This window comes from Eumetopias jubatus, unplaced genomic scaffold (assembly GCF_037043125.1).
Source record: "Eumetopias jubatus isolate StellerSeaLion01/CBP00866 unplaced genomic scaffold, mEumJub1_p1.0 scaffold_1, whole genome shotgun sequence".
Classification (NCBI taxonomy): Eukaryota; Metazoa; Chordata; class Mammalia; order Carnivora; family Otariidae; genus Eumetopias; species Eumetopias jubatus.
The window spans coordinates 64761949-64906127 of NW_028274807.1; the positions used below are offsets into that span (position 1 = coordinate 64761949).

Consider the following 144179-nt stretch of genomic DNA (forward strand, 5'->3'; position numbering starts at 1 on the left):
CTCTGTCCTTTTTCTTTTCTTTTTTAAAAAATTTATTTATTTATTTCAAAGAGAGAGAAAGAGTGAGTGAGTTGGGAGGAGAGGGAGCGAGAGAGAGAGTCTTGAGGAGACCCTGCACTGAGTGTGGAGCCCAACATGGGGCTTGATGCAGAGCTCAATCTCATGACCCTGAGCTCTCGACCTCAACTGAAACCAGGAACCAGATGCTTAACCAACTGTGCCACCCAGGTGCCCCTCCTCTGTCCTTTTTAAAAAATTCGATTATTGGGGGGTTTTTTCGGTTATTGTTATCGAGTTGTATGAGTTCGTTATATATTTTGGATACAAAAACCTTATCAGATGTATGATTTGAAAATATCTTCTCCTGTTAAGTGGGTTGTCTTTTTGTTTTGTTGATGGTTTCCTTCACTGTGGAGCTTCGGAGTCTGACGTAGTCCCATTTGTTTATTTTTGCTTTCGTTTCCCTTGTCTGTGGAACCAGATCCAAAAAACATTGCTATGACTGATGACAAGGAGCTTACTGCCTATGTTTCTTCTACGTGTTTATAGTTTCCGTACAGTCGCTTCAGGTATGGAACTATCATGGCCTCTACAAGCCATTTAGGATAACCTCTTCCACCTCTTCCAGCTCCCGGGGCCTCGGTTTGCTTCCTGGAGAACATTTGCTCAACGATAAAAATGTTAAATGGGCAGTAGCACACGAAAAATTAATTCACACAGGAGTGTAAAGAATTACTCAGAAAATGCCCATGACTGCTGCTGGATCCTTGTAGCATCCCGTGTCTAATTTGGTCGAGGAGAGGAACTGAGGGAGGCACGGCAGGGAGCAGGAAGGGCAGGGCTGGGGGTCGGGGAGTGGGCTGTCCCTGAGAGACAAGAAACAAATACAGGAAGAAGTGGCTGGGCAGCAGCTGCCTTTGAGTTTACTTGTTTACCTTCTCCTGGGAAGGAGCAAATAGAAACTGCTCAAGATATTATTTTTAGAGCTATTTTCAGTGTGGCTAGAAAGGGCTGAGGTACTAGCTGGCTATAAGGAACGTTTAGCATGCTTAGCTTTCTTATTGAAGGGCTTTGTTTCTAGGTGCACCTACATGTTAAATTAAACATTCTTAAGAAAGAAATCCTGGGGCGCCTGGGTGGCTCAGATGGTTGAGCATCTGCCTTCGGCTTGGGTCATGATCCCGGGGTCCTGGGATCGAGTCCCGCATCGGGCTCCCTGCTCTTTGGGGGCCTGCTTGTCCTTCTGCCCCTCTCTCTGTCTCTCATGAATAAATAAATAAAATCTTTTTAAAAAAAAAAAAAGAAAGAAATCCTGTATCCAGTGTCCCTTGGATGACGTGGGGGGTTCTCAGGCGCCGTGAGGGGTCCGGCATGGCTTTCTTGTAGTGTCGGCTTTTTCCGCTGGACTCCACTTCTTCGGGGTTCCTGGTTATTGGCCAAATTCTTACATTATTCAGAGAGAGCCCAAGGGCTCCTTCAGGGCTGTGAAGGGGTATTTTCAGATGAGGAGGCTGATGTGTAGCGAGGCAGAACCATTACAGAGAAGGTGAGAGGGAGGATTTAGAACAAGTCCACGGTGGACAGGGAGGAAGAAGGGGCAGGAACCAGGATCTTGTAATCCGACAGACCTTGTTCTCATCCCGGGTGCTTCTGAGCTGTGCAGCAATTTAGGCAAAGTTAGCTCTGGCCTCGGTTTCCTTTTCTATAAAATGGAGATACAAACAGTTAATGTTATTGGGAAGATTTTTAAAGGTGATAAACAATGTAAAGCACAGAGTCTGGCACCTCATTCCCTTGGAATGCCTACCCTGGAATCTCCCTTCTACTTACCCCATTTCCTTCACTGTGCCTCCTCCCCTCCCTTGGAAAGGTACTTCAGTCTCCAGTGTTGCTCAGAGATCCCCCTCTTCTAGAAGGAGGAGTTCCCATTTGGTGTGGGACAAAACCAGAATGAGGATACGGCAAGGATGAAGATTTTGAGTGCCTGCGGGTGGATGGCCTTTCAGAATGTCTGGGCTTCTCTTTGGAATCACTTCCTCCCTCCCATGCTCAGGGGCTGTAAGGGGCCTGTTACCAAAAGTCCAGGGGTGAGTGGTTCAGAATGGTGCTGCTTGGAGTCTGAGCTAGAGAGCAAGAGATGCTCTTCCCTTGGTGCCCTTTACAAAAGGGCTCTATTCACCTTTGAGTGTAAAACCTCAAAGGTCTAGGTTAAGCATCTAGGCCTGAGGGGAAATGTCCTGGGGAGACTCTCAGCTGTTTTTTGGCCTGGGCTGGGATTTGGGTAAGGTACTGGACTCTCTTTTTAAATTTGATAAAGTATAAATAACATAAAATCTACCTTTTTTAAGTATAAAATTCAGTGGCAGTAAGTGCATTCATATTGTTGTACAACCATCACCACCATCCATTTCCAGAATTTTCTCATCATCTCATACTGAAATTCCATACCCATTAAATAATAACTCCCTGTTTCCTTTTATCCCCAACCCCTGGTAAGTTTATTCTATTTTCAGGGCGCCTGGGTGGCTCTGTCGTTAAGCGTCTGCCTTCAGTTCAGGTCATGATCCCAGGGTCCTGGGATTGAGCCCCACATTGGGCTCGCTGCTCCATGGGAAGCCTGCTTCTCCCTCTGCCACTCCCCCTGCTTGTGTTTCCTCTCTCGCTGTGTCTCTCTCTGTCAAATAAATACATAAATAAATAAAATCTTAAAAAAAAAGACTATTCTACTTTCTGTCTCTATGAATTTGACTATTCTAGGTACCTTATGTCAGTGGAATCATATAATATTTGTCCTTTTGTGTCTCTACAGGCCTCCTTTAAAGGGAAAAATTATATATTACAGATTTACTCTATCATCTATTCTGATGTTGCTTGTGTGCACACATACAGACATGTAAATGCAGGTATGAATCCTATGCTTACAGCTCTATTTGCAGCTTACACAATTAGAAAACCAAATTATCAAACTAACCCTAAAAATCCATAAAATCCTATATGATTAAATTTAATGTGAGAGATGATATTTTGCTAGAACAAAACCCCCAAATTGGTTAATAATCGAAAGACTTTCGGTTCTGGCTGTATATTTAATTTTTTTCTGCATTTTGACTTCAGTTGTTTTAATGCGGAGAATAAACTGTTTGCGTAAGTGTGTTATAGAAAATGTGACTAGTAACACCAAAGCTTGGTTTGATAGTGCAAGATAATCAGACCACACACTTACCCATAAGATGACAGCAAGCAATTATTGAAGACCAATTTTAATGAAGTGTTACTAGATAATAATATAAAATTATCTTTTCTTGGAGATAAGATTAGCATTGTGATGTTATTAAAAAATGAATTACAGGGGGCATCTAATCTAATTCTTATTAGAATTGGGAATGGAGAAATCCTTTATTGCAATTATCTACTTCTTGCTGCTAATGAACTGCTGCAAGTTGGTAAACAAAAAGATAAGCTCTACGCAGTGGAATCTGAATGTGGAATAACCCACTTTGGCCAGGTCCTCTTGAATACAGCATGCTTATAAAATTGTTCCAGTTATCTATTGCTATGAAACAAGCAATCCCAAAATTTGTGGCTTGAAACAACACTTGTATTGCTCACAAATCTATGATTTAGGCAGAGCTTGGTAGGGATGGCTCATCTCTGCTCCACTAGGACTTACCTGAGGTGGCTTGAAGAATGGGAGCTAGAATCATCTAAAGCAGAGGCCGGTAAAGTTTTTCTGTAAAAAACCAGATAGTACATTATTTTCACCCTTGTAGACCATATAGTTTGTTGTAACTACTAAACTCTGTCATCATAGCAAAAAAGAAGCCATAGACAAATAAACGGGCATGGTAGTGTTCCAGTAAAACTATTTATAAAAATGGGCAATAGGTCAGGTTTGGCCAGTTCAGAAACTGCCAACCCCTGGTCTGAAAGCTTGCTTGCTGACATGTCTGGCAATTGACACCAGCTGCTCACCGGGACCTTGTCTGGATCGTCTAGCCAGAATACCTAGATGTGGTCTCTTCACGGGTCCTGAGCTTCTTTGCAACATAGAGCTATGTTCCAAGGGCAAGTGTTCAGATAGAAAGAACCAAGAGAAAGCTCTATCTTTTTTAATAACTCAGCCCAGGAAGTCATGCAGCATCACTTCTACCACATTCTATTTGTTGAAGCGGTCACAAAAGCCCACTGAGTTCAAAGGGGAGGAAATACAGACTCTACCTCTTGATGAGATAGTGACCAGGTTCTGAAGGAGCATGTAGAACTAGGAATATTGCTGAGCCCGTTTTTGGACAACACAATCTTCCACGTTTGCCATTTGCCATGTGATGACTTGTTCTCCCACTACTTCTTTACATTCAAACCATCTAAAAATCCTCCCTAATATAGCAGGCCTTGATGCCATTTAAGCTTTGCTTTGCTTGTGTAAACCTTCACAAAGCACAACCTTAGGTACTGAAATTTCACAGAGCATTCTAAAACAGTCATCCAGATGATTGAGAACAAGCTAAGAATTATTCTTTTATTATCTTTCAAATAAAAAGCCAAATTAAAAAAAATCTCAGAGAGACCTTGTGATTCTCCGAAAACATTTTCTTCATTTGAGAAACACTAACGTAAGCCTTTGGCTAGAGTGGAAAACCAATTCCTCCCAGCGTTCACAGGGTCTAGTCCAACTTCCTGGAGTGAAGGTTGAAAGTCCTGTAATCACAAGCTGTGGGCATTTGGTGCAAGAGTCCTCTCCCCAGAGCTCCCTTGGGAAGCTGTAGTTCAAGGATTTGGTCTTGGCCATCTCTGTGTCTTTCCCTCAAAGGCACTGCTGACAGCCCCGATTTAATGGTTTTTAACTGTTTTCAGCTGCACTGTGGCTCTTCGGCCTCTTTGCAGCAGTATGAGGAAAAGATTCTCTTCTTTCTTTAGAATTTGGAATTCCGGTTGACCTGTCTTAGCTGTGTGGATCATCTTCCAAAAGGCTTTCATAGGGTTTTGTTTGGTGTCCAAACTGGAGGACTGGACACATGATGCAGGCTGCCAGTTGGTAGAAGAGATAGCATGGGAACCCTTTCCTACTTAACCACCTGGTTTCTCTTTCTAGGTTTTCTGAGTAGATCTTAAGAATGCTGTCCACTCTGATAAAGCTTTGCTGAGTGAGATCTTCACTCAACGCTTTTAGTGATAGAAGAAGACATGGCAAACATGTCCATTTAGTGATGAAAAAGACATGGGAAGAAGACATGAAACATTCCTTCAGGTAAGGAACACCCTCATTCAGAGAATCTGTGGTGGCTAGATTGAATTACCCTATCTGATCTGTAGGGAACAGTGCAAGCACACAAGAGGCCTCAAGGAGTCAATGACTGTGAGGCAGGATGGTGCTAAGAGCTCACACCTCTCACACTCACCATATGTTCTTTCTGGGTGTTGGATGTTGAGCTTTTCACAGTTGGTCCAGGGACGGAGGGCAAGGGCCCAGTTGGTATGGGGCTTTGGAGACCTTTTTACTGAGCTGTTGAAAGGGAAGTAGCAGCATATATCTTTGAGGTGGGGAGACGCTTGGTTAAAGCTATTTTGCTGTTTCTGTTGCATTTGTTACTGAGAGGCTGAGCTGTGGGCCCTCCTTTTCTCCTGTACATCCATAAGGAGTCTCTATCATAAGATGCTTTCCCTCTCTCCTGCTGTTCATTCCCCCACTGAGAATCAGACCTTCTCTCTGTGACTCATGCAGTTGCTGTAGAGATAATTCTGATGGCAGAGGCAGAGGCCATTGATTTGAGAGGAGGAAAGCAAGTCTCCTCTCATCATGCAAATACCCCTAATTAAGAAATCTAGAGAGATTCTGTGTCATGGAAACATAATTTCCTTTGACTCAGAGTTTCAGGAATTGCTGCGGGCTATCAACCTATTTTGATTTCCTGGGTTAAATGGCTTCACCCTTTGCCCTGAGCTTTCTAGAATGAAAGTGAATTCAATCTAACATTTGTGAATTATCTTCTCTGTGCCAGACGTGGTCTTAGTAACTTGAGAAATAAGTATGAACAACAGAGTTCCTGCCTTCAAGGAGGTTACAATTGGCTAAAATAATCTTTAAGTGGTAAACCCCAGTGGTATGCCGATCTTGACAGAAAGGTGAAAACTTTGTTTGGACACTGTTATGAGCTGAACTGTGTTCCTCAAAAATTCGTATGTTCAAGTCCTAACCCCCAGTACCTCCAGTGTGACTTTATTCGGAGGTAGAGTTTTTTGACAATGGGAATTAAGTTATAAAGTAAGGTCATTAGGATGCACACTAGGGAGAGAGGCCTGAACAGATCCCTCACAGCCTGTAGAAGGAATAAATCCTGATGACATCTTGAGTTTGGACCTATAGCCTCCAGACAAAAAAGTTCTGTTGTTTAAGCCACCCAGTCCATAGTACTTTGTTATGACGGCCCTAGCAAAATAGTATAAACACTCAGTGGCCCCCTTCTACTTTGTACAACCTGGTGGAAAACCCTGGGTGGACAGAAATTAAATGTTGGTGGAGTTTGAATTTACTAGACATTTGATAAATTCATTCATTCATTCATTCCCCATGTCTTTACTGTGGTTTATTTTTTATTACACTTTATCTGGGAAATTATTTTATCTTTTGTTTATTTGTTTACTGTTTTTCCACCTGCTTTATGATAGATGTGTAATACATATTTGTTGAATAAGAATTTAATCCCTCCTCATTCTCTTTACTCTCTCCCTCTCCATTCAATATTCAAGCACCTTTTATGTCCATTTCACGTTCTTCCCTGTCAGAACAAAAAGAAGTTCAATGGGTGGCTGTGACTCTGAGGAGCTTGTGATTTCAGGAGAGAGATAAAGAAAGCCCATGTGAGGGGCTGCATTCCAGTGCCACGTGATGAGGAAGTATGTGCTGGACAGGTGTTGGATCATAACTATCACAGAGGGAAGGTGCAGTGGGCCAAAGTGTACAGGAAAATGCTCATGGAGGAGGAAGAATCTATGCTTGAGATGAAAGAAGAGCCCAGGGGAGAGTATAGGGGAATCCAGAATGTGCACAGTCCATCTGCCTTCACGAACACCTGGGAGCTGTGTTTAGGGAAGAGTGGGATTGCTCCAGACCAGGGGCTGTGCAAGGCATGGGGATGGAGATGATGGATAGAAGCTGGAGCTTTCTTCTGGCATCCTGGGAGGCCAGAGCCAAAGCCCAGTGGCTCTCAACTCTGGCTGCACATGAAAATCACCTTGTGAACTTTAAAAAAAAATGTTAATATAAAGACCCTACCTTGATCTGGGATGTCCTGGAAACTGTAGGCAGGGCTTTAGAGAGAAGAAATCCCTTTAGGATGTGGATTGACAGCAATGACTTATAGGGCAAGACCCAAACCACTCTGCCCAGTCATGAGACTCTTGCAGTCCTGGAGTAATTTTGGGATCACTGCTGGAAATAAGACATCTGGCTGCATTCCACTGGTATGGCCTCCTTTTCCTGAGTGTAAAAGTGCCCGCTTGTGACATCAGAATATGTTGACAGGTCTGTATCCTGTTTCCGATTTTCTGCTATGTTTTATGGTGGGAGCAGTAGCAATAGCAGCCGAAATAACCTGGCCTCCCTCTTTTTAGGAGCCTTATGCTTCCTGAGGGTGTTCATAGGAACCATCTAGAGAAGTGGTTTTTGTTGTTGCTGGTTTTTATTTATTAGTTTGTTTTGAAGATGTTGGGGGAAATTAGGCCCACAATTTTAGGGATCTCACAACTGGGGTCTTGTTAGCTTAATTTCATCCAGCATTATCTGTAAGGCCCTATCCTAAAGCTTGGCATATATAGTGGACTTTCACTCATGACACAGCAGAGATCCTCTGAAATGCTAAACCCCAGGTTCAGTATGAAAGAAAAATACTGCCAAATTTCTTTTCATTTGCATACTCTTGACCAAACAGAAAGGGAGGAGCAGAGAGAGTTAGTCAGTCTTTAAAAACCTAGATATGTTTTTGGGATCTACAAGGCAGCAGGCACCATGCAAGATATTGTGGACATGAGATGATAAATTGGGCGTTGCTCTTGTCTTCCAGTCTCTGATAATTTAGTTGGAGGGGCAAGAAATGAACATGTGAAAAGGTAACAATAAAGGATTTATAAAACAATGCTCCAAACAATACAGTTGTTGTCAGGGGCATCACAGGAGTATATAATTTATCACCAAATGAATTCTGAGGCCAGTTGGAACTGGCCAGAAGAAAGTGAGGTCACTTCAGGCCGGGGTAGTCAGGATGAGGGAGAGAAGGATTGGTGTGAACAAAAGTTAGAGCCTGAGGTAGTGCGGGCATGCTCTGGTAGCAGACAGAAACCCATTTGGCAGAAGCAAGAAGGAGAGTTGTAGGCAATTGGAGAATGAGGGAGGGCAGAACTCCATAAAGGAGGGCCTTGAACCCCAAACCAAGGTGAGATTTCATCTTGAGGAAGTGGGGGCAATGAAAGGTTTTCAGCAAAATGGACTTGAGCTAAAGAGATTCTACGGCGCTCCCTGCGTCTCAGCAGAAGATCAGTGGTTCTGGAACCCTTGTCCAGCTTCATCGTTTTGTGCCACTTAAAGGGCACAGTGCTTGAGAAAAGACTTCCAGCTTGGAGGACTGGCCATAACTTTTTTAAACAAAGGAATTCCTTCTTTTCGGTATCAGGTGTCTGTGGCACTGAACTTCCTTCAGGGGGCTGGAGTGGCCAGGTAGCTTTAGAAAGCTCCCTTCCAGTCTCCAGGACACTGCTCAATGACTCAGCAATGGAGGTTTTGCAATAGGCTTATAGAACTAGACCAGCTTGCTTTTCCTAAGGAAACTGTGGTGTCCTAAGAAAACCTCAGTCTGGGCCCCTACCCTGCCGGGGTGAAATTCCTTCTGTCTTCTGCTAGCATGCCTGTAGCACATGCTCTGGAACGAGTGTCAGGGAATCCAAAAATGGCTTTGGAATCAAGTCAGATTTCCGTTCCTGCTCTGGCTCTGCCTCTACCCAGTTGCACGACGTTGGCCTTGTTGCCTGGTCTCTCCCGGTTACAGTTTCCTCATCTGTAGAACTGAAACAGTGACTACTTCGTGGGGTGGTTATAGGTCTGAAGTGAGACAGGTATTAAGTGACAGACAGTAGGTATTTTTTCTATGACAAAGTCCATAATATTTCTATCAAGGAAATTAGTTGTGTCTTTTGGCTCCCCCCGAAACAAAATCAGATTTCCTGACTTTCCAACTATACCTTTTCTTCTAGGTCTGCCCTAATGTTTGAGTCCTACGGGTGGCTCTGCTCCCCAAAGTGTGCCTGACCTACAGGGGGTTCAAGGAGAAATTTCTGGAGCCCAAGAAGTGGGCTGAACCAAGGGGTAACCCTCGCTTTGCCAGGTCTATTTTAGAAGACCCTTCCCTCAGGAACAAATTGAACGCAAAGAAGGGGGATTTGGGCATAAAGCAAGAAAACAGGATTTCTAGTTGTAAATCTGTGTTTCCCAAACAACTTCCCAAGACACAAGCTTATAAAATGTTTACTCTGTGCCAGGCACAGTTCAACCACTTTACAAGCATTAATTCATCGAATCCTCATAACAACTGTATGAGGTAGGTGTTACTATCCCAGTTTACAGTTGGGGGAACTGAGCCACAAAGAGGTTATGCAACTTGCTGAAAGTCACACAGACACCCGGGCGACTTTAAGTCCTGGCATTGCCGTAGGGAAAACTATTGTACAGAAATTAGTGGAGAAGAGAGCTCATCTAAAATGCCTTCTTTTGACACAGCTTTCGGGTGTTATAACAAGGGATTTAAACTCAGGTGAATCAACAACACTGTCATCCGTGATGAGGTACCTGAGCCTTGCTTCCCAGGTGACCTCAGCTCTTGTGAGTGGCTTCCCTGGGCTCCCCCTTAAGACCGCTCTGGCTAGGCTGCTCTCTTCTTGATTTATTCCTTTTGACAAACATCTGTTGAGCATCAGCCATACACTGGGCACAGTGCTAGGTGCTGGGGACACCAAGATAATTACAAACAAGTTGTAGGCTCAAGAAGCTCACAGTCTCGTGGGGAAAGTCGTGAAATGAACCGACGGTCGCATGCATACAGAAGAAAGGGCTCTCCAAGGGTATCCGTGCCTTTCTTCACAGAAGTGAGCCTCATTTTCTCTAACTCAGAACTGGAGCCAGCACATGCATTTACAAGAGAGGCAATTGCCACAGTCTGTCCACTGACAAAGCTAAGCAGGATGCCTTTTGTTCTTTGTCTTCCTCCCTCCTTCACTACATCTCCCTGTCTCTCTCTGTTCTTTGAATTTCTTGTCTTCCTTCCCTTCCTTTTTCCTATCCTTTGGCTTTTCTCTTAGTTACCTGCAAAACTTGCCAGGGCCTCTCCCAAGCATTTATTCTCTGAGCCTGTCTTTTTAGTATATTTAGACATCCAAAGGTAAGTCAAAGAATGAAAAGGGCTGGGAAACACTGACCCAGATCTTGTCAAGCTCATAACTGATTATTCTGTCTATTTCCTGCCTCTTTGTGACCTCAATAGTGCATCGAACATCCCAAGATGCTCCCTTATCCAAATGCAGTGTGGCTGGGATTGCTAAGATGATGAACATTTCAGGGAGAAAGAGATCACAGTAGGTACCAGAAGTGAGGAAGAGCCAAGTCTGAGTACAAAGAGTAACCTCTCTCCTTGCTTTCAGCCCCCAAATGCCGTCTCTGCACTAGACCTCCCTTGACAAAGCCCAGATGGTGTTCCTGGGTTAAGTGTAGCAGCCAGAGGGTACAGAGTAAGTTCTCTGTTTGGGGCTCTGAGAATGGAGACTAAGGAAGCTGATGGTGAGAAAGATGAACAGACCATCCTCCTACTAATGCTGCTTGTTACTCAGTGACAAGCCTGTGAAGAAAGCATCTTTAAGAGAAGAACTTAATCACAGTAACTTTCTTGCTTCTCTTCCATTAACTCTATCATTCTATCCCCCTTTTCCCTAAGAGTCTTAAAGTACTGTCATTTTCAGAATTCAGTTATTTCTGGGTCTTTGGGTGATATTGTTTCTTGCTTTTAATTCACTGGAAAGCAGTGAAACCAGATGGTTCTGCCTCCCTTTCTGCTGCTCTGCTAGCCCCAGAACTGGTTCTCTGTCTTCCTTTGTTTCATCCACTTATCTGTCCAGAAATCCATCCATCAAACATTTATTGTGCTTGTACTTTGTGCAAAGCTCTCTGATGGCTACTCTGGAAGACACAAAGATGCAGAAGACAAACTCAGTGCTTTTAGGAACTTGCAATCTGTGCAAGAGACACATCTAAATATAATAAAAATAAATACAGATATAGAAGAGATTTTGTGGAACTTGCATTGACTTTTCTCCTTACCATTTTAGAAGTGATATGGTTCTTTAAAAACAAGCCTCCTACATTCTGATGCTTTTTTCTCTGCTATGAGCTCCAGGAAGGCCAAGTTGATCCTTTAAGGAAAGAGTTCGTCACAGGCCAGGAGAAAGAAATGGACTTTGGGATCAGGATGGGCAACTTCAACCCCAAGATTTTAATCAGCAGGACAAGATATGCTTGGGTCAGAATCAGGCCTGGCTCCATGCCAGACCTTAAAACTAAGAGAGACATACATAACCCAGAGCACAGTAGTAGATGCAATGTTTCCTTCGGCAGGATTCCTTTGTACAAGTTACTGCCCTTTCTCCAAGAGCCTAACAGTCAAGAGCAACCAAAAGTCATGACACATTCATCCCTTTAAGAATTTCATCACTGGATTAGCTGGTTTGGGATAAAAGATCTAGGAAAGGAAATGGTGAAGAGTGGGAGTGAGTAGACCAAGTAAACAATAGATTTGGAGACAGTATTTGAGGCAGGCGGTCATGATATCTGGCACATAGTGGTTTTTTTTTTAAGATTTATTTATTTGAGAGAAAGAGAGAGAGAGAGAACTTGAGTGAGCACGATGGGGTGGGGAGGAGCAGAGGGAGAGGGAGAGAATCTTCAAGCAGATTCCCTGCTGAGCTCGCACCCCCCCCGCAACTTGGGGCTTGATCCCACAACCCACGAAACCATGACCTGAGCCAAAACCAAGAGTCAGATGCTTAACCAACTGAGCCACCCAGATGCCCCATGGCACATAGTTTTTGAATCAAATGATAACCAAGGAAAATTCAGGGTAGATTCTCCATCTCTTCAATCAAGTCTATCAAAGATTACAAAGTCATTCTAGGTAAAATGGATAATAGAAGCCTCTATATAACTGAGTTCAAAACATGGACCCCAAGATATCCTTCTGTATTTAACTAGAGGATCAGTCCATTTTATTTGGGGGTGTTCAGACTCTGAGTCTTGAAGGATGAGTAATTCACAAGGTGCACAAAGTGGAGAAAGAAGTTCTAGGTAGAGGAGGGATGGAGATGTGCCGAGATGGTGGGACTGAAGATATAGTTGCAGAGAGAGAGGAAGAAGCTAGAAGGAGTGCCAGATTTAAAGCCTGCATAGTCCACATTAATGAATGGGAGGCTGCTAGAGGTGACATACTAGTAGGAAAGAAACTGAAGGAGGTAAAGCCCAACTACAGGACCCCCTGCCATGGGTGGGAAGAGTGGAGGGTCTCCAGAGTCCAGAGTTTCCTCTATCCACTGGGGCAAGTGTTTCTGGGATAGGAAGCTGCACAGGGAGACCACGGAACAATCTGTTACAAATGCAAGTTTGGTAAAAGATATACTTGGAAGCCAGGGCAACCCAAAGGCAACTCTGACGGCTGCCTTGTGTCCGCTCCCTGGGTGATTCAGTCTTCTTTGTTTTTCTCCTCTGCCGTACAAGACTGCAATTTCTAAAGAGACTTGCTTTGGGAGCCATTTCTGGTTTATTAAGGTGTTAGTTGGACAGCATACAAACAGCACAAGTGGAAACTACAAACCCACACACAGAATAAATTATGACATTTGCATTTAAAAGTAAACAGTAGAGGAACCCTTGCTACCAGGAGGGTTTCCCAGTCCAGTGTCTGGAGATTCACCTAGTGTCGGCAGCCCTGAGGGTTCAGGATCAATCTTCTGTGAGATGTTTGGAGCCAATCGCCCCCCTGCAAGCATATCTAATGAGGCCCAAACTCCTGCACACAAACATGTATATGCAAAGACGAACACACAGGGAGTGGGGGCGGGGCCGGCCTGTAAACAATTGCGCAAAGCGAAGTGGACCCAGTTGTGCTTTCCCCGTGGCACTGGCGGTGGTTACGTTCCCGGACCTCGCTCTTCACCAATTCCCTGGCTCCCTTGGGAGGTGTGGACGGGTGCTTGGGGCAGTGAGGCAGTGGGGGGCTGCTGCCTGAGGCCAGGAACCCAGGTCTTTTACCTGCAACTGCAGGGTGAGCACCTCGCGGCCTTCCTACACTACCTTGCTCTACTCTGGTCACACCCAAGGGAATGAGTGAAGAGACGTGCCCCCAGGGAAATCTACCAACTTGGGAGTCCCATGAACTGTGGGCAAGTCCTACGTGGGCCACTCCCTATCAGTGTGATGTCTGGGGAAGTTACCTCAGTTCTCTAAGCCTCAAATTCCCCATCCATGAAATGGGAACAAGAGTGCCTACCTTCACAGGGTTATCATAAGGAATTACTGAAATTTTATATTGCCACGTACCATGCTAGACTCGGGTTCAATATTCAAAACCTATTCTCTTTTCCTGCCTTCTCCCCCATTTCTTCCTTTATATTTCCCCATTTTCTATTTCCAGGTTTATGTAGCCGTCGGAGATCACATAATCCCAACGGCACCAAAACCACCTCTTGACAAACCACTTCAGGGCCTCTCCTACCCCATCAGAAATTGTCACTGTGTGCTTCTCCTATGCCCACCCCCCCCTGCCCAGTATAAAACTGTACCACTGGAAGAGTCAAAGGGTTGGGCCACAGGGACCAGGAGACAGTCTGGGCCTCTGGTGTCATCTGAGCTCAAGAGACCTGGGGAGCCTATGGGCACATGGAGAACTGACAGTCTCAGGGATGCTGGTGAGATGCCATAATGGCAGAAAGACATGTGCACCAAACAGTGGTGTACAGGTGACCCTGAGCTGAGACTGGCTGGAAGCTGGAAATGAGGGGTGGTGTTCACAAACTTCAGCAGAAATACAACCACCCCCTGCCAAGAGTGGGGCACCCAAGAATGTAAGAGACTTATCTTCTTAGCAGGTCTGTCCACCAGAATGCCAGTCTGATGGGTCATAGTCTACAACTCTGGTTCTGCAGAAACTTTCATCTCTCCATCTGTATGTCTGCATAGTTATCCATGTGGTATATATTAACAGTTTTGTAGAATACAGACTGACCAGGACAGAAAACCCTCTGTGCTCATTTAGCACCTTTTATCTAAAAGTTATTTTTTATGGTCACTCAACCAGAGTCTTTTATAGGAATGCTGTGAGGTAGTAACAAGACAGGCAATACCCCTCTTCTGATAGATGGAGGAGAGCTCAAGGTAGCACAGTGCTCGAGTACACACAGAGCTCGAGTAAGCACAGCTGAAACATGGGAAGAGCTTGATCAATTCAGGGCACCATCCTGTTTCCTGAAGGCCAAAACTGGCCTTCCATCTAGAGGCCTTGGTATGGCTTGTCCTGAACCGACCTCTATATCCAGACCCACTCTGCTGCTTTTCACACCAGTGTGGGTTTCAGGTCATCTTTGAAGTTCACGATAGGCTTTGAACGGGCCCACAGCTTCTCCCAGGAAGCCAGCCCCCTAGCAGGGTCAGGGTCGCTGTCTGATGAGCCACTGTCACTGGAATCAGAGGAGCTCTGGAAGCAGATTTCACAGTAGGGCCGGTGGCAGTGACAGAAGAACTCGTCTGAACTGCTGGACTCAGTGTCAAGGTAGTTGCATGGAGGGGACATGGAGGGAGAGCGTGGGAATCCCAGGGGCAGCAGCTGCCGCTGCTCTGGAATGTCTGGTGAGGCTCTGGATAGGTGTGGGGCAGCGGGACACGGTGCCCAATCCGAGCCAGAAGGCTGGTGGGGAAAGGCTGCATGGCTCCCTCTGGCACCCTGGGGCTCTGTCTGGCTTTGTTTGCTGCCCTCCACAGTGCCCAGCTTGCCTTGAGGATCGCGGAGTAGTGAAGTCTTCCTGGAAGAGGGATTTGGGACTCTGGAATCAGCAGTTTGGGGATCCGGGCAGTCACTGTCCCTATTGTGCACACTTAGCCGCCCACTGTGTGCCCCAGAAACAGCCCTATTTGCACGATGCCCCACATTTGAAGGTATAGAGCCTGGAAAATGTGAGCGAGCCCGCATTGCTGCCCGCCTTCTCCTCACCATGTATGGGCTAAAGCCCAGCTCGTTGGCGAGGGGAATCTTCTGGAAGCTGTGGGCAGCACTGCTCTTCCAGGGCTGCTGGGGATAGGACAGGGAAGAGGGGAAGGGAGTCTCAGGGCCCAGGCCCAGATCTTGTAGGACTTCCTGAAGCTTCTCCCTGATCACTGAATTGACCCTTGACAGCCGCTTTTGGGGCTCCTCTGAGTTCTCCAGCTGCCCCTGTCTCTGGGGAATGGGGCCTTCTCTCCCCGGTATGAGAATCTGGTGGGGGTTCATGGGTACTTGGTCTCGCCTTTCTGCACCTTGGCTTTGCTCAGGCCGTGGCTTCTGGCTGCAGCCCAAATTTAAATGATCTGAAACGTCTTTCAAGTTAGACATTTTCTCCTTCTGCCCTGGGGAGGAGCTGGTGTCCTTCACAGCCTGCTCCAGGCTTTGTACACTTGAGGAGGGCACTGAGGTGCTCTGGGAGTCCTGGGCAACCACACTGGTATCGTTCTGAGAGCCAGAGACGCATTCTGAAGGCCCCTGAGCTACCAGGCTGTGGGCAGAGGCTGCAACCAGGGTGTTCTTGCTGTGGGAAGAGGCCGGAGAGACAGCCCACTCTGGGGGGTCGAAGGTGCACTCAGCTGACATCAGCCTGACTAGCTTCTCTTTGGCGTTGTTTACTTGTTCCTGCAGGCTTTCAATCATAGCATTTTTCTGTAAAATAAAAGGGAAACCATCAATAAAGGATGCCTCTGAGGGTTTTTACATTGTTTCCCATGGTGGAGAAAGCGTGGCATCAGAACCTTGCTCTAAATCCCAGTTCCTCTGCATGTCAGCTGGTGATCTCAGGCTCTGGGGATGTGAATGAAGTGCTTAGCACAATAACTGACACATGGTGCTCAGTAAAGGTTAGCCATGATTTATTGTGGGGTGATCTTAATCCCTGCCTTACATCCACTGAGTGTGTGGCTTTGTTGGTGAGAAGGGAGGTCAGAGGAGGCAGAGTATTAGCTGTTTGCTGGCTGCGGCAGCCCCTCTCCCCTTTCCTCAGAACTTAGAGGGTCAGGCCGCTCCGTGGGACACCACTCTGACAATGTCTGAGATGGCCCAACTCGGGGTTTGTCACACTTGCGCAAAATACAGATGAATTTCAGGCATATCTCAAGGGGATGAATGAATGAGGAAATACATATTTTGCCTCTTGCTAAACAGACTAGAACATTTGGGAAGAACAGAGAGAAGAGTGGAGATTCCTGCACCAAAGAGACAAGACCCGAGCTGGGGGTTGGGACGGGTGCAACAGGGATTCTCAAGTTGGTGTCGTCACCTCCCTTGGCGGGACCTCGGGGGCGGGCGCCAAAGCTACCATGTGGCGCCATTAGCTGTCGGTAGCTCTTAAAGAGGGCAGGTACCAGAATTACTGGAGAAACCTTTTTTTCTTTTTATTAGAATAGTTGGGACTAAATCTCTGATTGCTTGATCTAGTAGATCTAGCATGGAACCCAGGAGATGACTGAGCCCGGGGAGCAGCCTACCTGCTGCACGGCTGTGAGCCAACAAACAGGTTGTACTCAGGAGGGCTGGCAGGTGAGGGCTGCAGGGGTGTGCCCGCCCTAACTGTAAGACTGGGGGGCATGAAGCAGGAGGAAGGATGGTGTTGGGTGTGCCCTGAACATCCTCTGCTGGTACAGCCGGTGATTGTCTAGCTCAGAACTTATGTCCATCTTCTGAGATTTTTGATGTTCAAAAGTAGTGGAGTCCAAAGGAGAAGTGATGGTCTTGGGGCAGATGATACAGGGTCCAGGGTTTGGGAGTAATAACATAAACATTGCATTCTAGGAAGTGCTTGTCCAAATACCAAAATGCGGCCTCTTTGTGGTCATCCTCTCTAGAAGCTGAGGATGAGCATCTGGAAATCCATTTATTGTGCCCTAGAAATAAAAGCGTGTTTCCCTCCTTTGGCTACCTGAAACAAGTCGCCTGTGGACTGAACCTGTGGTTTTTTTCTCAAGTTGATATGGGAGTGTTGCCCAGAAGTGACCCTTTAAGGGAGCAGTAACTTAAGTGAACTAGTCCAGCAATAGTCCTCTGGCAGCGACTCCAAGGGGACCTCCTGTTCCCTCTTTATAAGCACGAGGGTGATTTTCCGAATATTGGTACTCCAGGTCCATCCCGGCTGAGTCTTCTTCTTTTATCATCAGGAGAGAGTCCAGGACCAGTGAGTAACTGGTGAATAAACGGAAGGGGCTCGCAAGCTGAGCTCCTGCCTCCCCATCCTCCCTTTGCTCACCTGCAGAGTGGTGAGGCCGGGGCGTTGCCGGGGAAGCGTAGATGACTCAAGGACTCACCAGGAGCAGAGTGGATGAGTAACACGATGACATTCATTTGGGCTCTTCATGATATCTGGGTGGTACCAGATATCTTTCTGAGGATCTCATAGGCATGACTGCACAGGAGGGACCCTAACCCTCCTCCTCCTCACCAGTCCCTCCTCCTGAAACCCTTTAGGGGTCTCCACTGCCCCACGGAGTTAGGGGGGAGCCACCAGCTGATGACAAGTACCCCAGCAAGTAAACTCCAAGTGCTGACTTTTTGTGCTCCCCATTCCTTTGAGTGTAGAAAAATAGGGTAAACATTGAGTTGGAAAGAATACTTTTCTCCCAGCAAACCAAACATCTGAAGCTGACTGGTGATGGATTTAGAAACATCAGCCTAAACAGTAAATTTCCCTTGTTCCAGAAAAGGAAGTGGGACTCTGTCTTCACTGGGGCTGCATACTAATTAAAGGCGTGGTGTGAGGCGTTGCCATTGTGAGACCGAAATCTGACCTACGGCGCCAGCTACGTTTAAATGAGCTTATTAATTATTACTTTTGGCACATCTGGGGAAGCAAAACATCCATTGGTGTGTTTTACAAAGTGCAGGCTATGAGGAGAAATGGAGTCACCCCCTTGTAGGTGAATTTCCTCTGCTGCAGAGTGTACAAGGGAGGTTCTTCCACCTCTGGGAAGGTTCTGTCTGCTGTCCTTCCCACAGCCTGGCAAGTCAGTGATACATGCTGCCCAAACAGCCTCTGGAGGAACTCTGGCCCTAGGGCCAAGGAGGGCAAGAGTGGGGAGACGGACTGTCCACCTCATGGGAAAGCAAGAAGACGACAGAGGAGGCAGAGGGGGCTGAGGAGGGGGCTGCACAGAGGGGACCTGCAACCGGGGAGCTGGAGTCAGGGTCTGTGCGCATAGGGAAGCAGGAGGGATACTTGTGTTTATCTACCAGTTCCCGTGCTGGAACTGGAGACCCAGATACTGGAAGCTCTCTAGGCCTGTGGAGGGGCCCTAGGACAGGCTGCTTGTCCTCAGGCCTGTTCTGGGAAAGATGTTCCAGGTGTAGGGCCGCAGGAGGAGGAGGCCAGGATTTTACTGCCTATGCATCTGCTCCCTATTAGGGCCCTTCCTCCGCAGACTCAAAGCATCTTTTTGGATAGAGCAGATTCAGTTACTGCGTGGGAAACAGGGTAGCATGGCAGAAATACAAAAAGCACGTCACAAATTACCATAAGGCTAAAGAGTCAGGCCACTTGGCTGTTCCAACGTTAGCTGATTGTGAATAAAAACCATCCTGGCTGTTCTCGCCAAGTTTCCAGCCTTCTGTTTAGCTGGAAAAAAAAAAAATCCTTCTTTGAAGACTTCACAGAGTATCAAAGGCAATGCTACTTATTCCCTGGCCAGGTAGGAAGGAATCTGGTTTTGAAATAAGGTCCTGAATGCTTCATGAATAGTAAAGAAATGGAGAAGTATTACTCTGGTGGATTCAAGAGCTCCAGACTGAGGGCATGGTGAGGGAGTAGAGGAACACAGGCAGGGGGTGCCTGGGGAGGTTAATGCCTTCCCTGGTTGTGTTCCCTAGGTCCCCATCGCACCGTTGTCTCACACAGGGACAACTGATACCCAGGTGTCAGGCCAGTTACAAATAAGTGTAGTTTCCCACATAGCACCGACTCAGGTGTGTCCTGTGCTGAAAAAGTATGAAATATAAGTTAGTGAGTGTGAAAAACTGATTCCTTTGAGTCCTATGCCTCCTTTCTGAGGCAGTGCAGCCTCAAGCTTTTCCAGGTGCTTTCTTCAAGCCCATATCACACCGCCCAATTTTGGGAGAGGTGCCAACTCTGGCTCAAGAACAGAGGAAAAAGGGGCTCGGGGTTGGCCCAGTCTTCTCCTGATGCTACTATGATATTCAGAGGCCCTATTAAGCCCTCCACCCCATTTTGGACACTTTCTGGGTTGGTAGGATGATTGAAATCTCTCATTCAAACCTGGAAAGGACAATAATGGGCCCCATGAGATCTTGGAAATGAGGGTACTACTCTAAGAAAAGAGAATGTGCATCATACAGAAGAAGCTAGGATCCACTACTGCTCAAGGCCTTTACAACACTGTTCCCCCTGCTCGGAATGCTTTTCCCTGCACCTGGCCAATTTGTACTTAACCTTCAGCTCTTGGCTCAGAGAGTCTTTTCTGACCATTCTAACTTAGGTTCCCTTGCCCTCACTACCCATTATTCTGTCTTACCACTATGATTTCTTCCTTCATAATTCTTTTTTTTAAGATTTTATTTATTTTTGTGAGAGAGAACGTGCACGAGTGGGAGGGGGCAGAGGGACAGGGAGAAGCGGACTCCCCACCGAGCAGGCAGTCCAACACAGTCAATCCCAGGACCCTGGGATCATGACCTGAGCCAAAGGCAGACGCTTAACTGACTGAGCCACCCAGGCACCCCTTCCTTCATAATTCTTACATTTAGTTTATAATTATACATTTGTTTACTTGATCAACATCTATTTCCTCCAATAGACTGTGAACTCCATGAGGGTAAGGACTGTATTTGTTTTGTTCATCAGTACTTTGCACAATGCCTGGGACACATATGGCTCGTGGATGAATGCAGTGGGTGAGGTCAGCGATGGGAGGGGTCCCTGGGGAAATGCTGAGCTTTCTGCCTGGGGCTGAGAGAAGTGGGGGAATTGAAGAATAAGAAAGAATGTTAGCCATGAGACACCTGGGGTCCACCACGCATGACTGGAGTTTTGCTGACAGAGAATCCACCAGGCAGGGGTCTAGCTTACTTCTGTGAGGAGTCTGTCCATGGAGTTTCTCTCTCCTCCCGCGTGGCAGTTCTGCTCCTCACCATACTGGGTCTGGAAGCTTTTGCTGGGAGTGCTGAAATATTTGGCCATGCGTCTGATTGTTTGGTTTTCCTCTTCAAATGCCTTCCACTGCTTCAGCTGTTAGATAAAAGAACACATGTTATTTATTTAATTACACTCCCAGAAACACATTCTCTCCCTCTTTTTCAAAACCATCAAGGCATGAGAGTGTCACAGATACACACATACGTATAAGCTAGTCTCTCCTCAAAATGTACTTTGGACCTTTTGGCTCCCTGAGCAGCGCCATGGCGGTCGGCAAGAACAAGCGCCTTACGAAAGGCGGCAAAAAGGGAGCCAAGAAGAAAGTGGTTGATCCATTTTCTAAGAAAGATTGGTATGATGTGAAAGCACCAGCTATGTTCAATATAAGAAATATTGGAAAAACATTAGTCACAAGAACTCAAGGAACCAAAATCGCATCTGATGGCCTCAAAGGTCGGGTTTTTGAAGTGAGCCTTGCTGATTTGCAGAATGATGAAGTTGCATTTAGAAAATTCAAGCTAATTACTGAGGATGTTCAGGGCAAAAACTGCCTGACTAATTTCCATGGCATGGATCTTACCCGTGACAAAATGCGCTCCATGGTCAAAAAATGGCAGACCATGATCGAAGCTCATGTTGATGTCAAGACTACCGATGGTTATTTGCTTCGTCTATTTTGTGTTGGTTTTACTAAAAAACGCAATAATCAGATTCGGAAGACCTCTTATGCTCAGCACCAACAGGTCCGTCAAATTCGGAAAAAGATGATGGAAATCATGACCCGAGAGGTGCAAACAAATGACTTGAAAGAAGTGGTCAATAAATTGATTCCAGACAGCATCGGAAAAGATATAGAAAAGGCTTGTCAGTCTATTTATCCACTTCATGATGTCTTCATTAGAAAAGTAAAAATGCTGAAGAAGCCCAAGTTTGAATTGGGAAAGCTCATGGAGCTTCATGGTGAAGGTAGTAGTTCTGGAAAAGCTACTGGGGATGAGACCGGTGCTAAAGTTGAACGAGCTGATGGATATGAGCCACCAGTCCAAGAATCTGTTTAAAAGTCAGACATTTAATGGTGACAAATAAAAAAATCATTATTTGTGATGTTTAAAAAAGAAAGTACTTTGGAAAGTTCGCAGACAGCAATGACAGAAGGTATAGAGAAGGTTAAGGTCATTCTTAGTTTAAACAATGCCAAACGAAGAAGATGACAGGTCAATAAGATAGAATCATCTTAGCTTGACCCACCTACCTACCTATGGCCAGACTCCGTCGGGGTGAACCAGAGTTGAAGTACGCTTCTAGAGCCATATTCTCAAGCCAGAGGTTAGGAGCTTTCACAGGGTGAGGCAATCTAAACATTGTATGTTTCAAATGAAACTGCTTTTAGTTGTGAGTAGCTGTTCTTAATTATTCTCATTTGTGAAGTAATTGTGTGCTTACTGCTACTGAAAGCTCAGTCCCCGCCGGAGGACTTCTTGCCCAAATCAATAATCAAGTCTCAGACAGATAGAAAACCACAAATGTCAATAAAATTCAATAGAAATGACAGAACATTAGGTCTGAGAGTTGACTGTCCTTTTTACGTGACAAATGAGGAAAGACTCAGAAGGAGTATGACCTTTCCAGGCCCCACAGCTACTTAGCAGCACGGCCCCAGCTGTCACCAGGCCCTGTGCCACACCACATCTCCTCAGCACGGCTGCTGAAGACAGAGACTGGGAACTGTGGGGGGTCCTACAGAGGGTTTTTCAGGAGAAATTGGTTTTGAGAAACAATCTGTGGAAGCTCGGGCTGGTTTAATTTCTTAAGAATGGAAGTGAATACAGAACATTCACAAATGGGGGCATGTTCCTGGGCCTTTGGGATATTGTCTCCATGTGGTGAATGCCAGTAATGTGAAGCCTGGGGGTGGGGGGGGTGAGGGGAGTAGCAGTTCTGGATGCTTCTCTTTCTCCCTTAAGGAATTCTCATCATTAAGGGTCCTAGTGATGTACGCTGGCTCTAGATAGGATGCTGAGTGGTCTGTGGGGAGCCTCACAGGGATCCTGGAATTTATTTGCTTACTCAGCAAACATTTATTAAGCTCTGACTATGGAGTGTAACCCAAATTTGGTAAAGTGGATAGGATTATAAATTCCCACCATCAACCGCAAAAAATTCTCACCCAAGTCCTCCTGGGTCCTCTGTTGACTTAGCACGAGTCCTTTATGGTATCAGGAGTCTGGGTGATCTGTGCTGGGTCAGGCTAGGACCCTCCCCTCTGGATGCCCTTCTCGAAGTCCCCCTCCCCAGGGGCTGTCAGCTCAGCTGGGGACTCAGGAGTTAGGAACCTGGCACCGCGCGGGGTCACTCTGTGGTCTTCAGTGGGTGGAGCAGACCTCCAGGGTTCTCCTAGCACTCACCCTAGCAGTGTTGCAGTGTCTCTGTTCCCTCCCAGGGCCCCCTCATTTCCTTAGCAGCATAGCTTTACCTTTCTCTCCCCCCAGCACCCCCAGTCTGAGCCCTCTGTGCAGGGCTGCTGGAAGAACTACTCAACATTGGTGTAAGGGTACCACCAGGGCTTCTGGGCTGTCTCACCCCAAGCTGGAGGGCACAGCCAGGGTGCCCCTTGATTAAATCCTCCTCCTCCCCTTTGTGGGGATGCTGGTCCCTAAGACTTGACCCTTCTGGCTTTCTGGACCATGGCTATAAATGACCCCCAGGTCACAATTTCAGGACCTCTCCATGGCACTTCCTCCAGAAGGCAAGCATTTTCTTGTTTTCTCAGCCTCTGGGCCATGTGGGTGTGGTGGGATGAATAATGTTTCCCCAAAGATGTTCTTCCCCTCCCAATCTCAGCAACTTGTGAATCTGTTACCGCACACGGTGAAAGGGAGTTTGTAAATGTGACTGAGTTAAGGATTTTGAGAAGGGGAGACTGTTCTCAATTATCTGGGCAAGGCCAATGTCATCGCAAGAGTCCTTATAAGAGGAAGGCAGGAGAGTCAGAAGAAGAGACGTTGACAGTGGAAGCAGAGGTCAGAAAGAGAGAGAGAGATGAAGGTACCACACTGCTGGCTCTGAAGATGGAGGAAGAAGCCATGAGTCAAGTAATGAAAGCAGCCTCTCGAAGCTGGAAAAGGCCTGGAAACACATTCTCCCCTAGACCTTCCAGAAGGAACACACACCTACTGACATCTTGATTTTAGTCAAATAAGGACCATTTTGGAAGTCTGAGCTCCAGGGCTATAAAATAATAAATGTGTATTGTTTTAAGCTACTTGATTTTTGGTAATTGGTTACAGCAGCAGTAGGACACTAACACAGTGGGATTGACTCTCAATCTGTACCAGGTAAGCCAGGGCCTTCGGAAGCTCAGCCCGTGTGCCTCTCTCACCTCCTGCCACTCTCCCCTTGATTCAGTTTGTACTTCAATAAATGCAAAGTGCACAAACATACCCTGTTCTGTCTCCTATATGTCTGCCTCTGGTCATGGTGTTCCCCCATCAAAAATGCCACCCACTGTGCTTCCCCAATCTGCTCAGTGAACTGTTATACCTCCCTCGAGACTGGGCCCAAACACCCCTTTCCTGAGGTGTCACGGAGTTCCCAGACAGCCTGAGGCACCCCTTCCTCAGCATTAGGTAACATGCCTTCCTCAGACACTTAACGCATGTATTATAATTCCTTTCACGTCTGCTCCCTACTAGACTTAGAGGTGGGGCCATGTGTTGAACTACATGTTTCCTGCAGTTAGTAAGGGATGGGCAGATACGTGAACAAATGAAGGAAGCTTTCCTCTAGAAAGCTAGGGGGCACTGGGATGGATGTATACAGAGGACTATAAGACAGAGTAGAAATTCCTAAAGACCTTCATGGAGGAGCAGATGAAACATTTGGGGGATGCAGAGGAAAAAAAAAAAACATGTCCTATCTCAGAACCCACCTGCCTCTCAGAGTGAGAGGGATGGAGGGGGGATGTATATAGAGTTGGGTCACGTTCAGGTCACAAAAGCCGAGGCTGGCTCATTGCTGGGGATGACCTCAGTGTTTGGCATAAACACTTAGGCATTTCCTGAGGGCCTGTGTAGAGTGCTACTTGGCCCACTTGCCTCTTCAGCAATGTCATCCATTTCACTCAGCTTTCTAGCGCCACCTAGCTGCCCTGGGCGTATCTGTGCCTCGGCTTTCGTAAGCCCCTCCCATTAGTCCAGTCTGAAGGCTTGGCCACAAGAAGGCAGTCCACCTCCTGCTGCCTCCCCTCCCCATATAGCTCTCCTCACACACCTTTCCAAATTTGTTCAGCTGTCCTATTTTCCTGGAAGACACAGTGCAGGTATCACAAGGAGAACCTTTCTTCTACCAAAGGCCACTGAGCCAGAGAAGAAAATCAATTCAGAGGCATACAAAAAACTGACAAGCCTCAGTTACTTTTATATTTTGAAATAGCATTTACTCCCCTACACCTAAACTACAATAAATTATAACATATCTTTTTTGGTTTTAGATCATGGTCGGTTCAAGAGGAGAAAAAGCATGAGACAGAAAATAGAAGAGGAAAGAGAGTAAGAGAATGGAAGCTCAAGACGGCTAGGAGGGAAAAGGGGGGGTGAGTCAGAGAGACGGAAAGAGAAAGACCCACACTGTCTGTCCACCCAGTTCCTATACCCCCTAATATTTCTATTTTCACTCCCACTTCAACAAACCAAGTGCTTGTTGCTTAGGTCAAAGCTGGAAGTGAGATTCCAAGCTGAACTTTGTCCTACATGTTTATGTCTGTGTGTAGATGGGAGTGGACCTAAATATTACCACTGAGGATTCAAACACCAGGGACAGTGGAAGTCTTGCGTCTGAGGCTCAGGATGAGAAAGGGACAGAGGTGGGTGTGAAGGGAAAGTTACAAGTACGGCCACATCATGGAGGTTGCAGATTCACTCCATTTTCAGATAGAGGTCTTGTTTAGGTCAGGAAGGCTTTCCTCTAACAGTTCCTAGGTGATTACTTCTGCCCCAAATTATCTTGTTGTCTTTCAGAGATTCTTACTAGTTCTACGTTGTATCCTATATCTGTTCTCCATATTTTCTTAACTAGTCTCTCATTTTTTATCTGTCTCCTTGTTTTCTGTTTCCTTAAATTAATTCACTAATTCAGTATTTTGCCATGTCCAATTGTCTATTCAAGGCTTTTATTGGAATTTTAAGTTTAACACAATATTTTTTCATCCTTATTCAGTATTTCATGATCTAAGATTATGTCCTTTTCATGATGGTTCACTTGAGTTGAAGAGAGGCAATGTCCTTTGAATCCCATTGACAAGACAAATCAGATCTCTTCTAAAAACTATTTTACTTCAGGGGAAGGCAGCTTCTCCAAATCTTCAGAAGTTTGTGGTCCTGTTCTCATGAACTGCAGAATCTCTTCATAGGTCCTTTCCTCCTGAATTTATAGTCTTACATGAGAAGAGCTATAGTTTCCTAGTACAGTAAATATATTTGCTTTGCTTTTCACTCATGGTCACAAGATGGCTGCCATAGCTCCAGGCATCACAAACACATTCAAGGTAGGAAGAAGGTAGAATAGGTGATGCCAGCCATGCCTCTAGATGTTTTTTTGTTTTGTTTTGCTTTTTCAGGAAAGCAAAAGTTTTCTCATAAGTCTTCCAGGAACACTTTGGTATTCAAAACGGTATCACATGGGCACCACTAGCTATAACGGAGGTTGGTAAAGCAAGTGTTGAGCTCTTTCAGCCTATGTAGTGGAGATGAGCAAGGAAGAAAGGGGTTAGCAATGGATGGATGGGTTACCAATCAACAACATTGGCCACAGAGCCTAAGGAGTGGGCCACCAAAAGACCGCTGCCTACTCCCTTTTTCCCATCTCCCAGAGAGGAACCACCCTTTTTGCTACACCCCAGACAAATAAGCCTCAGCTCTCATGGCTTCCTTCCAACTAGTTCTTATAACATAGAGATTGCAGCAAAAATTCCTTTAGTTTTTAGCAGAGATGCAATACCCATCCTTGGTTTTTAGTGCTGCTGCCACAGGTTTTTCTATATTTGTTTATTCTGTAGAATATTCTACTGAGAATTTATGAAAGGGAAGAAGAGTAAAGGCCTTTGCCTGTGTCACACCATCAGGCCCCAAAGGGCAGTTGTAACCCTCCCCTGCCAACAGTTTAATTATCAGTTAGCTCCCTCATGAAGTCATTCGTAGTCAACTTCAAACAGCAAAGGGAATCAAGATGGAGTCTAGAGGGAGTAGTGGGATGAGGGGGGCCTTGGGGGAAGAGAAAGAGATCTAGAGGGGAAACAGGACAGGTGCCTAACGCCAAGTTCATTAACTCAGATATATGTGGCTCAGTGGTACCCTAGGGCATAACATGAATAATTTAACATCAGTTTCAGAGCCCATGGATTCCTTCTCCTTTCCCTCTGACTCCCTTTCTTTCTCTTCACTGTCTGGATATTTCTGCTTCTATCTTCCTCCCTTGTGTGATTTTTTTTTTCTTAATCCCCATAGTGTGAAACACATTTTTATTCAGTTTTTATTTCTCCTTATTGTAAAAAGAAATGTTCTATATTTTCTTCTAATAAAAAGAAAGAAAAAAAGCATTTTAAATTGCATAAATTTCCAAATGAGTTTTTCTCGGTGAATCTGCAATCTCAAAAAAGGAAAGAAAGAAAAGCTCCTCCCTCCCAGGCTAGTGAAAGAAATGACATTATCAAGAAGGGGGTACTGGGGATGAGTGAAATCGACGGGAGGGTAGGTGGACAAGCTGATCTGTGAGGCAGCCTGCCAGGGCTGGAAACATGCTGCTGTGCCCACTCAGCCACTCTGGCCTGCCCTCCTTGCTGACGTGGAGCAGAGTTGTCCTCTTCAGGAGAAGCAAGGAGGGAAGAACAGAGAGAGCCCGCTCGCGAGGAACTTGCCTTCCTTCTGACTCTCCAATAAATGATACCCAAAAGTCTCAGTAGAAAACAAAGTGAGCAGTTTATCATGTCCAGGGAAGCCTCTGGAATGACCAAGAGGACTAACCTGTGAAATTCTCCCTAGAGCATACCTGGGGAACGAAGATGAAGCAGTTGATCGTGGTTGTGCAAACAAAGATACCTCCAGATGTGAGTCCAAAGATCAGGTTGGGCCAGGAGTACAAGTATCTGGTGACCACGAACAGAAGCCCAGCAGCCACTACTACGAGGTTGACCCCAACCATGATGGTTAAAGACTGATTCACGGGAGGAGAGCTGACGTGGTCAGTCAGGCCAGCCAGGTAGGCACCATAGAGCAGTAGCAGGCCCTGGAGATGGAGGAGAGAACCAGGCGCTGAGAGAAGCGTAACTATGGGCTCAGTGTCAAAGAGCAGGAGGGTTGGGACCAATTTCCTCCCCTTTAAAATAGGGATAATTGGACCTACCTTAAAGGGTCGTTATGAAGATGTACTAAGATAGCACATGGGGAGACCCTAAGGGCAGCCCCTTACACCTAATAGGTGCTAAAAATAAATGTGATTTTCCTCTCCTTCCCTGGGAATTCGTTTATTGGAGGTCAGCAAGTCAGCCATCAGACAGGACTCTGCTGGGACAGCGCACAGGACAGGATGGTGTAGGTGGGTAAGGAGCTCTACAGGACGGGCTGCTGGGCACTCGGAGGGCAGCGGGCACACCGTGCTGTCAGTGGTAAGGACTACCACACCTGCTGTGTGGTTTTGCACCATGTGGAGCTGAGGGGCACGTATAAGCAGAAACAGCCCTGTAGTCTGCTTGTCAAGCCGTGTGCCTTGGCAGGGGCAGCGCCCTGAGGAATGGGCTTCCCCCCCCCGCCCCGCTAATTTTCCCAAAGGCACCATCTGCTTGCCAAGCTCTGCACCTGCAAGATTGCATCTGTCTAGAAGGGATGCCTTTTTCTAATTCACACAAAGGATCTCTATAGGCTAGCAGCGGCTCTGTGCCAGTGGGTGTTTATGGGAGATTGGAAAAAGAGAACAAAGGCAGGCTGGGACCTAAGCGAGGCTGTGGAGCAGGCACAGGCAAAAAAGGCTTCATCTATACCCTTCATCCTCTGTGTGACATTCCCTGCCCCCACCACCAGGAACCCAGTGCCCTATTCTTTCCTCTTTCCCATGAAAATAAAACTGCTCTCAGATTTCTCACTTGTACTACAGAGAAAATTACTCACGGCACTTTAAAGTGCTGCCTCTCCTAGAGGGAGCTGCATTGAAACAGAAATCAAAGCTGTAATCAATAATACATAATGTATAGATTCAACATACGTTCATCTGACTATGTACAAAGTATGTTAGGTGCAGGGTAGGCAAAGGTGTTACAAAGAAGAATAAGTCGTGGTCCTAGCTTTCGAGAAGCTCAGTCTGGTAGGGAGATTTAAGGGAAGCACACAGATGTCCATGTTTTGTCACACAGAATGTGAAGATGCCATGAGGATTGAGGTGGGGGTGGGAAGTATAGATATTCAGAGGGAGAACTAATAATGAAAGCAAGGCCAGGCATCAGCAGGGTATCTGCCAGTGACCCTGAAATCATACGATCTGACCAACTCTATCTGTAAGGACAGCCCTAAAGATAATTTTTTGGAAGCCTGGCTGTGCCGACAGTGAAGAAGTCAGCATGGCAGGGATGCCTTCTGGGCGCCCCTAATGCCTAGTGTCCCAGGAGGGGTTGGAGAGCCAAAGGTGGCCACCCTGAGATCTGCAATGACTAGAAGACACAAAGTCAGGCCAATGGGCTTGAGTTTTGGGTAACTGACACCATCAGGTGGCATCTGGCAAACTGGATCCTTAGTAATTTAATCAAAAGTAAATGAAATTAATTCTATGATTTTGAAATGTTCATATCTCATTCTTTTAAAATGTTTTAACTCCATCAAAACTCTTGCCAAAAGGGAACTAGGTATGAATAAAGCCTGTCCACATCCATAACTTGTGTTTGAGTAAATCATATCTAATATTTGTGTCATCGGTATTCACTGCTGAGAAGTGTGGGGTGAGGGCAGTTGCCAGGCTTGGGTGGGGGTCCTGGAACGTAATGTGAAGATTTAAGTCGTCCTCAGGAACTGCTCATTGACCAGGGAGCCCATGAGGGGCTGGCTCAGTCAGTTTTCTGATGCTTACCACTCTTTTCCTGTTTTCTTCCTTTGTCCTTCAGAAAGATTTTACAGTGAAATAAAATAGAAATGGGATTATATAAAAGGCAATGGAGAAAATAAATCAAGTTGAGGCACAAAGTGAGCTGCTATAGGGAAAGTGCCGAGTTTCTGTCCTGGGGAGAACATGTTTTTCTATAGGGCTCAAGAAATCGAACTGTCCAGGGGGCAGTGGAAGATTAATAATAATAATAACATCTAACATTTATTGAGCCCTTCCTATGGGCCAGGAGCGGTTGAGAAAACTCTGATCATGCACTAACTCTTTTGAAATTCAGAACAGTTCTTAGAGGATGTGGTCATCACCCCCATTTTACGTATGAGGGAACCCAGGCTCAGAGAGGTTAAATGAGGTTCAGGGTCAGCTACGAAGGGGCTGAGTCAGAACTCAAACCCTGTTCTGTCATATTCTGAAGTTCATTTTCTTAACTGTTAGCAAGAAGCTAGAGGTCAAGAGCGGTTTACTGCCCAGTGTTCGCTCTTAAAAACATTTCTATCAAAGTAATATATTCACATAGTAAAAAAGCAATATTTCCCTATTCCAGCCCTACTTCTCAGTAGCATCCACTTGAACAATTTCCTGGTGGTGAAGTGAGTAAAATTTACCTTTAAAGACCACATAGTTCTACAAAAATTCCTTCTCTTCTGCCAGCTATCAGTCAACCAGGCCTCTTTGTCCTGAGGATCAACAGGTAGTCTCTTACCACCCAGGGCTTGCCTAAGTGACATAAGCCTGCCCTATACCCCTCAGAGCCAGATTTTCTGTTTCTTTATGCTGACAACCAGCTAATAGGAAATTGGTTCTAAGAACCTCCTTTAGTGCCCTGTATAGGTATCCTGTACTTGCTAGAAATAATATCCCACTTTTGCCATCTAACAGAGACAAATGAGGTTAATTGTGGGAGATTCAGGGCAGTATGGGGACCCTTTGAGGCAGCTGGAACCACTCAAAAGACACCATGGATGTTGCCATCTGTCTGAGGGCCAGCCCTACTTCTGATCAGAGTAAGAAAGGTTGATGAAAGGCAGCAGGATACCTTGACCCAAATCTTGAAGAAAAACAGAAGGAGGTTAATCAGGGCACTCAAGAGAACAAATAAAGCTGGGTAAAATGTCTCTGCATAATCTCCCTTGCAGGGAGTTGGGGAAAAAAGAGGTATTGCCAAATCAATTAAAAAAATCAGACCAAGAAATGGGAGAAACAGTAGGTGAATTTCACATGATTTAGGGGAAAATTGAATGAGGGGGTCCAAAGAGTTGGAAAAGTGACCCCCAAGACAAATAAAGAGTAGAGAAATAATAAGGGTCGTAACTTTGAGATTTATGCATCAACAGAGGTTTCCTCTGATTTCAAGATTCTTTGCAGAAATCACCTCACTAATTCCTCTAATTCCCTTTTCATGGCTATTTTGTTGGTGACAGATAGATTATATCCCAAGGATATGTGGTTACCAACCTTGCATACCAAAACAAGAGCAATCCAGACATCAGAGTACCGGGAAGCACAGAAGTGTGAGCTGGTCAGAGAGCAGGACACGTCTCTCCCTGTCACCTAGGAGGGACACAGAGTCAGGACGGAAGGAACCTACAATTACCAGGAACACCCAGGAGATCTTTGGGGACATCTGGAGCGTGAACTCTTCTACAGCATGTAATTTCCTCCTTAATGTGTAAAAACTATAACATTTAGGTGACTCCATTATAATCTAAATGAAAGTGACTATGAGTTAAAGGAAAAGATGATAAAGTCTGGCTGACATGTGGATGCTTAGTGGTGGTGGGGCTTACTCCTCAGTTATGTGCTTTGCTACCACAGTGACTCAAATTAGTGTATCAGCAAAATTATGAATTATTTCACATCTTGTTTCTGCTATTTGTTAACAGTTGAAACTGTAAATACTAAATCTGCAAAGTCAAGATTCCACTGTATTCTTCAGCCCCTTGTGAGGCTGGAGACTTAATAATACTTCCTGTTAATCGAACTCTATGTAGTAGGCACAGTTGAGCCCTTTCCCTGCATTTCCCTTCATCTTCGCCACAGCCCTAGGAAATAAGAAACATTATCATCGCCACTTTACCTATGGGGAAACAGAGACTGCGAGAGGTTTAAATGACTCTCCCAAGGTCATATGGCTGGTAAGTGGGATTTGAAGGAGGGCTGACTGCCTCCCATGACCACCTCAAAATACCACTTTTACTTCTCAATAACTAGGGGAAGTCAACTTCCTGTGCCTGAAAGTTCTCATTACTGATCATGAAATAATCACAAAAGCAGAGATAATTGCCGGGCAGTTCTCATGTGCTGACATCTCAGTGGACGCTGCTGGAAGACACGTGGAGCAGGAGCAGGGGCAGTGGCCATGGTAGCACACCCTGCAGACAAGGGACAAGGCATTCACCACAGCCACAGCTTCCGACTCTCCCTCCTTTTTGGGTCATTTATCTTCTTGTTGGGAGGATGACTGCAGAGTGAGTACTGCTTGGAGAATGACCCTAGTGTACCCACAGAAGCCAGTCCTCCCAGTTCGGGAAGTAGGTTGTCCAGGGATTGGGCCCCTCACCGTCATACTGACACCGAGAATCTGGAGGCACTGGATGGGATCAGTCAGCACCCACGTCACAAGCAGGATCACATCAGCTATCACCAGGGCTGCTACCAGCCCCAGTAGCTGCAGGTCTTTGATTATCTGCAAAAGAGTCAAGGTCATAACATTCCTTGGCTTGCTGGCTAAAGGACACAGGGGCTGGAGTATACTATGTGCTCCGAGCTAAATGTTCCAGGGTCAGCCCTCCCAGGACGCTTCACATCCAGCCATCAAAGATGAGACACACACTATAGATGTACAATGGTGTCTATGTCCATGTCATCACCATCACCATTAAATGTTTTCATTTGTTTATCTGTTCCATATCCTGCCTTTTCTCACAAAGGATTAAGGAGTTTTATAAAATGAACACACTACTATTTCTAGATGTGTGCATATGAGCATATAGAGAGATATGAAAGATTTCACATAAAACTGTTAACAACCATTAACTGGGAGGGTGGGATTGAAAGATGAGGGTGGTGGAAGAGAGATTACTGGCATTTTCTTTATACATATATGAATCATTTGACTTAATACAAAGAGGATGTATTACTTTTGTAACCACAGAAAGAATCAAAAATTGAAAAATATCAAGGAAAAGAGAAAACCAGGAGAATTAGGATGAATGGTCAGATGAGGAGAGTACATAGCCCTCATGAATTGGGGGAGAAATGTGCATCTGAGTTTTTGACAACCAATGAAATGAAGAGAGCACAACTAGTTACACGATTCATGGTGTCTGTAACATAAAAACACATCAGTCATCAGTTGCTTCATCAAACTGCTTACAATCAGTGATAATAAGAAAATATTCAAATCAACCAGAAAAAAAGCACACTATGTGTAGAGGAACAAAGACAAGGATGACATCAGATTTCTTATCAGATGAGGCCAGGAGAGAAGACAGTAGAGTGAAAACTTCAAGGTACTGAAAGAAGAAAAGAAAGCCTCAACCTGTAATTCTATATCCAGCAAAAGTAGCATTCAGAAACAAAGGGGAAATAAAGACTTTTTCAGGTAAACAAAAGCTGAAAGAATTCAGCATTAGCACACCTGCATGAGAATGTTAATATCCTTAAAGCAAAAGGAAAATGATATCAGATGAAAATATGAACCTATACAAGGAAATATTATCTTCATGGAAAAATATACATTGATTTTAATTGTTTAAATATCTTTAAAAGATAACCATTCAAACAAAAATGAGTAACAATTGTGTGGGGCTTATAACATATGTAGAAGTGAAAACAACACAAAGATCGGGAGAGGGGGAAATGGAAGCACACTGTTGTGAGATATTTATATGTATGTGAATACCCACTATAGCATTGTGCACAAACACTTACAGAAATTGAAGAGGAAGGAATACTTCCTAATTCATTCTATAAGGCTGGTATTATGCTATACCAAAACCAGGAAAAGATTTTCTTTTCTTTTTTTTTTTTTAAAGATTTTTTTTTATTTATTTATTTGACAGAGAGAGACACAGCAAGAGAGGGGACTTGAGCAGGGGGAGTGGGAGAGGGAGAAGCAGGCTTCCTGCGGAGCAGGAAGCCCGATGCGGGGCTCGATCCCAGGACGCTGGGATCATGACCTGAACCGAAGGCAGACGCTTAACGACTGAGCCAACCAGGCGCCCAGGAAAAGATTTTCTAAGTAAAGAAAGCTATAGAACAACATCCCTTAAGAACACGAATATATATAATATAATATATATATATTATATATATATAATATATATATAATAAAATAAAATTTAAGCAAAATCTTATGAAAAGGAGTTCAACAATAAAAGAAGAGGTTAATACATCATGACCAAGTGGAGTTTGGAAAATAGGGCTGGTTTGAGATCCTAAAATCATTTAATGTAATTCCACCATATGAACAAACGAAAAAAGAAAAAAAAACATATAATCAATAGACACAGAAAAAGCATTTGACAGAACCCAACATCAATTCTTTAATAAAACCCTAGTTTAGTTAACAAAACCCGAGTTTATATTTAGTTTTTGAAATACTGAATGCTCTTCCCATAAAGTCAAGAATAATTCAAGGATGTCTGTGTTCAGCATTTGTATTGAATATTGTACTAGTGTTTCTAGACAGTGCCATCATACAGAAAATTGGAAAGAAACTATTCACAGATAATATGATCATCTATGTAGAAAATCTGATGGATCTACAAAAAGATCTGATGGATCTACAATCTGATGGATCTACAATAAGTAGTTCAGCAAGTAGTTTAGCAAGGTTAGAACATACAAGAGCAGTATATGAAAATCAATTGTATTTCTATATATTAGCAACAAAAAAATCAGAAAGTGAAATAAAAAACAACATACAATAGCATAAAAATTAAATACTTAGGAATAAATCTGATAGAAGATGTGAAAGACCTCCACTGAAAACTATAAAAAATTGCTGATAAATATTAGAAAAGACCTAAGTAAATGAAGAAATATATTGTATTCAAAGGCCTATCTCCCAAGAGCACTGGCACATAGCCTTCATTGCATGTCAATTATGCCTCAATAAAGCCATTTTTTACAAAGGAATCTGTGTTCTAGAAGGATAGATCAACTTCTTGTCCTTTAGTCAATTTTTTTTTCATATTATGGTTACTCACAGCTGAGGTTTTTATCAATATTCACTGAATAATGACTGATTAATGTTTGCAAAAAAAAAAAAAAAAATCACTCCAGAGAAGTAAACTCCAATTGAGTGATATATTGGGTCTGGGGAGGACCTATAGGCAAAGAATTTGATGATCAGATTTTGAGGTTTGGGCAGGGAACCTGATAAAATGGGGAAATGTGGTCAGGATTACATCTGATGTCAGGGATATAGGTGATCTGGCTGTCACACAGCTTTTAGGATTGTTTCTATCTGCTGAATGGATGTCCTCTTCTTTGCTCACTGCTCCAGGCCCATCCTTCTTAGTGCAGAGAATGGCCTTCTACATGGAAAAGAACTGGGCTCCAGTAAAGGAAATAACTGCTTACTTGCTATAGCTTCTCTGTGATCACTGTCCCTCACTCCACTTTCAGCTCACACTTGTGCCAAGCAACAGTCTCTCTGGGCATCTTGTTCTCCCTCACACTGTTTCCAGATGTTGGCCAGTTCACACAATACCACCCGTACCAAGGCCTGGGGTACATATGAAGCAGAACTATGTTCAAAGGCCTATCTCCCAAGAGCACTGGCACATAGCCTTCTAGGCTTGGGGACTTAAGAGGCCACACAACTCCAAGATTTGAAATGAGGAGCAGAAACTTCAGATTGCCATAAAAGGGCCTGCCCAGTAATCTGACACAAACTTCCCTAGCTTATCATCAGTAATAAATCTGTTGTTTGCAATCAAGCACTGGTAAGAAACTGCTGCCTACTCACCACTCTCTTGTCCGGGACCCTCTGCGTAAACACCTTGTAGAGTCTCCAGCTCTTCCCTAGAATGGGGCCAAACACAAGGGAGGTCCCAATGCACAGCATGGATAGTCTTATCTACAGGGGGAAAAGGACAGAAGCAAGAGGCATGAGAGGGACCTTTGTTCTCCACATTCTGATCTGCAAAGCCTCAGTCCACACAGGGCATGAGGCAGGATGTGGGCCGCACTAAACATTCCAGGGATCACCCCTGAGAGTGCCCATTCCAAGGATAAAGGTAGCCACCACTACAGGAGGTGCTCATTTAAAAAAATATCAAAAGTTGGACATTTTGTTCAAAACAAAAACTTAAGATTTAACCTACCTGAATGAGAGTTTCCATTGAGCCTCCCACTAAAGCATCTCGATCTTGAATCCCAAAGAGGTAAACACTACTGTAAGTCAGACAACTGCCAAGTAGGGTCACAATGTTCAGATTGGGACTGGACATCTTCACAATCCTAAAGTGAATCAGGAAGAAAGACACTTAGAGTCATGATCCTTTGCCGTGAGAGTGAACAGAGCTTCCTTACCAGTATAATCTCCAATGTAACCTCGTAGGGAAGGGCCACTGCGAAGAAACCACTTTATAGCCCTGTAAAAAACTGTTAGGATTTATTTAAATTTATTTTCAAAAAGAACTAAATTCTGGCATTTCTCCAAGTCTTTAAAAAAAGGCCAACTTCTAAAAAACAGGTGGTATCAGAGAAGAGTTAGGACTTTTCCATGAAATTTATGGTTGCTAAGAGACTGCTATATGCAACCTAGTGAATAAATAACTAGCAAGTAGTTACCTAAAGAGATACAGCTTGGTGGCTTTAGAAATGAGCTGTAAGGTAAACTACTATTTGGAAAAGCTTTGTGATTTTTTTCATAATTTACTCTGTTTGATATGTAAAATTGTTTTTCCTTTCTCTGCCTGACCAAAAGAGAAAAAGGAAGCAGGGATTGAAAGTGGGAAATTTGGGAAGGGTTTCTGTCAAACAGTTTTAAAAGAGTTTACAGAACAATTCAAAGATTAGAGGGAGGTGTGGACAATCTGGGTGTCAGACAGACCCTGGGCACCAATGGAGGCTCAGGACAAGGTAAGAACGTGTGGATTGGTTAATTTAAGGGGAAAACCAGGCTTATTCTGGACAGTGACTGATAACAATTAAGAAAGAATGTCATTGTATTTAAGAGTTTTAGTCTAATTAGTGTATTCTACATAAATTCAATATTTACATTAATAGTCACTTGATAATTACACTTATTTATACTTTCATTTTAAAATAATAACTGAGGAGGAAAGCATTCTTATCTATGTACCTGGATTACCCGGCTGACCACTTTAAAGTCAAGAGCCAAGGCAAAACCAGCTACTTAGTGCAGCCTAGTTTAATGACAGGCAAAGTACTCAGAGGCATTAAACAGTTTGGCAGTGCTAGACTTGCAAACATCATAACCAACAATGGCCCACCTTGATTACTTTGTGGCTGGCAGCATAATTACATCCACACACATGAAAATACCAAGCCACTGCCCTGGGACTCAGACCCCAAGTACAGATAATGTAGGCTAGTAAGTCCAGCTGAGCTTTACCTTGTCTTGGAGCAAAAACCTTCATTTTTTTTTTTCTTCCTCTAAAAATGAGAACAAGTTTCATGGATTCCCCTTATAAAAAGGGGTTAACAATAATACATCCCTCTCCCCCTGCCAGAGTTGTAAGGACTCAGGGAGGTAATATAGCAAATTGTGTGGCACAATGCAGAGTAAGCATGTAGCCAACATTAGCTAGTGATATTATTAATCTCACCATCTTCAGACTTTAGAAACCTATGAATCACCTTTTCCTTTCCTGTTTCTTTTCTTTTCTTTTTAAAAGATTTATTTTAGAGAGAGAACGTGCTTGTACGAGCGAGTAGGGGGGGAGGGGCATAGGAAGAAAATCCTCAAGCAGACTCCCTGATGAGTGGGGAGCCTGACCTGGGGCTTGATCTCATGACTCATGAGATCATGACCAGAGACAAAACCAAGAGTCAGTGTTCAACCAACTGCACCACCCAGGCACCCCACCTCTCCTGTTTATCACCTATACCCAATCAATCTATATCTGTAGAACCTGTATAAACCTGGATTATCATTTCAAAAGTCATTAATGAATTCTGATGCTTATATGACATCCATCAGCTCACAGGTATGATGTTTTAAAAGTCTTCATGAAATATCGGTTTCTGAACTTAGCTGAAACTCAGCTGCCCATGTTTCACAGCCACACATCTGTGTTGTCCAGATCACTGATGGGTAGGTTTCTTTCTTAATTCTTCTCTGGGGCCATTTTATTTGAACACCACTCTATAATCAGATCTTCTTTGTGTTATTCAGTACTGCATGCAAACTTGATTTAGAATTTCTCACCCTCCTGACTTAGGAGGAACTGAGTTTATTTATTTTCTTTATTTTTATTTTTAATTATTTTTTATTAACACATAATGTATTATTTTTTTCAGGGTCAGTTTAGTTATTTTTGACAAAATATACATTACATAGCCTTCACATCTCAGAAGTTGATGCAAATTCATTTTCTAAATGGACATGTTGTGGACTTATATATATATTTTTCATAAAAAATTTTACTTAAAACTTCCAACAGAAAAAAAAAATGAATAGAAGATGATTTACATCTTTTGTTTGGTGAAGTTAACACCTGTGAAGTCACTGAAAGGTGAATCATCTCCTATTCAGCAGCTGAATTATGTATGTCTGGGGAATGTCTTTGCTACTTTAACAGGAATTCAACTACCAATGTCACTTATATTTTTCTGTTGAACTAAAAGATGAAACCTACACATGCTAAATATTTCAATTAACCACAAACACATAATTTCCACAAAGCAAGAAGATTTCAATATTATATACTTAATTATAAATATTTAGTCCCATTGAGATTACCTATGTTGCGTTTATAAAGAGATAAAAGCTTGGACTGGGTTACTACCACTCAGAAACAAGGTGTTTTCTTTTTTAAGGACTGTACAGCTATCTCATCTTTCTCTCTTCATTTATTAATTGGCAATGTAAGACAAGAGCTTTCTTGATTTTTCTATTCTCAAGTCTCAATATAAATAGATAAATATCCATCTATATCTGTAGAGACTGTATAAACCTGGATTATCATTTCAAAATTCTTTAATGAATTCTGATACTTATATGACATCCATCAGCTCACAGGTATGATGTTTTAAAAGTCTTCATCAAACATCGGTTTCTGAATTAGAGGTTTATTATACTTGCTCTGGAGGACTGACTGGTCATCCTATTTTTTCCTCTTAATTCTGGTTATGAACTGAATTCGGAAACATGGCTTGCAAATAGGGTTGAGGGTACTTCTTGTGGCTATTAGAAAAATTTCCTAAAATGTCACAGGGCCGTGGTTTCTAAAAAGCTATATGGGTGTCACTAAGATTTAAACATATCTAAAACCAAGTATGTGTCTTTCTAAAAAGATTTTTAATAAAACACTTAAGATTAAATTGTGAGTTACCTGAATTTCTTTTTCAATCCACTGTTTTTGATCCATGCTACAGTGGGATTATAAATCTACCTCAGCTGGATATGTTCCAAACTGCTTTATTATAATGTTGTCTCGTGTGTTTCAACAAATAGTGATCATTTTGCTACTTTGCTTATTTCTAATGTTTTAGGTTCAAAATCTAAACCCAATTCAAATTCTGTATACCTCAAAGCAATATTTATGTGACTTCTAATCATATGTGTTCTAATTCTGTATCATAATGGTGAGAGTAGCTTGGCCCTGTTCCTCCCTCTCCTGTGTGGGCCACCATTCTAGGAGACCATCCGAGGAGATTTCATTAACCTTCCAACCTCCAGAGTTCTAAATTCTTTTATCATAATGACTTCACTTTATTCTGCTTTTAGATACCCATCCCCAGGGTTGTACCTTGGATGTTACAATCATTCAGAATGATTCCACTTCCGAAATTTTGAAAACCAATATTCCCCTCTTTGATCCAAAATTGAACTCTTAGTCTTCTCCCTGGACCTGTTCTTCTCACATTCTTCCCTAGTTCAGATAATAGCAATTCCATCTTTCTGTTTGGCTGGACCAAAAATCTTGAAGTCATCCTTGACTCTTGCTCACCACCCACATCCAATCTGTCATGAAGTCCCACTGGTTCTATCCTTGAAATACATCCAGAATCCATCTACTTACCACCTCTGTTGCCACCACCCTGATCAAAGTCTGACTTTGCATTTCTCATTTGGATTATTACAATAGCCTCCTAACTGGTCTCCCTGCTTCTACTCTGGGCCCTTCCTAAGTCTATTTTCAACATAGCAGTCATAGCAATCCATTAAAGGTAAATCAGATCATGTCACTTCTCTGTTCAGAAGGCTGCCGTGCAGTGCCTTTCTAATTCACTCAGAGGAAAACTCAGTCTTTACCAGAGTGTACAAGGCTTATATATTTGGTCCCCATTATCTACCCCATTTCCTACTTCTTCCTCTTGCCCACTCCACTCCACACAGGCCTCCTTGCTGTTCCTTGAAAACACCAGGCACTCACACACTTCAAGGCTTTGAAGTGGCTGTTCTCCCTGTCTAGAATATTCTAATTCATATATTTGCATGGCTCATTCCCTCTATCCTTTTATGTCCTTGTTCAAAAGTTACCCTCTCAATCAGGGCTACCACCCCATTTAAAATCACACTCTTTCTCAGAATTCCAAATCCTTTTTATCCTGTTCGATTCTATCTCCACCCCACCACAGTACTTATTACTTTCTAAACTATTACATAATTTACATATTTATTATTGTTTATTGTCTTCTCCTCCCAATTAGAATTGTTCATGATGTACTCCCATCACTAGAACACTACAAAGCATTTTGAAAGCACTCTGTAAAGGGGCGCCTGGGTGGCTCAGTTGGTTAAGTGTCTGACTTTAGCTCAGGTGATGATCTCAGGATCCTGGGATCAAGCCCCACATTGGACGCTGTGCTCAGCAGAGAGTCTGCTTCTCCCTCTCCCTCTGCCGCCTCTGCCACGCATGCTCTCTCTCTCTCAAATAAATAAATAAAATCTTAAAAAAAATAGAAAGCACTCAGTAAATACCTGACGAAAGAATGAATAAGCCCCCTGTTCTCCAGCCCTCTCATATGCCCACTTCTAACACACTTGCTCATTGACAGACCTCCCGTTCCCTGGCTCTTCAGCTTCCTTGCAGTCTGTCAGTCTCTCTTCCTTTCTGTACCCAATGTGAAGCCTCTAGTTGGTCATCTGAACTGTTCTCTCGGCAACATCCACTTCCTTTTCCAAACAAGCTCTTTCACTGCATCTATCTGACAAAACTCCCATCAAAATTTCAATCCATTGTCTGCCTTTATATCCAAGCAGCTGAATGTTGGAGAAAATTTTATAACTTTGCAGACTGTTGCCACCAAAGTCAATGGCCTCTAACATTAATTAGCAGGGCTTACTGTACTACCAATTAATCTTTTTATTTGTTCTATGAGGTATGCTTCATATTTTCTTTGTGAGTGACCCACCTCATTGGATTCAAAGAAATAAGAGCACATATCTGTCTGGATGATGCCCTCAGTCTAGGTTTGGTGCCCTCCTCTATGGCTTTATAACACCCCAGGGTATATGTGCATCACTACAATTGTCATGTTATATTACCAGCTTTTTATGTTTGTCTCACTAGACAGTTTCTATCCCTCAAAAGCCAGGCTGTTTCTTATTTATCTGTATCTCAGCTCCTAGTACAGTCTTTGCAGAATGGCAAGTGTTCCATAACCATTTGTTGAATGAATGAATGAATAAATTCATTAATAGATATGAAAGACCCATCACTTCTTCCTTTCTTTGGCCTGTTGCCTAATCACATTTTTCCTTGGCAACGTTCTCCTCTGTTAGGCAGAAGGATGAGGCTCTCATCCTTCCAAAAGGGTGCCAAATGGCTCAAAAGCAGCAGAGATCTCTGACAATCAGAGGGAAAGTCAAGAGTTGGTTCATGTCTGTGTGTTAAGACAAAAGGGGTACATTCTTAGTTATGGTAGGAGTTTTAGGAAGCCCCTCCTGGAATGGCTGAGATCTTCCTGGCATTATTGAACACAAAAGGCCCAAGATATTTTGGGTGCCTCACACTTCCGTAGACAATGGGTTTTGAGAAATCTCCACACCCCAAACTGTCACTCAAAAGCCTTGTCGTTCGGGTGATCCACCCCTTTGCTTCCCCACTCAGCATGGTGCTGGGAGAGTCTAAAAATAAATGAGAGAAAGAATCCTAACAGGAGGCTGGTGAAGCTTCTCTTTGTTCCTAGGAAAGTGCAGCGTCTTGGGGATGTGTATATTCATATATGCATGCACACATATGTGTTTACTTGTCTCCAGTGAAATCAGGCCACTTGAAAGATTCCTTTCCATTGGTTGAATTCTTCCTGGAGAATTCCCCCAGGAAATGCTTTTGTCCAATATGTCTCTTACATCATGTGTCGAGGGCTATGGAGGCCCAGTGATATGATGACAGGCCTTGTCAAGCAGTTGATGGATGAGCCCTCATCTTCACGACCACACAGATTACAGTCTCAGCTGACATCTGCTCAGAGGTTAATAGCATGCATCCCATTCTCTGACTTCGGAAAATCTGCTGATCTTGGACTGAGCTAGGCCAGGACGCATGCCTTCTCTTTACATCCTTGTAGCTACTAAATTATGTTCTGTAGCAAGCTAAAACACTCAGTACTGCCTCTTGTCCAGGGTGGGCCAGGCCTCTCTAAATTTGCCTGCTTTCCTGTAGTTGTAAGTGCTTGTGTAGCTTTGTTTTACATGGAGAGCAGGCTCCTACTGCTATTCTGTCAGTTCAGGCCTGCTGCTGCTGAAGCTGGAGATGAACTGGAAGAACAAAGACATTCTGCCAGCAAGATAGCTAGATGATTAGCAGTGGTTGGACTCGATGACATCTACTTTCCTTTCCAGCTCTCCCCTTCTAAACTTATTGCAGAGGCAAGTTCTTTTTCTGCTACTGCTGGCTTATTAATAAGCCAGTCATACTTTGTATTTCTGCCTCTACCTTAAGCAGGAACAAGAGGCTGACGTGGTTATCAGAGATGCTTTAGAATTTACATCTCAGTCAATCAATCAATTAATCACCAAAACATTTAGCTATTAAGTGCAAAAGAAAACTCGCTAACGATCCTGCCCCCAAGTTTCCCTTTAGCAGATGACCTCAGTGTTTCCATATTTTATTAGTTATTATCTTTTTAATGATCTTCCTATGTCAAACATTAATTTAACAATTCCTAAATGTCTATTTGTTAAAGTATTAAGAACTGGAGATAGGAAGGCAAATGAGGTTTAATTTCTATCCTCAGCTCATTTGGACACTACCTCCTGGTTTCTAACTTTTTCACTGCAAAGACAATTTTCTTATTCTGCCTTTTTTCTTTTAGAATAGAAAAAATTTTAATTTAATGTTAGCAGTTGTTTTCTCAGTATCACTGGGCCATTGAATAAAATCTATGTATATGAATGTATGCTCATTATAAATATTTGTATGTGAATATGCATATAAATTTCCAGAGAACAAATTTCAGAATATATAGCTCTCCTAGACTATGTAAATAGGCCAAAGGATCATTTTTAAAATGTGTTCTTGCAAATATTTTTAAAGCTGAAATGTGGAAATTTAGATATAAGGCCAAATGCCCATTACTTCATGTTACCAGCTCACATTTAGGACAGTAGTGAAAAAGCATACTGATGGATTCAAGATAAGCTGGTGATGAGAGGGAGGAAAAAAGCCCCAAAGTGTACCCTTACTAGAAAGGAGATTGTACGGCTTTAATTAGGAGTATTATGGACACATTCCACATCAATTTAAAAAAATTAGTTTCTAAATATATTTTTGCCCATGTCTCACGCAATTGTAATATATCTTAAATGTGTTTTAAAATGCCAGGGGGAAAAACGCTAGAAACACAAAAATCGTCTCCTGTCATATAACCTCGGACCCTAGAGTGTAGGCATGTGTTTTAATTTATGAAGCAGTGATTTCAACTTCCTTTCTCTCCTTAGCCGCAGGGGAAGGCCTTGAGCAGACCCTTGCAGGAGACTGTAGCACTTCCGAAAGGGCACAGCAGATGCCCTGATTTTAAGTAGAGCATAAAGCACAAGCACATTTGGCCCCATGAAGCAGCCAATCATAGGGAGTCTGCTGTAAACCAGAATATTATCTATTGTCTAGCAGGTGACACGTCCATCGATGTCTCTGAGGCACGGAGCATTCGCCAGCCATGTTGGAAAGGTTTCCTTCCTCTCCTTCCCCTTCTTTCTGGTCTTCAGGGTTGTAGCAGGAGAACTTGGGGCTTTGGTGAGTCTGAGAGGAATCCTGAGTAGCTACAGCTGCTGGAGTCACTCTCTGCTGGGCCAGAATCTGGGAATCCTTGACGCAGGGACTGGGTTTTACCTAGCTTTGCCCTGTAGTGCCTGACACAGGGCCCTGAACCTCGTGGAAACTTACTGTTTGCTATCCTGGATAAATCATTAGAGTTAGAAGGCTCCTAGAGGTCCAATACTTAACAGAGATAAAAGGGAGACTGCCAGCAAGGCACAAAAGCTTGTTCCCCACCACTCTGCCCCCCAGGAATTGCCAAAGACAGGATTGGAGTCTGAGTGTCATGAGGAGCACTGTTTAAATCAGGGATTGGGCCTAACCTTCCCATTTTATGACGAAGGGACCCTGCATGGCAGTTTTGTACCCAGACAGGGACCACAATAGGACAGCTAATGCAGATGCCCTGACTCCTGGTTCCCTCCCGTGTTCTTTCACTTCTGCCCTAGGTTACCCTGGCCACCTGGGACCCAGTGTCCACCCTTCTGATAATGAACTTCTGCTAGGGGCCTTCTTGACCCTGGTTTCTTTTTTCTTTTCTTTTTTTTCTTTAAAGATTTTATTTATTTATTTGACAGAGAGAGACACAGCAAGAGAGGGAACACAAGCAGGGGGAGTGGTAGAGGGAGAAGCAGGCTTCCCGCAGGGAGCCTGATGTGGGGCTTGATCCCAGGACTCTGGGATCATGACCTGAGCCGAAGGCAGATGCTTAACGCCTGAGCCACCCAGGCGCCCCTTGACCCTGGTTTCTAATGTCCAGCAGTAGCACTGGTGGTTGGCCAAGGCTTTTTACCTGCCTCCTCAACCGAGGCTCCTCAAAGGCTCCATTAGCTGGCATTTATCGTCAAGCTGACAGAGAGGAAATCCTGAGTCCTCTGGAGTGCCTTCTGCTGGGCTTTGCCTGCCCTTCCCAATTCTGAGTACTGGCCTGGACCTTGGACATTGTCATGGCTCTTGGCTTTACCTACTGGCTGGAACCCCACACTGCATTTTTGCCACAAAGGGCTTTGGGCTCTTGGTTTCCATCATTGCCTAGGGTCTCTGAGTCTTGGCCCCAGCATGGCCTAGAAGTGTCTGTCCTAGGCTGTGACAGGAGTTGTGTGTTCTGTCCTGTAATCTGATGTGAAAGGAACAACTGTTAGATAATCTGTGTGTGTTTAAGCAGCTTTTGTGGATTAACGCTGAAGTTAACATGATGTAGTGGGAAAAGCATGGGCTTTGAAATCAGACTGACTAGACTGCCTAGCTGTGTATGGTGGATGATTTGCCTAACCATGCTGAGGTGGTTTCTTTATCTAAAAATGGGAAAAATAATATTTATCCTCTTGAGTGCTATAAAGGTCAGAAATAATGCATCTAAAATAAAAAGCACGTAAGAGGCCTGTAATAGAAAGTAACAACTGTTCATTTTAAGTTAAATGGTCTGAATTACACATATAGGGACTAAATGCTGATTTTATGATGAGTTTGAAGTACTGAAGAATCTTGAAGTACCTCTAAATCATCAAAAATTACATTGCAGTCAGAATCATTTGAATGTATGTTTTTTCTATTTCTTAGAATATTGACAATGATATGGAATAATATTAAAAAGAGTAGCCAACATTGATTATATATTTAATATTTGCTAGGCAGTTGCTAAGGGCTCCACATACTCTATCTAATGCAATCTTCACAGCATTCTGAGATACACAGCATCATTACCCTTACTTTTAAATAGGGAGATGGGATTCAGCGCGAAGTTCGAGAAGGCGATCGAGTCACATGCCTAGTAAGAAATGGGGCTAGGACTGACGTGGAGTTTGATTCCAGAGCTTGGGTTCTTTCACTGCTGACACACTTAAACTTTTGTAAACATTGTTAAGGAGTAACCCTTATCCCCGTCTCTCTGATTTCCCACTGAGGCCTATTGAGGAAAGGTTTTCCTTCCTCTCTTCCCACGTGGGAAACTGCTGAGGAGGAAGCTTTCACCTCCCTCTTCACCTCAGGACCCACACTCCCCCAGGTGGGCAGGGGTAAGCCCTCAGACTGGAGAGAGGTGAACAGGCCTAGGCCAAGTTCTACCAGAAGGTCTCCAAGGCAGGAGTCTGTCCTCTTCTCTTCTCCTTCCCCATCTCTACCAGGCAACGAGCTCTCCTCCTCTCCCTGGCCCCCATTTTAGCATCATGTCAAGGAGCGCTTTCTAATTTGGCTTTCACCCGCAATCCCTGTGCTTTCTTTTCCTCAAAAAACTTTTTATTTTGAAATTATCTGAGACTCATAAGAAGTCGCAAAACAGTTTGACCTTTAACCCAGCTTCCTTCAAAGACGACATCTTACATAACTAGATTACATTATCAAAACCAGGAAACTGACAGTGGTGCAATACTATTAACTAAAGTATAGAGTCTGAATTTCACCAGTTTTTATATGTGCTCTTAGTGTGTGTGTGTGTAGTTCTATGAAATTTATCATATATACAAATTAGTGTAACTACCACCATAATCAGTATACTTAACTGTTTCATCGTGCAAACAAAACTACCCTCAGACTATCCTTTATAGTCACATCCTCCCTCCACCTATAACCTCTGGCAACCTCTCATCTATTATCACTATAAATTCATCCCCTGATAAAACAATATAAGTAGAATCATACAGGGTGTAACCTTTTGAGATTGGCTTCTTTTATTCAGCATAATGCCCTTGAGATTCATCCAAGTTATTCAATGTATTAATAGCTTGTTCCTTTTTTTGTTGGGTAGTGTTCCATTATATGGATGCACCACAGTTTGTTTATCCATTCACATGCTAAAGGATGTTTGGGTTGTTTCTATTTTTTGATTATTAAAAATAAAGCTGCTGTAAACATTTGTTTTTGTGTTTTCACTTTTCTAGGAGTAAATACTCAGGAGTACTATTCCTGAATTACACAGTGAACATATGTTTGATTTTATACAAATTTGCCAAATTGTTTTCCAAAGTAACAGTACCATTTTTTTTTCCTTTTAAGATTTTATTTAAATTGTAGTTAGTTAACATACTTAACTATGTTAACATTAGTTTCAGGGGTAGAATTTAGTGATTCATCAGTTGCATATAACACCCCGTGCTCATCACAAGTGCCCTCCTTAATGCCCATCACCCAGTTACCTCATCCCCCACTCATCTCCCTCCACCAACCCTCAGTTCTCTACAGTTAGAGACTCTTATAGTTTGCCTCCCTCTCTGTTTTTATCTTTTTTTTCCTTCCCTTCCCCTATGCTCATCTGTTTTGTTTCTTAAATTCCACATATAAGTAAAATCATATGGTATTTGTCTCTCTCTGACTGACTTATTTCACTTAGCATAATACCCTCTAGTTCCATCCATGTCATTGCAAATGGAAAGATTTCATTCTTTTTTGATGGCTGAGGTAACATTACCATTTTACACAACCACCAGCAATGTATGAGACATCCAGTTTCTCTGCATCCTTGTTGACACTTGGTACTGTCAGTATGTGTGCTTTTGGCTTGTGCGACACATGTAAACCTTTAAGAGTAAATATATCATTTGATTATCCAGTTCTGTGTATTTGTATGCACTCTAACTGGACCAAACCCTGGAAGGGATGGGTATGTTTTAGGCTCTGAATTCTTATCAAGCATCTCCTATGTGCCAGACCCTGTGGCAGGTGATGGGAAATACACAAAATATTGTATTTGACTTTGCAGACTCAATTTGTAGCAGAGGAGATGGATAAGTGTATAGGTAAATATGATTATGAAACAATGTAGTAAGTATTATAGGTGTATATAAAGCACTATGGGCATTGATATAGGAATGCCCTTAGAACAGTGGTTTTTAGATTTTAGAATTGGTAAGAATCACCTGAAGAGCCTGTTAAAATACAGTTCTGGTCATCATCCCCTAAAGTTTTAGATTCAGTAGGGTCTAGGGTAGGGCCCCAAGAATTTGTATTTTTAACAAGTTCCCAGATGATACTGATGCTGCTGGCCCAGGGCCCCCATTTTCATGGATAAGAGTTTGTCTTAAAGGATAAAGAGGAGTTTGTGAGGTAAAAAATGTGAAGAGTCATGAGACAAGGAAGAGCATAAACAAAGGTGTGGTGAAAAAAGTAGTGGTGTGCTCGAGAAACAGCTACTACCCTATATCATGAAAGCATAACTTACTTTAAAGGGAATAAGCAGAAATTGTAGATTAGGGCTAGACTACAAAAGATCCTAAATGCTTATCTAAGGAGTTGTAGAAGCAGTAGAAGTCTATGTTTTGAAAATCAAGTCTGTGTTTGTGGAAAAAATGCTGGCAAGAGAGCAGTAGCTAACCTGGAAATGGGATAGAGCAGTGAGGGGGCTACAGCAATAACCCAGATGGAAAGTAGATCAGGGCTACACTTGGGCCGTGGAGATGGGCAGCAGAAGACAGGCGGAGAGACATTTGAGAAGCTAACATCTAAGACTTGGTGACTAACTGGATGTGTAGGGAGACAAAGGAATCCAGAATGAGGAGTGGGTGGATGGTAATGCTATGTTAACTGAGATTGGAACTACACAGAGGTAGAGCAAGATTCATCGTAAGGGTTGAGTCTGGTTTTTGGTCACTGAATTTGAATTGACTAAGGAACATCCCCATTTCAAAATGTCAACTGTAAAGTTAGAAAATGGGACTTGAAAGAGGCAGGGCTTGGGGATATGTTGCAAGAGGGATTAAGACCAGGGGAGGGGTATAGCATAAAATGTGAATGTAGACTGGAACTCAGGCGGATACCAACATTAAATGGGGAGGCAGAGCACGGGAGCCAATGGAAGCAGCCGGCAGGGAGCAGAGTGGTAAGTCAGGACATTCAGGCATGATAAAGTTAAGGAAAGAGAAGATTTCAGAAAGGAGAAACAGAGGCGATGGTTAAGTGTTATATGGCTTGAGGCTAAATAGGATGAAGTCTAAAAAGAGATCGGTTAATTTAATGACCTGCGCAAGGGGTCATTTCAGTGAAATCAGGGCATGGGTTGAAGAATGAATGGGAGATGAGGAAGTGGAGGCGGCTAGTGAAGACCACTCTTTTCAGAGGCTTGGTGGCAAGAGGAGAGAGAGGCATGACCAAGGGAATAATTTCTTCTAGAGGACTTCAAAAATCTCAAGAGCAACACCAACAGTTTCCAGCAACTGGTCAGTATGCATTTGTCTACCTGACTTGAAATATGCAAAACACAGAGAAAGACTGGATCAGCTTCTTCTGATCCACTCATAGGGGACAATTTCAGTGTGGTAATCACTCTGGTATCTTTCTCAATAAATTCAGAGGCACATAATTAGTTTAGTCTTATTGTCTTTTGGTCTCTGACCATTCCCTGTGCCCTACTATTAGCAGCAGAAGAGTCCACTGTTATTCTAGCTTCTCCCTTTTAATCCGTTTAAATAATCCCTTTATGTATTTTGGACTTGCTTCAAAGGTGCTTCTCAAAGTCTTTTTTCCTATTTCCTACCTAACCTGACAAACTCTGTGGGCTCCCTGCTTTCCTCTGGGGAGGTTTTTACATTCTTTGAGAGATGCCATTTTCCCTCCACTGTGACTGTCACATTTTTAAGTGCTTGGATTTTTTTCTTTTTTATTCTCAGTTACTCTTTCCCTATACTTCCAATGAAGTCTCTTAAAATAGGCTCCAATCTCCTTCTGACTTTCAAAAGCCTAGATTACAATTTTCTCCTACTTAATACTCACATTTTGTCATAGTTTCCTTTTGAACACTGAATAGTTGAGATAAATTTTCTGGGCCTACAGACTTGTGTCATGATTAGTCACATTTATTGGCTCACCCATGGTTATCTCCTAAGATCTAGTCCTAGTCAGTAGGCAAGAACCACAGCCAGAACATTTTCTCTGTCATTGGTTTAAAACTTCCTGTTATAGGAAAAATCCTATTTTAAAAATCCTTATTAAAAAGCAAGCTCACCTCTACCTCTTGACCTGATTAGGCTTTTTACAATTCACATTAATTCAATTTATAATACCTGGCATAATTTCTAAGCCTTTAACATTTCTTTTTTTTTTTTTAAAGATTTTATTTATTTATTTGAGAGAGAGAGAATGAGAGATAGAGAGCACGAGAGGGAAGAGGGCCAGAGGGAGAAACAGACTCCCTGCCGAGGAGGGAGCCCGATGTGGGACTCGATCCCGGGACTCCAGGATCATGACCTGAGCCGAAGGCAGTCGCTTAACCAACTGAGCCACCCAGGCGCCCTCTTTTTTTTTTTTTAAAGATTTTTTTAAATTTATTCATTTGAGACAGAGAGATATGGGGCCAGGGGTGGGGAGGCGGAGAGATAGAATGAGCAGGGGGAGAGGCAAAAAGAGAAGGAAAAGCAGACTCCCTGCTGAGCCAGGAGTTCAATCCCAGGATCCAATCCCAGGACCCAGAGATCATGACCTGAGCCGAAGGCAGATGCTTAAGCACCTGAGCCACCCAGGCGCCCAGTCTTTAACATTTCTCTATTGGTATCATCAGCTTGGTCATCCAGTCTATAACACTGATTCCCAAACATTACAATCACCTGGAGAATTTAATAAAAAAAATGTTGCTTTTTTTTAAAAAAAAATCTATCTACCCATAGATATTTTGATTTAACTGGCCTAGGGTGAAGCATGGATATTAGGATTTTTAAAAGCTCCTGAGCAGATTCTATTGTGAACCAACTTTGAGAAATCATTGGTTTAAGTATATTCCTAAGATAAATAATCTAAGTTTAAAAATTGTCAAAGGATCTGAATAACTATTTTTCCAAAGAAGATTTACAAATGGCCAATAAGTACATGAAAAGATGCTCAACATTATTAGCCATAAGGGAAATACAAACCAAAACCACAATGATTTGAGTAAAATCAAAACCACAAAACCACTTTATATCCATTAGGATGGTGACAATAAAAAAGACAGATAATAGTAAGTGTCGACAATGATGTGGGGAAATTTAAACCCTCATACACTGTTGGCGAGATTGTAAAAAGATACAGCCACTTTGAAAAACAGCTCAGCACTTATATAAATACGTTATAACCCAACAATTCCACCTCTAGGTATGTATACTCAAGATAAAGGATAACACATGTACACACAAAAAATTGTACATGAATGTTCATAGAGCATATTATCCATAATCGTCAAAAAAGGGGAAACAACCAAATATCTATCAACTGATGAATGAAAAAAACAAATATGGAATACCCATTTAACATAACATTAACAGCCATAAAAATGAGTGAAGTACTGTCTCCATGGATGAACCTTGTAATCATTATGCTAAAATAATGCTAAGTGAAAGAAACCAGACACCAAGGACCACATGTTGTATAATTCCAATTATATGTATTGTCCAGGTTAGGCAAATCTATAGAGGCAGAAGGTAGACCAGTATTTGTCAGAGGCTTGCAGGGAGGAAGGAATGGCGAGAGAATGCTAATGGGTATGAGGTTTCTTTTCTGGAGTAGTGAATGGTCTGGAATTAGACAGTGCTGATGACTGCCCATCCTTGTGAATATACTAAAAACTACTGAATTATATACTTTAAAAACATGAACTTCATGGTATGTGAATTGTATCTCAAAAGAAAAAGAGAATGTGTTTACTCCTATTATTACCTTATATGTCTAAGAGAATCTTACCCATAGAGATTTGAGTAAGACTCCCTTTGCCAATAACATTTCTATTGTACTATTGTTTGTTGTAAGTCTCACACAAAACTAGGCCACCTCCTCCCTCTTCTGAGAATCTCAAGTCCAGGGTAAAGTCTCATACTGTACCAGAATAAAACATCTGGCTTTGGTAATATGAAGAATATAAATAAATTCTAGAGAAGGAAAACTGGAATGGCAGGGTCTTTACTAAATGAGGACAGACCATTCTGCAGCCTGGACAGGGGAAGGCCAAAGGAGATGTGAACAAAACCTACTAAATCACTAAGAGATCTTGAGTATGGTAGAATGAAATCTTGGAATACTTGAAAGAGAGGATATCAAAGATTCAGATATGCAAATCTGGGGCATGAAAAATAAAGTAACAAGCTACAAAACAGGCAATGATATAAGAATGATCATTATCTCTTAAGAGATGGTGTAAGAAATAAAAAATAGTTTTAAGGAAATGGATCTGTAATAGATTATTTGACCCAAATGAGTTATTTCTAATAGGAGTTTTGGTTTCTTTAAAATTAAACAAAATGTTAATTGTGGTAAAATACAGTAAAATTACATATAATAAAATAACATAAAAATTACCATCTTAACCATTTTTAAGTGTACAGTTCATTAGCATTAAGTATATTCACATTTTTGTGCAACCAATCTCCAGAACCTTTTCATTTTGCAAAACAGAAACTCTATACCCATTAAACCACAATTAACTGAACATTAACTGAACTGTACCCATTAAACAATAATTCCCCATTTCTCCCCCTCCCCAGTCCCTGGCAACCACCATTCTCTTTTCTATTTCTTTGAGTTTGATATGCTAGATACCTTATAGAAGTGGATTCATATAGTATTTGTCTTTTGTAATTGGCTTATTTCATGCAGTATAAAGTCCTCAAGTTTCATCCATGCTGTATCATGTGTTGAAATTTCCTTCCTTTTTAAGGCTGAATAATATTCCATTTTATGTATATAGCACGTTTTGTTTATCCATTCAACTATTGACGGACACTTGGTCTACTTGTTTCTTTTTCTGAGAGATAGGCCCAATCACTTAAGATTGACATCTAGAGGATTAACCTGTCTTCTCTTAATAAGGCACTTAGTATCACTACCAGAAAAAGAAAGATGGTTAGAATTGGGGCTCAAATGGTGGCTGAAAATATTATGCCAGATGAATTTGAATTCAGGAGTCTAGGCAGACACTTAAGATTAAGACACGTAAACCAGATGCTAAGAGCATGAAAGAAAGTACTAGTAATTTAGGGGTTGAACATGCAAGGATGTCTAAAACCTGGAGATCATTCTGAGGAAGAGTCAACAAAGAGTAAACTATGAGAGAGAATCTAGCTGGGTCAAAGAGTGCAGAAAATAAGCAGAAGTCCCAATGAGTGAAGGGTTGGTATCAGAGAGGTGCAGGCTAAGGTACATATCTAAGGCTGAGGTCTTGGATTCTGGCAGGCAGTGGGCCACCAGAAAGGAACAGATTCCCAATAGGCACTGGCTGCTAGCCCTAAATCTCTGCCCCAGAGCATGCTGACTTGATAGAGAGAAGGGGGTAAAATGAAAATAGATAGACCAGGCCCTGGAAATTTATACTGGATTTTAGAGGTAATTCCCAATATCCAAAAGAGTGTGGCTACTTTGATTTCCATCCCGGCTGGAGTCAGTATCGTCAGGGGTTAGATTTGGTGAGGTTGCAGGGATATCTAAGTAGTGGGGATGCTCGGGGTGCAGAGAGTGTTAATTAAGTTCTGAAGGTTATAGTGGGGGTCTGCTATAGAATGAATTTAGTACAAATTTCAAGCACTTATTTTCATGAGCCTAGAGTCAAAGTATGCCCAGATTCTGGGAGTGGGACTAAACTAAAAGTTGGGAGTTAAGAGGGGGCTGGTTGCAAAAAGAAGAGTATAGAGGTTAGAAGACAGTTCTTTGTAATCGTAGGACATGGGTCTAACATGAAATTTCTCAGGATGGGAAATAATTGGGTATTACATAAACAGTATTACCAGCTTGTTTTTCTTTTCTCTTTTTCTTCTTCTTTTAAAGAATTCAGAGTATATAGGTATAGATGTGAAAAGACATGTTTCTAGAAAATTATATTCACAGATAAGCTTCTCTAATTTGCCAGTTCTTCTGTGCTGAGACATGTTTTCTAGCAAACAAAATACACTAATAAATCTATCAGGGGCAGAAAGGCAGTGGGGGACAGCTGTAGCCACAGCCTCCAGGAGTGACAGTGATTAATTCCTACATCTGCTCAGTCAGATAGAAACAAAGGTCAGTCTGCATAGATTAGCATCCTGAGCACCACCTCCTCCTAACACACAAACATGAAAGAATAGCATCTTTCACCACTGAAATGGCAAAATTCAAAATGCCTGAAAAATGTTTATCATCTGACACTCCCCCCGCCCCAAAAGCAAGCTTTTAGTGGGATGGAGATGGAATAAGGCATAGAATAGGATCAAAGAGTGATTAATGTCATATTAGTGTCTAATCTTGTTAGCATCCAAATTATGTGAAATTTCGATGCTCAGCTACATTTATGAAAGCAAAAGAAAACAAAACTTAAGAACAAATCTTAATGAGGTAATTTGGTCAAAGTAAGAAAGGCTATTATGGTGAAGCAGCTGAACACATGTGGACACTTGATATTATGTAAATAAGGTATCTGGAAGTTGACTCTGTCCTCATGTTCAAAGTCCCCTGAAGACATTGCCACTTCCTATCCATGACTCCTGCAATTATAGATCCCTGAGGGTTGAGGGTTTTTGTTTTTATTTTTTTAATAATCTTGGACTAGGAAGATACTTTTTAAGTGCAAAAATTATAAATATTTAGTTCAGTTAATTATCACAAAGGATATATCTATGCAACTATCAACAGAGTTAAGAAAGAAAACATTATAACGTTTCAAAATCTCTACTTATAATTATTACTCCTTCCTTTCCCCCTAAAAGCAAACCACTATCTTGACTTTCAACACTATAGTTATGTCTGGTTTTGAACTTTATATTAGGTGAATCATATAGTACATGCTCTTTTGTGGCTAGCCTTTAAATTTGATGTTTGTGAGATTCTTCTGGAACTTGCCATTTTTGGTGCTGTATAATATTCCATTGCAAGAATATATCACAACTTATTTATTTCTTCTACTACTGAAGGACATTTGGGGTGATTACAAATAATGTTACTGTGAATATTCTTTATACAACTTTTGGTACGAAAGTGCTTCTTTTGGGTACACTTCTCCTGGGTATAATTTAGAAGTGGATTTGCTGGTTCACAAGATGTATGTGTTGTTAATTTTAAAAGACATATTAAATTATTTTCCAAAATGGTTATGCCAATTTGCACTCTCACCATGAGTAGATGTGAATTTTGTAACTTCACATCTTTATTTTAACATTACCTTTATGTTTTAACCCATTTGGTGTATGTTTCATAGTTTTGATTTGCTTTTTCCCAGCCATAAGCAACCACTCATCTACCTTCTGTCTCTGTAGATTTATCTGTTTTGGACATTTCATATAATTGGAACCACACAATTTATAGTCTTTTGTGATTGCCTTCTTTCACTTAACATAATAGTTTGAAGATTCATCCATGTTGTAGCATGAATCAGGGTTTCCTTTTTTTTTTTATTGCTAAATAACATTCCATTGTATGGATATACCATTTCATTTATCCATTTATCAGTTGATGGGTATTTGGATTGTTTCTGCTTTTGGGCTATTATGAGTGCTGCTGTGAATATCTATATGCAAGTTCTTGTGTGGACATATATTTTCATTTTCTTTAGTATCTACTAAAACATCTAATTACTGGGTAATATGGTAACTCTGCATTTAACATTTAGAGGAACTGCCAAATTATTTTCCACAGCAGCTGCACAATTTTACATTCCCACCAGCAGTATATGAGGTTCCAATTTCTACACATCCTCGCAAACACTTGTTTTTCTCTGTCTTTTTAAATTCTAGACGTGTTAGGGGGGCATAAAGTAGTATCTCAATGTGGTTTTGATTTGCATTTCTCTCATGGCTAATGATGTCATACATCTTTTCATTTGCCTACTGGCCCTTTACAGATCTTCTTTGGAGAAACAGCTATTCAAATTCTTTGTTCATTTTAAAATTGGGTTATTTGTCTTTTTTTTAATTATTGAGTTGTAAGCATTCTTTATGTATTCTAGATACAAGTCCCTTATCAAATATATGATTTGAAAATATTTTCTCCCATTTTGTGAGTCCCTTTAGTTTTCTTGTTGGTGTTTTGAAGTACAAAATTTTTAATTCTGATGACATTGAATTTATTTTTCTTTTGTTGCTTGTGCTTTTGGCATCATTTACTGATGTCCTCCTGATAAACAGAAATTTTTATTTTTTTACTATTAGCAATGGTACCATAAAAAAGTCTTATGCAATTCACCTTTGCATTTACAGTAAACCTATCCATTCTAACCATCAATGTTCAGGATATAAAATTGAGAATTTTTTTCAGAAACTATTAAAAATAGTGCTGTCTCTACTGATAAAACGGCACACACCTTCCTTTTAGATATTTCCTTTTTGTTTTTTTTCTTTTAGGAAACTCAAAGATAATTTTTAACATTTTATTGAAGAAAAATATGCATAAAGCAAAGTGTATATAAATGTATAACTCAGTGAATTTTTTAATACCGACACACTTGTGTAACCAGTATACAGGTCAAGAAACAAACATTACCAGTGTTCCAGAAACCTTCCTCTTGCTCCCTTCTGTCACTGTACTCCCCCAACTTGCCCCTCAACCTTCAGGGTAACTACGATCTGGACTTCTAACATCATAGATTAAATTTGCATAGTTTTGTATTTCATATAAGTAGAACCATATAGGGTCTCATCTTTATGCCTGGTTTCTTTTGCTTAACATTATTTTTGTGAGTCATCCATACTGTTGAATGTAGTTGTAGACTGTTTATTCTCATGGTTGTATAGCAGGCAATCATTAAATATACCATGATGTGTTTAGACATTAAACTATTGATGGCTAGCTGAGTAGTTTCTAGTTTGGGCCTATTAGAAATAGTTTTATTCAGAACTATCTAGTACATGTATTTCAGTGAATATATGCATGCAATTTTTGCTAGAATTGCTGTGACATAGGGTATGAATATGTTCAGGTTTAGTAGATTCTGCTGAACAGTTTTCTGAAATGATTGTAACATTGTAAACTCCCACAACAATGCATGAGAATTCCAGACACTCCTCATTCTTCCCAATACTTGGTTTTGTCAGTCTTTTTTTATTGTAGACATTCAAGTGAGTACATAGTGTTATCTCACTGTGGCTTTACTTTGCATTTCCCTGATGACTAATGAAGTTGAACATTTTTTCATTTGTTTATTGGCTACCTGGATATATTCTTTTATAAAGCGTCTGTTCATATCTTTTGCTCATTTAAAAACAATTGTGTTCTCTGTGCCTTTCTTATCTGTTCATAGTCCTTTATTCTGGATAAAAATCTTTTGATGATACATGCATTGTAAATATATTCTCCCATTTATGGCTTGCTTTTTTCCTCTTAGTGGTGTTTTTAGTGAACATAAGATGTTGTTAACATTTATGTAGAGCAATTTAACAACCTTTTCTCTTATGAAAAGTGCTTTTTGTGTCCTATTTAAGATGTTTTTCTGTCTCAAGATTATGAAGATATTCTCCTATTTATCTTCCTGAAGCTTTATTGTTTGACTTTTGCATTTTGATGTACAGTCCACCCCAACAGATGATTTTGTTGAGGTAAGACTGAAGTTGCATTTTTTCCCCCATGGGGATAGCAAACCAATCCAGCACCATTTATTAAAACGTGTCCATACATGCTCTGTTTCTGGATTCTCTCTATTCTGCTCCATTGGTCTATTTGTCTATCCTTGCCCCAAAGGCATACTTAGCATGTATGAATCACTAGCTTTTTAATAAATCTTAATATCCCAAAGTAGAAATCCTCCCACCTTCCATTTTTTCCAGGCTATTTTTGGCCCTTTGAAGCTCCATACAAATTTGAGAATCAGCTTGTGGAGTTTCACCAGAAAAGAAAAAAAGTTGGATTTTTATTGCAATTACACTGAATCTCTATATCAATCTGGGGAGAAATTATATATATCTTTACAATATTGAGTCTTCTAATCTATAAACATAATATATCCTTTATTTATTTAGAACCTCTTTAACTTCTCTCAAAAATGTTTTATGACTTTCTATGTAGAGATACTGCGTATCTTTTCCTAGTGTATTAGTAGGGTTCAATCAGAGAACAGAACCAGTTGGAGATACAGGGATTTGTGGCAGGCAATTGGCTTATGCCATTTTGAAGGCTGGTTAAGCTATCTTAAATTCTAATTTAGGCATTTGTATTCTTGAATTAAGGCACCCAAGGAACATGACTTTATTTAAAGGAGAGCTACAGGTACCTCTTTAAAATGTTAAAGGTCTAGGGGCACCTGGGTGGCTCAGTTGTTAAGCGTCTGCCTTCGGCACAGGTCATGATCCCAGGGTCCTGGGATCGAGCCCCGCATCGGGCTCCCTGCTCCGCGGGAACGCTGCTTCTCCCTCTCCCACTCCCCCTGCTTGTGTTCCCTCTCTCGCTGTGTCTCTCTCTGTCAAATAAATAAAATCTTAAAAAAAAAATGTTAAAGGTCTATTCTCAAAAAGCAGCCAGGCTTCCTATTAAATGTAAGTCAGGTCATGTCATTCCTCAGTTCCAAACCCTATAATGGCTCCCCGTAACTTGGAGTAATGTCAAAGTCATTACAATGACCTGCAAGACCTTACATGATCTGCCCCCCATCCCCCGTTACCTCTCTGACCTCATCTTTTCCTACTCTCTGCCTCATTTACTCAGTTCCAGCTACACTGGTCCTCATTCCTTCCTCATAGCCTTTGTATATTCTGTTCCCTCTGCCTGGAATTGTTTTCACCTCATGACTTGTTTCTTATGCCTTTCAAGTCCATACTCAAATATTACCTTCTCAGTGAGTTCTTTCCTGACCAAACTCTAAAATAGCACTACCACCCTGATATTCCCCATCCATTTTCCCTGTTTTACTTTTCTTTCCTGTACTTATCACTAATATTCCATATATTTAACACTTGATTTGTTTATTGCCTGCTCACCTCTGTAGGAAAGCAAGGTCCATAAGGGAAGGGATTTTTTGGCTACTTTGTTCTTTGATGCAATCCCAACACCAAGAACAGTACCTGATAGACTGTTGACTAATTCAATAAGTATTTGTTAAAGAAATAGGCACATTTGTAAGAACCTAATAATGAGAAGGCCTTCTAAAAATACAGTACTCTGTGGCCAACAGGGAATCAAAAGCAAACAGATTTTAATGGTATGACAAGACTGAAAGGATAGTTTAGAATGAAAGGCCACAACCAGGAGCAATGGGAAACTGAGGCTCTGGATGTCATTCCTTAGGCCCCTGCAGGGACAACCACCATGAGGGAGAGAAAGAACAATGGAAAGCAATTGCTTACCTATGGCATAATTTTATATAGAATTGCTACCATATTACAGTTAAAGATGAAAACATCCATCTTCTAAGAACTTATATTGTCATAGTCTATATTCTAGTCCATTTAGTTCATTCATTCAGGAAACATGGAGTATAGTCCAGGCACAATGGAGATACAGAGATGAATAAGATGTGATACTAAACTCAAGGAGCTCATTATCTGCCAGGGGAGACAGTGCTCTCCTCCTTCCTATCCAATAAGCTGTGATGGGTCAATGGCATGCTTAACTGTAACAGTGAGTATGCAAAGGGGGGTGTGTCAACTTCATCTAGAGGTCATAGTGATTTAGGCCTGACTACAGGATAGACAAAGAGCATCAGAGGGCTGTGTAGAAAACACTCCTATCCATTAACCCTGATCCTGCCTCATTAACTTCTTGCTGAATCATCCCTATTCCATCTCCCAGCCAGTACCAAGAAAACCTCATCTCTGTTCATGATCCTAGATCTTGTCACCTTATTTCTGCTTCTCACCTCTTTTCCAGCACCATTCCTGAATGCCAATGTCTTTTGACCTCATGATACACCACTGACTTTTGGCTCTATGCTCAAACCTTTGGAAGTGATGATGGATACAATTTTTTTTTCAACTATGAACCTTAGTTTTCTTTTTGGATAAGTTCTTGCAAGATATGCTCCTGTCTCTGCCTCAATTCAATCCTAGGCTCTGCAAACCTATCCCCAAATCAGCTATATGGGTGGCATTTATTCTAGGCCTGACTGGCTCTTTCTTCTTGGCCAATAACCATCAAACTAAGGATTATAGAGAAGATACCAGAAAGATTTGTAGGGCACAATCTTAGTGCAAACTTTCTCATAGCCAACAAGATGCCAACTGCTTTCCTTTCTTCCCCATCACCTTCCCTTCAGCTCCAATTACTCAAACCACAAAGAGGGCAGACCTGAAACAATCAATATGAAAAGAACATAGCTTTCCCTGCAGCAAGACATTATTTTTTTAAAAGCTATTTTTAAAAAACCAGAATGTATTTTTTGGATTTGCTCAAGTTTTTCCACCTAGGTGATGCATTTGAAGCTCCCAGGAACACTTTAATTACATTTTACACAGAATCCTGAGCACAGTAGGTGTTCAGCTCAGCAAATATTTACTGAGGTAACATCTCTCCCCAGAAAAAGACCAGGCTTGTTATGACTCACTATAAAAATGGGGAATTCCTCAGGTTCAGATTCCTCTCCTTTAATGACAGCTCCCCGTATATTCAAGCCTCCATCGTGGTCCCTGCATCATCCTCATGGGATTTGGGGACATGGTAACCAGCACAAATGCAACATGAAGCTCTGACTACTGCTTTTGCCATGAATAATGAAGTACTTTGTCTCTGAGCCCGAGTCTCATGTCTTTTGCTAGTATCTATAAGATAGTAGCAGGTTAACTTGTTAACCTGCAAGCAGGGCAAAAACATATTCCTACACAATTCTTACTATTCAAATTTCTTGATTTCCCAGGCAGTAAAATACAAGATACTGGGGATTATTGTGCAAATGCCACTTTTATTCTGAGAAATAACAACATGTAAATAACAATTAGTATCTATACTCATTATCACAAGTGACAGTGAGATAAGCTCTTGGAATAAAACTTCTTTAATTGAACAAGTTTAGCTTCATACAGAACTTAGGACATTGCCCTTATTTTATGCATTACGTAAGAGGCACCAGGAGAGCCTTTGGGCCTGAAGTACCTGCTTTGCTCCAAGTTAAGTGATTATTAAACTTTAAGAGGAATCTAGAAAAAAATAATGCATTCTCCCATAATAGTCATTAATATCTAACACAGTTATCAGATGCGTTTCAGGTCACCTAGCAGGGCCCTTCGAAGGACACCAGATATGGTATACTTTTTTCCTTTATGGGAAATTTCTCAGAAAAATAAGAATGTAGACATTTTGAAATATAGCTTTAATGAATATAACTGCCATGCAATAAACTGCACATAATTAAGATATATGATTTGGTAAGATTTGATATATGTAAATATCTATGAAATACCACAATCAAGGTAATGAACACATCCATCACCTTCAAAAGTTTCCACATATCCCTTTGTAATCCCTCCTTCTTGCTTCTCTGTGCCACCCCCCCACCCACCTGCAGGCAACCACTCATCTGATTTCTGTTACTACAGATTAGTTAACAACAGATTAGTTTAATTTTCTAGAATTTTGTATAATTGGAATTATATAGTATGGGACTTTTTTTGCCTGGCTTCTTTTACTCAGCATAATTACTTTGAGATTCATCCATGTTGTCCCAAGTATCAATAATTCATTCTTTTTAATGCTGAATAGTATTTTATTTTATGGATACACCACAACTTGTTTATTCATTCACCTGTTGATGGATATTTGTTCTATGTCCAATCTTTGACTATTAAAGCTGATATGAACATTGGTATACAAGTCTTTGTACAGACATATCATTTTATTTTTTCTTGAGTAAAAACCAAAAGGAGGAATGGGTGGATCATAGGGTAGGTATGTGTTGAACTTTAAAAGAAACTGCCAGACTGTTTTCCAAAGTGGTTGTGCCACATTGCAATTCAACCAGCAATGTATATCAACACTTGACTTAGTTTTTTAAAAATTGTAGCCACTGTAATTAAGTGTGTAGTGGCATTTAATTGTGGCTTGAATTTGCATTTTCCCAGAGGCGCCTGAATGGCTCAGTCGGTTAAGTGTCTGCCTTTGGCTCAGGTCATGATCTCAGGGTCCTGGGATAGAGCTCCACATTGGGCTCCCTGCTCAGTGGGGAGCCTGTTTCTCCTTCTCCCTCTGCTGCTCGCCCTGCTTGTGCTTTCTCTCTCTCAAATAAATAGAATCTTTAAAAAAAATGCCAGCTAGGAATGTGATGGTAATTGGGCTTAGTCTCTAGATCAATTAAGAGAGAATTAACAATATTGAGTCTTCCAACCCATGAACACAGTATTTCTCCATTTATTTAGGATTTAAGTTCTCTCAGCAATTTTATAGTTTTCAGCATGTATTTCACAGTATTTGTTAGATTAGCAATGTTTTGTAGTTTTTAGTGTACAAGTATTTTGCATTGTTATATTTATCCCTAAATATTTCATATTTTTAATGCTATTGTAAATGGCAATGCATTTAAGTTCAATTTTCAGTTGTCTGTTTTTAGTATTTAGAAATACAGTTGAGTTTTGTACCTTGATCTCATATACTTCAACCTTTCTAAACTCATTTATTAGTTCTAGTAGTTCTTTAAAAAATAGATTCTATTGAATTTTCTACATACACAATCAGGTCACCAGAGGGTAAAGCCATTTTAATTCTTCCTTTCTAAACCAGGTGCCTTCTATTGTCTTTTTCTTATCTTATTGCACTGGCTAAGATCTCCATCATTGAATAAAAGTGGTAAGAGCGGACATCTTGTCTTGTTTCTGATCTTAATGGGAAAGCAATCGGTCTTTTACCATTAAAAATCGGTGTTGGCTATAGTTTTTTTTTCACAGATGTACTTTGTTAGGTTGAAGTAGTTCTCTTCTATTGCTAGTTTGTTGAGACTTTATCAGGAATGGATGTTGAATCTTGTCAAAATCCTTTTTCTCTGTCTAGAAAGATTATCATTATTTTAAGTTGGTAAATATGGTGAATTATATGATTAATCTTTGGATGTTAATTGAACCTTTCATTCCTGGGATAAATCTCACTTCATTATGATGTATTATCCTTTTGATATTTGGTTGGACTCAATTTGTTAAAATCTTGTTTAGAATTTTGGATCTATGGTCATGAAGGGTATTAACTTACAGGGTTTTTTTTCCTTCTAATGTCTTTACTAGGTTTTGATACCAGGGTAATACTGTTCTCATAGAATGAATTAGGGAATGCGCCATGATTTTCAGTGTTTCAGAAGATGTTCTGTAAAACTGGTAACATTTCTTCAACAATACAGGCACAGATTAGCTGGGAGCCTCTAGCTCAGGATCTTGCACAAGGATGCAGTCAAGGGGCCAGCCATTGCTGCAGTCCTCCAAGGCTCAACTGGGGTAAAATCTGCTTCCAACCTCATTGCTATTAGCATGTCTCAAAGGATCTGTTTTCAAGTTCATTGACATGGCTGTTAGTAAGCCTCAGTCCTTGCTGGATGCAGACTAGAAATCAGTTGCTTGCCATGTGAGCCTCTCCATAGGGCAGCTCACAACAAGAAGGTGGCCTCCCTCAGAGTGACAAAGTGAAAGAGCGAGAGAGATCCAAGAAGGAAGCCACAGTCTTTTTGTAAACTTATCCTAAAAGTGATATCACATTAATAAGCAAGTCAGTAATTCCAGCCCATCTTCAAAGAGAGGGGATTTCCCAAGATTGTGACTATCAGGAGATTGGAATTAATGCAGAACATGTTAGAGACTACCTGCTACAGTTGTTCTTAACATTACCTTATTATCCTTCTAATATCTGTAGAATCTTGGGTGATGTCACCTCTCTTTCCTTATTCAGGTCATTATATATTCTACTCCCCCCCATCATTTGAAGTAGAGGTTGGTCAATTTTATTGACCTTAATAAAGAGCTTTGGTTTCACGGTTTATTTCTGATTTTGTTGTTGTTGTTCTATTTCATCAATTTCCACTTTCATCTTTATTATTTCCTTTCTTCTGCTTATTTTGGGACTCAATTTGCTCTTTTTTTTGTTTCATAAAGTAGATCTTTCTCCTATTCTAATATGGATTTTAGTGTTATCATTTCCCCATAAGGACTGCTTTAATGGCATCTAATGAATTTTGATATGTTATATTTTCATTTTCAGTTGAAAATACTTTCTAGTTTCTCTTTTGATTTCTTCTTTGACCATGAGTTATTTTAAAGTGTTCTATTTAGTTTCTGAATATTTCAAAATTTTCCAGAGTTCTTTCTGTTATGGATTTCTAATTTAATTCAACTGTAGTCAGGGAACATACTCTGTATGAATTGAATCCTTTTAAATTTAATGAGACTTTTTCTATGGCCCAGAATATGATCTATCTTGGTAAATGTTCTATGTGTACTTGAAGAGAATGTGTATTCTGCTGGTGTTGGGTATAGGATTATATAAATGTCAATTAGGTCAAGTTGGTTGATAGTGCTGTTCAAGTCTTCTTTATCTTTACTGATTTTCTCTTATAGACTACATTTTCAAATTTTATCAAAAATGTAGTATCTGCATCTGAACTTGAACATTACTATAATATTTATATTTTATTAAAATATTTTTCTTCCTCTGGTGCTACACACACACACACACACACACACACACACACACACACACACACACACAGAGTTACAAATTTAGAGACCAAAGAACTGAAATGAAGCACCTGTGATGCTGCACCTTTGAACAAATTTTATTATTTAAGAAAGCACTTTGAAACTGGGTTATTTTATCTTTCCTTGTCTGAACTTGTTAGCTACTTAATTGCAAAAGGTGTTTTTATTCACAGTGCCTCTTATTATTTTATTCTTTATGCCAAGTCATGCTCCCACTGCAAGCAAGACACGCAGTAAAATCTTTAATGGAATGAAAGAAATATAGGTGTTTCTACTATAACACTGTTTACAAGTGTTCCTATTTTAACAGGATATATAAATGCTTTAAAAACCCTGCATCCTACAAAATTGTGTATAAAAATAATGGGTTATGGGGAAAATAATATGGGGCCATATTAAATATGAAACATATTTAAGTTTGTAACCAAAATACCAATAAAAATAATGATTATCCAATTAAAAAACTAGCACTCAGCACATGTCAATTACCACTATTTGTACCCAGGTCACAGTTGATTTTTGCAACCTTAAATCTGCTAGATGTAGGTACTTGAGGGCATGGACTTCCAATAGATAACATTGTCATCCAAATTAAAAATCTGCTCTGGATCTGTGCTTTCTTCAACAATCAATTGTTTTTAAACACTTGGGAAATATCTTCTCTACTTCCCAATCTACTCCTAGATAGCTTCCTAACATAAGAGGTACGCCAGTTCTTGAAGCCATTAAATGAGCTACTACTTGCATTGCCACAGTAGTGCAATATTCTTAGCTTAAGGCTTCCTTCTTTAACTGTAGGAAGGCTTGCCTCTGAAATCCTTAAACCATTGATGTGATGGGGGAAAATTACATATGAACCAATGGTATTATTTTCTTATTTTCCAAATGGGTATTAATTTGCACTATAGAAATGTGTTGCAGCTGAAAAGACTGTACTCCATAGTTCTCTAACTTTGAAATGCATGATTTCCCCAGTCATTTTCTTGGTAGCAGCTACCATTGGGATGTAAGTATCTTTCTTCCCAGGGTCGCTGAAAATATATTTACTGAGAACCTATTATGTTCCAGAATCTCTTATAAATGCTGGAGACAGTGGTGAGCATGATAGACAAAGTCCCTGTGTCCAAAGACTGTACATTGTGATGGGGGATACAGACAATAAACAGGCAAATCAATAAATATGGTAATATCAGAGAGTTATAATTGCTATGAAGAAAATAAAACAGGGTGATAATATATGGATTGAGATACTGGAACTGGATGGCCATTCTGTAGACAGGCTACTCTGGATAGAATGATCAGGGAAGAGGTGACATTTGAGCCAACACCTATAAGATGAGAAGGAACCAGTCACGGGAAGATCTGGAGAAGACTGGCAGGCAGTGGGAACATAAGGGGACAGTAAGTCAAAGGCCTTGAGATGGGAGTAGGCTTAGTGAATTTGAGGAACAGAATGAAAAGTGGCTGGGGCAGCATCAGAGGTACACTAAGGTTTGATTGCCCTGCGTCACAGCCATGCCAAGGTTGACACAGCCATTCAAGTCACTGTTCTTTAACAATTCCATGTCCTCCATGCCTCAAGTGGCCAACTGTGCCCCAAAATGCCTGCTAGACAAATCCAACAGACTGACCCTCATCTGAGCGCCAAACCCAGAGAATGGAGCACAGGTGACCCCCACAAAGTATAAGGTTGGAGTGGGGCTGGGCGAGTCTGACGTCTCTGAACCAGTTGTTGAAATCTGATGTGGGCTCCTTCCAGAATTTAGCTGTGGGCCCCAAAGCGATAGCTGGAGCAGGGCTTCTCAGGTGGCAGGCTGGGACAGTAGGGGCGGGGTGATGGTAAAGAGTATTGGTGTGGGGTAGATGGGGTGGGCTCCGAGGGAAGGATCCCATAGCAGTGAAGGCAGAATTTTGCAAGTCCCTTCAGAAAACAGTCTTCATTTAGTTTCTTTTGCCAGCCCTGGAAGCCATGGATACTTACCCTGATGAGCCAGTGACTTTCTTTCTTTCTTTTTTTTTTTTTTAAAGATTTTATTTATTTATTTGAGAGAGAGAGTGCATGCACAAGAGAGCATGAGCTGGGGGAGAGGCAGAGGGAGAGGGAGAAGCAGACTCCCCGCTGAGCAAGGAGCCCGATGCGGGACTCGATTCCAGGACCCCGGGATCACGACCTGAGCCGAAGACAGACACTTAACCGACTGAGCCACCCAGGCGCCCTGAGCCAGTGACTTTCTAACCAGCCAGAACTTGTCTAACAGATCAACAGGATAGTAGGGCTCCACTATTTTTTCAGAAATCTTGGCCCAGCTAGGCTGATTCCAAATTATATTGGCCATAGATTCTAATGTCGCTTTGGAATATTTCTCTACATGCTCTGTTTTTAATACAAACACCTCATTTTCTATGATGAAAACAGAGAGAGAGGGGGAGGCAAACCCTAAGAGACTCTTAACTCTAGGAAACAAACTGAGGGTTGCTGGAGGGGAGGTAGGTGGGGTGATGGGGTCACTGGGTGATGGGCTTTAAGGAGGGCACTTGTTGTGATGAGCACTGGGTGTTATATGCAACTGATGAATCACTAAATTCTACCCTTAAAACTAATTAAAAAAAAAACAAACAAAAACCCCCAAATACCTCATTTTGTCAGAAGGACCATACCTTTCCTTTATGAGGAGAGACACTTCATTCTCCTCTTTGGATACTCTTGTAGTAGTTACCATAATACTGGGCTAGATTGTTTTTCCTCAAGAGGCAACTGTACTGCAAGGCCCGTATGATCTCAGGGGAACTTCTCATATAGCTTAAGGCCACAGCAGGAGATAAGTTTTACTGATACCATCTAACAGTTCATGATGTCAAAATGATACTTACACTCTGGGTTTCCTGATTCAGGCTCTAGGGGATGAGAAACTAGGTATGGGGCTACTTACCTGTTATTCCTGCAGCGAATTGTGAAGCCAAGAAAGAAGACTATCAGAAGAAGTCCACAGCTGAGAAAAGTCCAAACAACACCCAAGAGGACAGGAGATAACGAAGAAACGGTCTTACCACTGTAATGGGAAGAGGTCTGTGAACAGAATAAAGAGAAGCTGTTGGAGTGAAAGCTCTTTCATAGATCAAACACGAACTGCCCCACCATCCCCAAAGCTGGGAAATATGTGTCCGGCATGAACATTTCCTCCTCCTCCCCCCATTTCTTCTTTTTCGTCCTCCGCCTCCTCACCATCACCCCTGCACCACCACCACTAACAACAACAACCACAACAATGACAATGACAACGACAACAACAAGTATATCCGAGCAGCCCTGACACCCCCTGGCTGTTCACTCACAATTGTCCTGCAGAGACCATGAAGAGGACTCCGATCCAGCTCCTGGCCAGGAATACTGTCACACAGTTCGGAACAGTTTATTTCAGGCTCCATGTCATCACGTGGCCCTTTCGGTGTGCACTTATTCAGTCTTGGTTACCTGCTGGTCGTTAACTAGCACATCTTAGACCAAGACACAAGAACAATTCAAATCTTTTCTTCAGAGGCACCATTTTGGAGCTGGCTCTTGGCTCAGAATCCGGGATGAACAACTAGTGCAGGTGGAAGTGAAGGGTTGTTTCACTGGGCTCCTTCATCAGACACCCTCCAGGCTTTCCTTGTGCCCTGGCAGTGCACACCATGGGAGTCAAGAGTGGGCATCTTTGTAACCATTAGAATCACACAAAGTGATGATTCTGGCTTGCCACCAGATGGCAGTCACTGCTCCAAGTACTCTCACACAGGTCCAGAAGGAAAGGAAGGCAATTAAACCTGTGAACAAACAAATTATGTGTGTGTGTGCATATATATGTATATATATATATATATATACATATGTGTGTGCATATATATATGCACACATTACATATATAAAAACAGATATAAGACAAATTATATATATTACTTTAATATATACTATATAACATATATAAATGGTTTATTACAGAGGTTTAAGAATATTATTTTATATATTTTAATTATACATAGTTATATTTTCATTTTATGTATGTACTTTATTACATATAACAATGGCTTAACATATATTTAAATAAATATATGTTAAGCCTCTATAATAAAAACATTTTAAAAACAAAGACAAAGCTCATTTAACAATTTATAGATACAAAGTTCAACAGTCTCTTTCCAGACCCTTGCTTTGGCCCAGCCTATAAGACCTTTAGTTTAAACATGTGAGGCCCATCTCCCTTTTTTCCCTACTGGGAAATCCCCTGTCCTTCCAAGATCTTTCCATGCAACTCATGGCTTAAGCTCTGTCTGATCCTGAGTGGCAGTGGCCTTCGGTGACCCATGCTGTCTGCATGAAATGTCTTTCAGTCATTGGAGTTCTTGTTCACTCAGTGAGTGGAGGAACATTGCATGTCCAGGCAGTGGGGGTCTCAGAATGATACAGAAACCCTTTGCCAAGAGGTTTTTGTTTGTTTTCAAACTTGTAGACTCCTAAAAGTGGGATAGTCTACTCAGGTAATAGGGAGAGACATTGAAGAGCTCTAGGAATTCCCACAGTGTGAATGAGGGGCCAGAGGACAGTGTTATTTCTCTTAGAAGATGCTTGCGATATGAATATTGTGATCTAAAAGGAAGCTCAATTTACAGAACAAAAGTAGAAATGCAGAAAGGCTCAGAGTAGCCTCAACAGAAAAGGTAGACATGTTCCTAATTCTTTAAAGCAATCTATCCCTTGAAAGAGAAAACAGATTAGAAATTTTACCAATGGGAACTTGAAAGAGGGTGCCACTTCTGTTTTGTGTTTCTGAAACAGCTTAGCCTGTTTTCTTTATTGTGGAGGGAACTGGAACAGGAAAAATATCAATTATTATTATTTCAATAGCCACTGAACATAGAACTTGTGTTTAAGCCAGAACAATAGTGACAGGTGTAGAATGCCATCTTTGGATTCTGCATGCTTAGGCATGAACAATATAGCACCAGGTGTTGCCCATTCATTGGCCTCTCATATGTTCCTGAATTATTTACCAGGTTCATTACAATGAAATCCCAAGAGAACTAAAAGCCACTATCTCCCATCAAGACATTTAAATTCTTGTACAGACTGTCCAATTACTGAATGCAAAATTAAGAACTAAATATACAAATGTGGCTATTTGCATCTTACTTTGGTTGAAATTTTATTGCTGCAAAGACTGTTTTTTTTTCTTTTCCTCTTTTTAAGCTTAGACACCCCCTATTGTGTCTTCTAATATTGTAAGCCCAAGGAAGCTATTCTACATGATGGACTGAAAGATTTATTTTTCCTATATTGCCCTTTAATCATGCTAACAAATAAATACTTATATTTTAACCATTATTAAGTCCATGCTAGTTTATCTTTGCATCATATAGAGGTATACATCAGTGTGTGTGTGTGTGTGTGTGTGTGTGTGTGTGTGTGTATAAAACCCCATTCATTTTTACTACAATGTCATGTGAGGTAAACAACACCATTCCTCATTTTTAAATAAGGAAATTGAAGAGCAGAGTAGAGAACCTGGTTCCACATCTGCAGAGGCAGCACTTGAACACAGGAGTTTACATTCCAAGGTCAATATCCACCGATTGTCCACTCTACATGGGGCAAACTCTCTAAACTGATCTCTCCAAAGACACCAAATGGTCTGCTGGTGTTCTTCAGTTCCCTGAGCTTAACTTCTAGGAGTTCCCTGGAGTATGGCACATAACAGGGTCTCTATACCAGTAGATAAGTTTGTACGTCCAGAGGATATTTGGCAATGTCTGGAGATATTACGGTTGTCAGAACTGAGATAGGGTGCTACTGACATCTAGTTGGTAGAGGACAAGGATGCTGCTAAACATCCCATAATTCATAGGATATTCCAAACAACAAAGAATTATCCAGCTCCAAATGTGAATAATGCTAAAGTTGAGAAACCTTGGTCAACACTGTGGATCCTAGAAGTACTAACAATCTTAAGCTTACATTATCTTAGGGAGATTCTGTGAACATGATGGGGTAGTCCATATGAACATAAATTTCCTGGGGGATAAATTTCAATGGTTCCCTTGGACAGACTGAAATCATTGGCATGGACCTTTGAATGTTAAGCCCCCATTTGGTCCATGGATAGCTAGCGTAGGAACTTACATACCATGATACTGGGTTCTGCCACGGAGCAGGCATTCAACTCCAACGTTAGTACACATTCAGAGATTCACACATGAGGAGCTGGTGAAACAGTGCATGACTTAGTCACTGAGAGGAGAGTTGAATGATTTCAAAAAGTGTTGAGAGACTGGGAAATTGAGTGGGGAGTAGTGTGTCAGATAGGGTAATGGTGAGGGATTTGACAAGCTAGATACAGAATCTAAGGCACAAAGAGAAAGATCTGCTGGGATCCTCCAAGAGCAACCCTTGCCCGGCCTCTAAATCTCTAGAAGTAAACTGTCTAGGCCACAGACAGTAGGAGACCCAACATTATACACGGTGGAGCTTAGAATTTATTTGATAGAGTCCTGCCCAGTGATTAGGATCAGGAAAATAGGCAATGCATTAGCTACACTGTTGCCAAGTGTAAGATAGTCTATTACAGGTTCACAACTTTGAATGGCCCCATGTCCTTCCATAAAATCTCTCCTTATTCTTCTATACATTATTTCTGGCTATTGAAAAACTAGTCCTACAACTACTGTCTTTTAAAAAGTTGTACAGTTGGTAGGACTTCTGCTTCATGAAGAATTAACTGCTATAGGAATTGCCTTCCTACTGTAAACTATTTGAAAACTAGACAAAATACATGAAACTGCTCTTTTCAGAAAATGGATAGCAGATATAGAACTGTGGAAAACAAGTGAGGTGAACCCTACAAGTGACTGACATATATAAAATGAAATATAAAAAATATTCTTTCAATGATTATAATTGACCCAAAGTTACTGCCTGGAGGCAGTTTCCAGGCCACAACCCAAAAAGGAAACTTACTCCTAAGTAAGGAGAATAGATTGGAGTTTGGGGAGGTCAAAGCAGAGGATTTGTAAGGCACAGGAATGAAGAAGAGGGAGAAAAAAGAGAGAGAGGGCTTTGGAAATCTGCAGGGTAGCTCCTCAGTATTTTTCTGAGTACTGAACTAGACATGAATGAGAAGAAACTACTTGAAATGGAAGACAACCACTGGTAGGCAGTAGCTGAACAATTCCTGGAGCTCACACATAATGGAGAAGCCTCATATTATATATGACATTGGACAGAAGCCTCATATTATATATGACATTGGATGGAATCCTCAGAAAGGTCATATCTTAGTAGTGGAACTAAACCCTAGAAGCTACTCTAGTCTGGGTACTATTGGACTCTAGTCTAGTCTTTTGGGAAGAGCTATCCTAATAATACTTAAAAGAAAGCCTCAAAAGGGTCAAATTCATCCACAAAAAACTGAACTGCTTTCCAGAACACAACCCAATGCCCTTTAAAGGAATACAAGATGTACCACTCAAAAACATAAAATTCAAAATGTCCATCAGCCAATAAAAAATTATCAGGCATGCAAAGAAGCAAAAAACATGACCTATAAAATGAGGTGAGAAGTGAACAATATAAAAAAGACCCAAATAGAATTCTAGAGATAAAAATATTATCCTGAAATTAAAAATACAATAGATTAGACACCACAAAGATAAAATAATGGTTACAGACAAAGCATTAGAAATTATCCAAAATGAAGCACAGAGAGAAAAACAATTGATAAAATGGACACAGCCTCAGTGACTTACGGAACAATAACAAGTGCTCTAATATACATGTAATTGGATCCCCGGGGATAAAGGTGGGGGAGGGAGGAAACAGAAAAAAAAATTTGAAAGAAATCACCAAAAATTTTTCACATTTGATAAAAAGTATATACCTACAGATCCAAGAAGCTCAACCAAACCCAAGCAGAATAAATGTTAAAACACACATACATACAGTAATGCACATTATAAGGAAATTACTGAAAACTTGCAATAAAGATAAAATCTTAGATGCAGGTAGATTATGTACAGAAGAATAACAGTAAGACTCACAATAGATTTCTCATTTGGAAATTATGTAAGCTGTAAGAGAACTGAAAGACATCTTAAAGTAATGAAAGAAAAATAAAGTCAACCCGGAATATAATACCCAGTGAAAATGTGTTTCAGTGAAAAGGTTAAAAGAAAAAAAAAAAGACATTTTGAGATAAAGAAAATCTTAGAGACATGCACTGTAAGAAATGTTAGAGTACATTCTTCAGGCAGAAGAAAAATGATATCAGATGCAAATCTGGATCTATATAAAGGAATGAAGGGTGCTGGAAATGGTAAATGTGTTGGTAAATGTAAAAAAAGTGTTTTTGTTATTTTTTAAAGCAATGTCTATAAGCATGTACCTACTGCAAAAATACACATATACTGAATTCTCCTTTACACCCATATCCTCTATGCCCTATCATTTTTCAAACACAACTGCCTTGGTTCATATTCACATTGCTAGTTGAGTTGGTGCCTGCATTACCAACAATAAAGCTGAAACATAAAAGGCTTCTAGGGCCAGGAAAACTGTGAGAGGAATGTGAAAGGGAAGGTTGCCTATACATTTATGCAGAACTCCATGGTTACACATTCCTTTTCCCCCCAAATTCTTTTGCTAATATTCATTAACTTAATTTTTTTTTGAACACTAACAATGTCACAGACATGGTTCTAGGCATCTGGAATACACTGGTGAACAAAAGAAAGATCCCTGTCTTTATAGAATTCATATTACAATAGGGGAGATATCAAACAATAACCAGTGTGCATAATAGCTAAATAAATTAAATAATATTTTGAAGGTGTTAAAGACAATGGAGTGAAAGGTAGATCAGGATGAGAGCATTTGGAATTGTCAAGGTGGAATGAAGCAATTTTAAATGAGGTTGCCAGGTTTGGCCATATAAAGAAAAATGTCAAAGGTTAATTCCATAGTGAAAATTACAAGAGCTCCCTACATTAATCTATTGCTTTTGTATAATAATTAGTTTTTAAAAATGAAGACTATCTCAGTTTTTAGAAAAGAATGAGAAATTATCTATACATTGCTATGATTTCCAGGACAGATTGTTTTTAAAAAAGGCAAGATGCAACACAACATATATAGTGTTCTGCCTTTTGTGTAATAAAAGACATGAAAGCCACATAGGTCATTGGATTATTTTCAAAAAGAAACAATGAGAGAATAAAAGCATTACCTATAAGAGGAGGAAAAGAACAAGGGGGAGGGGACAGGGAGGTAAAATAGACCTCTCAATGTTGATAGTTTTGACTCTGCAACTATGTAAATATTTCACTTAATTTAAAAGCAAAATTAAATCAGAAAGAAGAATATCAATCTCTAAAAATTAAAAACAAATTGAAATATATTAATCTGAGTTGATGGTATAACTTAATCTAACTATATCAAGTTGATGGTATAATAAAGGATTTAAGTAACTGTAATTTGATTATACTTGCAAAGGACAAAAAATACCCACAAAGAAATCTTAAACTGCATTAAATAAATATATATATTTATTTATATATAAATAAATATATATATAAATATACATATAAATAAATATATATTTTTATTTTATATATATATGGTTACACACACATATATACATATACCAAAATATAAGTATCTATTAGGTAAAGCAAATAAGTAATTATGGTTATGTTATTAGGAACTAAGATTTTCAAAGTGAGAGGAAAGAGATTCACATATGAAGATAAGTAAATATCTTTCTATCTTTAATTTAAATTAGAAATACCAAGCAATGACGTGGATGGAACTAGAGTGCATTATGCTAAGTGAGATCTCAGTCAGAGAAAAACAACTATCATATGATTTCAATCATTTGTGGAATTTAAGAAACAAAACTGATGAACATAGGGGAAGGGAAGGAAAAATAAAATAAGATAAAAACAGAGGGAGGCAAACCATAAGAAGTTCTTAACTATAGGGAACAAACTGAGGGTTGCTGGAGGGGAGGTGGGTGGGGGGGTGGGGTAATTAATTGGGTGATGGACATTAAGAAGGGCACTGAATTTAATGAGTACTGGGTGTTATATAAAACTGATGAATCACTAAATTCTACTCCTAAACTAATAATACACTGTATGTTAACTAAATATAAATAAAATCTAAAAATAGTTTAAAAAAGATTAAGTACTGTTAAAAAGCTAAAAAAATAAATTAGAAATACCAGTATGATCTTAGAATTTATTGTCCTCTTTTTAAAACAGTCATTATTTTCTAGTCTGTTAACTGAGGCTTGGGAGTAATTACAATCCAATAACAATAAACCCTCTGAGTGCCCAGATTGTGGTCTCTAAAACCACTCACTAAAAGGAATCAGGTTTTTTTAGTGAAATAGTCAATTTAAGTTATGGAGATGTAAATATACAAGATCAATCTGGGACATCCTGTCATACTAGAAAATAAAAAGGTATCAGAGACTACAGAATCATGTTGAAAGGACACAGGAGTCAACTGGCTCCCCCTGGCCCATGACAGGATAATTTGAGCCCCAAAAAGAACTGCAGCTGTAATGCACTGAAACATAGAGCACTCACAGTAGGCACTCAATAAATGCTTATTTAATGAATAAATTAATTTAGCACTGTAAGTATTAATAAGATATTGTTGATGGTATAATTTACAACATTGACTTAGTGGCTCCTCCATAAAGACACATGGTATAAATTTCTCCTCATCTTGAATACTAGGAAAAGTTAACTTTTTTCTGGAACATTTTTACATCATGCATAGTTTGTTCCTCTCTCTCTTGGCCTCTGTGAAGCGCAGAACCAAATGTGTGGCTCACTTACAGCCACTGTGCAATGTTAGGTATCTCTGGCTTATTTTACTACCCCCTATCTTCTCTTTGTCCTGATTTCCTTACCTCTTATTTTTCATCCCACTACATGTTTTATATTAAAATAAGGGAAAGAGACAGTGGAGTAATAGGGATGTTTCTACCCAATGTGAGCAAATAGATATATTATTCAAAGTACCTCAGCCTCAGGTTAACCACTAAAAAAGAAAAACAGAACCACATACAAATGCATAAAAAATGTATTAATCAAACCACCACCAACAACAGCATTGTACTAGATGTTCAGTAAGATCCCTTCTTGTCCCAAGATTGTCTGAGGTATTAGCTCTCCATTAACTATGTTAATACAGGCAGCAGATACACAGATAATTATAAACAGCAGGGAATGTAAAATACATTTTTAATTCTTTGAATGCATTGTGTTATGTTCTGGTAGCAGATTTATAAACATCCTGAATATGGGCCACTTACACTAAGAGTAAAACTCACTTCTATTCCTGAACACGCACTACTCTTCAAGAGGGCAGCAGGCAGGGGAGAGGGTATTCAACCTCCCCCAAGGAGAACCTGCCACAGATCCTCACACAGGAGATGGCTCCCAGTTGTAAATACTTTCTAAGAGAGCATGAACATAAGACTAGGGTGGGAAAGTATTGCATATATAGGAACAGATGTTTGGTCAGGGTTAAGTCACAGAATGGTCGAACAAGAAGCAACCGCAGATATCATAAAGTCCAATCTCTTCATTTTCTGGGTGAGGAAATATCTCTCAGAGGTTGAGAGGCTCAAGATCACCTACCCAGTGGTAGGAAGACAATCTAGGTTTCTCAAATTCAGCACTCTTTCTATACTACTTTAAAGACCTTCAAAGGAAATTGTGGTTGACCTGCCACACATTTGGGACAGCTGGGCGAGGCGTGGACTTGTGGAAGCAGGCAGGGTCACAGGGGTAAGAACTCTAGGGCTGTTGTTAGAAGGATGTGGAGGAGGTCCAAGAGAGAAAAGGAACACAGTGGAAAGAGAAAGAATATTCTTTTGGGAGAATATAAATTTTGGAAGAACGTGTACGTTTTCTCCCCAACAATGTAAAGAAGATTGAATTAATGTGCTTCTCAGAACCTCAGCTTTGCCTTGTAAAAGGGGGAGAGATGATAAGTTTCTTTTTGAAGTGTTTGAGTTCCTCCAATTAAGTTTTCCACATGGTTTCTGAGTGATCATCCCAAAAGGACCCTGGGGCAGGGCTTGTATAGGAAATCCCAATTCACTGGAGGAAAGGTCAGGGAGAGATGGCTGCTACAAACACATCTCTCTTAGGGGATTTTAAAAGCAGAATGGAATCACAGGGTGTCCCTTGGCAAGGGTGGGAGGTGGTCAGGGAGTGAGGAAGGGGAGTGGACTTGATTCACTCCCTTAGTCTGGTGTGGATCTCAGAGAAAGCAGAGCTTTGGAATCGTTGGGATTTGTATACATTCTTGAACTATACCATCATTCTTTCCTAATTCCTGTGTCCCAAAGCCTCTCTCCTCCTGTGCTTCTCAGCCCACACTTAGTAATCTTTCCAAAATCTGGAGAACATTTTTGCTCAACATTATAGAAGATAACACTGAACCTTTAGTTTCATACTACTTATAATTTTTCTTCCAAATATGATTTCTCCCTTTACTATATAGTGTTTAAACTTAACTGGCTACTTGATAGAATTATACTGAATCAGACTGGCTACTGGATTGGGTCCCCCACAGGATGTAGGAAACAGTGTTGTAAGTAGTAAGTTTACTAAAAACATAGGTCAACTGAATACTGGGCACAACCCAGGGCCCTTAGGCCAATTCAACCCTGCATCCCAGTACTTGGGAGTTTGGTTTCACTTCACATATCCTAAGACCATTGGCAGTAATAAGTGGCACTTAAATGAACAAAGCTGAGGCTGAATTTAAGTCTCAGCTACATCACTTTTTAACTGTGGTGCCTTAGGTTAGTCACTTCTCCAATTCTTAGCTGCCTCCTCAATGAAATGAAGATACTATCTACACCTGATAGGTTTTGCTGATGATTAAATCATATGATGTATAGGATGTATGCAAATATAACTGATACATACTAGATCATCAATAAATAGTGGTTTATTTCATTTCCATGATACAGAAGGGTCATTTGTACAGGAGACTTGAGGGTACATAACTGAGGTTACTCATCTTGTTTCTCTAAATATCCTAACAGAATTCCAAGTTCTGAATCATTAATGTATCTTCTAACATTATGAGTAATGATCTTTATACTATATTTACAATCAGATTTTGTAAAAAAAATAATGAATTATATATCCCCAGTGGTAGAAGCCATGTGCATTAATTCAATAAATACTGATTGATCAATTATTATGCAGCAGTCACTGTTCTAAGAGCTAAGGTTGCAGCAGGGAACAAGCCAAAGTGTCCTTGCTCTAGCACCTAGCATGGTGCCTGGTACATAGTAGGCAGTCAACACATATTTGTTGAAGTGGACCCAGAGACATTTACAAAACATCACAGAGCATAGGAGTCCTAGATTTCTAGGAACAATCTTCAGGACCATCTAGATACTCCTATAACTCAGGAGAAGCAGGAGGTTTGACTTATGAAGGGCTAGACCATCCCTCTTGGACTACAGTGGGAGCATCACCTGCTTTTAGAATCCTACCCTGATGTGTTTTTCTGACTCTCTCTATGCTCTCAGTATAAGTTGGCACAACCACACAAACTGAGCAGTGAATAATTACTGCCTTATAGACAGATCCTAGAGACTCCTTACAGATGGATCCTAGAGACCTGTTAATATTCCAACACTATTGCCAGGGAGTGGAGCTGGGAATTAAACCAAAACCAAAACCAAAACCAAAACCAAACAAAAAACAAAAAACAACATACTAAAACTCTTACCAGCTTCTCAGAGTTGCATTGTTACCTGAAAGCACTTAGGTACTATTATGCAAATTATACATGCATAATTTCCATAAAAACCAGGCACAAATGTCAATTGATGCTCATTAATATGCAATAAAATTCTCATTTGAAAACTATTAAGAGCCAAGAATGAATTCCACTTGGCTGCCCTCTAATGAGAACTGTTGTGAAGTGCTCTATGCTATTATTCTTCAAAACAGTAAGGTGTCACAAAAAATCAAGCTTCAGAAGGACCTGAGAATGATCATTTGACATTTCAGAGGCTAGTTTTGGATGGCTCAAGTTTTATGCTGCTATAGCTAAGACCTCTCCGTTTGGTTTCTCAGAACATAGGCTGAGTGAACTCTAGGTTACTACCTTGCAAACAGAGCCGTGGTGATACTGAGCACTCCTTTAAAGGACACTTGGGAAGGTGCCACACAGCTGGAAAAAGGTAAACAAAACTTTGTTTCTGAGGTTCAATCAGTTTGGGAGACTGAATGTTCTCCTCCTCAAAAGAAGTAGAGATCCAAGGCCTTTGGAATTACTGGGGCTCTTCTCTGAAAACCCTCCTGGTCAGAATTTTTGAGTGAACTTTCATGCTGTGTCTCTAAATTCCTTCAGTTAGACACTGATTTTCTCTAAACTGTTGTTCAGTGTTGCTACATAACCCAGTATACTTGTGTGAGAGCAATTCCGGCTCTGTGAGGATAAAGAGATGGAAAATATAAGCCATCAAACTAGACTGTCCCTTCTGCAGCCACTTCCTTAACAAACTGTCCTAAACTTGGCTTGGAAGCAGGGAGTAGAGAATGGGCTTTTCTAGGTATAGTTTAACACAGTGGTTCTCAAACTTCAGTGTACATCAGAATCACCTAGAGAGCTCCTTAAAAACCAGATTGCTGGCCCCCATCTCTAGAGTTTCTGACTTAGTAGGTCCTGAGAATTTGCATTTCTAGTAAATTCGCAGGTGATGCTGCAGCTGCTGGTGTGGGAATCATACCATGAGAACCGTTGTCCAACTAAAGGAAATACAGGGCTTTCATCAAAGTTTAAATCACACAAACCCTTGAAGTAACCTGTAATTTGTTACAAGCTGCTGTGATGAGGCTCATGTACACATTTATAGATTAAGTCATTTGACTTGTTCATTAGAAATTAATCTCAGAGAAGTACTATTAAGAAATTAGACACTTAAAACAGCACTCATTTTTTTCATTCTTTGAACGATTCTTAAATATTTTTTTGGACATGAGATACTGATGAAAACTATAAACCCTCTCCTGAGAAACATACAAATATGTAATATTTTACATGTAAAATCATAGGCCGCCCATCAACCACCCCCATAAACCTCAATCATCCCAAGTGAAGAGGCTCATTTCAAACTACAACTCAGCTGAAGCCAGGGATAAAAGAAAGTTTTTTTGTTTGTTTTTTACTGAAGTATAGTTGACATACAATGTTACATTAGTTTCATGCATACAACATAGTGATTCCACAACTCTATGCTCACCACAAGTGTAGCTACAACATTATTACAATACCATTGACTATATACTCTCTATGCAATACCTTTCATTCCCATGATTTCCATACCTGGAAACCTGCACCTCCCACTCCCTGTCACCCATTTTGCCTGTCTTCCTACCCACTACCCCTACCCATCCAGCCCCCTCAGGTGGTTTCTGTCTTGGTGAGTCTGTTTCTGCTTTTTTTATTTGTTCATTTGTTTTAAGTGAAATCATATGGTATTTGTCTTTCTCTGACTTATTTCACTTAGTAGAATGCCCTCTAGCTCCCTTCATGTTATCATGAATGGCAAGATTCCATTCTTTTTACGGCTGAGTAATATTCCATTGTATAAATATATATATATATACACATCTTTTTAATCCATTTACCTATCAATGGACACTTAGGCTGCTTCCATATCTTGGCTATTGTAAATAATTCTGCAATAAACACAGAGGTGCATATATCTTTCTGAATGGGTGTTTTCATTTTCTTTGGGTAAGTACCCAGTAGAGGTATTACTGGATCATATGGTATGTTTATTTATTTTTTTAAAGATTTTATTTATTTTTAATTTTTTGAGGGAACCCTATGCTGTTTTCCACAGCAGTTTCACCAACTTACATTCCCACCAACAGTGCATGAGGGTTCCCTTTTCTCCATGTCCTCACCAATACATGTCATTTCTCGTCTTTTTGATATGAGCCATTTTGACTGGTGTGAGGTGATATCTAATTCTAGTTTTGATTTGCAGTTTCCCTGGTGATAACCGATGCTGAGCATCTTTTCATGTATCTGTTGGTTCTCTATATGTCTTCTTTGGAAAACGTCTAATAAGATCCTCTGCCCATGTTTAAATTGGATTTCTTTTTTTTTTTTGGTGTTGAGAGAAAAGTTTTTAATTAAGTTTTTCCTTATATTATTCTCATAAATCAAATGTTTCTTTGTGGCTACCCACAAATAAAGTGTGGTTCACTAAGATATTAAAGGCTATGACAAACTCTGTCAGCAATTAAAATATTTTAATCATTTTTAATATGTTTATTCCTTAATACAATAATTTTTCTCATTTAATTAGAATACTATTTTTATTAAGATACTTATTGACATAAATGAGTTAAATATCTATTATGTTACTATTTGTTTTATATGTTCCTTTTATTGCATTCTTTAACTCTCATTTTCCCATCCATTAGCTTTTTAAAAAAACAGCTCTACTGAGCTACAAATTCCATATAATAAACCACCAATATTTAAAAGTGTCAATTTGATAACTTTTGACATGTATATACATCTGTAAAACCATTCTTGGATTTAAAATAATGAACAGGTAGTAATAGTCCCAATCTTGTTCCTTAAAAACAAAGTTGTTTTGGCTATTCTAAATACTGCACATTTTCACATGAATTTTAGAATGAGGTTATCAATTTCTATAAGAAGGGCATCTGGGATTTTGATTAGGATTGCATTACATCTATAGATGAATTCAGGGAAAATCAACATCTTAACAATATTGAGCCTTCTACCCCTTGCCTTAGTCAGCTTAACTGGTACAACAAAATACCATAGACTGGATGGATTATAAACAACAGAAATTTATTTCTCATGATCTTGGCTGAAGTCCAAGATCATGGTACAAACATGGTTGAATTCTGGTGATAGCCCTCTTCCAGTTTACAGATGGCTGACTTGTATCCTCACATGATGGAAAGAGACTTACCTAGCTCTCTGGCCTCTTCTTATAAGGGCACTAATTCCATTTATATGGGCTCCATCCTCATGACCTAATTATCTTCCAAAGGCCCTGCCTCCAAATATCACATTGAGGACTAGGTTTCAACAAGTGCATTTGAGGGGACATAAACATTCAATTCATATCATCTATGAACAAGGTGTATCTCTCCCATTTACTTAGGTCTTCTGTCTCTCAGAAGGGTTTTGTAGTTTTCAATGTATAGCTCTTGCATAATTTTAATCAGATTTATCCCCTAAGTATTTAATATTTTTTAGATTATAATTTTTTTACTTTCAGTTGTGATTGTTTAACACTATATATCTCCACAATTGATATCCGTATACTGATATTGTATTTTGCAACCATGTTAAACTTATTTAATAGTTCTAGTAGCTCTTTTGTAAATTCCATTGAATTTTCTATATAGATGATCAGGTCACATGCAAATAAAGGTGGTTTTACTTCTTTCTTTCCAAACTGGATGCTTTTCATTTATTTATTTATTTATTTTTTACCTTATTGTACTGGCTAGGACCTCCAAGACAATGTTGAATAGAATGAGTAAGAGAAGTCATCTTTCTCTTGTTCTTGATCTCAGGGAGAAAGTATTTGGTCTTTTATCATTAAATATAATGCTAGATGCAAGGTTTCCATAGATTCCCTTTATGAGGTTAAGGAAGTGCTTTTATTTGTTTGTTTATTTATGGAGATAGAAGTTTATTGCAAGGGAGCAGAGGCAGGATGCAAAGGAGACTGTCTGCCATGAGGCATTCGGAGTGGGGGCTCTAATTAAGGGGGAGACTGAGGAGGATATGCAAACATATGGAATCTTCCTGTGCCTGGTTTTAAGTATTCCATTGGTCAGCTAGGCTTATGGATATTTTGAGGTGGGTTGCCTAATGAGCCTGTTTGTATTCAGCCCAGTGGTCACTGTGGGCTTTTTACTTTACTCAGGTTTCCATTGCTCAAACCTGTTGCCTAAAAGTAGCCTCTACATTCCCCTTTGACAGATCAACAACAACAAATCTTGGGCATTTGGGCGAAGGTCTCATCTTCAGCAGTTGCTTCATGCTGGACAGGGGGGCATGCTGTCCCTGCTTAAACTTGTCAGTCCCTCGGAGGTTCTGTGCAGTTATAGACCAGAGCATGGTATTATATTAACATGCTGACAGGCAATGTGAATGAAATTCCCTGGTGGTCAGGTCCATGGGATTTAGGGGGAGGGGACCCTCTGGTGGTATGGGCTGGGACCCTTGTTGAATCATAAGTTGTATATGGAATTGTTGGATTCACTCAGACGGGTAAGAATGTATTTTGCCTGTAGATCAAGATGGTGGCTGGATCTGCAGGAACAAAGGAAAAAAGTGCGTTGGGGGGAGGCTGAAAGAAGCAAGGTGGCTGAGAGTCAGCCAGTGTCAGGGAAGGGTCCCAACTGAGTCCACCATGTGTGTGGATTCACCCTGGATGAGCTTCCACTGTCAACTGCTGCACACGTTGGGAATGGAGACCTCAGGGGTATGGAGTAGGAGAGGAGAAGAAAGGGTCCTTTGCCTTCACAGGCATGGGCAGTCTGACCTGTTCACCCTCAAACCTTTAGACCACATGGGAGCTCCCCTGGCTAGAGATCTTCAGTTGTCAGGGTTAGACCTCTGAAGGGCTGAAAAGAGAAAGGAGAGAGAGGGAAGGATCCCTCAGAAGGGCAAGAGGGGAAATCCCTCACTCTTTTGGGCAAGGGCAGTCCCGCTGGTTCTCCCCTGGGGTTTTGTATCCTCACCGAGGTATAACCTCTGCCAGAGGCTGTCATTTTCCCAAGGAGTACTGGAGTCAGTCCACTGAGGGAAAGTCTCAAGAAATTCCCAGAGAATCCAAGGAAAGTCCTAGGCTGGCAGAGGGTCCCTGTATGGGCTCCACCAAATGTGGGGGGACCTGAAGGGGTGGAGACTGGTGGTGTGGGTTGTGAAAGAATTCACCCAAGGCAGAACAAAGGGGAAGAAGTTTACTGAAAACACTGCAAAGAAGCACCGGGCAGGACAGCAAAGGAGAGACTGTCTGCACAGAAGTTCTCTTCTATACCTAGTTTGCTGAGACTTTCTTTAATAGATGTGGGCTTTCACATTCTCTAATATTTCTTGAATGAACTTTGGCAGTTTGTCTCTTTCAAGGAATCTGTTCATTTTATCTAAGTTGATAGAATTATTCGGATAAAGTTTTTGTAATATCTGTAGAATTTATAGTGATGTCACCTCTTTAATTCATAACATTAGTAAGTTGTGTCTGCTCTCTTTTTATCCTATCAATCTGGCTAGAGGCTTATTGCTTTTATTGATAGTAACAATCAATCAACATTTGCTTTCATTGATCTCTACTGGTTTTTTGTTATCTATTTTATTGATTTCTGCTCTGATATTTATTACTTTCTTGTACTTACTTTGGGTCTCATTTGCTCTTTTTGTTTTAGTTTCTTAGGATGGAAGCTGAGAATATTAATTTGAGATTTTCTTCTTACAAATCCTCAAGCACTATAAATTTTCAGCTAAGTACTACTTTTGATCATTTCTAATTTCCCTTTTGATTTCTTGACTCATGAGCTATTTTGAAGTGTATTATTTAGTTTCCAAATATTTGATGATTTCTGTTATTGATTTCTTAACTAATTATATTGTGATCAAGAACATACTTTGTATGACTTGAATCCTTTTAAATGTACTGAGAATTATCATATGGCCTAGAATATGGTCCATCTAAATATTCCGCATGCACTTGAAAGGAATGAACATTTTGCTGTTGAGAGGAATAGTGCTCTATAAAGATCAATGAGGTCAAGATGATCCTGTTGGCTTCTTCTTCCATATCTTTAATTATTTTCTGTCTTCTCGTTATATCCATTACTGAGAAAAAGTCAATGAAATTTTGAACTAGGGGGTGCCTGGGTGGTTCGGTTGGTTGAGCATCCAACTCTTGATTTGGTCTCAGATCATGATCTCAGGGTGGTGAGATGGAGCCCCGAGGGCAGCTCTGCTGAGCGCGGAGCCTGCTGGAAATTCTCTCTCTTCTTCTCCCTCTTCCCCTCCCCGTGCTCACACTCTAAGTAAATAAATAAATAAAATCTTAAAAAAAAAAGAAATTTTGGACTACAACTATGAATTTGTCAATTGCTCTTTGAAGTCATACCATTTCTACTTCATGTATTTTGAAGATCTGTTGTTAGGTGCATAAATGTTTAATATTGTTATGTCTTCTTGATGAATTGACTACCTTATCATTATGAAATGATTTTCTTTATCTATAGTAATATTCTTTGTGCTGCAATCTATATTTTGATTAGTGTGTTAGCATGGTAAATCTTTTCCATCCTTTAATCTATTTGTGTCATAATATATGAAGTGTGTTTCTTGTACATAGTATATTGGTGGCTTTGCTTTTTTTAAAATCCTATCTTTTTTTTAAAGATTTTATTTATTTGAGAGAGAGAATGAAAGAGAGAGAGCACATGAGAGGGGGGAGGGTCAGAGGGAGAAGCAGACTCCCTGCTCAGCAGGGAGCCCGATGTGGGACTTGATCCTGGAACTCCAGGATCATGACCTGAGCCGAAGGCAGTCACTTAACCAACTGAGCCACCCAGGCACCCTCCTATCATTTTTTAAAATCCTCAACCGTTAGTTAAGGTGTTGAGATCATTTACATCTAAAGTAGTTATTGGTATATTTAAGTTAAATATATTATGTTGCTATTGTTTATTTATCTCATCTTTTCCTTGTCCCCTTTTTCCTCCTTTTCTGACTTCTCATAGGCGAACTGAATATTTTCATGTTTCCATTTTATCTCTTTATTGGCTTATTAGCTATGCTTCTTTATTTTCTTTGTGATTGTTTTAGTGTTTACAGATACATCTTAATTTGTCATAGTCTATCTTCAGATGATATGATATCACTTCCCATGTAGTATAACAATATACCTCCATATCTACATTCTTAGCCTTTGTGCTCATGGTCATGCTTTTTTAAGCATCTGCTTTCTGTCTGGCTTGTTTACCTCTTGGTCTGTGCTACTTATAAACTGGTGAACAACTTGGAAGGAAAACTGCTCAGATCATTGGGCTAATTCTCTGTCTCTTCTTTCCATAATCAGGTCTCTCTCATCAGGCTGTAGAATGTTCTGCTCAGGTTTTCTGACTCTTGGCAGCTGCTTTTTGGCTTGGGTTCTTAGCTCCTCCTCACCTGCTACTTAGTAAAAAGTAAATGTCTCAAGGGAAAAGCAATCTAGTATGTGGGACACTCACTGAGTTTCTCTTCTTTATGAGGTCTTAGCTCTCAAGGTCTGGTTGCCTTAGTAGGTCTTTTACAAACTCACCTAAATTTTAAAAATCTAGCTTTTCAGGGCACCTGGGGGGCTCAGTCAGTTAAGCATCTGACTTCATTTTGGCTCAGGTCATGATGTCAGGGTCGTGAGATTGAGCCCTGTGCCGGGCTCCACACTCAGCAGGGGTCTGCTTGTCCCTCTCCCTCTAATCCTCCTCCCCCCAGTTGCTCTCTCTCTCTCTCACTCTCTATTTCTAAAATAAATAAAACATCTTTAAAAATATCAAAAAAATAAAATAAAATCTAGCTTTTCTAGATGTCCTCTATGGGAGCAGCAGTCTACTACCAGATAATCCATTAAGATGCTTAATGCCTTGTAATATGTTTAACCTTAAAATCTTTTTTACTGACAAGACCCAACTGTTTAAAGATAATCTTTACAGACACAAATGACAGTGCAAACAGTATAAGATATAACTACCCTTACTATTAACTATGAGATCAATTAAGATACATTACAGAATTCTTAAGTTATAAAAGACAAACCTATTATAGGGACTGGTTTTACTATCATTATTACTGGTCAGTGCGTATTTGAAAATTAAAAGTTTCTATAAAAGTATGTATTAACACAAAGGCTAATGCTTATTCTACAGGTTTATACATGTTCAAACCAAAGTTAAAATTTCTCCTAAGAAATTCATTGCAATAACTTCTATTCTGGTTTTCTTTTCTTCCTTTAGTTTTCAGTCTAGGGCAGAGAAATCCATTTCAAAGCTACTGAGTAAAAGTTGCAGCATGTGTTATGGACGCCAATAGCAAAATGTCTGCCACAGAACTTCATCATTTCTTTCCCCCTATTTGGCTAACGTTTGCATTCTGAACATAGACTCACAGGTGGGTTTCTAATAAGAATTAGAGATCACAAATTTCTATAAAGTGTCTACAAGCTCATAGGTCCCTGGTCACACAGCAGCCTTTATCTGAGGGTTTTAAAATCTCATTTACTTCTTCCTATTTTGTTAGTTTGCATTTTGTATTTCTCTTGTTTGTACTCACCAGCTTCCCTTCATGCTTCTCTGCTATTTTTCTCCAGTCCCGGTGTGGTGGGAATCCCACTCCTCTCTGGTCTGGTGGACCAGATTACAGTTTTACATCCAAACAAGAGCAAAACTAAAAATGAAAGCCAAGTAGTGCTGGGAAGTTCACTCCTAAAACGTTTGTTAAAATCATTTGTTTAAAAATGTTCGCATCTGTTGCTTGGCACTGATCCTTAAGCTCCAAGACCCCTACCTTCTTAACTAATTATCCTCATGTCAAGTAATCAGTTGTAGTAGATTGACTATATACTCATAAAACTCCCCAAACCCAAATCCCTCAAAACAGAGGGGAAACAACTGGGATAGAATCTAAGAACTTTTCTCAATTCCACTATTAAACAAAAGGCATAAAGAAATAAAGAAAAGGTATAAGAAGGAACATAACAGATACGGTGTTGTGAGAAAGCATTGTAACAGCCTATTTTCTCTGAAAACCAACCCCCACCCCCAACTGATCACACTGCTCCTGCCCCAGACGAAGACCATGTATAATTCCACAGCACGGAATAAATGAGCAAGAGGAACTGTAAACAGTCTGGCCAACCAGAAGCAATAGAGATACAATGCAACCAAGACACTGCAGACCCCGTTTCCCACTGAGCTAATATAATCCACACTTGGCAAGGAGGAGTTCTCACTGCAGGGCTCTCCTGCCTAAAGACACAGGCTCCCCGGGAGAAAGGCGGTGGGAGAGGGGAGAGGAAGACAAAAGAAGAGAGGGAAACAATTGCTATAGGGGAGACTCACAGTGAGAAGTAAAATTGTGTGCATTCCCTTTGACCCAGAAATGCCAGTTTGGGGAATCTTCCTATAAAAATGGAAACCAAGTGTAAGGATGAATGTAAGATGTTTACTGTGGCATACTTTGTGTAAAAAAAAAGCTGGAGTGAAAACTGGAATATCTATCAATACAGAAATAACAGGAAAAATTATGGAACTTCTACAAAGAAATATTAAGTAGCTATTAAAAATAAGAAATTGGATCAATTAAATTTATATATGTAGAATGTACATAACAAATAAAATGAAACAAATAACAGTAAATGGTATTATATGATCTCATTTACATATGAAATAGAAAATAACTACATATTTGTTTGAACATAGAAAAGGAGTGAAGGAATTCACACTCAACTTTTCATAGTGGTTTTGTCAGGAAGATGGAGGGGGAGGGGAGGTGGAGATGAATAACATTTTCTTTATAGACTATTGTCTTACTAGACTTGTTACAATGAGTGTGTACTGCTTTTATAATTTAAAAATATAATAAATTTAAAATATAAAAAGGATTTATTGACTTTATAATTACAAGTAATGCCAGACCCCAGAGTTCAGTGGGGTGTTTAGTTCTCTGGCATTTGCTTTAAGTTGATCCTGGTGGGTAGAGGTAAATAGTAACTTCTGCTCTCTGAGAGAGGCCTCACCTGTGTCCCCCAACAACAGCCAATTAAAGCACAGACTTGACAGTACCCCTGGAGAAAGCCGGTGGCTGTGAAATGAAAACTATAGATACCTCTCCAAAGCCTCAGCCACAGAGCTTCCCAAGGGGCTACCTGAGCCAGTGAGCAGCTAGCAGAGGTGTGGATGAGAATAGAATGGGCTTTCGTCTGGAAAAATCCCACTACTCCAACTCCTGACAAATTTTCTTGGCTCCTGTTCCATACTTCAGAGATGAGATGCACAAGTCTGGCCCAGCCTCCGCAGGGATAAACATTAAACTCTGTGGGAAAGATGCTGCCGCCCAGTTTTGAAGTCTGTGTTAGCACTTCGGTGGAAGATTCTTTGAGGACCACTGGAAGTTGGTTGTGGGCCTTCCAATTGTTACCCACAGGATAGAATTAAGGCCCTGGAGGAGTGACACTTGGCTCAGTATTTGCATTTGATTTCATGCTGATAGAAGCTTCCAGATCTTTTGAGGGGTAATAGATATGATATTCAATAATAAAGAAAATAATGTGCAGAAGCTAGCAGCCTGTGAAGAATTAACTTTTTCGATCGCTCATTCATCTTTCAACATCTTTTCTCTTCTTGTACAATCCTACTGTCCTCCACCCATGCCTCTTCTTCTCCCTACTTAACCTCTTTAATAGATTTTTTATTCAATGTTTTCCTGATTATCATAGAAATGCTAGAGTGTCCATGGAAAATATGGTTACATTTTTTAAAAAAGTAATCATGTATAACCCTACTGCTGACAATATTTTGGAATAGTTTCTTTTTGTCTTTATACTTACTTTTTCTTTTTAATTCTTTATTTAAATTCAATTTATTTAACATATACTATATTATTAGTTTCAGGGGTGGAAATTAATGATTCATCAGTTGCATATAACACCCTATGCTCATTACATCCTTATGCCCACCTTAATGCCCATCACCCACTTACCCATCCCCGCATCTACCTCCCCTCCAGCAACCCTCTTTGTTTCCTAGAGTTCAGCCTCTCTTATGGTTTGCCTCCCTCTCTATTTTCATCTTATTTTATTTTTCCTTTCCTTTTTTTTTTTTTTTAAGATTTTATTTGTTTATTTGACAGAGAGAGAGAGATAGCGAGAGCAGGAACACAAGCAGGGGGAGTGGGAGAGGGAGAAGCAGGCTCCCCGCCGAGCAGGGAGCCCAATGCGGGGCTCGATCCCAGGACCCTGGGATCATGACCTGAGCCGAAGGCAGAGGCTTAACGACTGAGCCACCCAGGCGCCCCTATTTTTCCTTTCCTTTTAAAGCAGGTCTGTGTTTGTGTAGCTTTGTAAGTGTAGATGAATATCTCACGTATATACCTAATATTACAAAAAAATATGAGAGAATATGTGGAAGTGGAAAAGAGGTTTGGACAGCGTGTTGCTGTTGTTATCTGCACAGTTGTGGTGTGGCTATGGGTTCTGGTGTGTCAAGTTGGTATTCATATTCCTCACACTAACTGTGACAGCAGCCTTTATATTTCAGCCCTGCTTTTCTCCTAAGGGCTGCCTCGGAAGTCAGCAATATTTGCATATAAAGATCCCCATTGGGTAGTTATTTACTCTTCTTTCATCCCAGTTTTTCACTTGCAGATAATTGGGTACCTAGGATCCCAGCAGGCCACTATTCTCTTCCCTTCCCTGTCTCTTGATAGTACCTTTTCTGCTCCCTCTTTATTGGATCTTCTGGGTTTATCCTAACAGTATCCAAAAGCAGGCAGCCATCACCAGCCTGGGCACAATCAGAGAATCATCAAAATGCCCATTTGGTAAAGACACTCAATTAAGCATGCATTCTGTTCAACATGTTCAGAGTAAATACTACAGCTAATGTGGCCTTTGGGAGACTCTACTTCATGCAGAAAACCAGGAATATATCAGATTAGAGGCAAGAAGGACCTTGTTGGCCTGGAGTCTTGCTTGACCAATACTTTAGATCCTTACCGCACCGTCAGTCCAGGCCACATCTGGAGGCCCTTATCATTTCCCTAGTTAAGAGATCCGATTCTGTTTTCTCTCCCAAGGTCTCCCCAGTTACCCTTGCAGAATCAGGATGGATAGCTGGCAGTGCCAACTGATAGTCTGACGTTCCAGCATAGACAGATGGCAGTGGGAAAGCCCAGAGCACTCTTTCCTGGGTGTTCCCATTGTCACTCTGGAACAGGTGCCCATGGCAGCAAGAGAGCAATTTCAACCAACAAAACCCCGGACAGAACCTTGAAGTTTCTCTAAGAGGCCCTCGCATGCTCTTCCTTGTCCTCATACCAAGAAATCACTTCTCTCCATCAGAACTCCAGAACTTTCTGCTAATCTATATCTATGCAAAGCTCCTCACTGAAGCACTGAAAACTGAATTCCTCAGAGCCATGCTTCTACAATGATCTCTTCCTTATCGCAAACATCATAAAGTACAAAGGCTGATAGGCTTAGCACGCCTATCTCCCTCCCTATTTTCTTGATGAGCTCAAAAGGAAACATCCTGGGGCACTTTTGAATAGGAACTTGCAATATGAAGGGAGAACACAGGTGGAAGGGGGCCAGGCAGTTCAGCCTATAGGCTATCAATCTGCATGACCTCTGCCTTCTACTGCCAGTTGCCCGTCTGGTCACTGCCCAGTAGCCCGGTCAAAGCAGGCCTGAGTTCTGTAGTGATGGTCTGACAGCCTCACTGCTAGGTCCTCTGTTGCCTGGCAACCCACATCTGAAGTACACTGACCCAGATTTGGGTTCAGGTATTAAAGGGGTACTCAGACACTCTCAACACCCCCCCACCACGAGGCAAAGTGGCTATGGAGAAGAGCAGAGGATGCAGCATACAACCTATGAATTTAATTTGACTTGGCACATTCTGACTATATGTGGGGCAAGAACGTAGTAGGTGATACCTGTTTCTGGTCAATCCTAGGAGTATATTGAATGAATCTACCCTCCCTCTCATTTACCTCCTTTAAGAATAGACTGCACATCTCTAGACTGGACTGGACACAGCGAAATGTTCTGGAAGTGCCTCGGACATAAACAGATCTCAAGGCCTTGCTTGGGTTGGATGCACCTCCCAGGAATTGCTCAAATTTTGACCCAGTCTCTGGTCAAAAGTTACACGGTTCCCTACAACAAACAGACTAAAGTCCACACTCTTGTGTTCTCAACAAGCTGGCCTATAGCTCTCCTGCTTTATCTCCTATTGCAAACCTGCCCTGGCATGACCCTCCCCACCTCTTCACCTCACTCAAGCCACACCAGCACTCGGGCTCTGACTTGAACACCAAGTACTGGCTCAAGTTACTCTCTTCCAGGGAGTGCTCTTCCACACTACAGCTGCCAGTCAAAGCACCACACCTCCTCCCGAGCTCTACTCAAAAGACACTTCTTCCTTGGAGGAAAATAACAATCCCTTCTGAAATAGCTAGTTCTCTGCTCTCCACCTGGAAACCCTGGCTAGCCTCCACGCCTTCCCCACAGTTTCATAACAGGTGTGATATTATAGCACTCAGTATAGCTGTCATATATAAGCCCTATCTACATCAATGTCAAAGGGACTGTGTCTTTTATAGGCTGGTTCCTTCATGCTTCTATCTGGAATGAATGCATCCCACCTTCATTAATTCTTCCTCACTCTAACAGGTTCTTTCACACAATCCCCTCTGGATTCCACCTTTAGCAGTGCTCTATTAACAATAGGAATGGATTTTTTCAACCCATTTTCCTCAACACACACCGTCCTTCTCTTGATCCAGACACTACTAATGCCCATTTTTCTGTGTGCTCATCCTCCCCCACCTCTGCAAAGCAGGGTACGCTGCAAGGTGGGGTTCAATAACACGGGATATTCTCTGGCTGTACCATCTATCTCTGCCTGAGTACCTCATGATTATGACAAGTGCCTCAGAAAAACACCTTGAGAAGTCTAGATGGAAACCAATGCCCCATGGAAACACATAAATATTTTATCAGGCTCTGAACAAGACTCTTGCTCATAAATATTTAAACTCCTTGATAGCATAATGTTCAGTGGCTGATTAGAGTCAACTTGTACTGGGGTGGGGAGCTGCGAGGAGGAAGGGAATACAACAATACAATACCACAGCAATGGCAGCAGGCATTCTACAGAGCCCCTTTGAAGGATCTAAAAACACTGAAAATGCTCCTGAGGTCTCCCCAGTTTGCACAGACATTCATTTGCCAAGTGCGCTCCCTCTGGAGTAGGAGGTAGGTCAGTGCCCAGTGGAGCTGTCTAGAGAAGGCACTCTCTGGGCTGCGGGCAGGCTGCTACTGCAGTCACAGCCCCCCTAACCTTGCCAAACTTCTCAGCACTGGTGGCACGAAGAAGATTTTCAAATAAAGTACACAGGACTCAAAATGAGGCAGGCCCTGTAAGAATGATCATGGCAGCTTTATTTAAAATAGCCCCAAACTGGAAACAACTCAAGTGCCCATCAGTAAGAGAATGGATAAGCACATGGTATAGATAGTCATATGAAGGAATATTATCTTGGAATAAAAAGAAATGAACAACTGATATACTTAATAACATGAATGAATCTTAAAACATCATGGTGAGCAAAAAGAAGTCAAATGTAAAAGTCCATGAGTGTGAATGCATTTATATGGATGTTTAAGAATGCAAAACAAATCTATGATGATACGAATTATAACAAAGTTTGCTTATGGATGGTGGGGATGACCAGAAAGGGGCATGAAGGAAATTTCTGGGATTGAATTTTTTTTATATCTTGTTTGGAATGTGGATTTGTCAAAACTGGTGGAGCTCCTAGCATAGGATTCAGCTTCGAAACTCTGTGAGGGGGGCGCCTGGGTGGTTCAGTTGGTTAAGCGTTTGCCTTCGCCTCAGGTCATGATCCCAGGATCCTGCTCAGTGGGGAGACTACTTCTCCCTCTCCTCTCCATTTGTGCTCTCTCTCCCTATCTCTGTCTCTCTCTCTCAAATAAATAAATAAAATCTTTTAAAAAAGAAGCACTGTGAGGATAAAAGAGGCCACTGATCTCCAGGATCATCATTTACCCATAAAGTATTGATTGACCTGAATTACCTGAAAGGACTTCTAGTATTTTACCAAGGGTTCTGCAACCTTTATGGGAGTTAATGCCTTGTTTGTGTCATTTAATTATCTAATTAATTCAACATTTATTAATTGCTTATAATATGCGAAAAAGGAACATAGCCATGAACACAACAAAAAAATTCTTGTCCTTACGGAGCTGATATTTGAGTGGGGGGATATTGGACAATTAACAAAGAAACAGCTATACTATATAGTGCCAGGCAATAATGATAAAGCAATGAAGAAATAAAGCAGGGTCAGAAGGTGGGGAGTGACAAAGGCCTGATTTGGATCAGGTGGTCAGGGAAGGCCTGATCAAGGAAGTCGCATCTGAAAAGAGACCTGAATGAATTGAGGATAGAAGCAGTGCCAGGTATCTGACAGGCAGAAGGAAGAACAAGAGAGGGGAGAGTGACAGAATATGAGGTCAAACAGGTCAGATTGCATAAGGCTTTGAAAGGTAAACCCTGGAAGAGAGTTGGATTTTATTCAAAGTGTGAAAGGAGCCATTAGAGAGTGTTAAGCAGGGGAGTAATATAATCCAAATGATGTTTTAAGAATGGGGAAAAGGAGGAAATTAAGAGATTTGCCTAATTCTCAGGGAAAAGTCAGAATAAGATCCAGATTTTTCCCCCCAATCTTAATATCCTTCACACATCTATTTCTCTCTCTTTTTTAAAAGATTTTATTTACTTATTTGAGAGAGAGTGTGCACAAGTGGGGAGGGGCAGAGGAAGAGGGAGAAGGAGAGAGACTCTCAAGCAGACTCCTTGCTGAGCAAAGAGCCCAAGTTGGGGCTCCATCTCATGACCCTGAGATCATGACCTGAGCTGACACCAAGAGTCAGACATTTCACTGACTGCACCACCTAGGCACCCCCACACATCTGTTTCTTAACCACCTTCTGATTCAAGTTCTGTCTGGGGCCAGATCACATATTTCTGGATTTCAAACTCTGATTTTCATTAACAAGTTTATATCTCAAGACAGTTATAAGTTTATAAACAGTGAGGTAGGTAACTTCTCTGTATGTTGGAAAATTTTTCATAATAAATTGTTGGAGATAAAAAAAGAGAGGTAGGGATTTGCATCCTTTATTGGGCAAAATTAATCAGCAACTAAATATGAATGTTATAATTCTCAACACCTTTCTGCAAAATAAAGGTTCTGATTTTTAACTAAATGTGGAACGTTCCTTCCAACTTTCAAATCCAACTTCTCTGCCCAAGTCAGTCCATGTTCCACTGTCTCTGTGGCAAGTCAGAGCCTTGGTGCTTCTTTCTTCTCTCCCCCACTGCCCCTAATGATTCTGAAAACCTACAAGGGAGTGCAATTAAATGTGAATTTGTAGGGTGGGAAGGCAGACTCCTTCAACCCCATCTGGAAATGCCCTTATGTTCAGACAACACAAAAGGAAATAGTAAAATCCGCAGCAGGAAACAAATTGTAAGCATCTATTGTCCTCCCCAGAGAATCTCTTTCCCTCAATCATTATTTTCCCACTCTTTTAAGGGCCTTCTAGGCTCGAAGTCTGTGGCTTCATCCCATTCACCCCTTAGATCCCCCTAGGCCACAACTCTGCTTTCACTAGACTTGATGTTCTTTTTTTTTTTTAAAGATTTTATTTATTTATTTGAGAGAGAGAGAATGAGAGATAGAGAGCACGAGAGGGAAGAGGGTCAGAGGGAGAAGCAGACTCCCTGCCGAGCAGGGAGCCCGATGCGGGACTCGATCCTGGGACTCCAGGACCATGACCTGAGCCGAAGGCAGTCACTTAACCAACTGAGCCACCCAGGCGCCCTAGACTTGATGTTCTCTATCCCCAGGCTACCATAACTCTGCCTCTGACCAGGCTCAACCCTAGACGTTATTGAGGCAGAGGGGGAAGCTAAAAGCTAGTGGTAGAAGAGAAGGGGAAATACAGGGAGCACTCCAGAGACAATGGTGGCCCTGAGGTAGAATTAGGCTGCCAAAATGGAGACCAGAGTGCCCCCCACCCCCACACTTCTGCAACTGTAACTCAAGTAAAGCCTGCCAACGCATTTTATTCCACAGACTCAAACGGACTTGCTGCTACCTAGCTTGCAGAAAGGCCTTCCGTGCTGAATATCGGCACTGATGGAGAAAAATTAATTTTCCTTTGCAAGCCCTGCTGCCTAATACAACTATTCAACAATTTTCCCAGCTTTTAACCCCTCCCCGAAAATCTTTCGTGTTTACCTAGGGATGCAATAATTTAATGTTATCCTCTATATCCTGGTTTAAAGGACTCTACCAAGAAAGACATTTCATTAGAGGTTAGGATAAAATTTGCCTGCTGTTCATGCATGCTTGTACCTAGAAAACCAACAAAGGAGAGTAAGCGCATGCCATGACCTCTCCCCCGCCACAGATTTCTACTCTGAAATGTTAACAAACCCCAACTTTCAAAACAAGGTTCATCTTCGGCAGTAGCCCGAGTATACTTAGATATACACCATTCAAACACCGAGTTCTAACTAGTGGCCTCTAGGTAAGTTGGAAACGGGTGCTTGCTGGGGTACAAGGATGCTGCAGGTCCCGGGCGATTCTCCTCTGCCCAGAACAAGGCAGTTTGACAGGCAACGAAACTTTCTCTGTTCGGGACCTCACACTCCCGGGGAGGAAGCCCATCCTCCCGACCAGCCACCCTGCACCCTGGGTGAACGTGCCCCTGCAAAGCAGATTTGGGGACAAGCTCGATGTGGAGGCTGTGGAAAACTGCTCCGGGCTCTCTCAATTTCAGCAGTCTGTCTGTCGCTCATTGAACGGAACAGAACAGCCACAGCCCCCCTGCCCACCGAATACCAGTACCCTCCCCTCTCCTCTCAGAAAATTGCCACTGGCACTCCTGGTGAGCGACCTCGGGCTCGCCTCCCGTTCCGAAGATAGTTTCTTAACCGTTTCCAAAGAAACCGCCCAGATTCTCGAAGGGAGAGAAAGCCCTGTCCCCTTTCCACTTTCCGCAGGTGTTTGATGTTTTGTGGATACATAGTGTCCACAGAGAGGTCCTACAAAATCCCGAATTTGGGATCCTCGAGGGCGCGCTGCTCACCTCACCAGGTCTCCGACCGCCGAGAAGCGCCAAGCCCGCGTCTGGTGGCGGGACGCCCGCGGTCCCCGGGTCTCTTGCGGGTTCGCGGGGCTGGAAAGGCCCGGGAGGGACAGGGAGCAGGGCAAGGGCCAGGGCAGGCGGCCGCGCCCATCGCCGCGCTGGGGGCCGGGCGTGGAGGCGGCGGGACGGCGGCACCGGCCTCTGCGGTCTGCGCGGGGCGCTCGCTGCCCTCCCCGGGCGCCTCCCGCTCCGGCGCTGCCGGGGCCGCGCCTCCCGCCCCTCCCCTAGCACCGCCCCGCGTGGCGCGCCGGCCCTGGCGCTCAGCCGGGGAGGCCCGCACGGAGAGGACGCGCGGACCCGCACATCCCACGCGCCGCGCTCTCCGCCTACCCCGCGGCTGCAGGGGCAGCGCCGCCTCCGGCCGTCGGGCTCCGAGACCCTCCGCCCGCGGGACACTTGCCCGCGGCGCCCAAACTGGCCAGGAAGTGGCTGGAAGGATTCCACGCGAAAGTTCCTTTTTTATTTCTCGGGTGCGGCCATCAAGTAGTGTTCTTATTTTATGCTCTCTAGGTTTTTCAAATTCTTTACGTAGAGTTTGTACTTATTTTATAATCAGAAAGACAAGGGCGTTACTTTTTCCAGGAATGCTAAAAGGAAACCACAAACGAGATGTCCATCCATTCAAAGATGTGTGAGCCTCCTGTCTCTCCTCACCCCAAACACAGACCTAAGAATGCTACTCTCCTGATAAGACATTCCTCCTACCTTTACCTGCCCCCCACCCCCAACACACAAACTTGGAGTAACTCCCCTCTGCAACTGGAATATAAATTACTTTCACAATTGTGAACGAGCTTTCTACCGTCTGTCCACTCAACCCCTGTGTTCCAGTTACACTAAACTGGGTCAATTGCTATTCTTTGAAGGACCCCTGGGTTTTTAATGACCCTGTTTATTTTGCTCACTCTCCCCTTATCCCGGATTTCCCTTTATCCCCATCTTTGCCAGTTGAATTTCTCCCAAGCCTTCAAGATCCAACTCAAATGCCTTCTACTTTGATGAAGGTCTTCCAGATCTCCCCAGTCAGATCTGTGAGATCAACTCATGTCTCTCCCAGCTCTCTGTGTTTTTGTTCCAGCACTAAGTTCAGCTGTGTGTTATAGCTGGTTGTGTCTTCCTGTCTCCTCGCTGTCAGGGCCTGCAAGGCAAGGTATATTTCTGACTCATCTTCATCCCTCATGGCAATTGGCCACACACACATTTTAAAATAAATAACTATTCTTTGGTTGTATATAAACTATGTGCTTATTGTAAAAGTTCAAGTACATAAAAGTATAAGGAAGGAAATAAACTCCCACACCCTGAAATAACCACTGTCAGTATTTCAGTGATCATATATTCATGCATCTCTTTATGCACATATCCATCTATATATGCCCACGTGGAATCGCTTCATGTGTGCTTCTTTCAGACACACTTTTAAAAATCTTTTCTTACCTGACTCTCCCCCTCACTACTCTCCCTCACCCTAAACTATCTAAAAAGTTAAGCATGCAAACATAACTTCATATATATATAGTTGTTTTTGTTTTTTATTTTACAAAATGAGGTATTGCAGTATATACGCTTCTCTGCTTCTTGCTTTTCTCATGAAATAATAAGTCTTAAAAATCCTTTCAATGCAACTAGAATTGCTTTAATTCATTTATTTTAGGGGATGCATAATGTTTTAGATATGCCAAAATTTATTCACAGGTTCTTCTATTCATGGCAAATTCTTTTTTTAAAAAATTGCCACTGCCATGAATGTTTCAATAAACATCCTTATATGTATATCTAAATGCCTTGGTACTTTGATTTTTGAAGGATTAATTCCTAGGTATGAGATTGGTCTATTTAAAATGTCAACAGGTTGCCTTCTAAAAGGTTGTAACGATTGGCTCTGTATAACTTTAGCCAGTTTGACAAGGGAATAGAGGTAGTTGTTGTTCTTTGTATTTCTCTGATTACTGGTGAAACTATTCTTCCCCCCCCCCCCCGAATTTTCTGTCCTGTAATTGCTTATTTATATATTTCATTTTCCTTCTTGAGTTACTGTCTTTTTCTTTTCAAAGTGTAAGCAATTCTTATACATTACAGATAGTAACTCTTTAATATGTTGTATGTGTTGTGTGTACTTTCCCCAATCTCTTATCTTTTAACTTTGGGAATTTAAAAAATCAACCACAACTTATTCAAGTTGACATCAAGTTAATTTCACATGCCTTATGATTACAGACAATATATTGCTTAGGAAACTAAACCAGATTTTGCAGTATCTTCAGAAACCAATCTTCTATTTCAGTATTTCACGATTTATTCAAGAATTTGACATATCATCCTACTACTTAATGCCATACTTAGTCACTATAAATCTACTTTTCCCCATTCACAAATGTACTTGTATTTATATTATAGCACAAATTTCCTGTATATTATTATCTGGCAGAGTCACATTAAATAGACTATTTTGATAATCAAATTTGTGGTTAACAAAGTGTTAACACATTTAGTGGTTATCATTTTTTTTTTCCTGCCACAAATTCACTCCTTTGGGAAAATGCTTCCTGCTATCCCTCCCATGCAATTCTAGAGGTCTGCCAATCTTGGAACCCCACCCTTTGACCACAGTAATGTCATAACCCATACTAGAACAAATAGACTCCCTGTTGCAGTAATTTGAATCTTGAATTTTAGGTTGGCATTGTCTTAAAATGATTGTCCTTAATTCTGGGCACTAAAATCCTCAGATCTACTCTGTTGCTTTTAATTTTATATATTTTATTATTTTCTTAGTGGTTGCTCTGGGCATTGTAATTAACATCTGAACTTAATCTATTTGGAGTGTTACCAACTTAATTTTCATAGCATACAAAATTTTGTTCCAATATGGCATCATTCCCTCCTCTCTCCTTGGTGCTATTATTTTCACACAAATATTACTTGTTTTTATACATTATAAACCATCAACACAGTTTTATAATTAATTATTGCTTTATGCAGTTGTCTTTTAAAGAGTTACAAATGTCTTACAAATGGGGCACCTGGGTGGCTCAGTTGGTTAAGCATCTGCCTTTGGCTAGGGTCATGATCTCAGGGTCCTGGAATGGAGCCCCACATCCAGCTCCCTGCTTAGCGGGGCATCTGCTTCTCCCTCTCCACCTGCTCGAGCTTGCTCTCTCTGTCTCAAATAAATCAAATCTTTAAAAAAATCTTAAAGAGTTACGTTTATACTGTTTTATACATTTACCTATGAAGTTAAGTTTACCAGTGCTCTTTATTTATTTCTTCATGTGGATTCTGGGTACTGTCTAGTATCCTTTTATTTTAGCCTTCAGGACTCCCTTTAGCATTTGTTGTGGGGCAGGTCTGCAAGCCACAAAATCTTTGGTTTTGTTTTCTTGGAATGACTGAATTTCTCCTTCACTTTTGAAGGACATGATTGCTAGATGCAGAATTCTTGCTTGACAGTATTTCCTTTCAGCCCTTTGAATGTGTCACCCCACTGCCTTCTAACTTCCATAGTTTCCAATGGCAAGTCATCTGTTAATCTTGTTGAGGCTTCCTTGTATTTGAAGAACCATTTTTCTCTTTCTGCTTTAAAGAGTCTGTCTGCTTTTCTACAGTTTGACTATGATGTTTTCTGGTATGGATTGCTTTGTGCTTATTGTACTTAGAGTGTGTGGAGCTTCTTGAATGTGTAGATTAATGTTTTTCATCAAATTTGGGAAGTTTTATGCCATTATTTCTTCAAATACTGTTTTTGCCTTTCCCTTCTTCTCTTCTTCTTCTGAGATTCCCATTATGCTTGTGTTGGTACACTTGATGGTATCATACAAAGTCTTTGAGGCTTTGTTCATTTTTTATTCTTCTTTTTGTTCTTCAGACTGGATTATCTCAATTGATCTATCTTCAAGTTTGCAGATTCTTTCTTCTACCTGTGAAAACTGTTCAGCTCCTCTAGTGAATTTGTCATTTCAATTACTATAATTTTCAACTCTGGACCTTCTACATGGTTCTTTTTTTATAATTTCTTTATTCATATTTTCTATTTTGTGAGACACTGTTCTCATTCTTTCTTTTAATTCTTTATGTACAATTTCCTTTGATTCTTTGAACATATTTATGATAGCTGGCTTAAAAACTTTGTCTAGTAAGTTCAAAATCTGGGCTTCCTCAGGGACAGTTTCTATTGACTGCCTTTTCTACCCTTGTGTATGCCCCACACTTTCCTATTTCTGTGTGTGTCTCATAATTTCTTTGTTGAAAAATAGGGCACTTTAAATTATATAGTGACAACTCTGTAAATCTGATTTCCTTCACCAACCTCAAGGTTTGTTGTTGTTTATTTCTTGTTATTTTGTGTTGTAGCTACTGCTGTTGTTTGTTTGCTTGTTTAGTGACTTTCTTGTATTTGTTTTGTGAAGTCTGTGTTCTTTGTCCTGTGCTGCCACTGAAGTTTCTGCTCAGTTAGCTTAGTAGTCAGCTAATGATTGAACAGAGATTTCCTTAAATGCTTTGAAACAATAAGTTTCCCATCCTTTGCCAAAGAGTTGTGTGTGTGTGTGTGTGTGTGTGTGTGTGTGCGTGTGTGTGTGTGTGTGGCAAGACTTTAATGCTCCAGCAGTTTACAACTGTGATTTAGCCTTCACCTCCTGCTTTTCAGAGCCTCCAGGTCATCCAGAGGTGACAGATTGGGGTCTTTTCAGGTCTTTTCAGGGTGTGCACACTGCTTTCCATATATATTTGGCCTTCCACATCTCCAGAAACATGTCTGAACTTTTTAAATCCCCCCTATGAACATCTCATTCTCCAGATTTTTCTTTTAAGTTTTTTTTGGCCCGCTTCTTGTTTTTCCCAACTCATACTGTGGTGTCAAGAGGCTGTAATATTAAAAAATTGTCACTGAATGTTTTTGACAAACACCCTGGGGATAGAGCTTCTCTCAGTGATCAAGGTCTGAGTCAGGTCAGATAAAGATAATCCCTGTGAATGAAGTTTTTCCTGGGAGCTACCAGATAGTCACATAATAACAATTCTGTTTGGATGGGGCTTTTGGGAGAGCTCCAACTTCATTATGCTCTCTCCAGTGGCTGCTAGACTGCTGCTTTCCACAGCTACCATAGTTATAAGGCTGCTGGTTTTTCAGTCTACTGCAGAACTATGGTGAGGCAAATAGGAAGAGGACAAGTTAAAATGCCAGAAAGCTTATTGTTCTTATCAAGATTCAGCCATTTTATTTGAATAAATATTCTTCAGATTGTTTCAGGTTTTTGATTAATTTCTACAGTTCTGAAAAAGTTTATTTTGATCATTTTTGTTGTTGTTGTTTTATAAAGGTGTGTTGTGTGTGGCAAGACTTTTGTTCTTGTTGTTTTATAAAGTGTGGATTTTTGGAGGTCCTTTTCTGCTATTCTGGAAGTGTTTCTCCCATTCTAGTTAAATTATTACTAGATATTTTATAGTTTTGTCACTATTTTGAGGGGAATATTTTCCCCATTTACATAGTTGGCTTATATGGAGAAAATAATAGGTTTAAGAAATTTATTTGGTATCTAGTCATCTTACCCAACTGTGATTTAACTCCATTATGTTTTTTAATAGAGTCTTTTGAAAACTCTAGATGAACAATCATATCAAAAACAAATAATTTAATATTTTCACAGTATTTATAATAACTTAACATTTTTTTTCTCATCGCATTTTCTAAGATCTACAAAACAATGGTGAACAACAATGATGGAAAATTTCTTGTATCATGACTGATTTTAACAGAAATGGCTTAGTAGTTTCCATGTTTAGAATAACTGATGTTGTTTTTATTGAATAATTTTATCATATTTAACACCTTGCTTCTCCAACAGTGAGTGTTGAATTAAACTGAACTTTCAGTTCACAAGGTTTGGGGGAACTTTTTTTTTTTAAAGATTTTATTTATTTATTTGACAGAGAGAGAGACAGTAAGAGAGGGAACACTAGCAGTGGGAGTGGGAGAGGGAGAAGCAGGCTTCCTGCGGAGCAGGGAGCTCAATGTGGGGCTTGAACCCAGGACCCTGGGATCATGACCTGAGCTGAAGGCAGACGCTTAATGACTGAGCCACCCAGGTGCCCCAAGTTTGGGGGAACTTTTAAATTTAATTCTTAACATTACTCTGGGCTATTACTTAAAGGTAACTTATGAAATATCTCCTTACCTGGACTTACTTGGGCATCCAGCTGAATTATAAATTGAGGTATTACTACAGGTACCATGAAGGGGGCTAGAGAACACATCCATGCATGTTTTGATGGAAACTTTCTGAGGGTAAAGTTTCTGCTGGAACTGTTTGTGACATTAATGACTCTACTTAATTGGAGTGGGGGAATTCAAAGTAGATCAGAAGGAAGAGCACCCCTGCATCGGACTGGCAGGTGTGTTTGGGAGAGGCAGAGCTATTATTCTTGCTGTAGACTCTCCCATGGTGTTAGCTGAACACTGAATCAATGAACTGGAACTAGCAATAGAACTCTGACCAGGTTAAGCCCTGAAGATCCCTTCTTCCTGTCACCCATGCTAACCCTTCTCATGAAAAAGACCCTCCTTTCTTCACCTTCCTGGTTCCTCATCTTAACTCTCTTTTCATTTGTTTTGTTTGGAATTTAAAATAAGGCTCCAGAATTTTTACCTTGAAATCGACCTGAAAGTCATTAGAATCCGCAGGCCTCATCCTCTTTAACCAACTAGTAATATCAGGCATTGAGACTCAGCACCCAGCTCAGGTTCTTGAGATGCTCCCTGCCTGGCCCCAAATTGACCTCCAAAACCTGGCTCCAACATACACTCATACCTAGAAGGCTGTGGGTAGTTTGCAAATGCTACATTCTAAGAATGGACTGTGGTCAGAATGGCATTTATTCTTTTGTTATTATTTTTTCAACAAACATTTATCAAGTGTAAGGGATACCAACCTCTCCCTTTTCATGTTTTCTTACCTTGACCCAAAACATAGTCCTTCTGCTTTCTTGGAAGTGTTAGGGAGAAGGCTGCAATCCTTCTTACTTTCACCTCTCATCTGTTGTCTTCTGTGGGAGGTAGAATGGTTTGTGTGATTATTGTTTTAGAAAAAGGATCATTGCATTCCCATGGCCAAGTCCTTCCTTGGCTTTCTTTTGGAATGATGCTGCCCATAGGAGATATGCATTCTTCTTTTCTTTGTACGGTAGACTAGCTGGAGCAGAACCTATTTCTGTAGATAGCCTGTAGTGTACAAGTTCTACTTATGCTTGGGTGGTTAAGTTCAATTTGGGAAGAAGGAGTCTGAAGCTCATTTTGGCTTCTAATCTAGGCTGTGTTCTTTAATCTAGCATTACCATAAAAAACTCAAGCAGATTAATAGAGCCTAATGTTTAAGTGTCTGTGACCCTGGGTAGGAAAAAAAGGGTCCCACTAGAGGCTAAAGTCCTTAAGAGAAGAAAAACGTTCCCCCAAATAAATACTTTCCTCTAGGGGCACCTGGGTGGCACAGTTGTTTAAGTATCCCACTCTTGGTTTGGGCTCTGGTCGGGACCTTGGGCCATGAGATTGAGGCCCATGTCAGGCTCTGTGCTCAGTGTGGAGTCTGCTTGAGTTCCTCTCTCCCTCTGCCTCTCCCCCCATGCGCTCCCTCCCTTTCTCTCTCTCTCAAATAAGTAAATAAATCTTTAAAAAAAATACTTTCCTCTATAATTTACTTGGTATACAATCACAGAATATCAAAACTGGCAAAGTTTTTTATTTTAAAAATGAAGAAAGAAGTTCAGAGAGTTGTAGTGAATATTCATATGAACACTAAAAGCATACCTAAAAAACTTAAAGATGATGTCAATTTGAGAAATCCATCCTAAGAAATAAAAGTACCAACAGCATCATCTTTGACCAAGAAAGGCAGAGGAATTCCAGTAACACAGTGGGTAAGAACTGTCTCAGGAGCACAAATTAAATAATTTCCTGTAAAGTGAGTGGGAAGATTTCTGGTCCTTACATGTGTGGATACTGGTCTTGTATGAACCAGAGGGACTGAGTCACAGTAATTAGTAGATTATTGTAAAGGGTTTTTTTTTTTTTTTTTCATGTTACAGTTATGCACCCAAATGACACTTAGGTTAACATTTCAACCCCCAGCCAGACTTTAAAAGGTAAGAGACATCTTTTGTTCGTGCTTGCTGGGATGATGGGAGGCCAATGGAAAGTGTTACCATTATGAGTCTTAGCAGGGAACCTGTCTCCTAGGCCTCACTTGTCAGGCAATAAGTTCCATGGGACAGGCAGGAACAGGATATAGAGGGGGAACACCTGTGGGAAACAAAAGTAAACATTGTATTAAGAATAATTAAGTTAATAAAATGGACATTATCCAACCCACTTTAGTCACCCAGTGTTTAATGCACTGTGGCCCCATGCAGCCAGAGGGAGAGTTTTAATAAGCACCAGACTCCTCGAAACTAGATGTCCAGAATCCAACACAGTTGACGTAAACTGCCAGTTCTTTGAGGTTGGGAAGCTTGCTGGTTGTCCAGCCCTTTTTGGGGATGAAAGTTGAGACGGGCTCAGCCTTAGCATTCTTAAGCAAATACTTTTTTTGCCTTAAAAAAAAACAGGTTTATTTATTTATTCAAATATCATATAATTCACCCATTGAAACTTTATAATTCAGTAATTTTTAACATAGTCACAGATATGTGCAACCATCACCAATTTTAGGGCAATTTTATTACCTCAGAAAGAAACCCCATCTGGTGAGGATGAAATGTAGAATTACCATACAATTCTAGTTCTGTGTTTATGCCCAAAAGCACTGAAATTGGGAGCTTGAACAGGTATTTGTATACTCGTGCTCATAGCAGCATTACTCACAGCAGGCAAAAGGTGGAGGCAACTCAAGTGTCCATCACAAGATGAATGAATAAACAAATATTGTGTATACATACAATGGAATATTAATCAGCCTTATAAGTGGATGAAAGTCTGACTCATGGTACAACATGGATCAACCTTGAAGACATCATGCTAAATGAAATAAGCCAGTCATGAAATGACAAATATTGTATGATTCCACTTATATGATGGACCTAGAGTAGTCAAATTCATAGAGACAGAAGTAGAATGGTAGTTGCCAGGGGTTGTGGGGTAGGGGAGAGAAGAATGAGGAGTTACTGTTTAATGGGCATTAAGTTTCAATTGGGGAAGGCTAAGTTCTGAAGAGGGATGGTGGTGATGTTTGCACAAAAATTTGAGTGTGCTTAATGCTACAGAACTGTATAACTTAAAAATCATTAAATTGGGGGGGTGCCTGGGTGACTCAGTTGGTTAAGTGACCAACTCTTGATTTCAGCTGGAGTCATGATCTCAGGAGCGAGGGATAGAGCCCTGTATCAGGCTCCAGCCTCAGTGTGGAGTCTGCTTAAGATTCCCTCCCTCTCCCTCTGCCCCTCCCTCTTCCCACCCTCCCCCAACACTCTCTCTAAAAAAATGGTTAAAGTGGTAAATTTTGTTTTGTATGTTTTATCACATTTTTTAAATAAGGGGGACATCATAAAGAGGCCCTTGAGAGGAAAGTGTTTCCAACCTATCTCCAATACAACTAAAGGTCACATGGGGGGGGTTGTGGTGACAGGCAGGCTTCTTGCCTCTACTTGTGAGCTGTGCAACCAACGCTACTTGCTCTCTAGCATGTTTCCTTATCTGGAAAATGGGAATAATGAAGAAGCATGGCTCTGATAGTTGTTGAACTTTCTTGAAATCTAAAATTCTCTTAAACCACTGTGGCATATATTCACCAACATAAGTGGCATAACACATACAAGAAAATATTTAAGTAAAAAAATGGACAAAACCCCATACCCTTTAGCTGTCACCTCCTAGCCCTCATTTCCCCCCCAACCACCCCTCAGCCCTAAGCAACCACTAATCTACTTTCTCTATATATAGATTTCCCTTTCTGGGATTCCTTATGAATGGAATCATAAAATATGTGGTCTTTTGTGAATGAGCTTCTTTGTCTTTTTTGCCTTTAACTAGCTGCCTTAGTTGTATGACACTGCATTTCCACGAGGGGAAGCTAGGAGCTGTAGGCAAGCCCTGGGCAGGGCATTTGGGATCATTAAGAATGAAAATGAAAGTCCTAAAATTTAAAGCCGTTTTAACTTTTTTATTATAAAATCACATATTTATTGTAAAAATCTCCAAGAATATTGAATAGCAAAAACAGCAAAATAAAAATCAGCTTTAACCTCATCATCCAGAAATAACCACTGTCAACATTTTGATATTCTTTCACACTTTTTGCTATATGCATATTACACTCTCACATACACATATCATTTATCATATTGAATATGTTTTTACATCTTTTTCTGATCATAAAACTTATAGATGTTTGTTGTAAAGCTATTGAAATAGTATAGAAATATAAATTTCGAATGTACTTTATAATCCATACAGGTATGACTTCACTTAAGGAAATATCATGATGTTTTTCATGTTAGGTGATAGGATTTTATTTCATTCTTTTTAACAGTTGCTTTAACAGTCCATTATATGAACGTGCCGTTATTTGTTTTAGCATTCTCCATTGATAAAATTTGCGTAGCTTCTAAATTTTCACTGAAATGACATAATCAAGATATTTATACTTGTTTCTTTGTGTTAATATTTCCTAGAAGGGAATTTCTGGATCAAAAGATATGGAAATACATTGTTCTGTAAACTGTTTTTTGTAAAACCTATTATATATTTTGAACCTATTTTCATTAAATATTAAATTTAGCTGTCTAATATCATAACCTATGAATGTATTAATATTTTTTCCCAATCTCCTAGCACTAGAAATTGAGTTGTTTCTAGATTTTCACTATTATAAACAACTTTGCAATAAATATTACTTAGCTAAGTCTTTGCATGCACATTTAAAGTTATACTCTTAAGATGAATTCTTAGATTTAGAACTGTTCATTCAAGGAGCATGCACATTAAGAATAATAACTTTTTTTTTGTTTTTTCTTATTAAAGAAATGATAGGTTGTTGTCCTAGATTAGAAAATACAGATAGGCAAGAAAATCAGACATGTATAACCTCACCACCCAGAGGTAACTATTGGTAATGTAGTGGAGGTGACTATTGGTAACTATTCTGACTGAATACTTTCTTCTACATGAATACAAATACAGACTATATGCTGCTTTGAACACTTACAATAAGCATCTTTTCATTTATTTCCATTATCACTTTAACATCTACATAGTATTATATCTTATAGATGCACCAACATTTATTTGCATAATTCGTATTGCTGGGTATATAGCTTGTTAATGTACATATTTTTAAAAATTTTCAGGTGAATGAAGTACATGTGAGGGGAATCATCTCAATGACAAGCAGACCTGAACAGAAGGCTCCTGCCTCTTTATGGACCTTTGGGCCAGGGGGAGGTAGAGAGAGGGAAGGGACAGTAATGGAAAGGTACTGAGTCAAAGTGGAGAATGGTATCTCAGCCAAGCCCAGTAAAGAGGGCTCTAAGTGGAGGCATTAGGGTTAGGAATATAGATGTGTGTGTGAGCGTGGCTGGTTGCAGTGGGGAGGAGGGCTGAGTCCTTGACTGAAACTCCCCCACCAGAAAATTGCAATGCTTTGGCACTGCATGAAGTGTGGTGTGGGGAGGGCAGCTTCTCCCCATTAGGCCAGCCAGGCAAAATCTTGTAATTTCCTGTGATCAGGTCTGAAATATCACACATAGGATTTTGGCCTAGAGCTGGATTCCTCAGTAAATAATGACAAATTGCCAAAATTTGTCCAGTATCCCTACCCACCAGAGTATCTGAGAATGCCAGTTGAAATGGAAGTTTGTCAGGGACTCAGTAGGGAGAACCGAAATGATTTCTTTTGTGGTATAAAAACTGACATCTGAGGGCAGGACAGAGAATTCAGCATGACAACTGAATGAGTCCCAGAGAATCCTAAGCAGACTAAGCCAGGATCTGATGTAATGGGTCGCCTCATTTTGGGAGATGAGACTGAGTCATCTCCATTATCCACTCAGCTGAGGGCTCTACTTTTGGAGTGAATCCTAAGCACATATCGTGTGAATGCTTGGCTCTGCTCCATGACCTCAAAAAGTTATGATAAATCTTCTAAATTTTTAATTTTTCTTAGGAAGTAATCTATTTTGGTTGGTCTTCTTGAGTTTCCACTCAACCCTTTTGATATTTTCAACTTGCACTGTTTCTCTGAGTAATGGATATTTTTAGGCCATTACCCACTGTGTATACCTCTTGTATTAAATTTTCATGCTTCAAGATTTAAATACTCTGAAATTTAACAGAGAGTAAGAACTCTCTGGTTACTTCATCCACACCCTTCATTATTTCATAAATTTTTATCACATCTCCTCTCAGTGTTCATTGTTTTGGCCTCGTCTATTCTTTTTTAACCCATGAGATGGATGATTCTCAAGCTCTTTGGCCACTATATGTGGACCTTCCTGAGTTTCATTAATCAGTATTACTACTATTACTGCTATTATTATTTTGAATAACTATCATAGAGAAGAACTATTGTATGTGTTCAGTGAGGGACACAAAGTTGAATAACGTATTGTCCCTGACGAACATACTGTTCTCTTCCCTTGGCCTATAGAAGTAGCCCATTGGGCCAAATCTCTGGAGCAGAGATAGGATAGGACATTGCAGGCACACAATCTATCTGCTAAGCCACAGGGCTGTTTGACTCTTCTCAATAACGAGCAGAAGAACTGATGGAAATTAATTTTCTTAATTCTTTTTTTAAAAAGATTTTATTTATTTATTTGAGAGAAAGAGAGAGCACACATAGGGGTAGGGGCAGAGGGAGAAATAGACTTCCCACTGAGTAGGGAGCCCTACAGGAGGCTCGATCCCAGGACCCTGGGATTATGACCTGAGCCGAAGGCAGATGCTTAACCAACTGAGCCACCCAGGTGCCCCTAATTTTCTTAATTCTTTTGTCATGGAAATAGATTCTTCACAAGAGTAAGGGTGACTGGACCTCATGGTTCCAACTTTTGCCTAGAGATTCTGTCTCCCCATAAAGAATTCTGACACCAACTAGCCAGAGTTAGGCCAAACTCCCCAGGTTAAGGGCACCATTGTCCACAAGACTGCCCTCACTTTAGATACTGGCTGCAAGTTCAGGGGTCCCCAAGCCAACTTCTAACCTGCTGGCTGCAAATTTAGGGGTTCCCACTCTCCTCTCAGGTTTGATAATATTTTTAGAATGACTTAGAGAATTCAAGAAAATGCTATGCTTACAATTACAGTTTTATTACAGCAAAAGGATACAAAGCAACATCAGCCAAAGGAAGAGGGTGGGGCTGGTCAGGAGGATCTCAAGAGCAAAGAAAGCTTCCATCATCCTCAAGGTCACATTGCACATATATGTGTGACAATACACAAAGTAGAGGAAAGCTTTGCTGAGCTTTGGTGTCTAGAGTTTTAGTTGGGATTTCATTATATAGGTGTGATTGAATCGTCACTCGTGTAGCTGAACTCAATCTCCAGACCCCTTCCCTTCCTGGAAGTTGAACCGATATCAGGTCACTTAAAACCCCAACTGTCTAATCACATGGTAGTCGTTCTGGCGTGGCTAGGCTCCATCCTGAGCCATCTCATTAGCATAAACTATCTAGGGGCCCACCATGAGTTACTTATTAACATAAACTATCAGGTATGGTCAGAGGGGCTGACCACAAATAACAGACTCTCCTATCACTCCAAAAATTTCAAGGATTTGAAGATTACCTCCCAGGGCTCAGGAACAAAGGCCAGCCAAATTTTTTTTACACAGTCTCCCCTTGAGGTCTCTCCCTAAGCACCTTAATATTGACCTCAGGGACTGATGGTTTCTCCTCTACCCTGCAGGCCCTGTATTCACAACAGGTGCACTGCCTTCTGGTAGTACCTGCTCTCAGGCTGGTAGTACCTGCTCTCAGGCTGGCAGAACCAAGACATTACCCTGTAGCTAATTATTAGAGGTCAAGCAAATCCACACAAAATAGTCCAACACTGGGACACCAGGGTGGTGCAAGTCAGTTAAGCATTCGACTCTTGGTTTTGGCTCAGGTCATGATCTCAGGGTTGTGGAATCGAATCCCATGTAGGGCTCCATGCTCAGTGTGGAGTCTGCTTAGGATTCTCTTTCCCTCTCCCTCTGTTCCTACCCCCACCCCCGCCCCGGCTCTCTCTCTCTCTCTCAAATAAATAAATAAGTCTTTAAAAATGTAGTCCAACATCTACACAGGAAATACTCATATGATAGCAGGGGGGATTGGTGCATTTCCAATCTGGTTTATTTTTCTTCCTCCCTTTGTAGAAGACAAAGAAAGCTGAGAGGTTTGGTTCTGTCAGAAAGTTTTGTCTTCAGAAATGTTAAGGGAGTGTTAGAGAGGGCTTGGGCAAACCAGGCATTCCCATATGCTATTGATGGCATTACTTTTTGGAGAGTAGTTTATAAGTAGCTAAATGCATGTAACAAGAAACTGAGAGGGACTTCATCTGTTTCTAAACTGCATTTAAAACCCACATCTGACACCACAAGGCACTAGGTAAGGAAAACTAGATATGTATACATTTTCAAGAGAACCATCAACTGATCACCCTGAGATGGGGTCACACACATCCGTAGGGCTTCTGGAAGGAAGGAGAACTGGCACTACCACCACCACCAGCCCCCCAACAGCATTCTGAGTCAATTTAAGAAAAATGGAGAGGAATGGAAGAAATGGTCAGTGATGGTCTTGTGAAAAAAGACTACAGTGATCATGGTGAGAGGTTTTACCCTTCTTTGGGGGAGGGAAGGATGAGTGTTTTCCCTTCTCTGAATCCAAGTGAATGGGTATGCCAAGAGAATCATTAATAGAAATGGGGCACCAGCAAGAAAGGGAGATAGACATTTCATTCCCTAATGGAGGTCTGCTTGGGTATATACAGGTCTAGCTTCCCCTGTGCCTACCTAATATGAGAGAAAGAGTTGGAGAAAGTGTATAGCAGCCGGCTTTCCATGATCTGGTGTGGCAAGGACACTTGGTTGTCCTATGGATTGAGATGACCCTACAGAAAGTATCTGTGCTTGAATTATCTTGTCAGTACTCCATCCAAGAAGGTTACCCATTCAGGGAGCAAGAGCTGTGGAGTGAAGGAGCTCAGTGGTCGGTCCAATGTTAAGAGCTAAGGTAAAGAATGAATAGAAGGCTGAGCTGGAGCCAGATTGTCTATGTCAGAGGAACTGTGCAACAGAGAGGGAAGCCTCACCAAACCCCTTCAAAGAACTCAAAATTTTGATGCCTGCCACTCAAATAACATAACCATCTGCCTGGGTTAGCCAGAGAAGCAGCACAGCCAACAAGCTGTTTAAAGTCAAGAGGTGTTTGCCTTTTCCCTGGCCTCCATTCCATTTCTATCGTTGAAGGAGCCCCCACCCCCAAGTATCTCAAGGGAAGGGAGAGCTTTGAATCAGCTTTGAAGTTTTAAATGGGCTGGGAAGTTATGGAATCTGCTCAGGCTGCCCTTAAGAGCCTGAAATGTATTCAATAAAACATAGGTAAACGTGATGATTGGTAACTTTATGTTAATACTGTATCAAGAAGAGAGTCTTTAAAATAAACCAGTTACATGCATGTTCCCTTTGATCCTGCAATTCCACAGGTAGTGAGATGACAGATATAGCAGCTAATGTATGACAAGTTATATATACAAGGATGGTTATTGCAGCATTATTTGTAATAGCAAAACCAACGGCAATGAGAAAACAGCAACAAAAAACTAGAAACAACATAAAGCTATCAATAGGATACTGGTTAAATCAATTGTCTCATAATCTCATATTTAAAACAATAAAGATTGAGGTAGAGCTGTATGAGTTGACATAGAAACAGCTCCAAGATATTTTGTTAAATGGAAAAAACAAGGGGCAGTACAATATGCACAAATCTTTGAAAATAAGAAACTGCTTGTATAAATGTTTTTAAAGTATTTACTGTATAGAATGTATGTACTGACATATAAACTAAAAATGTTTCTGGAAGGATCCAAAAAGAAACTTAAGAGTGATTTCTTTGAAATGAATGACTGAGAGACTCTCATTTTTCATTTGATACCTTTAGGTACTATTTGAATTTGTTACTAAGGGCATAAGGTTATTTTTTTTAAATGAATATGTAGTTTTAAGTGAATATGTAGTTTTTAAAATGAATATGTGATAGGTTGTAGAACAAGATGAATGTATTTAATGTTACTGAACTGTACACTTAAAATGGTTTTATGTTATGTAAATTTTTCCACAATAAAAAAATAAATACATGTAAATTAATTTTAAGTGAAAGAAGTATTAAGGGGAAAATAAAGAGCTGCAGGAAGAGAGTGAATGTGTGAGAGTGCGCTGAGGTGGCAGTAAAATTAAGTTCAATGCCTTGTCTTGTGACTCTCCCTGAAGCCTATTTTGCATGAGGCCTGACTGAGGCTTTTATGGGGGGTTCAGAAAGGAGCCAGGACATGCATGTTTGTCTGGAATAAGTCGGGGAGGGGAGCCTGGTAATTTTTTATTTCCATCCGAGTTGTGATTAGACTCGGCACTGTTGGGTGAAATTAAAGAGCAGGAGGATTTATTGGGCAGTGTGACCAGTTTTCTACCTGAGTAACCAAGGGTTTGACTTGCACAGAGTTCCACACAAAACCCGGGCTGGATTCCTGGTGGATGAGACACTGTCCTAGACCCATGGATGCCCAGAACAACAGAGCTTAAAAAGACCCTGGCTGTGCGTGCCCTCCTTGACTCGAGGATACCGAGACCCAGGGAGGGACGTGTACGGGCCAAGTTACAGGGATGCTAAACAACTGAACTAGGGTTGTACTTCCGGTTAAGTACTGTTTTTCTAAAAAAAAAAGTGATACCAGCACTGTGCTAGTCGTGGCTTGACTATCTTCACTCAGTTTCTCTCCCTGTTAGTCACCCAACTGCTCCTCAGAAGTGAAGGCTAGTGTTTGGTTATTATTCTTTTGCTACCCTGCAGGATTCTGGTTGCTAATAACTTATCTAGAATGTGTTCACCTCTATTCCATATGTGAGCGTAGTGTGTCGTGTTCTATTTTTGTACTACTCTTTTTTACCAGTTTGGTGAGGTTTATTTTTTCATATTTTAGTACCTTGGAAATAAGGATGTGGCTGACAATTGCTGTCAGCCGGACCTAAGCCATGACACAGCCGTTGTGGCCCGTACCTATGCCTGTGTGAACTTGTCGGAAACCTTCCACTGACACCTGCAACAAGAGTAAGGAAGCTATGGCATTAAACTTGTGAACGCCAAAGGAACATACACATTTAGGGAAAATAAACCCAACAACGAACAAACAAACCCAAACCCAGACACAATGATGGACCTCCTTTTGGGAGGGGCAGCATTGCCAATACTTTTGATGGTATGGAGGACAATATTGTATGGAAAAAAACAGATATCAGCAGCTCTGAGTTGAAAATGATTCAGAAGAGCTTGAGTATGAGTATGAAGGTGGATTCTTTTTTTTTTTAACGAACGCACAAGACTGGTAGAAGATCAATAATCTTTTATTTTTTAAAGATTCACTTATTTATTCGAGAGAGAGAGCACACAAGCAGAGGGAGAGGCAGAGAGAGGGAGAAGCAGACTCCTCGCTGACTGGGAGCCCCACATGGGGCTCGATCTCAGGACCTAGAGATCATGACCTGAGCCAAGGCAGATGTTTTAACAATCTGAGCCACCCAGGCGCCCTGATAAATAATCTTTTAAAATAAGACTAAAGCAGTGCTTTCCATAAATTTAAAATACACACTGTAAGTGCTAGCTAACAGTATTTTTTTAATGGTACATAGGATAATGTGAATTTTACAATCATTGGCATCTTAGATTAGATGAAATATGATAACAATATCAAGTTTTGATGAAGAGAGTCCCATTTTTTCTCTTAAAATGAAGACTCACATTTTTTTCTCTAGTCTTTGACCGTTTAAAATAATACCATAATTTTCTAAAGGTCAACTAACACTCAGCTATGAACTCATGTAATCCTGGGGTCTTTTCCAATGCAACATTTGGGATTTTTTCCCCCAACTTTTCTTTTTTTTTTCTTCCAAGATTTTATTTAAATTCAAGTTAGTTAACGTACAGTGCATTAGTTTGAGGGGTGGAATTTAGTGATCCATCACTTTCCAATGCAAAGTTTTTAAGTACAATTTTAAGTGTTTCTATGCTAGATGGTCTGCTTATATTTTCCTTGTTTCAGGATCCATTTTGGTAATCTGTATTTTTACTAGGAAATCACTCATTTTCCTTAGGATTCCAGTTTGTTGTCAGAGGTTTCTCTTATTATACTTTTAATTTCTCCTCTACTTGTCATTTTCTACAGAACTCATAATTTTTTCTTTTTGTTCACTTTTTTTTTATTAAAGATTTTTTTTTTATTCATTTGAGACACAGAGATACAGAGAGAGAGAGAGCATGAGCAGGGGGAAAGGCAGAGGGAGAGGGAGAAGCAGGCTCCCTGCTGAGCCAGGAGCGACGTGGGGCTCGATGCCAGGACCCTGGGATCATGACCTGAGCCGAAGGCAGACGCTTAACGACTGAGCCACCCAGGCGCCCCTCACTTTTTTTTCTTAATCAGGTCAGATCTTACTCATCTTTTGCAAAGGAGGACTTTTTACTTACTTGTATTTTCTACCTCTTTTCTATTACTTTCATTTTAGCTCTAATCTTGATTCATTCCCTCTCCTAATTTCTTCTAGTTTACCTTGTTGCTTTTTTCTAATTTCTAAAGATAAAAATGAACTTTATTTTTGATATTTTCTTTAATAATGACAACATTTAAGGTATATACTTAAACTTCATATTTTCTTCTGACTACAGTTTCCACTGTGACATTTGGGTTATGGTAAAAAGTATTTTCTTTTTCATTACTTTATAGATAATTTGTAATTTTGTTTTGATTTCCTCTGTATATGGTTTTTAGTCACCCTTACATTATTTATTTTCAAATTTATTGAATTAGGAGAATGCGGTTTTTAGAATCTGTCACGGTTTTCTTTGTGGTCAAGTATGAGTGATTTTTGTAAATATTCTATGGGTACCCCCCAAAATGTTCTGTTGTTTGTTTGAGGGATATATGATTCTATACAGAGCTATTACTTCAAGTTTATTGATTGTATTATTCAATTCCTATGTCATCCCATATTTGTTATATACCAGATGTGTCTAATTCTGAAATAAAGTACTGAACTCTTCTGCTATAAGTGCATTTTATCCAATTCTTCTTGTACTTCCTATAATTTTTTGCCTTTTGTGCTATTATTTTGTTTGAATTATACACTTATCAAAAGCTGAGAAATAACAGAAGTAAAGCCAATGAATCACTGAAGTAGTAGTTAGTAAAAGTTTATTGTGCACATACCAAAGAAACATTTCGTAAAATGGGAGCACTTAAACCAAAATATGAAGTGAGGCTCAGGGGTATACTGTTAAAAAGCAGCTTATGTAGTGAGAAAGCAGTGACTGTTTATTCTTCACAGCAATTGGTTATAATATTAGAATCTTCTTTTTTAAAAAAAGATTTTATTTATTTATTTGAGAGAGAGAGAGTGAATGAGATAGAGAGCACAAGCAGGGGAAGGGGCAGGGGGAGAGAGAGAAGCAGGTCCCCGCTGAGCAGGGAGCCCGATGCGGGGCTCAATCGCATGACCCTGGGATCATGACCTGAGCCAAAGGCAGACGCCCAACCAACTAAGCCACCCAGGCGTCCCCAGAATCTTCTTACATGATATGGAATTGATCCGTGGTTAATCCACCCTGACAAACAGTTCAAGTTTTGCTTATGATTTCCAGAGGCATAAGCAAGAAATGACCCAGGTCAAGTTAGTGTTGCAAAATAAGCTAAATTAACCTTTGTTTGTATGATTAACCTGGTTTTGTCTGCTCAGGGGATTTTCAAAGCTGGTCTTTGTTTTTTAACAGTTTACACATTGCTTAGCCTATGATTATCTACATAGATATATTTTATATATCTAGATCTGTCTTTATATTGATCTATTTATTTTAAATTTTGTTACTACCATTTCCTTCCTTCTTTATCTTCTTGGACTCTTTTATCTGGTTAGAGCCTCTTCTTAAGGATTTTTAGTGGGAAAATATGGGTGTTACTCCCTGTCGTCTTACATATCTGCGAGTTTCTTTCACTGTGGCAACTGAATTAGGTCTTGGCTGGTCATGGAGTTCTGGAGGCGCAGTCCTTTGCTATCGGAAGTCTGCAGATGTTATTCCATTCACTTAGCTGCTGGTGAGGTGGAGGAGAGGTCTGATTATGTTTTCTTTATCATAAGGCAACTTTCTATGTGGAAGCTTATAAAAAAAATTGTCCCCCTAGAGTTCAAACATTTTACCAGGATGTTCCTGTGTGTGTGTGTGTGTGTGTGTGTGTGTGTGTGTGTGTGTGTGTGTGTGTGTGTTTTCATCAGTTCAGCCTGGAACTTGCAGATTCCATTCAATCTCTAGACTCAGGTATTTCTTGGTCTAAGAAAAATTTCTCCTTTTACATGTTTAATTATTCCTCCATATGTACCTTTTTCTCCATCCAGATTTCCTAGATTATATATTAAGTCTCTGGGATCTATCCTCAAATCTCTCATCTTCTCTCTCACGATTTCAGTCACTTTTTATCTTTGCTCTGTGCTTTGAGATATTTTCTCCATTTGACCTTCTAGCCCACTAATTTAGGTCTCAACGGAAATCATTCTCTCCTTTCATTTAGGCACAGTATTGTTAAAAAATCTTTTCTTTTTTTCTTCCATTTCCCATTGCCTCCCTCCCTCCTTTTCTTCCTCCCCTCTGGCTCCCTCCCTCTCTTCTCTCTCTTTCTCTCTCTCTTCTTAGTGCCACAGGTTTTTCTTTCTTCTTGCACGTGTATCTTCTTGGTATTTCTTTTGTCTGTTCTGATTGATCTTCCTCTCTGCTACTGAGTCTCTTTGGTTATATTGTTATTTCCTTTGTTGACTCAGTGGGGCTCAGATCTGGTTGTGGAGGATCTTAAGAAGCAGCCATCATAGATAGGGTGGATGTGCGTTTTCTCTCTTTGAGCTCATTGTATAGAGATAAACTGTTCATAAGACGTTTACTGAGACGGGGAGGAAGATACCTTTCTCCCTGTCTTTATGGATTCTCTCAGCCTCAGGGGCAGGAAAGACAGCTCACCGTTCAGTTCCTTCTTGTCTTTTGGGGACCAGAAAAAAGCCAAACATCCATGTAGGGCTGAAATCAACTTTTAACCTTAGGATCCAGAAGATCTTAGAGAGCCAAGTTTCTCCCGGATTTATTGGTTTGTTTTTGTCCTGAGCACTTCCAATGATGGTCTGTCTTGTCGTCTTGGATGGGGGAATCCCGGCACCCTCCCTCCCCTCCAGAACTCATACAGTGCCCACAGCCTCACATTTATTCATACACCCGTAGGTCTTAGCTGCCCTTTGACAAAAGATTACAGTTGCTAGTTGGAGAGAGAGCAACTGTACTCAAACTGCCATCTTCTTGGTGTTCTGGTCCTCAATTACTTAGTAAGCTCTTAGACGGCATGAGTTCCTCTTGACCTCCATGTCTAACTCTGTGACCTACACATCATTGTTATAATGAAGGTGGAGAAGGAAAAATGAGAGGAAGAAAAGGAGGGACAGGGGAATCAGAGAATGAAGAGGAAGAAAAGGAAGGAAAGCAAGACACCAGTGCCAAAAACCTTTAGTGATGCAGCTATCTTTTGAAGACTGGTTCTTAGTACCAAGGGATTTCCTTAAATCAGTGTGTGCATCTAACGACCTTTTTACTTCCCTAACTGCCTAATTTTATGAGGCATGCACCCATGGGCCCATATTTCTGGATCTGTTAGTATATGAAGGATTGCCTAATCTTGCCCTTATGTACGGTTGCATAAAGAAAAGAGATTCAATGCTAGCTATCTGGGGCTAAAGGGCACACACAGGAAAATGACCCTTATTAGGGTAATAGGCTTATTAATGATAAGCAGATCCCTTCAAATCCTGCTCTGAGGAAAGAAACATCTGCTTTATGTCAAATCTACTTCTTGGTAGATTTGCTGTAATGATGGCTTTGGCATTGCATCTTCCAAAGGATGGAAAAAAAAAAACAAAACCAATCCTATCACACAGTAAGCCCAGCACTGCCTGCAGGATCACCTAGCAGCTCATTTATTCCTCTCTGGGCCACATGGTCAGGTGAATGTGACAGACACATTTTGCTCTCTGCATCCAGTGATCAAACTTCAATCTTTGGGTGTGCAGATGTGTATATTTGCATGCGTGCCTGTGTGTGTATGTGCATGTAGGATTGTACAAGGATTTGGGCTTATCTGAATATAAATACTGATTTGACCCAATTCAAGTGCCTCTCCTTTTTTTTTTAAGATTTTATTTATTTATTTCTTTGACACACAGAGAGAGAATGAGAGACAGCATGAGAGGGGAGAGGGTCAGAGGGAGAAGCAGACTCGCCGCTGAGCAGGGAGCCCGATGCGGGACTCAATCCCAGGACTCCAGGATCATGACCTGAGCCAGAGGCAGTTGCTTAACCAACTGAACCACCCAGGCGCCCCTCAAGTTCTTCTCCTTAACAGCACCTTGAAGAGATGATAATACCTGAGAATTCATAAGGATAACCAAAAATAATGTAAAAGAGTGAATCTTCTCTTCGGGATAAGTTTACAACAATTAACATGTACATACATGTATGTAGCAACTTACAAATAATATTACATAACTTCACTGTGATTCAACCTTCCTTACTGGGGCATCCATGAAACACTCAGCCAGGAGTGGTCTGGAAGCATCTTGTCCTGTTTTCCTCCTCCTAGATACATCAATTCCTGTACTTACACTAGTCTGGCGGCTTCTTAGTGTCAATGTTGAAAACTTCACTGTGAAGAATTCTCTTTTCTCAGCTTACCACAGCTTGATGTCTAGTTCTTATATTATTGGACTTATGTCTCAACTGGATAGAGCTGTGATCTTGTTGTTTTCTCATTTTTCTCTTCCTAATAGGTGTTGCACAAACACAAGGTAGGGACTGTTGGAAGGGTGACTCACTGGCTTTTAGAGCAGTGGGAGGAATTTTGGATTGGAAGAAAGGACAGAAAAAAGTGCTGAGAGGAAGGAAGCAGTGACATTTTGGAGCCAGAGGTACAAAAACTGCATCATGGGTAGCGTGCATGTACACGGGTGCCTGTATGTGCATACACGCATGCACACACACTTACAGACGTGTATGATTAGTGTCCCTCTGCCCCTATGCTGACATGATTTAAAAGTCACCTCCATATCTAATCTGGCCAGTACACATCACAAGAACCTTAAGGAATACTTCCTCTAAGGTTGTTAAGCTTCACAATTGCTAAAGAAGTAAAATCTTCTCTGAGGTATTTAAAGATAAGCTGGGTTCTCACCCTGAGAGTTGAATTGTCCTCTTGTGTAAAGTGGTGTGATGGTGAATTCTCACACTCTCACTGCTACATCTTTGGTTCTGCCATTACTTAGAACCAGAGAGAAATTCCTAGAGCAAGCCAGAGCTAAAAATTAATTATAATTTATGCCACAGCCTAAGTCATATGCGCCTGGTATTCCTCTGATTCCTTCTTATCCATGAGTCAGTTGCACACATGCCTTTTTTGTATGACATGCTGCCCTCTGCAGAAATAAAAAAGGTTGTTTCCAAGCTGCCCATTGACATGTCATCCACTACAACAAACCCTTGTTAAGTTACATAAAGGGTAGAATTTTAATTGCCAGATTCAGGGGTCAAGTTCTCATTACTACCTCTGCCTCTGGCTGCATGTGCATTGGCCTAGGAGGAAAGATGAAAAGACCTAAACAGAGATGATTCAAAAGGGTCTAGGGAGTGATGCAAGAACTTACAAATATTTGAGAGCTACCAAAACAGAAAGGAGTTTTAAGCACAGATAACTGTGGACTTAAAATCAGGAAGAGCCTCGGAGACCACTGTCAAGGTTACCAGAGGTTAAAATTAACAATGACAAACTTCTAAAATTGTAGCTTTATAGCTATAACATAAGCTTAATTTCCAAGTTAAACTTATTTCATGTTTATTTAGTTCAGCTTTTTTTTTTTTTAGCTCAGCTTTTAAAACACCCAAAGCAACATTTTATACCCAGTCTTTATTTGTAGGAAGAAAATACTCATAATAACATTTTAAGAATATTTTCTTTTCCATGAGTTTCCATGGCTTCATGAATAAGTTTACTTTTCCATTTAAATCTTCCATATTTACAAAGATCTTAAGAGTGCCTTATTATTCCGATTTAAGCAGTAAAATAATCATACGGTCTCATAGCTAGATCTAAAAGAAACTGCAGTTGAAATTGTGCATAGTGCTTATAAAAATGTGTAGTTGAGTTGAACTTACTTTCCTAACATGGAATCTATGTTTATGGGTTGCCTATAGTGTTTTCCTCTGGGCAGATGTCTACATTTTCTTATCTTTCCTGGTAATGTCAACCTGTTCCTCACTGCTGCTTAGGATGTTAGCCAGGTGTTTATCTGTGGTCAAAAGAAGCAGTACACAACTTGCTAAGTTTTTCCTCACCCATGGAAAGGTTATCTCTTGCCTTGTGGCTGTAACCTGAAATATGTGACCAAGCCATACTTCGATGAATTTTTCTGATAAAGTTGATCTGTTTGCTGCTTTTGTGTTCCATGATTCAGCAGACATTCTGATGTAGTCGAAGCTGGCTTCAATATGACCAATCTACTTGAACATACCGTCTTATATCCTCCAAGCACTTTCAGTTCAGAAAAGAAAGTGACTGAGAAGGAGAAGCAAAGAACATTAGATTAGCAGTCAGTGCCTGGTCTAAAGTAAATGTTCAATTAAAACACACACACACACACACACACACACACACACACACAATGGATTCTAGCCCCGGCTCTGTCACTATTTATCTAAGAGAACTTGGGCACCTCACTTCATCACTTTGGGCCCATTTCTTCATCTGTTAAAAACCAGTCCACTGACATCAAGTTACCATGATGGGACTTTCACTTGAGAATTATCATCTTTGCTGGGCGACTGAGTCACCTACAACTTGGGAGCTTCCACAACTATTGATGCCCAAACTCCATCTCTAGAGATCAGGTTTCAGTTGGTCTGGAGATGGGGATCCGTGCATTTGTTTGAAAGCCCCCATGATGATTCTAATGTGCAACCAGAATGAGGAACAGCTGCCCAGAAGAAAGCTTTCTAGCATCTTCTTCCTCCCTGTGGGAGAAAGACTAATTCATCTCCTCAGATGGCCAAAGTCTGAAGATAATTGTTCCAGCTTTCTCTTTTGGGCAGCACTACAGGGTTTACAATTTGACCTGACCTCCTTTGGACCTACGGTGTGTTATGGTCAGCCTTGTGGAATGCCACCCAGGGGTGCACAGCCCCTGCAGGAGAAGTCTGTGGTTTTCGTTGGTTACATTCAATTTAAGGAGAATATAAGAAGCCCAATTATGATAAAGCTGGTATTTAGATCCCTCTCTCAAGTCTATGTCAATTTATTAATTTTAAACTCAGAAGAGGGAAAACATACCGACAAACTTTACCAAATCTAGTCCTAACTCAATTGTCATGAGGATTAAATGAAGTAGGTTCTTGAATGTGCTTTGTAAACAGTAACAAGCTACCCAGATATTTACTCCTATCTCCAGTTTCCTGCCAGCTCTAAAATTCTGAATACGCTGAGAGGTAATGCAGAGAGCACCACTTTGGTGCTGATTGCCAAGTTAAAATGCAGTACTAATACTGTTACTGATTTGTCACAGAACACATTATTAAAGCAAGCAAGCAGGACGCTACAGTGGGTGAGAGTGAGGTGGGAATCCAGAGGCTATAGCATTCAGGACTCAGACGTTTGGAATCCTGGGCAAGTCTCTCTGAGCTTAAATTTTTTCATCTCAAACAAGTGAGTTAATTTCAGACCTTGAAAGTTTCTTCTAGCTCTAACATTCTCGAGAACGCTGAAGGAATTGCTTATGAAGTGGACAGTGACCGCTGTGACGGATAGGACACGTCTGAGTCTCACCGTCCCCCGGGGTGTTCGGGCTTCCTATTTGGTATCTACAATTAGAGAAGCCATTAAAGAAAAATTTTCGTCTGACACTTATTCTAAGAACATCCCCAACTGGGCAGGTTAGGGAGCTTTATCCTCAAGACAGGAAAGAGATCAGAGTTACACCTGATGTTTTTCTCTTGTGCCCTTCTATTTCTGAGCCTCTCTGCACCAAGGAGTCCTCCTATATACTAACCAGGGAAGTGTTACGCTTTTTCCCTGTCAGCAAATTTGAAACACGACCTGTTTTGCAGTGTGTCTTTCCTACCTATTCTGCTTACCTCACTCAACTCACAACCAGCCACAATTCTTCCAAATTTTGGAATCTAGAAGAATGTCAGGTGTTATAGGGTCACCAACATAATGGCATTAAAGAATAATACTAAGTACTATATTAATGTGCTCAGTCAGTACGACTCTGTGTTACAGCTGTTTGATTCCAGATTAAACACAATTAAGTACCTGACCTTCATTAGCAAAATGACCTCACCAACTTCTTACTTGAGCATGCATCCATAAGTCTGTTAAGACTGTGGAAGCAGAAGAAACTATGGTAGAAAGGGACCTAGTCTAATTCATCTTTTACCCTTTGAATCTAGCAAGACAGTAAAGGCTAATGCATGCCTAATGTATGTATTCATGTATTGAAGAAATTCAAACAGATGAGCAGTGGTACAGCAAGTAATCAGGCCAATACCAACATTTTAAGGATTTTAGATTTTCTTAAAGTAAATTCAATTCAGTTAAAATACTGTTACTTTTCAGAATACAGACTCAAATTCCAAGAAAGCACTTTTAATAAAATAAGGCACAATGTTTAATAAGGCAAAATTCACACAGAGGGTTAATATAACATCACATTTTCTTGTGTGTCCTGTGGGAAAAAAGGAGGTATAGAATTGAAGTAGCTTAAATATTTTTTTAGAGCATTTACCATTACAAAGTAATATATAAATTTGATGCACTTAAGTATTTCTTGTCCTGAAAAGAAAATTTAATTGTTGAGTCACATTGAATTACATTTATTGTTATCATTAAGTTTTAAGTATCTAGATACTTATATAGATATTCCTAATTCACAAGACTTCAAATACATAAAACTAAGGAATAAGACAATGAAATTTAGTAATTTGACTAAAGTAAAAGTACATATATTTTTAATATCCTTTGTCAATACTTTAAAGTCCCAAACTTTATAAAAAGTTAAAATACTGGTAACTTAAAATATTTCTCCCATAATATTTTTGTTTCTCATGAAAACAAGTGGGCTCAGAAATGCAACAAACACCAATTACAGGCACACAGGGCTCTCCTTGATTGTACTGTTGTAAAGTGATTGTTGAAGTGAATATTCCTTTTCAATAACATACATCAATGCCAACCGTTTAAGAAAGGATTCTCTTAAAACATCAGTTGTAGACATAAGAATTAACCAATTTAGTAATATTTTTGTACCAGCAATAGCACTTTCAATCTTATCCCAATTTCTTCTAACCACACTCGGAATAAAACAGTTTTATCCAATTTATTCACAGCCAAAGAAAGTAAGTTCTGGTAAATGCACTTAATCTAACCATGGCTTTCTGGTACAACGGTATATACATAACCTCCATTAAACTCATAAATTTTAATATTTACTAGATTGTATACTATACCTTAGGATAAATTGAGACTGACAAATCTGAGGTAAAAGTCTAGTAGCACCCAAATCAGTATTACCCTGTGACTGTTCAATGTTTGTTGTTAGTGAACTATTATTTTCTACATCAATTCTTAGCAAATATGGACCAAGGAATGATAGAAAAAATGGAGATATTTACAAGTAAAATGTTAAAACATAGCCCCTTGCAGGCTAGTGTTACAAAGAAACCACTCACAAAATATCCTAGGCCTCACAGCAATAGTATCTTTATGTCATGCTATTAATATGAAGTTGGTTGGGAACGGCTGTCATCCCTTAGTGGTAGCAGATACATTTTCTTTATAATATAAAAAAGAATATACCTTCTCACTGATTTTATCTCAGGGGACTCTGATCCTTATGGCTTGACCTTCTCTGATAGTATGCATGATTGGGATTCCCTCTACAAAAGCCCTAGACTCATAGACATTAGGCCCTGTTTTAGGGGAAGGAATCCCTCAGGTCACTCACATTCTTTCTCCCTAGAGTCAAATGCAAAGGGTCATTACCCGTCACAAACAACTTACTAAATGACACAGTTCCCCAGACTTTGGGTCTACAGTGGAGGTTTTAAGGCACACCTTTCTGAGAATAAATGAAGATACTGCTGCCTTTAAAAAGATCACGACTATCATGAAAATACAAAAGTGGATGCTATTAAATTTATCAAATTAATGTTATAAGAGAAGAGTGCTTAATACAGAAACAGTGACAGTCAAGTACTTTTCTATACAGAGGGAATCGGAACTATGCATCCCAGATCATGTTGCCTAAAAACATGCACATCAGCCTTTCCTGTTAACATCCAGCACAACTTAAAAGCTGATTATTTTGGACTAAAGAGGGAGTAATATTTACACTAACATAATAAAATATCTACTTTGGGTAAGAAGAGAGGGGATCATTTAAGTAAAAATTAGGTATTTCTAGATAAATGAAGCTTAACTAATTATATACACATTCTATAACTGTTTTGCCTACAAAGGGTCTTATGTAGAATAACTTTTTATACAAATAAATACTGCTAAAATGCTTTAAAAGATCAAACTTTATTTGCACTAATTATTTGCTTAATATTTTTTTCTTTTTTACATAGTGACAAGGTAAACATTAACCAACGCTGTACCACAAATTCCAGGTGAATGAGGTATTAATTTCTCCCTTTGGAAAGAGCAAGGTTGGCTGTAAGAAAATCCTATTTATTCGCTGGCCCATCATTATGGAGGGATGTGGATAATCTTCCAGTAGCAGAAACCAAAGAAATTTAGTGATAAAGGCTTTCAGATGGCAAACAGGCCTCAGGATTTTAAAACAATTCACTATTACTTTAAAGAACTTTCTTAGCTCAGGGATATCCCTGGGTGTCTGGTGACTCCTCTTCCCTGCCCTTTGTTATTTTTAAAGATTTCTTTCATTTAATACTCCAGCAATCAGCCTTTTCCTTCTCTTCCTTTGGTTAAATTGGTATTTACGATGTTTGGTAGAATTGGTCTGCAGTATTACACTGCACTAGTATGGACTGTCTTTAACTTTTATTTACACTGACATAAAAATTTCTCGAATTTGAGGTACAATTTACAATGCATCTTTACTTGTACGTTTGGTAATTTAAAGTTCCAGATGTAAGAATTTCAGAATAAGAGACTCCTCTGGCACACATTTAGAAGTGAAATATGAACTAACCTTCAGATCTACCTCTGGTATTCAAATACAAGGAATCCTAAACACCTTGACTAGCTTGTCCTTAGGTCGGCCAATCCCTGGCACCATGGAAGCAAAATATTGTATCAGCTAATCTTATTTCCTAAACTCCTAGGACTATTCAAACTGAGTTGGTGACACTGAGAATTGGATTCTAGGAACAAAGATTACTAAGAATGTTCAATGTACCCATTTCCATTTCAAATATTAACACTGAAGAATTCCATTCTAAACACATTAATGCTGTGGGTTAAGTAGTTTTACCCAGAGAAGTTCTGGTCACTGAAATTGTCCAACTGGAGCAATATCAAAAACTTATTTCATTATGAAAATTAGTGTAGATTCTTAAGTCTCAAAAATAAAGTTTATTAACTAGTTTAAACACAAACATATGACTTAGCAACTAAAGAGATAGACTATCATTTCAAATACATAGTCAGCGACATGATTTAGGAGTTGATTACCTGGTTTCTAAATTATCAAGTCCCTTCTATCTCATCTTCTGGCTAATTTCTACAATCACCAGTTATAAAAAAAAAAAAAGGGAAGGTAGAGAAGAGAAACAGGGAAAATCTTAGAAATTATTAGCAGCTCTTATAAAAGTTTAGGTCAAAGATTAAAAAAAAGAACTGACAACTGAAATGCAAATTTCAGTAAAAGTCACTAAAGCCAGTTGCACACTGATCTTAGATTTTGAAATGTACATGAATAACAGTTATTATATATTATGGTATATATCTGCATATATAGCAAGGCCAGCAACTGTTTCTGGTTGGACCTGTTTACATCTGTGAAAGATCAATTAGTATACTTTCTTTCTGGGAAGCCAGGAAGTACTTAATTGTACTTACATACCTACCAATTTATTTTAAAAAGACTAACTCTTGGAAGATTACCCAAGCTGGTAATGGATTAGGAAGTAAACTGAGGCATTTAAGCCAGAAAAATTTGGTCCTATCAATTTGGGTATTTTCCTATGAATACATTATTTTCTATGAAAATATGTTATGTATTGATATTAACTAAGTCAGGTACAAAACACTTTGGGCTTCTCACTTAGGCACTGCCTAAGTTATCTTTATCTTTCATAATTTCATACGTAGCCTGCTGTGGCTCAAATGGAGAAGTGAACAAAGACTCTACATTACTTCCATTTTATGATCTAATCACCCATGTACTACTTTGTTAGGCAGCAGAAACATACTAGATTACTTCTACAGACATAGAAAACTTCTGAGTCAAAAGGAAAACATATTGTTACATTATAACAAGGTGAAGGGATTCACTCTATAGCAGCGTTTCACAACTGCAGTCATGAAACTCCATGATGTTTCATGAATAACACATAATAAATCTGAACTATCCTAGAATATATTTTCTTCTAAAGTAAAAAATAATACACAAGACAAAAACCTAACATATGTACATTATTATTATTATACAACAATCTGCTTTTAAGAAATGGTGTGCCCCAGTTGTGAATGTCAGGAAGCCAGAAGGGAGATCCTGATATTCTAATGCGTTTCTGACCTACATATTATTGTATAGGTAACATTTATCAATAAAACATCATTTTATTATTGGTTATCTAATGACTGCTAGTATGTGTTGTATATTTTATAATATCAACTTATAATTGTACTATTCAATTTTTATTGCAAATTAACTAGTTAATAAAAATTTGGTCATTTCTAATAGCAATTAATTTGTGAAACATTTTTCTGCTACACTTTAGGGATATATTTAACAAATTCCTTATGTTATCAATACATTACTTTCAAAAAGTATTCCATAGTTAAACTAGTTTTGGAAATTATTCTATTTCACACAATTTAAAGACTGCTTTAAAGTCTTTACACAAATGATGGCTGCCCACAACTTTATTTGGCTTGTAATGGTTTTCTAGTTTTTTTTTTAAATGTACAGAAAGTTACAGTTCAGTACACACAGGCAAAGGAGTCAGACATGACTTAAAAATTTTTAAATCATTTTCCCACTCCTTTAATGCAAGATACAAAGAAGCTTTCTAAGCTTACATCTCTTTTCTGTCAAAAGAAACTGGACAGATTTTTAAATCAAAAGCTATTATTCTGTCTTACAATGAAAAGATTAATCAAGACTGTTGCTTCCCAGTAAGTGTAAAAGTGATTTCCTTACAAGGGGATCACTTCATGTTTAAACAAAAAATTCAAGTTAAGGTGGCATGAGCTCTTATGTCAGATATACAGCTGTTTACCTAGTTCTGTTAAAGCATATTTTAAAGTGTTCTGCATAGTATGTCAGGTTATATAGGCTGCTCTGGCATCATTCCATGAATAAATTTCTAAAATCTTGCTAGGATTAAGGCACTACAATAGTCATTGCTGGATTACAGAAAGGAAACAGCAATCATATAGAACAAAAGAGCAGAGATGAAGAGTTTTAAAATCCCACATAGAAGTTATATCCCTTACTTTACCAGTTAGTAGGTCAGAAAGGGTTAGGTCCTATGTAACCCATCTGTGAGCTTATCTGAATAGCTCTGTAATCTAGACAAATGGCAGTACAGGAAGAGAGGGCTAATTCTGTTAAGGTATAGTGTTCAGTCTAAACCCAAGGACAATTCTGGTAATAATTAGAGCTCTGATCATTTCTTTCTTCATCTCGTCACAAGTTATACCACTCATGGTTTATTATAGCACTGCTCTTCAGAATGCTCCATTGTGCTGTGTGATTCATGCAAAACTTGCGTGAAAATTGCAAACAATCAGTTAAATCTGAAACCATCATTCAGAGTGATTTATATTCAAAGAATCCAAACATGGAACTGGACTCATTCCTGCTGAATGGGAAGATGAAATGCAAAATCTTTTTCATCATCTCCAACTCTTTCATGGACATTCAAGATGAAGATATGGTTTCTAGTGACGGTTTCTAGTGAACTTCAAAGTCTGTTTTCTTTTCTAATCACCTTTGCCCAGTTCTTTTAATGTTTCATACAACCCTGCATTCGTTTCAACCAAGAAGAACTTTCTGCATTCTGTGTGCAGCAACACTAGCTTCGTCCTCCGAGTCAGATTCACTCTGGGATGTGGAGCTGTGAGAGGCGGAACTGCAAGGGGAAGAACATTCTGGGGAGCATAAGTAGTGCATCAGTGGGAGGCGGTACTTCCCACAGAAGTCCACAAATTTAATTTGTCTGACACAGCAGTCAAAGTAGACTCCTGGAGAGAAGAAGGAATTAAGTACAAAATAATCATTACAAAGCAAAGAGCCATTTATTTTTCAACTCCTTCTCCAGCATTCTGAAGAAAAGTCATATACAGTCTTCTTTTCTGTGAATTTTAAGTAGAAGCAACAGTTACTTCTATAGCTATTTACAGAAATACTAGAAGGCCTAGATGGCAATTTGGCTACTAAGAGAAGGCCAGATAAGATTTATCTTAAAGGGAGCTGGCATTAAAAGGATACTGTTTACTTAGCTTGTTTTCTCTGGGTAACTTAGTGGACAATGGCTGATGGAGAAATTACAGTGTTTAGTATAGTTCTTCCACCATCCTCCAAGCTACTCCTTGGTACTACCCTACAGTCAAGAAGCTTAAAAAAATCCCCCAAGGGGCGCCTGGGTGGCTCAGCTGGTTAAGCGACTGCCCTCGGCTCAGGTCATGATCCCGGGGGAGTCTGCTTATCCCTCTCCATCTGCCCCTCCCCACCGCTCGTGCTCTCATGCTCTCTCTCAAATCAATAAAATCTTAAAAAAAACCCACAAAACTCCTTTAATGATCTTAAAAGATTAGTTGTTACACACAAAATTTGCAGAAAAGAGATCACTTTTGGTATTTTGTTCTTATATACTGGGAAGGGAAAATTAAAAGGAACAAAATACCATCTTACGTTTCCACAGGCTCTAAATCTACAGGTTTCAAAGCTGTTTCATGAATGATCTCACTTGATTCTCACATAATTATATATTGTTAGGTAGACTGAAAGAGTATTCACCTTTTTTGATTCCTAATTTAGTGCTCCTGAGCTGGGCCCTTCAGCTAAGTAAAACTAGAGCTACAGCTGAGAGGAAAGCGGAGGTCACTGTGGCTCAGGGTTTGGTATAACTGGAACACCCACAACTCTGGGTCCCGTCACCCTTCTGCAGAGCCATCTCAACCTCTATACTCTAAGATTCCTCCAGCACCGACTACTCTATGTGTATCACATAAGACTCTAAACTAAGAAGATGTGGTTCAAGCAAAGGAGTAACAATGATTTCTATTTATCTTTTCCCCCCACTAACTTTCTAATTTTCTGATCCTGTAGTCAGTATAATTCATATTTTAAAAAGGGGATTGGGGCGCCTGGGTGGCTCAGTCGTTAAGCGTCTGCCTTCGGCTCAGGTCATGATCCCAGGGTCCTGGGATCGAGCCCCGCGTCGGGCTCCCTGCTCTGCGGGAGGCCTCCTTCTCCCTCTCCCACTCCCCCTGCTTATGTTTCCTCTCTCACTATGTCTCTCTCTGTCAAATAAATAAAATCTTAAAAAAAAAAAATAAAAATAAAAAGGGGATTTCATGGTATGTTACTTTGAACAATTTAGGAAAGTATATAAATTCAATAAACGGGTCAATCAATACTGATAGTAAATCCCCCAAAATGTGTTAGCATCCTAAAAGGAAGAAATAAAATAAAGCATTATAGAGTTACCATGAGCTAAAACAGTACAATACTACCTTGTCATTTCTATGATCTCAGATTCTACAAAGACAAAAAATCTCTCAAAATATAAATTTACTTTTGCTGGAGCACCCAAGTGGCTCCGTTGGTTAAGATTTCGACTCTGGTTATGGCTCAGGTGGTGATCTCAGGGGTCGTGAGATCGAGCCCATGCCCCACCCCACCTCGGGCTCTGTGCTCAGTGGGGAGTCTGCTTCAAGATTCTCTCCCTCTGCCCCTCCCCCAACTTACACACTCAAGCTCTCTCTCTAAAATAAATAAGTAAATCTTAAAAAAAAATAAATCTACTTTTGCTTAACTCAGTGTTCAATAGCTAATGAGTCTGAGGGGGAAAACATTACTGGTTCAATTTTTGTATAATCTCGATTTTTAAACTAATAATTTTTGAAGTATATTTGTTTCTAAGATAACATATCAGTATACTAAAAAAGTCATTAAAAAAGCATTTAAAAGAGAAAAGAGAATTCTTGTAGAGGTCCATTTTTAGAATTCAAAGAAGAGATCAGACATAGATTATTATGCTATAAGGCCTAGTGTGAATGCTATCCCTCACCACTGTTAAAGCCAACTTGGGGGATGCCTGGGTGGTTGACTAAAGTCAGTTAAGCGTCTGCTTTCAGCTCAGGTCATGATCCCAGGGTCCTGGGATCAAGTCCCACATCAGGCTCCTTGCTTGAGGAGGAGCCTGCTTCTCCCCCTGCTTGTGCACATTCTCTCTCTGTCAAATAAATAAAGAAAACTTCCAAAAAAAAAAAAAAGCCAACTTGGGAAAGGAGAGCTACAGAGAAGAGCTTAAGCACTTCTAATCTGGCACAGCACAGGACCTTCCATTTCTAAGAGTGAGTGGCAAGAAATGGCCTAGAGGGTCATCTTTTTTAAACCAAGAGTGTCTTTTTTATTTTTTAATATTTGAAAAATTTAAATCATTTTCTCTCTTTTAACCTTTAAACAGTTTTAAGACACGATGGGAGTTCCAGGGAAAATCTCATCTGGCTCTGATCATCATGATGTAGCATTTCCTCAGCACCTACATTTCTCCTACAACGGTAAAAACCCTTCTGTACTCCCATGAGATTGGATTTTTAAAAAGCAGTCTTTTATGAGAGAGCCAAAATAAAACGACCTGCTTTCTGTCACCAGATCCCACCCACACACCCTGGCACTTCAGGCCTTCATAACTGGTCCTCAATGTATCTTTTACTCTTCTCTCATGTACTTCCCTAACTGTATATTTGAGCCAAATTATTACTCATCCAGTATTGTGCCCCATACTGTTTTGTCTACAATTTTGCTCTCTCCAACTGAAAAGTTTCCTATCCTCAATCTTACTTACCATATAAAAATCCAACTCATACTTTAAGAATCAGCTCATTTTTTCCAGATCTAATTACATGTATCCTTTCCCTCCTTTGATTTCCAATAGTACTTTGAATTTCTATTTTACTCTGCCTTGCAGTCTATCATTTCTTTAATTCTCTCCAAATGCTATAAACTCAAGACTTTTTTTTTTTTAAAGATTTTATTTATTTGTCTCAGAGAGAGAGAGAGCGCATGCAAGCACAGGCAGGGGGAGCAACAGGCAGAGGGAGAAGCAGACTCCCCGCTGAGCAGGAAGCCTGATGCAGGACTCGATCCCAGGACTCTGGGATCATGACCTGAGCCGAAGGCAGACGATTAACCAACTGAGCCACCCAGGTGTCCCTAAATTCAAGAAATTTTGAACCATGGATTTACAAGAATATAAAAGTCCAGGGTACATTCCAAAATTGGCACATTCAGCCCATTCTCCTACATCCTGAATCATAATCTATAAAAGTACCTGATACTCAGAACAGTGGGTCTAGGAAAACGTCCATCAAATAAATATGAAAAGTGGCTAAACATTTTGGAGACTCTTTTTAAACTGTTAGGACTGTTTATGCTTCCTTTGTGTTTCCTCTTATTTTACCGCCTTATTCTACTATCTTGTGACAGTTCCAAGACACGATGAGACTTTCTGGGTATTTTCCTTCTGTATGAATTGTAAAGCACTAAAAAAAAAAGAAAGGGAGAGGAAGGAGAAATGTCTTACTTTACTGGTAAGAGGGTGAAAGGATAAGGGAAACAGAAAGAGGCTAAATGCCTTTCTCTGAAAGGTGACTAATTAAAAACACTTAGATCATCAAAATAAAAAATAGCTAAATGAGTGGGAAACAGATACACTGAATTAACTTACCTCCACACTTTGGGTTTGGGCAATTGCTGGCTAAACTCAAGTATCTAAGAAGATTCTCAGGAAGATCGTAGGGAGTGTAGGAAATATTTCGAATTTTAATGGTCCGTGCAGCTAATTCCAGGAGAGTTGGAGGGTCATAGGTTAAATCTCTAACAAAACGAACAACTAATGGATTTCCTCGCAAACTCAATTCTTCCAAATGAACAAGGCTGAGGATCTCTCGAGGCAGGTATGTCAGCAAGTTATTGTGAAGACTGAGGGAACGAAGTGAATGCAACCTACAACGAATGCAGTACAAACATCAATGGCAGCGAGCAAGCTAACTACCAAGAAAGCTAAGCGAAGAACTTGATTTCCCCATGAGGATAAGCAATTAAGGCCAACAGAGGTAAAATAAAAAGGAGCTGAAACTAGACTAGAGTGTAGACTTGTAAATATCATGAGATGATATGTGCCCATGGGATCTTAGAGAACGTAGAATAATAATCAGTATTCTGATGTGCTAGCCTAATATAAATGCTAGATTTAAAGATTTTTTAGCATGATTTATCATTCAGATACCTATAAGAAGAAAGATTTAAAATGCAATAGAAATCAAGATCCTTCACATTATGTCATCAGGATAGGAATGTTTCATATCAAATATAAAATCAGTAAAATTCCATAAAACCTGGGGAAATTGATGCCAAATTACTCTATTTTTGATTAAACAGGCTAAACAAATATTTTGAGACATAAACCAGCACATTTAAAAGTAATGTTAAAAATAAGCAACTCAACTCACAGCAAACCTCAGAACTGTAATTCTCATGTATCATTTACTTTGAGAATGCCTAATTCTCTTCTACATATATAAAACATGTGGGATGAATGCAGGACAAAAATTCCTAAGCAAGGATCTCTGTGTATACTTAGCCTGCCTGAAACTACTCACTGTGAAAGCTGAGGAGGCACACTTTGGATTTTGTTGTCACATAATACCAAGTAACTTAGAGAAGGCAGATTTGCTAATTCTGGTGGGATTTCTTTGATGAAGTTTCCTCCGAGATATAAACACTCTAAACTGTAAAAACAAATGAACAAAAACAAAAATGTAAACAAAAATTGGACAAGACATCCCAATGTCTTTATTACAACAAACACATTTCATTTATTCATTCAGCAAATCTTTTACTTAGGATCTGCTATATGCTATACAGGCTCTGGAGAAATAATGCAATCTTTAGAGAGCTTATATTACAGGTAAACAGGTAAGACAGGGTATTGTTAGACCATATTATAATTAAACACAAAACAAGGCCAAAAGTGAGTATAACATGATTAAAATACCAAAATAAGCAGAGCAATCCATAAATGATAGAGGAGTTTAAAAAAAGCAGAGAAGTAAGAAAAGGACACAGTACTTGGGATTGGGAAAGGCTTTGCAAAAGTTTGTAACTTCAGATGGACCATGAAGTTAGTCCATGCAGCTGGGAGGAAATAAGACACTTCAGGTTGGAGGGGAGAGCTTTTATGGGACAATGGACACATCTTTTTTTTTTTTTTTTGACAATGGACACATCTTTTAATACAGAAGGGCAGAGTTCCTACTGAAGAATCCAGAGAAAAGGCTGAAGAAAAGCCGGATTATACGAAGCCTGAATTTTGTGCTGTAGGCACGGATTTGGTACACTTTTAGGCAATGGAAAAAACCACTATCTTTTTCTGAAAAGAATGGAAAAACATGGCTGAACTCTAAATTTCTTCTTTGTTCTTTCTATAGCAAAAGCATTCTTCAGGAGCTATCTAAATAAATTGTGTAAAAATGACGACTATCATGAAATTAAAGCTCCAGATAGTCACCTTATTTTCCATCAAGTTAACAACATATATAGCATATATTGCACCAAAATGTACTGCTACTTTTTGTGGTGTTGACTGTAGAAAGGCTTTCTCCAAAAGATTTTTGCAGGGAGTAGCAGAATCAGTTCTTATAAGACGTATAATTAAAATGTATACATACAGATTTTTTCCATTATAATGTTATTTTTGTCTTCCTGTTAAATCTAATTCAATGGACACTAGCATTCTTTTAAGACACCTTTGAATGTGGGAAAAAATAGCCTACTAAACTATTACCCAAACTTCCAGGGTAAGAATTACCTGGGAGACTTTTAAAGCTACAAATTCTAGGCCCCATCCAGATTCACTAAATCAGAGTTCCAGGGGAAGATTTCAGGATATAAGGTTAAAAGATAGAGTAGGATTAAAAAGGTAAAGCCAAGTTACTCTGCAGGGCTACAGCTAATTATAAATCCACAATTAGCAAATTAAGAGTACTTCTTACCATATAACCCTGGCAACACTTATTATTATTGTTTGCTTTAATTTTTTTTAACTATTTGATTGTGTGAAAAATGATACCATTCTGTTAATTTGCAGTTCTCTAGTTATTAGTGAATTAAGCATCTCTGTATATATTTTTGGTCATTTGTGTATCTTTAGAGAATTGCCTGTTCCTATTCTTTACCCATTTTTCTCACAGGTTTTATGGCTTTCTCTTATTAATTTGTTGGGAACTTTGTTGTTAAATATATGTTCTGCATAACCTTGTTCTTCTGTGGCCTAGAGCATGGTCTTTTTTGTTCACATTTTGCACGTGTAAAATGAATGTGGAGCTACTAGTATTGAACTTATTAACTGCAATTCAAAATTTTTATAGCATCTATTATTTTGCCTTCTTGCTCTGGTGGTTAGTCTTCTACCAGAACCATAGTTTTCCTTCTTCCCTTTATAATTACCAAGTTTTGCTCTTTCCCCTGAAAATATAGAGGCTATAACGCAAATAAATCCTTGCTGAACTGCTCCTTAACTCATATGAAACATTTCTCTTTTTTTCCTTTGAATCCATTTGCCTTAAAAGCTATTTCTTTTCATTATCAATATTGTCTGTCGGTTTTATTTTTGTTCGTATTTATTTCATTTAAACCACCATTCACCAGTATAAGAACTTAAGCCATTTACTTATTCTTGTTATGCCCCAGGTTTTTCCTCTTCAAAATGGAATAATATTATACATCACATAAAGTGCCTAGTTAACAAATATGAACCAGGCATCTACCATGTGCCAGGCACCATTCCAGGGAGCACAGTATAAATAAGACCAAGTTCTTTACCTTATAATCTTGTGAGATAGACAATAAAAATCAGTGAATGTGTATGTATTATGTCCGAGAGCTTTAAGTGTTACCTCCCTAAAAAGGGAGGTAATGAGATGGTTACGGAAGTGAAATTCTAGACAGGGTGGTTAAGAAAGGTTTCTTTTAGATGACATGTGAACAGAGATCAGAATGAAATGAATGAGTACAAATTCCTAAGGTAGAAAATGCTTGGTGTGTTGCCAGTTGTGGGTACATCAGAGTGGTAGATGGGGGGCAGTGGTGGTCAGACAGGTAGGATGGGAAGGCCAGATCACAGAGGGCCTTTTGGGCCTCAGTAAGGATTCTGAATTTTATTCTAAGTAGGAAGGGTTTTGAACAAAGTTGTGTAACTTGACTTACACTTTAGAAAGATCACTGTGGCTACCGTGTGGAAAGTAGCTTGGTAAGTGGTGGGGAGAGGAGAGTACGATGGGAGGAGTGTAAGTAGGATGACTAGACTGGAGCCTAATGGAGTAGTGCAGATGTGAAATGGTAGAGATTTGCTAGTACATCTTCTATCCTATTACTTTTACCTTATTGAGGTATTTCTATTTTAAGTGTAACTCTTATAAGCAGGATGCAACTTGATTTTGTAAGTTTAGACTTGTGTTTTCTATTACCACAGTATATCTAAATATCTTCTTTCTCTTCTGCTCTTTTGTGTTTCATTCAAATTTCCTTTCTTCCCATTCCCCCTCTACTATTTTGAACTGTATGTGCTATTTCTATCTTGCTAGTAGTTACCCCTTGAATTTCCTTTGCTCTCCCTCTCACTCCCAAACACACATCCATGCTCCTTTCTGTCCTTCTCTTCATATCATTTAGAATTAGTTCTACCTTGATTTGAAAATAAATTTAAATTTATTTCCAATTAATAGTTATTCAGATTCATCAATATGTTTTACCAATTTCTTTGTTCACCATTGTTTCTGGAGCTTATTTTTTTATTTTTCTTTTTTTATAACTGAATTTTACTAAAATTAGTTCTCATACCCAAAAATAGGTTGGCCCTAGATAAGCCTGTTTTCAAGCTTTGAAATATAAGCCTGCTAGTAAAGATCTTGCTATTTCTTTTAAAGTCCATTTTTCTTGGAGTATATATTTAACATGTTCTTTCTGCAAAGACCCACGGTTGTTAATCTTTGAATTCTTTGTCTTTAATGTTTGTATCTCTTTCCTTCACTGTTGAGTAACAGCTTGGCTAGGCATAAAATTCTAGGTTGACATTACTTTTCCCTAGCACTAAAAAGATACTATTCTATTATCTTACTACAGCCAGTATTACTACTGTTCCTTTGTAGGTAATCGGTTTTATTAGGAGCTGTTAGGGTCTTTTTCTCTCTATAGTTCTAAAGTTTTACTATGATGTTTCAAGATATTAGTTTAGACTGCTCTTGTGGAAAACTGGTGGTAGAGTCCAATTGTGGAAAATTGTCAGCTACTATTACATCAAACATAGCCTTTCCTACATTTTCTCTATTCTCTTTCTAAAATTCCTACTAAACAGCTGTTTGAACTTCAGGATCAATTTTACATGAAAGAAATCTTTCTTTCATACTCTCCATTTCCTTTTTTTTTTTTTAAAGATTTATTTATTTGAGAAAGAGAGAGAGACAGAGAGAGAGCACACAAGCAGGGAGGGGGCAGAGGGAGAGGGAGCAGATGTCCAGCTGAGCAGGGAGCCTGATGCAGCAGGGCTAGATCCTAGGACTCTGGGTTACGACCTGAGCCACCCAGGTACCCCTGTACTCTCCATTTCATTATCTTTTTGTGCTGCATTCCAGGAGAATGCCTCAGTAAGATATTTTGGCTTAATGATTCATTCATCAGCTGACTTCAGTATACTATTCAGCACACTGAGTTCATAATTACATTTTTTTTTCATTTCTAGGAATTCTAACTGGGGTTTTCATAATTGTTGGTTTTTAACTTTCTTATTCTTGTTTCATTGAAGTTCCTGCCTTTACCTTTCTGAAGTTAGAAAACATACTTAAAGTCCTTTAAAAAGTACCTTATTTGTATTTTCTCAGGTACAATTTCTTTCATTTGTTGAATTTCTGTTATTTCATAATCTCAGACTTCCTTGATATGTAGTGATTTAAAAAGCTAACTTGAATCTAAAGTTTTGTCATTTTATTTTTTTTATTATTTTTTTTTAGATTTTTATTTATTTATTTGAGAGAGAGAATGAGATAGAGAGAGAGAGCATGAGACAGGGGAGGGTCAGAGGGAGAAGCAGACTCCCCGCTGAGCAGGGAGCCCGATGTGGGACTTGATCCTGGGACTCCAGGATCATGACCTGAGCCGAAGCCAGTCGCTTAACCAACTGAGCCACCCAGGCGCCCCTAAAGTTTTGTCATTTTAAAAATATATTGATACTTTTTTCCCATTTCTGATTGTGCAAATCTTTCCAAGATTACATCTCTCTTTTGAATTATAATGCTTAGTAAAAGTGAGCAGACAACTTTAATTCTGATATATTTTTTTCTCTTTCAAAGAATATCTTGTAGCAAAAATCAACTGTTTGGATATAAGACTGAATTCTCCTACACATAAGTACCTGAGCACTGGTTAAAAAAGAAAGAAAGAGTTCCTGAGCAGGATTTTCTGATCTACCAAATATGGTATAAGTTAATGCTTGGTTACTCAGAAATCTCTCTTTTTCAAAGAGGGGAGCTACTAGAATAGAATGGAACAAAAGAGAGTAGAATAGAAAGAACATTTGAAATCCAAATCACAGAAATTATCCTGGAAAAGGAACTATTTTAATGAGAAGACTATCCGGGGAAAAATTTAGCATTCTTGGGAGTCCTTTGATAAAGATTTCAATAGTCAAATAATAAATAACAATTTGCAAGAGAATCAATGATGGAGAAAAGAAAATAAGGTGAAGAAAGGGAAGAGTGATTCTGACAGCAAATTTAAATCTTGTCCTTTCTATTTGTTTAAGTCAAGAACTGAGAGAAATTAGTGTCTGGTTGTCAGTTATGACTCAATGTCTGCTTCTATCAATGCTTTGGAGTGTACACAGAAAGGATACCAAACCTTAGTAGTTACTGTGACTTTATCAGAAAAGTATCTGATGTTCTAAAATATAACTAAGCCCACTATTTCAAAATCATATAAATTCTTTGTGGGTATCATTAATCAGAGTACACAACCAGCATATTAAATTTACACTTTCAGACCTATTTCTCACTTTGAAACTCAACTAAATTCCAAAGTTCTAGGGACTTAAAGCCTTTCAATTATTTGGGTGAACTAAATATCTAAAACACACTCTACTGTTTCCAAAAATGCTTTTGAAAGGAGAAAAGAAACTACTGTTGAATGTTAAGCAAAACTGTAGTGTTTAAAAGTTCTTGTGATGTGTTTTTGTCAACACTGCACTTCTGTTCATCGGGCTTGGAACAATTCTATTTTTTAGTGCTTGACAAACACTGAAACCGAAAACTCATTCACAGAATTCACAGAATTCTTCCTTTCCTTTCTGTATGGCATTAACACACCAACGTTAAATTTGCTTCTTGGAAAGTATCTTGATTCTCCAATCCTTAGGGATACTGAAGTGCGTGCCTTTTCTCTAGCAAGGGCCAATGATCCACTGAAAAAATAGACGAGGCCCTTAGTGCCAATAATTTTAACTAGAGATGTAAGTAGAAAATGTTTTGCTCCTCCACCCAAATAAAAATGACATTAAGAGGGGCGACTGGGTGCTCAGTCCATTAAGCGTCTGCCTTCAGCTCAGGTCATGATCTCAGGGTCCTGGGATCAAGCCCCGCATTAGGCTCCTTGCTCAGTGGGGAGGCTGCTTCTCCCTCTCCCTCTGCCTGCCGCTCCCCCGCCTGTGCTCTCTCTCACTCACTATCTTTCTCTCTGTCAAATAAATAAATCTTTAAAAAAGTGACATTAAGAATAACAAAAATATAAATTCATTCCACATTATGGTTGGTTAAAGAGAGATGGAATTATAGTGAGGCAGCTTTGTACAAGAAGGCAGGAAACAGGAAGAGAAACACAGAAAGGTAAGAACCATACATCTGTGGATAAAGAAAGTTTTCTTGAGGTAACATCCGCATATCGAATCATTTTCAAATACTATCACTCACCACAAGCTTTTAAAGTACATGAACCACATGAGTCTCATTGTCACTATCTGGCTTCAAGCAAGTGACTGATACTAAATCTCAGTGTCCTCATCTGTTAAAAAAAAGGGAGGGGGGTGAATCAGGCCATTGCCCAGGTTGTTTCTATTTCTAAGATTGTATTTCTACATGACTCTTTTAGCCTACACTCAACTAGAATTTCAATTTGAAGCATGGCCTAAATCTTTACTGATTCTTACCAGTAAAGAGATATGGAGCATAAAACTGAAAAATGAAAACACTGACAAAGATCCCACACACAACTGGAGCCAAAGGTACAATGACCAAAAAGCATAGTTTATTGGCTAGAAAATCAGGTAAACCAGAGTTTACCAATCGGTCAAGAGTTTTGACCAATCCTCCTGATCACATATGCAACAGAAGTCAGAAGGATTAGGTTCTAGCCCTATTCTGTCACAGCGGAAAATTCTTGGGTCTGGACTCAGAGATCCCAGAGATCAAATCCAGTTCCACCACTCATTGGCTTTGGGTTCTTATAACTTAACCTCTCAAAGCCTCAGTTTCTTCCTCTCATCTCACATAGGCATTGTGAGAATTAAAAAGGATATTTAGAGTCTCTACTACAGGGCCTACAGCATTGTAAGTACTCAATAAATAGGATTTTTGCCTACCTTTTCCCCCATGTGATGGAAATAATTGCTCTAGGTTTTTCTTAGTATATTAAGAAGACTCAAATGGGAAGGTTGGAATTATGTAACTTCAAAATTAGGAGGAACCAAGGACTGTCAATTTTATGTCTAAATCTCTTTCCAACTTTTCTATTTCTTAATATCTCTCTTAGCATCACACAGGTGTAAGTGACCATCATCTCTCATTGTACTAGAATGACCTCCTTCTAACCAGCCCTCAAAATCTCATCTCTCCACCCTCTCCCCACTCCACTGCTGCACAGCAACAAGGCTGATGTGCTTAAAACTTTCCTATGTGTACTTAGAATAAAATCCAAACTTTACCATGGCCTTCAAGATCCAACATGGCCTGGGACTGGTCCAAGTTTCTATTTGCCAACTTTCACTCTTGGCCACTTTCTCACTATGCTCTAGTACAATGTCCTCCTTTCAAAATGTTGGCCTTCAGTCCCTCTCGCCTTCCGGCTTTTACATGCACTGTTCCTTTTACCTAGACTGGTCCCACCCACCCTTGCCTAGTTAATTCTTATTCTTCCTTCAAAATTCTCAATTCTCCATTCTCAATTCAAATGTTACCTGTTCAAGGACCAAACTAAGTCAGGTCCCTCTGTTATTTCAAGGCACTTCATTTGTCTTCATAGAACTTTTCAAAACTGTAATTAAAAAATGAGGTTTATAATTCATTGTTTAATGTCTCCTATTAGTAGGTTAACTCCATGAAAACAGGACCATGTTTACCACTGCATCCCCAGTACCTAGGACAGTGCCTGACACATGGTGTAAGTACTTCATAAATATGTTGATGAGTCAATGGACATCTTGTCCAAATGCCTTATTTTGCAGATTAGGAAGCTGTGGTCAGGATATGTTAAGTGACCTGCCTAAGGCTGGGACACCAAGAGTTCTTATTCTCAGGTCAGTGTTCTTTTCACTACACTTACCTCTTTCTAGCTCTAATATTCTGTTATCCCAGAAAACTCAATAAAGGATGTGAAAATATTTTACAGATGACAAACATTTTGGTTTTTTTTTTCACTTTGGACAATACACTTGCTTTTGCTCTATTTCTCACACCCCTGCAGAGCACTTTTAGGAGACTTTTGCTATCCTGCCTCTCCGCTTCCTCTCTCCATTTAATTCAACATATATTTACTGAATAATCTAGTGGGTGAGGCAGACCTCTGAACAAGGAATTATAATCAATAAGGTAAATGCAATGGCAGGATGAAAGAGGTACACAGGAAGTACAGTTCAGTCAATAACTGTCCAGGGACCAGTAAAGGAAGAAAACAGACAACCCTGGCAATAGGTTCTGAAGGATGAATAGGAGTTTGCCAGGTGCAGGCAACATTCCAGGCAAAGGGAACTGCACATGAACAGAGGCCCTGCATCCATTCACCACATATTTAGTAAGTGCCATTAAGGTGTTGGTAAACTGCATGACTCACTGAACTTCACAAACAGTGCTAGTATTGCTACAGAGAAAGGACAGCAGGAAATGGAATGGAAAGCAAGGGTTTGGTCAGAGTATCTTGTCTGTCACGCTAAAAGGCATGAAAAACCCCCACAGACGTCAAAGCAAGGAAGTGACCACCTCAGATTGACATTTGTTTGAGTACCTACTCAGTTGGGATCACTCCCCCCACCCCCGGAACCCAAGAAAAAAGAAAAACTGCCTCGAAAATCTACTTAGGGCAAACACAGTCCCAAACGCTGTCACACACGCGATCGTACCGAATCTTCACTTACAACTCGCAGAGATGGCCCGGCAGTGATCACTGCCAAAGAGTTAAAGAGCGAGCCTGGAGGCAGACGGTTGGTTACGTGACAAAAGACCAAGCCTAGCGCTCCGGGGCTCCTGGACACCGCCCGGGGCTTCCCTACTCTGGGGCAGGGCCCCGCTCACCTCTGCAAGTTCTCGATCTCGGCCGGGATGCTCTGCAGTTGGTTGCCGCCCAGGCTGAGGGTCTGCAGCGCGCGCAGCTCCAGCAGCGACGCGGGCACCTCCTGGAAGCAGTTCCCGCTGAGGTTGAGCACCTGGAGGCTGCGGCAGAGCGGCGACTGGGCCAGGCCCTTGGGCAGCGCGCCGGGCCCGCCGAGCCGGTTGTTCTTGGCCAGCAGCGTGCGCAGGCCGCTCAGCGCGAGCAGCTCTGGCCCCAGCGCGGTCAACGCGTTGCCGCTCACGTCCAACAGCTGGAGGTGCGGGAAGCCGCTGCACAACGCCCGCGGCAGCGACACCAGACGGTTATGAGGCAGTAGCAGCCGGAGCAGCGCCTCACGGGCGCCGCGCCGCTCTTCGCCCCGCGCCTCCAGCTCCAACTCCAGAGTCTCCGGAGACACGCTGAGGCGGGCCAAATTCAGTTCGGCCTCCCCCGCCGTGGCCACCGCCGCTCCGGCCTCTTCCATCCCGGCCGCCGCGGGGCGCGTGGCCCCGGAACCGAAGAGCGCCCCGCGCGATCCACAGGCCGGGAGCTCCGCGACGCCCCGGAACCTGAACCGAGGGCTGCGTCGGAAGTGGCGCGGGCGGGCGCTAACCCCGCGCGCCCCAGCCGAGTCACGCGACGCTAGGCGGCGGGGTGCGCGCGCCGCTCGGGGGGCCGGGCTGCGTCTCACGTGGCGCGCGGCACCGAGAAGGGGTGCGGGCGGGGGCAGAGGCCGGGTGGCTGGGAAGTTGTCCTTTGAACCGCGGAGGGTTTGAACAGGGGCGGTTTATAGTCCCTGGAGTCTGGTTTACCTGTCCTCAGAGTGCAGGACTGCCTCGGTAAACAGCCCGAGGACTGTTTGCTTATCTGGCCTTGAAGGTTGGCGCGTCATGGTGCACCGCCCCCTTGGTTCCCAGTTTGGGAGTGGGGCCCCTACTCTGCGGGATTCAGTGAGAACACAGGAATTTAGTGGTGAGTCAGCTTCATTACAGCAAGCCCCAGGAATTTAAAGGCGCGGGATTAACCAAGCCGACTTCAAAGTGCAAAGACAGCTGGACTAGAAATCAGAACCCCTGGATCCTACCTCGGGTTCTGCTATTAAATAAGCCTTGTGTCCTTGGACAAAGAATTTGATTTCAGTTTCTCCATCCGTAGAGCATGGATAATTACTTTCCCTGTTTGCCTGCAGGATTAATTTCTTTTTGAAACCCGATAAAAGTAAGGTAT

The 144179-nt window shown here is 40.4% G+C and overlaps 2 protein-coding genes and 1 pseudogene across 5 annotated transcripts; 1 reads left to right on the forward strand and 2 right to left on the reverse strand.

Annotated features, from left to right (window-relative positions):
• Positions 1 to 14636: 14636 nt before the first annotated feature.
• GPR156 (G protein-coupled receptor 156) lies at positions 14637 to 67930 on the reverse strand. 2 transcript variants are annotated; one of them, XM_028110723.1, is made up of 9 exons: positions 67838 to 67930; positions 67435 to 67571; positions 35934 to 36069; positions 35576 to 35686; positions 32171 to 32284; positions 31054 to 31149; positions 27502 to 27738; positions 20395 to 20553; positions 14637 to 15989 (listed from the first exon to the last, which is right to left on the reverse strand). In XM_028110723.1, exons 1-9 carry the CDS (start codon positions 67928 to 67930, stop codon positions 14637 to 14639), a joined length of 2436 nt encoding a protein of 811 aa, XP_027966524.1. The 2 variants fall into 2 exon arrangements, with proteins under 2 accessions (XP_027966524.1, XP_027966523.1); XM_028110722.1 differs by having other exon boundaries at positions 32159 to 32284.
• LOC114214845 (small ribosomal subunit protein eS1 pseudogene) lies at positions 20706 to 21548 on the forward strand (annotated as a pseudogene).
• A 55607-nt stretch (positions 67931 to 123537) lies between the features above and the next one.
• LRRC58 (leucine rich repeat containing 58) lies at positions 123538 to 143521 on the reverse strand. Of its 3 annotated transcripts, none has more exons than XM_028110623.2 (4): positions 142937 to 143521; positions 133991 to 134119; positions 133057 to 133334; positions 123538 to 129250 (listed from the first exon to the last, which is right to left on the reverse strand). In XM_028110623.2, the coding sequence occupies exons 1-4, from the start codon at positions 143434 to 143436 to the stop codon at positions 129135 to 129137; spliced, it is 1023 nt and encodes a 340-aa protein (XP_027966424.1). In that variant the 5' UTR covers positions 143437 to 143521; the 3' UTR covers positions 123538 to 129134. The 3 variants fall into 3 exon arrangements, with proteins under 3 accessions (XP_027966424.1, XP_027966423.1, XP_027966426.1); XM_028110622.2 differs by having other exon boundaries at positions 123538 to 129343; XM_028110625.2 differs by lacking the exon at positions 123538 to 129250 and adding an exon at positions 129379 to 132871.
• Positions 143522 to 144179: the final 658 nt, after the last annotated feature.

Coding starts and splice junctions, on each gene's coding strand:
- GPR156 (XM_028110722.1), bottom strand. CDS start 67,930: ATGGAGCCTGAAATAAACTGTTCCGAACTGTGTGACAGTATTCCTGGC. Junction 35,687..35,933: donor CAATGGAAACTCTCATTCAG/GTAGGTTAAATC, acceptor TTCCCCCTGTAG/ATAAGACTATCCATGCTGTG. Junction 15,990..20,394: donor TGGACAGACTCCTCACAGAA/GTAAGCTAGACC, acceptor TTTATTTTACAG/AAAAATGCTATGATTGAAAG.
- LRRC58 (XM_028110622.2), bottom strand. CDS start 143,436: ATGGAAGAGGCCGGAGCGGCGGTGGCCACGGCGGGGGAGGCCGAACTG. Junction 133,335..133,990: donor GTGCCTCCTCAGCTTTCACA/GTGAGTAGTTTC, acceptor CATTCGTTGTAG/GTTGCATTCACTTCGTTCCC. Junction 129,344..133,056: donor CCCAAACCCAAAGTGTGGAG/GTAAGTTAATTC, acceptor TCTTCTCTCCAG/GAGTCTACTTTGACTGCTGT.